The sequence below is a fragment of the Acomys minous genome (assembly GCF_964271855.1).
Source record: "Acomys minous genome assembly, chromosome: 6".
Taxonomy (NCBI): Eukaryota; Metazoa; Chordata; class Mammalia; order Rodentia; family Muridae; genus Acomys; species Acomys minous.
In genome coordinates, this window is record NC_140487.1 from 70,655,507 (window position 1) to 70,799,685 (window position 144,179).

Consider the following 144,179-nt stretch of genomic DNA (forward strand, 5'->3'; position numbering starts at 1 on the left):
GGGGCATCCGCTGCACATAACTGCCCAGAATCCCGAATTTCGTGTTTTAAAAAGCGCCGGACCAAAGCAGTAGTCAAAAATGCCATCAGTGTTCCAAATTAAGATATCCACTTTGATAAGCTGAGGTTTGGACCCATGGGAGGAAAAAAAAAATGATGGTGCTTGGGAGTTTGTGAAAGAAATACGGTCCTGGGTGGATGCCAAGAACATACAGTCTTATATTCCCTGGTCTTTCCATGCAAATCCGTTTGGGGAAAGACTGCCCCCAGAGTAGCCCGCTTTTCATAAGCTTCCCAATCAGATTTCGAGGGGGGGAGCTGTCCCCCTCCCGCATACAGCCTGCCCCTTCTCTCTCAGGCTCCTCTCATCCCGCCCATTCTCCATTTCCCTCCTTGGCAGGGTGTAATTGAGTCAAGACAGGATCAGGTTCCCCGCCCTCCCGTCCAAAAATCCCGCCAAGGAAGCCCCAGAGCACAAGAAAATCCAAAGTGGAGAGAGGGGGGAAGAAAGAAAGCACTGAGTCATCCGTCCAGAAGGGGGGAGAGCGCAGCCGCCCAGGCTCCAGGAGCAGCAGCCAGTACCTGGAGTCCGCTGCAGAAACCTCGCCCGCACTGTGCAACAAAGGCAGCCTGCTAGTCAGCGAGGACACCTGCCAGCCAAAGTAAGTGCAAGGCACCCTGTGGATTTCTCCAAAGGGTCTCTGGTGGAGTGTGCCTACCCCCAGAGCTACTTTCCCGGCAGCCTGCAGTATATGTGGGTTGGAGCTAGGGAGAAGCTGCCTGGAGTCTGCTAAGAGAACTGCTTTTCAAAACGTACTTGCTCCAGAAGGCAAAGCAGCAGAGGGGAATTTGCGGGGGGAGGGCGGAGGACGGAGTTTGCTTAGTTAGGAGGGTATGCTTGGACGGGAGGGCGGAAAGTCGCTTTTGTGTTGTGGAGAGTGCATGGGGATGGCATTCCTGCTACCTGCTGGAGCATGCAAAGCGCGGGAGAGAGGACACATTTGTGCTCTTTGTAAAGCCTGGAGCTTGGGTGGGTGTGTCTGGCCCAGTAGAGGAGAGAGAGAAAGAGAGAGAGGAGAGAAAGGAAAGAAAGGAGAGAGAGAGAGAGAGAGAGAGAGAGAGAGAGAGAGAGAGAGAGAGAGCGCACTCTACTTCTCAGGTCTCTTCAGATCTTGCCAACTGCCAACTGCTAACTACCAACTGCTCTAGGTGTGGCAGCTTGCCCCTCCTGTGCCTACCTACAGGGAAGCCTCTCTCCAGGGCAGCCACCCTCCCTATGCAGCCTGCCTGGCCAGGAATGCTTCTAGACGCATTTCAGTGCAAAGTTTCAAAAGGCATGCTTTGAATTCTACCTTTTCTTGGGGGTGCTAATTACACTAACAGATGGGCACATAAGCACTAACATTTTCAGTTTTGTCCAAATAAACCAGGGATGTTGTAAAGACTAATTTGGCAGATAACTAGACTTTCCGAGGTGATATTCCGGTTGAAATCATAATACATTTAGAGAGGAATGTATTCACTTCCTTTGTGCATAAAACATAACCTTTCTCTCCCTGTACATATGCACGTGCATGTACGCACGCACACACACACACACACACACACACACACACACTTCTGTGAAATATGATGTGGCATTTAAGTACAAAAACACACAATGTAGTTTACACATAGAGGGCTAACAAATTCCTGTCTCCTGTTACTGAGGGCTTTGGAGCTGTCTGGGCAGTGAGGTCACAGAAGCACAGTGGGTGCCTCATGAAAAGAGGGAATGCACACTTTGGGGAAGAACAAAGTAAGAAAGTTCTAATCGGTCAGCACCTTTCCTCCTGGAACTACCAGTGTTTTAAGAAAGAATGTGTGTGTGTGTGTGTGTGTGTGTGTGTGTGTGTGTGTGTGTGTGTGTGTGTATGTGTGTGTGTGTGTATAAGAGGGAAGGGCCTGGAAGGCACTTCAGGAACTACCAAAGAAAAGCTTTTGAACTAACGACGTAATGGAGCAATTTGATGATCCCAGGCAAACGTGGGGCTGATGAAACAGCAGAGCCTATTTTATCCCTTTGATCGTCTGGGAATGAATTGTTTCGTGGGAAGGTAATGAGAATGGAACAAAAGAGAAGTCGGCCAACACAGGACAGAAGGCTGGTGTTTTCCAGATTCATTATGTCCCTTTTAAAGTAAATTATGTGCCTTCAAGGCCAAGTCATTAGAAACACTTACAGTCCGCTTAAATTCACGGGAAGTTAGGGTGAGTGTTATCCTACTCCTCTTTGGGGCCTGAGTCATTTCAGAGAGCCAGTAGTGGTTGTTTCCCATCAAAATTAGAGGATGAGATCTTCAAATCATTTTATATAAAAAAAAACTCAGTGTCATTCTTTTGAACTATAGAGATTTTTTGTAATTTTTAAATTTTCTCATTAGAATGAAAGTCTTTAGAAGAAGGGAATCTTCCTCCTGCTGGTCGTAAACCCAAGTCAAGACATCTTCCTCACGTAGTGAACTGCCTGTATGTGCAGTGCCTTGCCTAGCACCCCCCATCTATAAGGAAGCTGTAGCCCCTCCAGATTCTGGATTCAAGCTGTGGCTCAGACACTTTATACCCTCAGAGGTAGAGCTGTGAGAGAGGCAGACCTACTGTTAACATAATATTTTAACCACCTGACTCTAAAGGACGTTCTATAGGGGATGATAGAGTATGTTCGACTGCATATTGCATTGTGCGTTATTATATAATATGTAATTATCTATCTTCCAGGACTCCTTTCTATAACACTGGGAACCAAAACCAAACTCAATTATTTGGTGAAAGTTTTCATGTTTCTTTTTCCTTTCTTCCTTTTCTTTCCTTTCTTCCTTCCTTTCTTTTTTCTTTTGGTTGTTTGAGACAGGGTTTCACTGTGTAGTCCTGGCTGTCCTGGAACTGACAATGTATACCAGCCTGGTCTTGAACTTACAAAGATCTGCCTGCCTCTGCTTCCTCAGTGCCGGGATTAAAGGTGTGCATCACCACCTCCAGGCAGCTTTCATGTTTCTTATTTGGTCTTTACAAATAGCAGTATGTAGCAAGATCTGATTTTTTAAAAATGGGGATTGTTTTCTTGCAATTTAATGACCTAGTTTACATTTTTACAAAACTTAGTCACTGAAAATAACACAAGGCTCCTAATAGTTTGTTTCTATCAATAAAGTTAATCTTAGAACTCAAATATTTTAGGTGGTGATTTTTTAATTATTCCTCAGTGTGCTTCTTGGGACACTCTGAAATTTCCTGAGATGTATGAAATGCTGTGATGTTCACAGTAGGTTGAAGTCAGAAGTAAGGTTATAAATGCCTTGTGTCCTTACTATGGCAGCGTGGCGAAAAGGAACTTGTCCTTGACTCTTGTACTGATGATAAAGCTCAATTGAACTACTCAGGACATGGACAGCCAGTGTGCTCTACACCCGAGTTCCCCTGACTTAGTGTGGAGTCGGCTTTACACTGCATCATCCAACAGGACAGAGCTCTAGACTGCTTCTGACCCAATGCTCTGTGGGTAAAGCTGAGCTGGCTGAGGGATGCGTTCTTCTCTGCACACTGATCTAGTGAGCAAGTGGAAGTGCTTTTGGGTCCCCTTGCAGAGGCCATGCTTTCTCCCTGGGAGTCGGGGCGAAGGGACATGTGGATATAGGCCTCTTCTTTGGGATCTGGGCTTGCTTTTCCCATCCTGGGTCAGTAGACTTGAGAAGAATTTGGGCGTTGATTTTTCTTTAGGAAGTCTTTTCATTCTTGGTGTTTATGGCCTGTCCAAGATACCATTGACTGTGCCATTTTCCTAGGCACTACAAGCCAGAATTGTAGATAGCAGTCTGTGCACTGCTGTTACAGTCTTTCTAGACCAATAACTACAACATGCCTCTTATGACATGCAATGGAGGGTACTTACATTTTAAAGGATAACTGTGACCCCACTATCTGAGGAAGTGCAGCTATGAGGAAGTAAGCACCCTTGTGGAATTGATCACGCAGCAGCTCACACTCACCTAGCTTAAGGCTAGGCAGAGATAACACAGTCAATAGTTCATGCCTGAGACATCCTGAGCAATAAAATTTAATTTTTCCTAATGCTCTTTGTGGTTTTAGTCATTTTGCTGTAGTGGGTTTAGATAAAATTCCATCTCAAATAGAAAAAGAAAACATAGGTTTCATAAGAGTAGAATTCTTAGACACTTAAACTCCACAAAAATTGACTACGTTGCATTAATCTTGACCAACGGGAAGCCCTGTAACTGGCGTCTTTGAGAAGTTCTCTTAGTAATTATTGAATCATGAATATGCAAGTCTCTAGCATTTTGTTCATACACTTGTCTGGTAAGCTGTGCTAACTTGTGAGATTCCTCATTAAAAATCCATCTAAAGCAAATCCCAAGCAGCCAGAGTCCAGTATACCTGTCTCTGAGGAGGTGATTGCATCTGGTGGCACTTTGCCTTTCTTGCTTCGCTTACCACACCACAGCGCTGTCCGCTAACTCCTCTTCCCTTGTGATCCCTGTGACATGTCGGTCGCCAGGATGTGAATGTTCTCCTCAACCTTGATGGACACTCATCTTCTCTCCTTCGCTTTCATTTCACCCCTCAGCTTCCAAATATGGACATTTACTTAAAAATGTTTCTCTCTCTCTCTCTCCACTCCTCTCCTCGCATCTTCATTCCTGCTTCTTAGGGCATCAGTGCTGCCACAGCCCTTTGTGACAAGTCTCCTTTTTTCTCTAACCTGAGCCCTAGACTGCCATTTTTGTGGTTGTGGTGGTGGTTTGGGCTTTGTCTTGTTCTAAGACACAGGGTTACCTGTGTAGCCCAGGCTGGCCCGATGGTCACACAGTGTTCCTGCATCAGTGTACTGGTACCTCAGCCTCCTGCATACTGGGATTAGAGGTGTACACAGCCCTAGGTTCCCACTTAAACCCTTTCTTCTTTTCTTCCATCCTTCATTTGTTTCTTCCTTCCTTCCCTTCCTCTTTCCTCCTTCCCTCCCTCCTTCTCTCCCTCCCTCTTCTGCCTCCCTCTCGTCCTTCTTTCATTCCTTTCTTCCCTCCACTCCTGAATAAGACCTGAAGGGAATCATTGTGGCCCAATGCTATTTTAAAGAGGAACTTGATATAGATTTGATGTAGCTGTATTTCTAACGGATTTTTACAGTTCCTAAGTACCTCCCTATCAGCATATGGTATGTTGTGGTTATAAAGCTAACAAGGATGCACCCTCAGGAAGTTTAGGATGTATTTGATGTGCACATAAGGCAGTTAGCCACAGCAGGAGATGTGGCACTTGTGGCCTTTATCCCAAGTGGTTCCAGTGAGAAAACGCAGCCCATGGTAGGCTTTATCACATTAAGTACATATTTCAACAGCATCTGTGATTTAGTATGGAGGACAAAATAAACTCATTTCTTCATGTTTTCATTTCACATTTGCTTCATAATGGGGCAGGAATAAAAATGGACCTGATAGATTAAGAATTCAGCCTGGGTTTATTTATAATAAATATAATTGTAAAGTATGATACCTCCTCACCTTGGGTGTCCTTCTCAGGAAGACTTATCGAGATAGGAGATGATTGTACTCTAGTGAAATAAATACGTGGAGGAAAAGAAAGCAACCCCACTCTAGTTGTCACAGATTAAAGCCACAAAAACTAGCCCAAGCCAAAGTTCTCAACAAAGTTCTCTTCTGTTCTTCGTCCTTTTCTTTCTGTCTCCATCACCCTTGTCAAAGAGCAGCTTCTCTCCCATCAGAGTATTTAGCTAATGATTCCCAATCATATTAGCTCCACTCAGCCACATCTGATCCCTTAAAGAAAAGACCCATCTTCCTCGACTTCAGAACCCTACAAAACCCATCAGAGATGCTTGACAGAAGCCTGACAAGTGAATAAAAGGCAGTCAAACCTGAATACTAGCCACTTTCTTTGCTAATCATGATCCAGTTCCACAATGTTCTTTACCCATGCCCCTTGCCTCACAACAAACATCATGTCTTATTATTGACATCCTTAGGCTTCCAGAGGAAATGTCTCCAAGTCTCACGTTGCTGCTTTCATTATAGACCTGCAGGGTCTAGTCTTCACAACACCCCTCCCACCTTTACCCTGTACACTGCCATGTTTTATGACAGCTGATTACTTCGGCAATGGAGGGAGAGTGGGATGCAGGCTATCAGGAAGAGACCTGATAGGCTGTGTCTGGTCCTATGGTGGGGTAAAAGTCCTCTTCTGTCAGAGGTCTAGGGGACAGGAATAGGGCAGAAGGAGGAGGGAGGGTGGGGATGGGAAGATACAAGTGAGGGGATAACAATTGGAATGCAATCTGAATAAATTGCAATAAATTAAAATAAAAAGAGAATCCCTGATCTTCTATCTATAACAAACTCAACATATTATTTTCACCACATTTATAGTCTAGCTATGAAGACTTTGCTTCTCAGAATTTCAAGAAATTTGTTTTCCCTTTATATACCTGTAAAAATTTATTCCTGTAGGCTGAATAGGGAATGCTTAGAGAAGGAAATGTGGCTCCTTTCAAGAATGTATCTGCAACAGAACAAATATCTTCAGCTCCCGAGTTTGAATGTTTTCTTCTCCTGTACCAAATATAACCATCTCTCATTGTGTTTAATTAATTGAATTTTTCTCCCATTAGCCTGTCAAATCAAACCTAAAATCCAATATATGCATAATAAGAGGTCAAGTAACCCAGAACAGTCTTGGTCTTCAATGTTCACTGGATGAAATCAATGCCTGGGGCACGTCTTCAGAGTTTCTGTCTTAATAGGAGGACTCATAAAACCAGGGTATATGATGGGAAGTCTAGAAATGGGCAGCATCACATGCAAGTGCCCCTTCTACCAACTCCTTGCAACTTCTCATCTTTCATGCTCTGTTCTTTGACACTCCCTACATGACACTTCCTGCATCTTTGAAAAAATCCCTCCTTGTGTTTTCCTACATTGTTCTATCTTTTCTCACTAAATGAAGTTCAAAAACTGAGTATGCTTAAGGCCTGGGATATTTGGCGTTTCCCCTCAAGTTTCTTTTAAAGATTTATTTATTCATATATTTTATGTATATGAGTGCTCTGTCTTCATAAGTACCAGAAGAAGAAATCGGATCCCCATTATAGATGGTTGAAAGCCACCATGCGGTGGCTGGGAATTGAACTCAGGTCCTCTGGAAGAGCAGCCAGTGCTCTTAACTGCTGAGCCATCTCTCCAGACTTCCATCAAGTTTTGGAGCTCACGTTTCATATAGAGGACTCTCAATTGAAAGTAGAGCTTCCAGTGGCTGAAATAACCTAACCCAAGTCCTATCAGAGCCCTGCTGATAGAGGTTCCAGTAAAGATAAGGAAATAAAGGGGTGCATTCAGTGACCCCAGCAGGTCACTATTGTCATGTATATTGCCCAGTATGTGATGGTGCAGCCAGGTGTTTTGAAATTTAGGGATTTTTTTAAAGCTCATGGATGGGAATGCTAATGGCATATTCGGATTCCTCAGTGGGTGCAACACTCACAAATTATAAACCACCTTGCTAAACATAAGCTCTTATTATTAAAACTCATGTAGGCAAATGTGGTCTTTTCTCATTTCTCACTTTTGCTACTGTCATTGTCATTTTCGCAGAATGCTTAGAGATTGCTAAAGATGCCGGAAGGCAAGTTTGACCCAGTGAAGTGAGGAGGAGGAAAGATGTGTGGCGGAAAATAAGACAAGGAAATCTGAATCATAGTTTAAAAAAAAAAGTGAGAAGACAATCCTAAAAAAGGCTAAACCGAAACAGGCGTGGCTTCTTTTATTAAATACCAGTGTTCTAGTTTCTTCTTAAGAGTCTTGAAGGAGGGGGGCTGGAGAGAGGGCTCATCAGTTAAGAGCACTGACTGCTTTTCCAGAGGTTCTGAGTTCAGTTCCCAGCAACCACATGGTGGTTCACAATCATCTATAATGTGATCTAATGTGCACTCTATACATAATAAATAATTACATCTTAAAAATCAATCAAACAAACAAACCAAACAAACAAAGCCAGGTGTGGAGGCACACGTGTCTTTAATCCCAGCACTTGGTAGGCAGAGGCAGGCAGATTGCTGTGAGTTTGAGGCCAGCCCGGTCTACAAAGTGAGTCCAGGACAGCCAAGGCTACACAGAGAGACTTTGTCTCTGGGAAAAAAAAGAGTCTTGAAGGATATGCTTTAGGTTGTTTAATTCATTATTATTGCCACACTTATGGGTCTTTAGAGTTTTTGTCATAGTATGTGTGCCACTCTGACTTTCAGGTTCAGGCCAGTTGCCCAAGGATTTCCCCAAAATGAAGGTTCTGGTACCCTAGGTCTCCCTATGGACGATATATCATGTCTTAGGACTCCTGGTGATTGCAATGCTTATGGCTGGGAAACTTGCTTTGAGTAGCAGCAAGACACCTAGGTTTGTGTAGCAAACTGTTCTTTTGTTATAATTCTGTATACAAGGTGTCAGTAGCTTATTGAAAATCATGAAGGTCCTTGGTGGAAACCTTCTTGCTACAATCCATATGTGCTCACACCGATCTTTTCATCTCCAAATATTGCCAGTGTTTGATTGCTTCTCAGTTACTGTTGCATGGTCTGCTATGGACTTGGCTGAAACTCCGGTATAGGCCAAGTAGCCTGGTGCCATGCACAGGAGCTTACCTGAGCACATCTTCTGTTGGAATTGCCATGTGTAGGAAAATAAAATGGTCCAGGGGTTGTCTCCTAAATTTCCCTTTTAAAAATCGCTAAACATATTGTGGATTTTTGCCCTTAGTATTAACAGTATATATAATAGCATATTTTCTTAGTGTTAGTCTGACCTGGAATTTGACACCTACCCCCACCATTCTTTTGTTCTCTTCTGTGTCATCATAGAAAGGAGAAATCATCTTTTTCTGTGACATCCTAAGAGACTTTGGGATGCCCAGAGAAAAGTCAGTACAGATTCATATCTACAGTGAATATAATTTATTAATAATTTCAGGAAACAGAAAAAAACTTTTATGATAAAACAAATTGATACTATGCAAGATTTAGGACAACGTTTTCATAATAGTCGGCTTCATATGTTGAGAATTTGGACTTTCCTGTGTCCTAGTCACAAGGGTTGGGTTGATTGCAAACACATTCTTTGTGTTTAATACACACTGTCTGTGTGTGAGCATAGTGGACTGTTGACCAGGTGTACCCAGTATGCCATGATAAGAGTCTTTGGCTTAAAAATAAAAATACCCTGAAACTCTGGAGAATCTGATTTAAACATTCATGTTCTTAAAAAAAAAAAAAAAGAAGAAGAAGAAGAGGAAAAGTAAAGAAAAAGAAAAGAAACCTACCATAAAACAAAGAACCCACACTGTTTTCTCTGGGCATGGGAGCTTTAGAAATACTTCAAATGAGGAGGTTTAATGGTTCTGTAGGAAAGAGGATAAGCAATTAAGTAATTTTAAACCAAAGTGCATGTTTAAATCTTAGAAGGATACCACAAAGTCTTTCTTCTCATGCTCTTTTTTCCCAATTTACCCTAGGTATTTAATTATTGAACAGTGTCTGAGAATATGTAAAATATCAATGTAGGTCAAACTTTAAAGTTGATTAACTTAAAAACATATAAAATTATTTTTCCTCTACGTTTCCTATTAGCAAAACAGATATACCTGGAAAAAATATGTTTTTCCTGTTCTAGAAAAACATGTTCATGGTACAGGTTAATCAATTTTTATGAGAAAAGCCTATATTCTTTTAATATACACTGTGTATCATCACTCTGATAAACTTTTTCAGTTTTTCTGGTATAACTTAAAAAGAGTTATGTGCATAATTGTGTGCCCTTCATTTCTATCAACACTGTAATTGATTCATGCAATATTTTAATAGGTATATACACATTAGCATGTACATTTATTTTCACCAAATGAGCTAATTAGAATGGAAATTCAATTTATTTAGCTTGATATGGGTAATTTGGACTCGCGAAAATGCTCAGTAAGTTACAGATTCTTATTAAAATGATGCAAATAGAAAAATGCAAGCCAGCATCCCACGTGGTAAACAAGAAGGGTCTCTGTCTCAGCAAAGGACAGCTTTTTTAGATGGGAACAGATTATCTTGGAGAATTGGCATGTACCAGTTCAAGGTCAAGCTGCACAGTGTGTTCCATTTTTACCCAAAGAATCCTTTCCATGTGGTCAAGAGAGAAATTCTCCCTAGGGAAGACACGGCTGCATGGTCCCTCGCAGGACCCATCTAATTCCTCAGCTGGTCCCTGGAGCCTGGGAAACTTCTGAGCTGCTCCAGGGTTTCAGGGTGGGCCTAGCTCACTGCAGGTGGGTAAGCTCCAAGGCCAGCCGACCTCTTTGATGCCTGTCGCTCCAGGGCTTGGCAGCCTTCAGGGGAGTTATTTATTTGCTCTGTTATTATTTGGAGTGACTAATGTACAATTGGCTTTAGTTGAAAGTGACTTGGATCAAATTGGGGTTTGACAACCACATTGTTGATCACAGAGGAAGGGTGAAAGTCAAATGCCTTTCTTGTCTATGCCAGTGTTAGGATTCCCACCAACTTTAGCCCTAAGTGTTTTTCACTCTTTTTAAGTAGAGTGTTGTTCTGATGGTGAGAAAACGATGGATCCCCTTCTGATATGTGATGTCTGGGGGTTTGAAGATGTACTTCAAGGCTGCTGTGCATGAATTTGGTTTGGGGATACAGATCAAAAACAGTTCAGCAGAATAAAGAGGTAGATGGGGAGTCCTACCAATTTCTTTTTTTCAGCAGACATTTCCCAAGCGCAGGCTGGCTCTGTGGGCTTCTAATGATCCATCCAGTGAGTTCCCTTGCAAGAGGTTAAATGGGAGCCGTTGACTTCAAAGGCTGCACAAAAGATGGAAAGAAAAAAAAAAAGAATGAAAGAAAAGTGAATTTGAGCAGAGGTCTTAGGGGAACATCCAAGAAGAGGAGAAAGCAGAGCTGTAAGCCTGCAGAAAATAACTTCAGAACTCAGAAAAATTCCATTTAAACAGTATTGAAGGTTCTTCCTCCTCAGACGAATGATCTGGAGCTTGCCATTGTATTTGTTGGGTGGTGTTGGGTGGGAACTTTCCCTGGGGATGACTTGCCTTGCTCACTTTTTCAATCTCCTGGCTCCAGATACCTCTTACCATGACAATCCCATGAAGCCATATTCACTCTAGGGAGCAGCCCCCATCTCTTCTTTGACCTTCCCAGAGGGAGTCTTTGAAGGTAAAGTAGTGTCATCTGAGCCTATAAAGATTCCTGCCTCAACTAGGACACGTACATCCTGAGTACAGGACCCAGAGCTGGGGTCCTTGAAGCTGGACATCCTTTTCATCCACCTCTGTATCTGACGCTCAGTAAAGGATAACTAAATGTGATAAGTGTAGGGGGTCTCCTTTCCGGAGCTGGAGCACATCTGGGTCCCCTTTAGTTCAGGGCTCAGCTAGTGTTTATCTACCATCTTCCTGACTTCGTTTTATGCCTTGACTGGTATGTACCAAATGTGGTGCATACTGCTGACTAGGTTCTTTCTACTCAGAGGAAGTTTATGGTTGGACTTTTTTTTTTTTTTATCAAAAATTCTAATGTAATTAATGAAAAGCAAACATGGCTCTCTTACTTTCTCATCTCAAATTGCCTCCTTACTTATTTGTTGTTCAAATCAATATCACGGTATGGCTGGTTTTATGATTATCATCCGCTGGATCGTGGGTACCAGTGACTGGAGAGAGGCTCATGAGAGAAAGTGTGGGGTTTCTTCTATAGCAAGAAATAACAATCTAATAATTAAACACCATTTTTCTCAAACAGCAATGGATTGTTAAGTCTTGAAACCTGACCTGGGATGGCTTATCTTGCCTCTTGGTAGCATTTAACCAAAATCACACTTTGGTGAAAATATTAGAATATTTGTATCTAGCCTACATCATAACATGGCAGTTGTGTTGGGGACTCTTTTAGACCTGAAACGAGCCCAGAATCTTTGGTATTGGAGACTTAGAGAAACAAACATGTCCTAGGAACATTTTAAAGATCAGTAGTAAACTTTTCTTAGGGAGTAATTTGAGAAAGGATGAGCCTGGGTTATCAGGCACACCTGACTTTTACCGAAATGAGGAAAACCCAGGAAGGAGGGCCACACACAACTGAGAGTCATCCAAAGTGCACACTAGAAAGACAGAACATTAAAAAAAAGATGAGTTAGTATTCGCCAAAACAAATTCACAGACTTCAAAATATATCCCACGACCCAGCATCCGACTGGAACTATTTCCTCTTGGATGTTTCCATATGAAGCAGCTTCAATTGTTACATCACCTTGGATTCTAGATATTTGTATTTAAGAAAGCCACTCTACGGATTACGAGCCACGGTGGCCGTGTAATTTTTAGCTACCTTTCATTATGTCCTCCACCACACGGTTAGCAGCACGTGTGGACTACTCCCAGCACATCCCTGCCTGAGGTAGAGTGAAGCTGACACACTTGGTCCATGCTTGTCGTTGGAAGGAATACCACCAGCCTTTTGTGCAGCTCCTTCCTCCCCCAGTTCACCCATCTCTAGGTATCTATCCATGCTAACGAGTTAAAATCGTGACTGGATGCTCACGCTGAAAACTGTGACGAGAGCGCTCATTTTCTTTGGCACCTTCAAATTTTTTCACTCCTGCTTTATATCCTTTGTGCTGAAAGGACAGTCCTAGCGTGCATGCTGTACTCACCCAAAGCCCAGCCGCCTGCTACTGAATAAAGACCCAGTTCGTATCCAGCCTTCACTCTGGCCCTTGCCACTGCCTCTTTCCCTGCTGTGCTCAGAGACATGTGGTTAATAAGCAAACATGTAAGATATACCACTGCCTTTGAGGCGTTGCTCCTTGGCACTCCGAGGGCAGGCGTGGACTTTCTTCCTTGCCACTAGATAATTCTAGAAACTGAAGACATTGACTTCTTTTTCTTATTATTTTCCAGATTTACTTATTTATTTATTTATTTATTTATTTATTTATTTATTTATTTATTTATTTATTGAGCCCTGTTTAGCATCAATGATAACAGGTGGTTTACTGAGCGCTTTCTCTACAGTGGGTGGTATGATATTAGATATCTGCATTAAGTTCTCTGCTAAATTCTTCCAATAACTCTGTGGGGGTAAAGACCATTCCCTTTCAAATAAAAGACCTGAATTTCAGGTTGGCCATGTCATAGAAGGTCATAGGATGTGGAACTGACATTGTGGTCCAAGTGCATCTAACACAAAGACATTCAATATCACACTCTCTTCTACTCCCGTCGCCCATTCAGTGACAAATATTTGGTTCAATATTCCCTTCTTGTTCATAGCCAGATCCGGTAACAGGCTCTCACATTGTTAATTTATTTCTAACTCATTAATATTTTCAGAACACAGCATTGGATAATGAATGTTGCTGTTAGCCGAGACCCATCTGACTGCATGTTATTGCAATAAGGATTCATTTGTGGTTGTTTTCCCAAGCATCCATTTACCTGGCATGGTGGCTTCCACGTGACTGTGTTGAGGAGAGGGCTCCTCTGGGACTCAAGGCAGGAGCATGTCTAGGAGTTGCTGTCTGATCCTCTGGCCTGCTATCACCTGACTCAATTGTTGGACTGCTGTATTCCATCCCCCGGGGGAGGCCACAATGCTGTGCTTGTTTGTGTATGAGAGTCCCTGGCTTTGATTAGCAGCAAGCTACAGTGCAGCTGAACATACAATAGGGACCAAAGGATAAGGGAAAAATCCTGCTACAGTTTCCCATTGGAAAGCATTCACTGTTAAGCTCGGACACCCAGCAGTGGGGCACAGAGGAGCAGAGTCTGGGAAAGGATAGGTGATGGATTCTCCACGCCCTACAGCCTGTTGTGCGCTACAAGGTCACTCTGTTACAGGAAGCATTGAGCCTCTATTCCCTCAAAACGTCTTTTATGGTTTGGCTTGGAGACTATTATTAATGAGGTTTGAAGAGGGGGCAAAGCGTGGAGGGCTGGCCACTGTGAGGAAACCCCAGGATGACAGGAAAGAGGGCAAAGGCATTGAAAATGATACAGCTGCCCCAAAGAGCAGGTCTACACAGTTAATGGCATCATTAGTCTGGCTGCATGGAAGAGCAGAAAATAGCCAGAGCCCCATTCGATCAATAGAACAAGGAAGTGGGAAGTAGCCGTAGATAGAAATGTACTTTTTGACGGAAACATAAAACATAAAAATTGCATATATATATGTGGCTCCATGTGATATTTTGGTATATGGCTGCATTGTGCAATTTTGAAATCAGGTTAAACATACATAGCTTTTCAAATGCCCTTTCTTTATAGTGGAAACATTCAAGTTCCTTTATCTTCCTTTTTTTTTTTTCTTTTTTTCAGCCATAGAGCACGTTGTTGTAGGCAATCCTTACACCATTGAGCAGGAGCACATCAGAATGGAAAGTGGGGACTTGTATATCACATCACGGACAAAGTCAGTGGTTTCTAGTTGCAAATGACAATTGTATTTCCTCTCCTGTCATGGAATTAAACCTTAAATCTATTGTAGCCGGCCCCCCCTTCCTTCTAGAAGGTGTATAGCCAAGTATCTGCATGAAGGGCAGAACTCTGGGCTTACCCTGAGAGGAACACTTGAGTAGAGAGGATTTTCAACATATAGACTGTTTGTCCAAGCTATAGTGTCCTTGTTACAACAAGACCTTGCCTGTCATTGTAGGTTGTGGATTCCTAGTGTAGATTCCTCATAAGAGAAAAGAACATTTGCAGTTAGAGAATAAAAGCACAGAGGCATTCCATCAAGGTTTTCAGAGGAGCAAGACCTACCATCTCTGGGAGAAAAGGGAAGTTGGAGCATGCAGAAGACCTAGAACAAAACCCAGAAATGAATTGCAAACGATAGGAAGGCGGGGGCGAGGGAGTTGGAAATGGCACCCAGTGTTAAGATTTGAAGGTGAAATGTCCTCTACAGACTTGTGTTTAGAGCGCTTGGCCTTCAGCTGGTGGTAGTGTTTTGAGAGGTTGTGGAACCTGTGGGCTTAGGGCCTAGCTGGAGGACACAGGCCATTAGCGGTGACTTTTGAGGTTACTGTCTTGTCTCTCTTGTAGTCTGGTTCTGTACTTCCTGATCTACCAAGGTGGAGTGGGCCTTGGCCACATGCTCCCCCTGCCTTGAACTGCATTTTAACTTTTCATCTTGGTGGACTAAAACGGTGAGCCAAAACACAGTTGTCCTGTTTTAAGTTGCTTCTGTCGATATTTTGTCAAGCAGTGAGGAAAGTGAGTAACAGACCAAAAAAGTGAGAGGTGTGGGTCGATGATAAATGAGCTTGCTTTGGGCAGAGTATTCAGGAATGCACATTAGAGTTGGGGGGAAATGCTGAAAATAATGGTATGGCCCTTTAAATGAAGGTGAAGCAGCCTTGGGGCTCAAGAGCAAGGCATGACTGAATGTCCTTTAAAAGGGAGTAGAAACCTGGTAAAGATGTGGATAGAGACAGCTGAGGTAGAGAAGGTCAGTTGGGTTATGACCTTATGGGAATGCTTTGTGTACCACCCTCCCTCCAAACCTTTGACCTAGAAATATTGTTCATATCAGTCCCTTGCCTAAATGCCATCTTCCATGAAAACTCTCTTTATTGCCCTGGTAAATATGATTATTTCATATTTTGTTCCAAAACTTTCTTGGGTCTTATGTTGTCTATTTAGTATAAAACCCTCTTTCCCTCCCTTTCCCTTCTCTCCCTACTTTCTCCCTCTTTCCCTATCTCCCTCCCTCCTTCCTTCCCCCTCCCTCCCTCCTTCCTTCCCTCTCCCTCCCTCCTTCCTTCCCTCTCCCTCCCCCTTCCTTCCCCCTCCCTCCCTCCCTTCTTTTGTATTGAATACACACACACACACACACACACACACACACACACACACACACACACACATATATCCAGGCTCTACGTTAAGTATCAGGAATACTGACATAAATACATTTATTTCCAGTCCCCAGATCATACAATCTAGTCACAGGGCATTACAATGGCATATCAATAGCTCATCAGTGCTGTGGTCTAGATATGCATATTGAAAGCATCGAGGAAAGATATCTAAATCAGCAACATGGATCAAAGGAGGCTTCCAGAAGAAAGTGTCTTTTGATTTGTGATTAAAGCGTATTGAGTGGGGAGCATATTTAAGGTAGAAATGATGGTGTGAATGCCTAATTCATTCTTTTCTGGAAACAGTTCATTGGTCCTCCCTGCTTTTTAAGGTTACTTTTAAGGTTACTGTTTTTCACGATCATAGTTGGACGGATGAGTAAAATGGAAAATGGAATGAACCGCCCAGACCCAGGTGTCAGTTGGGAGTTAGGAAGGATCCTTTGGCCAGGCACTGCAAAACAAAAGAAAAAGTCTGGGACAGAAAAACCCTCATGGAACATCAGTGAATTAAAAGTGAGTCAGAAATGAAGCCCTGAAATCAGTCCACTTGTGACTCAGCCATCATGAGAAAGGGGACATATGTAGGGAGAGCTCACGGAGAGGAGTGACAGTCCTGTCTAACGGGATTATGCAAGGCAGGGTTATCACTGGGCCTGAGTGGGACCTGTGCACAGGCTTTCTGAGCTTTGTTGGCATTCTTGATGCCTAGGAGTTATAGGGAGGAACCAGCTTCAGACTTGCAACTCCCCGGTTGGTGGTAATCTGCCTGCCACCTGTACTCTAATTTCTCAGGATCATAATGGCATAATGTAAGCAGGATCTCCCTGAAATGTGAGAAGACCATGCTAGTAATTGTATTTTCTGGAAGATGTAGGGATTCCTCAGGTACCACGGACGTTTAAGAAAACATGAAAGTCAGGTCTAGATGTTTCAGATGAATATGAAATCTTCCAGAAGAAACCAGATGACACTGGAGAGTCATCTGTCATCCGCGCTTCTTGTACTCACCAAGTCACTCACAGAGACACCCATCTCCCTGACACTGTTCCTTTTCCTGTGTCAGGAGAGTGTTCTGCTTTGTCATTACCTCCATAGCCAGTGGAGAAGATAGACTTGCTCCTGAAATCCAGCCCTGGAATGGCAGTGAAAGCCAGACAGTCAGAGCTTGGTACACACTGACCGCAATCTGTAGATAAGCAGGGTTTAGGGATGTAGTCGAAGGCAGATGCAGCCCCAATGATCCTGTTCTGAGAGGATCTCCAGCAACACAGCTGGTGATTTGTGGTAGCCTTTTGTCCCTCCACACGCCCTGTGGGGAACCTAAGATCTTCCCTTCCTTTCTCCCGCTTCCTTCATCCCATTCCAGGTTCTTTCCTCTCAGTGAGAGCAGGGAGATAGGGGACACAGATCGGGTTTTATTTTTTCTTCCTTAAACATTATTTGTCCAGCTTGGTTAACTGAAAAGAAAGCCCAGGAAGTAAGAATTGTCTCGGTTCCAAGCCTCAATTTAATCATGATTGAGGAGGGGCAGGAAGTGTCCTGAGGAACCAGATTAGACAAGGCTTTTTTTTTTTAAAGCCTTTTATCTTAGAATCTGTTATATTCATTGTGGTTACAGATGAAAGCCTTTAGTCAACAACTTCTGGCCCAGGAGGGTAAAATAATAGATTCATGGAAGGTTTGCCTTGTTGGTTCCTTGGAATAGCTCAGCTTCCACCAGGGTGAGATGAATCCACTGTAGTGACCCACTTGCTATTTTAAAAGGAAACATTTTGTTTAGACTTTTCTTTAATGACACTCAAAACTAATAGCAATATACTATGTTGCTATTGGAAAATTTGTTTTCCTACGTCTTATCTCATTATAACCCTTGACAGATTCTATAAAACCAATTTGATTATGATCATCTTTTCTACACATTAGAATGGCGAGGTTCTGCAAATGGAGATGTCCACACAGAGTTCCTGTGCAAAGGGATAGTGGCGGTTACCTTATCTGTCTCAAAGGCTCTTCTGGGAAGAATTATTATGTGTGCTCCATAGAGAGTGGGGGGCTCAAAATACTGCTGACATAATTCATTAATATTCTTTCTTATTTTTGAAATTTAGTGTGTGTATGCCTGTGTGCATGCGTGTATGTGTGTGTGTGTGTGTGTGTGTGATGTGTGGTGTGTATGTGTATGTGTGTGTGCACATGTGTGTGTGATGTGTGGTGTGTATGTGTATGTGTGTGTGCACATGTGTGTGTGATGTGTGGTGTGTATGTGTATGTGTGTGTGCACATGTGTGTGTATGTGTGTGTGTGTGCATGTGCAGTTATTTTTTCTTTGGTTCCAGGGACTGAACTCAGATATCAGGTTTGCATTACCTAGCAGTAAACACCTTCACCCACTGAGCTACCTTACTGACCCCAAAGCATCACTTTTTTTGTTTTTGTTTTTGTTGTTGTTTTTCAAGACAAGGTTTCTCTGTCTAGCCTTGGCTGTCCTAGACTCACTTTGCAGACCAGGCTGGCCTCTAGCTCACAGTGGTCAGCCTGCCTCTGCCTCCCAAGTGCTAGGATTAAAGGCGTGCTCCACCATGCCTAGCCCAAAGCATCACTTTTAAAAGAACAGTTTAGCTGGGCATGGTGGTGCTCACCTTTAATTCTAGCACTCAGGAGAAAGAGGCAAAGGCAGACAGATCTCTGTGAGCAGAAGGCCAGCCTGTGGTACATAGTAAGTTCCAGGACAGCTGGGGCTACATAGAAAGACCTTTAATTATACAAACAAATACAAGAACAAAACAAACACCACAACCCCCCCTCCAACAAAGAAACAAAGAAACAAAGAACAGTTTGCCTACATTATGATCTCCTGGGGTATATCACTATGAAATCAATTTTCTAATGGTGAGGGCTTAGGAACACTACAGTAAAAATTATCTTATTTTTGAAATTATAATATAATTACTCTCTTTCCTTTCATCCCTCCAAGCCTCATATACTCCTCTTTGCTGTCTTTCAAATTCATACTCTTTTTTTCCCCATTAATTGTTACATGCAAAGACTTGTTTTTAATGCTAAAAAATGATGCATCAACAGAAAGGTTTGAGAACCGTGTGTGTGTGTGTGTGTGTGTGTGTGTGTGTGTGTGTGTGTGTGTATTCAGCATATATTAAAAATAGGGCATATTACAATATTAAAGTTGTTTCAGGAGGTCTTCAGGTCTAGGTTAGATTTTAACAGGTACTAATGTTGTCTTCTAATTAAACTATTTGAAGTTTTCAAGCCTCTCCGCTCTTATGAAGTTGTGGGCCCAGGTAAGAAGACCTCTGGCTTCCTTGAAGCTTTGATTCCTAGACCGAGCTCTTGCTTCAGGCACTCTGCTTCTTTCTTCTTCCCCCCTGGAACGACTTTCTGTCTGTGTCTAAAACAGAGGGTCTCAGATGTGCTCCCTGCTGTGATGTTAGGTCATCTAGGAGCTCCTTGGAAATCCAGACTTTCAGAGAGCACCCTGATCTCTAAAGGTGGGGCCAGAAAACTGTGTTTTGGTTAAGTCTCGGTGGCTTTAATTAGTGAGAAAGTTAGAGAACTGGTGATTTAAACACTTGATCCTGCCTGTCAATGCCTGTATACTATCTACAACTTCCCTGTTTGCTTTCCTAAATCTGTGCTTGAAGTCTCTTGCTGTGTATCTTAGTGGAAGGGCATTAAGAAAGCTTATTGTTCTTTCCTAAGTCACTTCTAAGAACCTATTTTTCCTTGTTTATAAAATATATTATTCCACATATAAAGGCACGAAGGTCACTTGGAAAATTTGACAGAGAAGTGATATTTTTAGTTACTGGCCATCTTCCCTTTGCTTGGATCCGTTACACAGCTGAATTAGTTGACACTAGTTGTGTAACAACACAAGTCATACCTTCGTGTATGGGCTAAAAGTAACATGTGCATTTTCCTAAGACAAATATGCCTTACAGCTACTGGCCAGTCATATCTTTTCATTGCCCATGCACAGTGGACCACTTTAGGTCTTTTAGTCACATTAGGCACAGAACACAAAGCATGTGGTATGCTGGTCTCCTTATCTCCCAGGAAGAAACTCAATAAGACACTTTTTCGGAAGTGGGTAATCCAAAGAAACTGGCCAACAGACATGGACGTGCAAACAAGAAAGGAGAAGGAATTTAACAGGAAGTGAAACTCAATGCAGGCGTAAACAGAGTGCGATACCTTTGAGAAGGTCATACACCGACACTGCGAATGAGAGATCCTCTGTGTGCAGCGGGCATGTGCCACAAAGACAGAGGACAGACTAATCCATGCACTTGGGGAGCAGAGGCCTGACACAAGGAGATGAATCTGATCCCAAAGGAATTGAAGCTAGCAACAAAATCACTTTCATGGGATTTCAGGTTCTGTTTTGCAACATTGAGAGTGCAGAGTGAAATGTCGAAAACCAATCTAAACCTAGAAAGGTGTCGGACAGCTTTCCAAGGAAGGAAAAGGTAACTGTTGCCCACTATCAATTTTCCACGAGAGCCAAGAGAGTCATCTTCTCACATCTGTCCTGCTAAGCTTCCCCAAAGCCTTCAAATCTCACTATCTTTGCTTAAATAAATGTTGGTTTTTCTATATCTTAGCTTCTCCATCCCTTTATAAGCAGTGGAAAGAGGGGTTTTAGTAATTGGACACAATTTATAATAGGTCACAGATCAGCTGTAATTTCCCCCCATTATTTATTAGAGTTGGTTTCCATAGTGTCTGGTTGAATGATCATTTCTGCAGTTCCATAGAACCATGCAAATCAACAACTTCCTTGTCCATATGTCACTCATGAAAAGTAGTATATTAAGTTAGGTTTTGATAGTTTTAAAATAGAGTTCAGAGGCCACCAGCGGAACAAGTCCATCTATTTATCTACCCATAAACTATTTATGGAGTGCTCACCCATGCCTCAAGAACACACGGGCAGAAAAACGGAAGGTGCCTGCTTTCATTCTTTGTAGACGGAAGGCAAGCCACCCATGGTCAGTAGGAAGGATTGCCGAGAGAATAAAGGAGAGCAGAGACATAGAGGACCCGTGCGCGTGAGGGAGGAGAGAGTGGAGAGGTTTCTAAGTCCCATTTCAATGGGTTTCTATGCCTAGGCTGAAGTAAAACAAACAAAACAAAACAAACAAACAAACTGTTTGTTAATCTCATATTATTTCAACACTGAAACCTAAACTTATTTTAAAACTTTATTAAAATAACTAAAACAAATAAGCATCTGTTAACATTTAATGTATCTTTCGATTTATCATACTCACCTACGGTGTAAAACTTAAAAAAAAAAAAACAGTTTATAAATAGAACCTGAAAAGTCCAGTAACTTTTTTCATAATTTCAGCATGAGAACTGCTTTATTTTGTTGTTTTCATATATTTAAATCTGGATTCCTATGCTTTTGAACCAAAGCCGCTGAGATGTGAATATTAAACACAGTTGGGATGAGAAGAGAACTATGTTTTGATATTGGTAAAATAGACAAAGGTCACTCATACAGTAGTCAGTGTGCAAGGAAATAGCATTGGTCCCAATTAAGTTAGAAGTTTATATAGTGCAGACTGTGTTTTAGCCTCAGCCATCTGAGAAGTTCGCGTCCACCATGAGCACTAGCAACATCAGCAGAAATTTTACCACTACTGGCTATTAATTCATTTTATAATTAGCAGCCAGATATAAGTGAAGACAATGAACTACCATTTCCAATGCTTATATATGATGAAATAGGACCTCCAAGGAAGTAAAACACATGCATTTTGTAGAAAAAGAAAAAAAAATAACAACAAAAACAGTTTAAAAGCCAATAGAGGAATCCAATCCATATTTGATTGAGATGATTTTATTCTAACGAAGCCAGCATCTCTTTGACTCTCAGCTAAGCTGTGATCAGGTTGGGTAGAAAGCCTGGCCTTAGGGGAGTTTGATAAATGGAATTAACCTCCAAGTTTGGAGCTGACAACAGGAGGTGACCTCGAAGTCTTTGCTTGTTTAGCTGTGCACGGGTTATATAACTTACGACAACACTGAGAGCGGGAGAGCGTAACCGACTATAAAGCAAGTGAGCCCTAACAGATGTCCAGTCGTCGCCTTAACTGTCCGTTAGCCTGCCTGCTCTGAATGGGACACCTGTAGGCACAAAATAGATTGTGGGAATACTCATTAGAGCCCGAGCGCATGCAGTTTGCCTCAAAGCTCACTTTGAGCCTGTGAAAAATACAGGTAGAACTCACAACATACAGTGCTTCCCGAAGCCCAGCTTGCTCTGCGGGAATGACCATATCACGGTGTGTGGGAGGGAATAACAAGGCATCCTGTAGGCTGCCTCCACAGTGAGCCGGGCGCCCTGAGAAAGCAGCAAGCAGGTTGGTGAAAAGCAGCTGCTGTTAAGATTGGAACCCAGTTGACGAGCGAATGTCAGAGAACCAATAGAAAGTGTATGACGCCAAGTTGAAAATAAAAGGAAGCCTACAGAGAAGTTTATTTATTTTTTCTCTATGCAGTGTCCAGAGTTATTATTTCTCGGTAGCGTTAGCCCTCTTCTCCTATTGAAACACCTTTGAAGATGCCTCCTGCCTCTTAGAACCTCCCTTAGCAATTGATGTATATCCGACACTGACTATATATTTCTAATCTCTGTGAATATAATGCACTGTGTATTAGCTGTGCAAGGGCAGGTATGAAATTGTAGGATAAAACCCGCAGTGCTCAATTTCTTAGGAGTGTGAAAAGGTACAGTTATAACTGCAATATGGCAGATTGCTTAGTTAGAACATACACTGCCCGTTCATGATGCGGCACTGAAATGTGCTATTTCATACTATGATGTTATAGCCATTCCCTCCTCCCTGTATCTTCTATTGTTTCTAAATGGTTTGCGAGAAGCATTTTTTTTAGGGGAAGGAATTCATGGGAGTGTGTGGGCGAATTTCAATGAAAGATTGGGAGGAAAAGAAAAGGTAAGACCATTTTTTTTAATCCCCTTCCAGTAGAAATCCTAGCAATAAAATTGAAGCTACTGAGTGGTTAAATATGAAGGTATTACACTTAATATTTTCCAAGGTAGCAAGGGATATCATGCGCAAGTGCTGACTGTGGAAAGGGATCTCACAGCTAATAAAGATAGAGGCTGTTATTTTTTTTTGTTTTGTAAATGTTCTGGGACACAGGCATGAGGGATCTTAGGTAATGGAGTGTTTTTAGATGGGGTAGACCAGGGAGGTAAATGGTTCTGAAGGTGATCTGAACACTACCTAAACCACAGCATTTCATTCTTTCTATCTATCTATCTATCTATCTATCTATCTATCTATCTATTGAGAAAGCGGAACAGAAAGGGAGAACATAAAGGCCTTGAAGTCTTTGGAATCTTAACATTCTTAACAACCATGGAAGGACATCTGGGTCAGAAACTCTGAGTAATGCTTCATATATATTATGAAGATATATTCATATATTAATTGATTTAGTTAATCCTTTCAGGGACTTAGAAAAGCATGGTGGTTAATGACCAGCATGTCAAAGATGAGGACATTGACACTTAAGGGTGTTAAGGAAACTCTAGGTCTTAAAAATACACAACCTACACTCAGAGAGAAAACATTTCTGCTCCTCTAGAGCTCAAGCCGTTGTCCATTATAGCAAGTCAGAAGAAAAGAAGTTTAGCTGTTGTTGGGTTGAACTAGTGTGTGAAAAAAAAAAAACCAAAACAGTGGCTAGGGATGAAAGATCAATACAGAATTATCAAAAGGGGGAGGCATGACACCAGCTATCAAAATGCCAGAAAACAACAAGGAAATGTGGGTGCTCATGAACAAGGGGTTAATTTTCTTTGTTATCATAGTTATCATATTGATTGCTTTCATGTACTTTATCTTACTTGAAACATAACTGTTCTATTTTACAGAGAACTCCAGGTTCTGTCTGTCTGTTCTGTCTGTCTGTCTGTCTGTCTGTCTGTCTGTCTGTCTGTCTGTCTCTCTCTCTCTCTCTCTCTCTCTCTCTCTCTCTCTCTCTCTCTCTCTCCCTCTCTCTCTCTCTCGTTGCTGTTGTTGTTTTAGTGTTGTTTTTGTAAGTTAAAGTCATTTTCCAAAATCTTCAGCCTGTAACCAGCAAAGACTAGAGATGAGCTCAGGGTTGCCTGTCTCTAAAATGTGCGCCACCAACAACTTCAAAGTGAATGAGAGGCAAAACTCTGGGGAGAGACAAGTTCCCACCTCCGTAGAAGCTGATGGCCATTTGTCCAAACACTTAACTCACTACATACACATGTACATCTCTGAAAAGCCCAGGGATCAAAGTTAAAAGGAGATTTAGAGCTCTCCTTTTGTTGCCATAAAATTAAATAAGATGAGCTCAAAGTATTGACAAAAGTCCACACCTAGAGCCGCAGAGATGAGTGACTCTGTGGAAGACCACTGAGTGCTCTCTCTCTCACTTTCCTGTCTTTGGCACTCTCTGGAATCTCTAACACCATCTGGAATAAAGCAAGTGTGTGCTGCTCAACCACTTGGCCCTTTTCTCACTTCCCTGCCATGAGCCTTTGCCGCCCACTGGCTTCCTGTGAGGAAGGGTCCACCTCATCAGGGATATATTTATATGGGGCAGTTTCCTTCACCTTTAGCCGTTTGAGTTCCAGGGCATTGTTTGCCTCAGGCCAACCTTTGTGCACATGCTCTGTGGTAACCAGGGTATCACTCCATTCATTTTCTTCTTGCAAAAATTGTGATGTATGTGGTGCAAAGATTGTATTTTCTAAAAAAAAAATCATTTTTAAAACTTCACTTTTAAAGACCTTGCAAATAAAAAAATCATGTACAAAAATTAATCAGACCCAAAGTCTATATACATTTCAGTGACCTTCTGTGTAGTTAGGCTAGTCACTCTGGAACTGTAGAGTTTCACAATGGGTCTCACACTTCTAGGATGTTATTTCCTTTCCTCCATAGCATCCTTTAAAATTGCATTGTTGGGAGTATTGAGTGTCCTACATGTAATTATAGTTATTGTATTTAATTAATGTTTTCTTTCAAGAAGACTCTAAGATCCACAAAGAGAAAAGAAAAAGAACGAGCCTGTTGATGCCTGTATTGATGTGGGACTAGAATATTTTGTGGTTTCTAAGATGAAAAGCAAATGAATAAAGTTTTTCAGTCTCCAGGATTTCCCCAGTAGGTGCCTCCTTAGGTACATGGGCAGATGATCTGAGGTGTGCGGATTGTTCCCACTGGGGCCTCTGAGATTCCCATAACACACACACACACACACACACACACACACACACACACACACACACACACTGCCTAGCTAGGACAATTTTAAAGAAAAAAATTGGGCTTAGAAGTACTCAGACATTTAAAAAATTCTTATTCCAATTTTAGTCACAGAGCACATGGGGCGAGACAAAAAACAAACAAATAAAGAAAAATGCAACCAATCATATTTTGATTTCTGCACTGAAGATACCAAAGGACAGAATGATGACCTCGTGAGGCTAGAAGAGGAGAGCAAGCGGAGCCAGGGGCTACACACCCAGCTATTGCTCTCCTGCTTCCCAAGGTCCCTGGTCCTCATGTCCCTCAGCCCTAGTGGGTTCACACACACCCTTAGCACAGCTAGAGGTGACTGATGTGCTTCTGATTAAGATTGCTGTGCATGTGTGGAAGCAGGGGTGGGGGGGAGTGGAGGGAGAGAGGGACCATCAACCTGAGAGCAGCCCCACAGCCCACAGAGCGGCTGGGCTTGGAAGCAGACAAAGCGGCTAATTGTGAGCAGTTCCACCAAGGGGCCTGGGAAACTCAAGCACAGAGGGGTGGCTGTGACCCATTTGGCACTAGTAGGGCTGGCCTCGCATATTTCAGCACCCTAGATGGTGGAACACCTGGGGTTTCTCATAAGTGCAGCCCTGTTCTTGGAGATTTATGACATTTACCAGATCTGGCAGCTGGCTAATCTGTAGGAAAGGTGATTCTTTAAGGGGTTCAGTCTTCAAGGCAGGGCTCGCCAGGAGGGCTCTGGTTCCCTCCTTAGTCCCATTCAAAGCTTGGACAGTTTGGCTGCAGTGAAAGTGCTGTCGGAGGCTGGGAAGTTGGCTGTGTGGTTTAAGTGCTTGCTATGCAACCGTGAGGACCTGAGGTTGAAATACCAGCTCCTAAGTATAAAAGCCATTGCTGTGACCACAGCATTATGATGTGGAGACAGGAGCTTGCTGGCCTGCCAGTCCAGCGGAAATGGCAAGCTCCAGATCAAAAAATAAAAAGGCGGAAGAAGACACCAGGCATCTACCGATGGCCTTTACATATATCTGCGCACGCACACACACGCGTGCGCGGACACACACACACACACACACACACACACACACACACACACACACACACACACCCCTCTAAACATTGCATTTGATTTTCCGCATTCTTAGCCTGAAATTACAAGTGATGGAAGGCCCTCTATGGTGACTGTCTTGGTTTTCTTTTGTGGCTTGAGAGGAATTTAGCTTGAGGTTGTCCCTTTTCTCCTGTAAGGGTTCCATTGTTGTAACACCCACCATCCACTCCACAATGGCCATGGGTAGCTGCCCTCAAAGCATGTTAATCCTTAGGCTGAGTGTCACAGTTACTCACAAGTGTGCATCTGTTTGCCAGTGATGTCATTTCCCTGCATACTTGTTAGCATCTTCTTTTCCACCGGCAAATGGTCCTTCATTAGGCTTTCAAGTCAAGAGGACTGTAAAATCTACCGCTAACTCTCCTCCCTGGGGGGGCTCTTACTCCTGATTCATGCTACCAACTTTTCTATCTGTACCAGCCAAGAAATAAGTCTTACCATTCTAACAGAGTATGAACATGCATTATAGTTAGCGATGTGCAAAGTTTTCATTACATACATAATAAACATTGCCACCAGTACCATTGAGGAATCACAAAGCAGCATGGGGTAGGATGGGTTCGGACCTGAGATAATACCTTGAAAACGGGCAATAAATACTATATCTCCCACAGGTAGTTTGCTTTGGCTTTTAAGTCTATTCAACATCCCAAGGCAGAGGGCATTCTTACAGCTCTTTTTCCTTCACAGTGTACACCTTGAGTTATGCTATAAATATTTTATACGTGTCTACATTCTACTGAATGCAGGCAAGGCACTGGAGACTCTTGTTCACCTCTGTCAGGTGCCCCAGGGCCTATGAAACATACCATAATACACACAGAAAGCAGTAGTAATGAGCCATGGTATTACTGAATCTGCTTTAGTTAAAGGAATACTTAATGCACAGTCTGCTCCAGGACAGCTGGTCTTGGGGTTGTGTCATTTAGGGTATTATGTGCCCTTCTGAACATTTCGGTTATGATTCATGGCTTAAAGCTGAGCTTTGTAGATGTTCTCTTTGTTTTTTTCTAATGAGATTTCTCCATCCTGCTCATCACTCAGCAGCTCGGTAACAGACTGTAGAATAATGCGACACCAGATAAAAATAAAGTAACATCTAAAATAAGTGATGATTTCGCGCCCCCTGCTTTCCACATGTGATTCCTCGGCTTCTGCTCATAATCCTGAAGCCAACTGAAAGAGGCTGAGTAATGAACAGTGGTACAGGCCCAGCCCAAGGTAACCACCCTGAGGACAGGCTCCATCCCAAGAGGAGGTAGGCTCCTCCTGGGTCTCAGGTAGGCTAAAGGAAGCTCTCACTCCAACAAACAGGCCATCCATCTGTAGCACACCAGATGTTACAACTTTGTTGGAGATCAAGAAAACCTTGTCTCACCAGTGACCATGTGGATAAGGAGCTGAAATGTACTTCATCCTTTGACAATTATGAGGAGTTTGGCTAAGAGCAGAATTTTGTAAGGGAAAGAGTGAGTATATACGAGCTGTCAGGAAACCCTGCTGTTAAGGTTGCATCCACCATTCCAGAAAGGCTTGAGCTCAGTGAAGAGTGGAGGACTTCCTTTGTAGGTAAGGCTTCCTCTTTGTTGCCTGAGGAAGCCTAGATCCCCACACCCTCTACCTGAAGAATGTCAAGCAGTCCTTAGGGAAATTACAGGTCCAACTCCAGTTCTTCCGATCAGAACCCATTCAGCAAGCACCTGGGACTCCTGGAATGCCTCCTCCTGCAAATGAGGCATCTCAGTACCTTAGCCTTTCAGACCTTTGTCCAACCTGGAAATCCCTACCCCCTCCCCAAAGCCTTATATAACCCTTATCCATTCAGAAGAAAATGGATCTATCAGCCTCCCCGAAGGTGATCCTGGAAGGCTATTTTCACTTGTGCTCATGGGCCACAGAATCCCAGTTTGTTGCTTCTGCTCCCTTGTTTCTGAGGAGCAGTGGCCAATAACCCCAGGAACAAAGGAGATCCACAAGTAACTTAAAGAAACACTCCATCCAGAAAATTCCCTGATAGGCATCTCAGGGTGAATTACAAGGCTATGGACAAGCTGCCTTCTACAGACCAGTTGACCCTGCCTCAGCACCGGTCATCTGCCTTTGTCCCTTCAGTACTGGGTTTTCTTAGTCTTGTAAGGACATCTAACTGGTACTTGTCCCCACTATCACCTCCCATATAATCTGGGAAACATTGTCAATACAGTTTTTGTTTTGTTTTGTTTTTGCTTTTTTTTTCTCTTTCTCTCTCTGCTGCTCTTTACTTTTCATTTGCTGCTTTCTAGAAGAGAGTTGAAACGGCAGAGCAGCCACTGCCAGGCATTTGAGTTCTCTACTGCTGGAACGCAACACCTTCAAAAGCAAGCCAAGACACTGGCTCACTGTTTAAAGAGTACAGTCCACCATGATGGAGAAGTACCAGCTGCAGAGGGCTGAGGTGCCTGGTCACATTCCATCAGGAGTGTTCAGGAAGCAGAGAGTAATGAACATCACTGCTTAGCTCACTTTTTCCTTTTTGCTGGATTTTTTGTGGCCACGTTTACTTTTTAGGCCTCTCCATTTCAGTTAACTAGATAATTTTTCATAGTTATGCCCAGTGGCTTATGTTTTGGGTGATTTTAGATCCTGACAAGTTGGCAATCATCATTTTTATTTTTATTTTATAATTTTTTATTTTGTTTTTTTTGAGACAGGGTATCTCTGTGTAGCCCCGGATGTCCTGGAACTCTCTCTGTAAACCAGTCTGGCTTTGAATCCACAGAGACCCAACTGCCTCTGCCTCCCAAGTTCTGGTATTAAAGGCATGCACCATCACAGCCTGGCCAGTGGCAGTCATTATTAACCATCACACTCAGTTGGCTTAGGAGGCAGAAGTCTGAAGGTTATTGGAAGGATGTGTTTTGGAGACATGTGGGGATTGTGGGCTGCCAAGATGGCTTGCCTGCAAGTTGAGTGCTGTAATGGGATTCAAATGGAATAAAAAGAAGAGGTTTTTTTTTTTTCTTGAAGTACAGGATCTCAGACTATTTCTATGGCATACAACATAGTAAATATCACTGTAAAATTACTTTCCACAGCAACCTCACATAACAAGTTAAAAGGTAATCATTAGTTTTGGCCTTGATGTCAACTAATTCTCTATTCAATTCATATATTTTTAATATTTGTCTTATATTAAGTTGTTTTAAGCTAGAAAATAACAACTGCAAAGTCAAGACTGATTTTTTTTATTAAATAATATGGAAGTTTCTAGCCTTCTGCTTGATTTATTTGGTTTTCACTTAGACTGTATGTTAAAAATGAAAGCAATGATTCATAGCTTCTATTTTTTATTAAACATGTGGGTGGGAGTGGTGAGAGGAATGATAAAAAATAAACAGTAACAAATTTCCAAAAGGTCGCTATTTAAACTGAATTTGCAATAAGGAAGCTTGGCTCAGCAATTTGACTACAACCCATTGTCAGGTAAAAAAAAGGCAGAGGGATGCATAAGCCACCCAGGAAAAACATCAACACAGGCAAACGCCCTGGAGCATTTCCCCCTTCTTGTGGTGGTAAGCTTTCCATTTATTTATCCCTATCTTTGAGCTTTTTTCTTTGTCCTAGATAGAAAAGCAAGTGAGGCAATTTCAAACAAATATCTAAGGCACAAGTGCCCTAGATACTCCCAGACTGGGAGCTGGTAGAGTTAGTTGGCTATAACCTTGATTTACATATGATTTACATATAATTTACATATTTGCATTGGAGAACAACTCAAATCATTGACCACCAAAGAGACACCTTATTCTATGAAGTAAGCATTTCCCATGTTTGATGTTCAGTATGGTTTGTAGATCCCTTTGTCATTCATCCTGCTACCTGTCCATCCATCCGTGAGTGTGTGTGTGTGTGTGTGTGTGTGTGTGTGTGTGTGTGTGTGTGTGTGTGTTTGTATTGGCTATAAACAAGTATTTAGAAGTCAGTTTGGCAGTATGGCCATTTTAGTAAAAAAAATAGTAGATTCCCCGCTTGGGGGCCTATGGATCTCCTCAGTCCTAGGCTTTAGACACCTTTACTGTACCAGGTATGAATCCTTTCCATAGATTAGCCCTCCTACCTAATCAGAAAAGAGTTGGTACCTGCGTAACTCTTGTGCCACTATTGCACCAGTGGGCATATCTTCCCTGTTATTGCCTGAGAGGTTCATATTGTAGCATTAAGGATCTTGCATTGACACTTTTCTCCTGCACTGATTGTGCAGGAGATCTCTTTCCCTTTCTGCGATGATGGCATAAAGCACTATCCCCAGGCATCCCAGCTCACTAGGGTATAAGAAACTATATAGCGTCTTCATTTTGTTCTCTGCTCTGGCTCCATTTTTTTCACTCCATCCTTCTTCCCCCCTCCCCCTCTCTCAGTCAGTCCCAGATTCATGTGGCTTTCTAACAGACATGGTCCGGAAACTTCTTGGTCTAACTGTGCGAAAACGATCTTCCTTTGAGCCAGTCAGGTGTCGAGATCTCGGTGTCAGGATGAGGCACTGCATTTAAAGAACTTCACTGGATGAAGTATTCCTGTGTTTCAAGTCTTATGGTCTTTAGAGCATTGTTTTTGCTTCAGGACACTTACTGAGAGTCATTGTACTGGAGAAAGAGAACAGATGAACCGGAGCCATCCTATGCTTGGCCATCTTGGGCTTGCCACAGAAGGCCTCAGTGGGGTAGACTCTAATTCTGACCAATGCCATGTACCTCATGCTCTGCCTATAAGCTATTATTAGCTTTTACCTCGTTGATCCTCAAATCTCAGCACCTAGAAGCAGCCTGGCATAAGCGGTTGTGAAAAAGGAATGAAGCAGATGATCAGTCCTTCTAGAAGTTTTGGTGGGTCTAGGTCAAGCGACTTGACAAAGTTCTCGTTGCTGGTGGGATGTGTGCATGGATGTATGCACGTTTTTCTTTGTGCATTTGTGATTCTGTGGCACAGTGATGTGAAATAGCAAGATTGGGTCTGAGCTGATTTTTTTTTCCTCACCTGTCAATAGTTTCTTTGACTTTTCTTCCTTTGAGCAGCTAGGGGAAAGGATAATATAACCTTGAGAAGAGAGTGCTTATTGCCAAATGAGAATGGAATTCATGACTTTTAAATAGCAATAAATTTTGAAGCTTCCAAAACTATGAGAACTCGGGGCATAAAATTCATGGCAATAAACAACGAATTGGCTCAGTGAGAGGTACCTCTTCCTCCCGGTGGAGGAGATAAAATTTTTACAGGCTGTTAAAAAAAAAAAAGAAAAAGGTCAGAGGGAGAAAAATTACAAAGACACAGTTGGGTCCCAGAGGAAAGACCCTGCAACCTCCTTGGGATAAAAGGGAACAACAGGCTGTATAATCCTAGGAACTTTCGATTTTGTGGTCAGGTGAAGCTGTTCCCTGGGCCAAGGACACAGCAACAGCCGTCCACTCCAGTACACAGTGATGTGCACAGAGCAGCCCGGGCAGGAGGAGCTACGCAGAGGATTGGGAGACAGGCTTCCTGAGCGTGTTCTGTCCCTGACTCATCAGTGGCTTTGGGCTCTTCTTACTGGGGAAATGTTGCTGTCCACGGGGCAGAATAGCGTATACTGTGAGAACTAACTGCAGAGCGACCAGCCATGTCACACACAGAAAACACCTAGCTGGGCTACTTCTGTTTAAGGGTATTTAGTCTGGGTTCTAAATCAGGCACGAATGAATTTTCATTTGTTGCTGCTAGTCAGAAACGGGAAGGAAAGAAAAACCTTTTGAGAGAAAATTTTGTCAGTGTAACCAAGTCAGCTTTCCATCTAGTTCATGGGAAGGCCTTCTCCGTGTTTGTTAAGTGATTTACTTGAACACAAAGGTGCTCAACGAGCCAGGTACTTCCGTTTAACAAACCAGCTAGTGATACATTTACTGTTACATTATGAACAAAGGCCTTTCCTGTTCCCCCAAAGAGCTTTAATTTGAAGAATCAAAGGACTCGGAAGCTGTACCCCAGGGGGTTCAGTAGGAGGCAAAGGCAAGAAGGAGGGGAAGATCAGGAATGAGTTTTTACAGGGCCTGAGACTCTCCACAAGGACGGTATTTAAAACACGAGGCTCCACCAACATTTAAATCTGACATTCAAAACTGCTGGCTCCTGCACCCTTGGTTCTAGGACGGAATTTAGGGTTGTCATTGGGGGTTGGGGGGCGGGCTGACTGCTTCTTGCAGCATGTTTGGGAAACAAAAATCAGTTAAGTGGGTTTTCATTCCTAGTGTTTGTCAAAACTCTATTTTCATATGAGAAATTTAAGGCCTCAGAAAGCAAGATACATATGAAAGACTTCTTGCTTGTGACTGGCAAGGTGAACTCATGGTGGGTCTTCCCACTTCTCAGTTTTGTGACTTTTCCCCATCACGTTCTGCCCTAGCTACTCAAAGACTTCTTATTATTGAGACAATTCCGTTCACCAATATGGCTTTCTGAAACCATAAGCCAGGCTTCATTTTGAGGACGTATTAAGATATCTGAATAGTCTAGGAGTTGTGGAGCCAAGGAAAGCTAAGTACACACCAAGAAAGAGGTAAATAAATTGTGCATGCATTTCCAAATCTTCTGGAGGACAGAAAGTCAGCAACTTTTGTTATCCTTGGTCCAGATTCTCCTGCTTCTATTTAAAAAAAAAATGGTCAGCTAAGCTGCATTGGCTTTGGCATTGTTTTCAAAGGGGCCCTTTCATTTCCTAGAAGACCTCATTTATTCCTAGCTTTCCCTGCTCCCAGGGGACAGGAAACTCAGCCAGGGCATCTGATTTATGTAATTAGCCTTTCCTGAGTACGGATGGCCTCTCACTCCCACATGAGGCGAGGTGAATTTGAGGCAAAACACTCTTCCTTTATCCCGCGTCCTACCCTCCCACCCATCTCCAGCTCTACCGTGGAGAGCAATGTTTCTGACATCCAGCCTGATCTCACCCTGTCAGCTTTCGGGGAAGAGGACTCGGGGCCCATATATTTCATAACGCTGAACAATGAGGGTGCCTTTGGTAGTGCTCTCACCCAAATCCCCATTTAAAGACTGCAGGGGAAGGACAAAGCCTAGTGTTTTGGGAAGAGCAGACTTAGGCTACATCAGCTATGGAAATCAGCACCAGCTCACACGTCCAGGTCCTAATGAGAGGCTGGCAGAGCCCCAAGCAGAGCTGAGTCTACTTGGCTGTGCACTTGAATCCCCATTTTGATGTCTTTCACTGGGATCTGTAGAGCAGGAGGAAGGCGCAGAAGAAGCAGTGCCGGCAGGGGGTAATCCCAAATCTTGGCTATGTGTTCATCTTCCTCTCCTTACCGTGGGACAGCGGACAGAGCCTATGATGGCTCCTTCTCTGGTGGGTTCTCTCACACTTACCTCTCTGTCCCATTTTGTAACGTTTGGGATGTTCAATTTGCCCACCCCTGACAGAGATATGTACACTGGGATTCGGTGAGGTCTCTACGAGAGTCTGGCTTTTGTGAACTTGCAGAGCTGACTTGTCAGCCTCTATATATTTTTTTTCCTCCAATCACAACCCATCACCTCCTTCATGTATATTCTTATGCTTGAAACTTGACAGTTCTAGAAAATGTAGTCAGAAAAGTGTCAAGAGAGATGAAGGGGAAGAAGGGAATGCGCAAACAGACATTTAGGACCAGTGCCAAATTTCCTGAGAAATAATTTTAGAATTCCATTTGGCTATGGCTGGAATACATCAGTGAAGAAGCAGGAGGCCACGTTTTTTTTTGCAAGCATAATCCCCATCCACCCATCATGATGTCTCTTTGGTGTGAGAGAAAAAGACAGGAATGTGGTGAGAATACCTTCTTTCTGTAACATATTTAACCTGTGGTGGTTACATTGACTTACATAGAAGAAAAATTCCTTAGTGTTTTTAACATTTTAGAGCTGGCATCTATATGATAAACAAAACATATAAAACAAACAAACAAACAAACAAACAAACAAAAGCTTGGGGCTTTTAGGTACTTAATGACTACACTAGAGGATATTTTATATCATGTGGGGGAAGAGGAGTTATCGTCGTAACTGTACAATTATTGGGCTCTCCCTAGATTTGAGTTTGATCGGCTTTAATGCTGAGGCCTTCATTCCGTAACCGACACTCCAAAGCTGAAATGAAATGCTTTGTGTGCCTGTCAGGCCCCGTGCTGTCAGCCTGTCGTCTATCTGGACAGCCAAAATTTGGTGGTTTGTCTTCTATCATGGTTTGGTTGAAGGTATACGGAAATGTGCGGCCATGCTGGGTGGCAGTCAGATTGCTCTGGCTACTGTAACTCGCGTTTGGATATGTAGAAGTGTTTCTTCTTAGTAATATTGCACTTTCCAGCCCCAACTCTCTCAGCAGGCACCTCCACCAGTATCTGCCAGTTACCCTCAGGGCCACGCTGAGATCTCCTGGCTTTTCCTTCAGTCTCCTTAAAATGTATTGCAATTTTTTTTTTAAAAAAGTAAGGGTACAACGAGTCATGAGCCCTTGTGTTTGAAACTGGTGTATCTGTAAAAAAAAAAAAATACTTTGCTTGGGGGAAATACGTCATGTGGCTTTTTTATCTTGAGTTTTTGCTGTTGAGAATTTGTAACTTGCGCTCCTCACTGGCTTCTGTCTCCCTTTCTCTGACTTCTCGTTTCACCCTCCCTGAGCTTGCTTTTCAGCCAATAGACCATTCTTCTTCATCTCCTGCTTATTGATGAATGCAATTCATTCATCTTTCTCCCTCTCTTTGGGGGTGGGTTGGGGTGGGGTGGTCTGTGAATAGCTATAGACTCTGCCTGCTCCCATTTTTCCACTTCACTATTCACTTCCATGGAGACCGAACTGTAGGGTGGGAGGTACTGGGGTCAAAGGTCAAGAGTGATCACCTTTTGAATTCAAGCCTCTGATGTCCACTAGGGATAACATATTGTAACCCAAAGAAACTGGGCAAATACTTGTCCCTCCGAAGGCAAAATACAAAGGGAGGGAGGGGGAAGAGAGGAAAAGATCAGAGAAAAGGGGAGGGACGCAAACGCCAGGGTCAGGTCCCATTCTCTGCAGTGGTTTTCAGATGGTCTCTGGTGACTTCATATGCGAGGCACTGTGCTGGAAACATTGCTTCTTCTCCAAGGCGGGCTTTGGCATATATTATGCAGCCAGTATACAGAAGTGAAGCGTTCCCACCTTAGAGACAACTCTATTTAAAGTAATGCACATGGTCAACTGCTGTTCATTATTAAAGCTTTTCTTTTGCAAAGTGAGATTCTGCTGTGTGAGATTCTTCAGAGTAAATTGTCTTGTGTTCTCTGGGTATAAGATATTTTTGTGTCTCCTACTTAAAATGCAAGAAATTCTATCAAAATAACAAGATAATAAAACATACCTGCTTTTGACTTGTGTGTGCTGTTTCAATATAATTTTGGCAAGGAATGAATTAATATCGAGACCAAAATACAGTTTTCCTACAGAATTTTTAAATGCTTGGTCTCCATTTTCTTTCTCTTTTTATCATTACTGCAATGGTCTGTTCTGTCTCCAAAGTGCTTGTACAAAGATTGAGTGATGAACAAAACACATTTAAAACCCTTTTCTAGGTATCCTAATTCTTTCTATCCCCTAGGGAATTATTTGATTCCTTACAAATAATACAACTACAACTACAATGGTAACCCCCCAAAAAATCCCTGTATGGTCCAGAATCATACAGGAAGATGTTTTCATCAGACTTCTTCATTTGTTTGGGAAAAGATTTTTATCCTAACAATAAGGTAATAGTCTGATTTCTTCCTTAAAATTCAAGGTCCAACCTGAGTCTTTAATGAAACAGAAAGGGTGATGCACCAACAGCTGTTTTAAAGTCGAGTGGCTCATTAGAATTATCCAGGACACAGAACCTTTCCTGAGTGGACCTCGCAATAGCCAACCTGGATATGAATTATCTTTAAAAAGCTATAGTTAAAGAAAAGGAAAAGTAAAGAGGCAATAAACCTGGCAAATAAAGTCTCCAAGTCAGAAGCATTTAGGAGAATCAGAGCCATGGATAACAAAATTCCACGGTAGCAAAACAACAGCATCCAGTGCGGGTGTTAGGAAACAAAGCCGTTTCCATGCCCCACGCAGCTGGCCCATGGAAACACTGCCTTCTTGACATCATTACAATAAATACAATGCAGCGAATAAGCACGGGCATCAAGTACCTTTTCGCTGATGCCATACGAGCAATAGCTATTGTTTCATGAAGGATCTAAAACTGCATAGTTTATTTAAAGGATAGGGAGAGCGGAGCAGCGTGGATACAGTTTTGAGCTATTCTGGGCTATTTCTGCAAGTGTAGGCTACAGTTAAATAATATCTTGCTTATCCTAAAGCCCCTCCAAACAATACAGTGAGATCATGAGAATTACAGAGGCACCCGTCAGATTAAGTACAAATTGAAGACCGATATTATATTCTACTTAACCAAGAGTCCTTATGGATCGCAACAACACTGTTGGGCAATTCTCTTAAGAAATGCCAGCGTAGGCTGCACAGGAGGGTGCTGGCCGGGGCCCAGGCAGGCAGTAGTGGGTGCTCGGTCTAGGTTAGTCGCAAGTTCAGTTCCTCGGCCTTCATTTCTGGTTGCCTTGCTTCCCTTCACCCACTCTACCTTTCTGTATTTGTCTACCAATGAATTGCACCTGCCTTTTAAAAAACCTGTTCATTTTGGCTTGAAGAGCAACAGATGTTTTCCTCCTTTTAGCAGCTAAATGCCGTGTTTCTACATAGACGACATTCAAGCAGTCTGGTAATTAAGAGTCAGAGGACGTGGTTTGTTGCCCTTGCATGGATTCTCATTATCCTTGTGAACTTCATGGTGGCATTCAGGCTCTTTGAGGGTTGGAGCTTATCTCTAGAAAACAGGAATAATAAAAATCAGCTTGCTTGTGTCACAGAGTGGTTGGGGTCAAATATGAAAATATGCATAATTTATGGCTGTCTATGTGAACTACAAAGTATACTTTCTTATACTGAGTTCTTTTATGTATCCATGACATTTTTATTTTTGCGAACATACAAGCTAGGTGTAGTGGCCCACACTTGTAATCACAGCACAAATGGATCAGTACTTTATGGCCAGACTCACCTGTGTAATGATTGAATGACCAGCTTGGCATATATGAGACCTTGGCTCAAAAAACCAAAACAGAAAAGGAAAACAACAACAACAACAACAAAAATAGAATTCATTTATTTCAAAGAGTGGTTTAAAGAATAATTAAAAAACGTAAACCATGACACAACTAACAAATTACTAGAAAACACACACATACACAGAAGCTTTACAATTCTTTTCCTGAATTACCTCCAATTTCTATGTTCAAGAGAAAAGAAGTTTGAGACTTTGCCCCCTTGTTAGACCTTAGTTCTCAGATACCAACACCTATGAATTCATTATGACATGAAATTTTAAACAAAGCCAAGCAAAGCGTACTTCTGTTGAGCTTACAGGACAAGAGAGATCTCTTAGCATCATCCATCCTGTTTGTCTAAATGGTTCTTCTTTCTCTTTAAAGGACCTCACTGGCACTTTCCTATGGAAACCTCACACTGATATTTCCATTATATGTGGTGCTTGGCATGACACAGGCTGTCTGTATGTTCTGTTGTCTTTATACAGACAGTTCTCAGCCTGCCTTGACATCCTTGAGGGAAATGTGACTCTTTGATTTGATAACTTCTTTATCCAAGTTAGCTTATCTTCTGTGCACAGTTTATCATCTTTTAAGTGTCCACTCCAGGCTTTCCATGTTGGGTCACCCCTTACAGTATGATACACTTACTGCTGCCTATCTTGGGTACGTCAGTAGGTCGGTGGTACCTACAGAAGGCCTGGGACTACCCTATTCTAGCTGCCGTTGTGTGTGTACATGGGCTTCTCTGAGGAGCGTGGGTCTCATCTCCTGCACTCTTCCCTGCCACAGTCTCTTCCTGAAAAATATACTTTGGGTTTCCCAAAAATATCCTGGCTCTTTTATATGTCTGCCAATCTTTCTGATACTGCTCAGAAGACTATAGTCTATGATGATGTTGAATGCAAGAGCCCCCTCATTTTGGTGACTAGTGTATCTTGCCCTTTGACCTTTTTCTGTCTAAAACTCAAGCCTTTTTTTTTCTAATTAGCCAAACTGTCTTTAAAGAGTCTCTTTGCATGGCATTAAAAGTGGAGGAATGAGTGAGAATTCAGCTGACGGGATAGATGAAAGAATTAAAACATCAAAGGGTGAATTACTCATAATGTGGCATGTCCAGAATGTTCAGGGATTACAGAGAGGGTTTTGTGGGCCAGGATAGGATGCAGTGAGAGAACAGCCAAATTAGATGCACAAAGAACTACTTTCACACTTTTACTGCAACTCTTGTGGCATACCATTGCATGCCTGTGCAATGCATTACCATACCAATGGGTACCGTATGCGTTGCGTACTCCATACCATTGTGTTCTTCCTCCCTGATTAGGAGATCTCTGTGATGAGCATGCTCGTGCTTTGCCACCACATCAGCCCATGCCTGCTCATCCTTTTCAGGCCCCACCAGACTTCACTATCTCTGAAAAGCCTTCCCTCCCTCACCTTGATTCCCAAGAAGGGATGAGTTCTTTCTTGTATGAGCTGGTACCTTTTGTTTTATTACCAACTTATTTTCTCAGTTTTCTGTCTTGAGGGGGCCTTCTTGAGGGCTGCCACCCATTGTCCTCTCTGTTTCTGCTGTCTAGTACTAAGGCTGAGATCTGTGAGGTAGGAAAAAAATGTTCACAAGAATAACTGCAGGAAGGAATAAGGGACACGTTGTATTCTTCTGAGAGTGCTGATGAATTCTTGATTTTAAAATTCTTCTAAAGAGGTCAACCACCTGTGATTTAGGCCTGAAGTCTAGTTCAATGATTGTAAAATTCTGGACCTAATACAGTAAAATACAAAAACCTTAAATTCTGAATTTCAGTAATGCTAATTATCTGTCTCTACACCTGCTCATTTATATACCTACCCATGATCTACTCAGAAGAGAAGGTCACACTGCTTCCATTGAATTGTCAGTCACCTCACCCTTGACTGTTTTTTTGGGGTATGCAATCTGTAAGCCTTGTGACAGAAAGCCGTGGGTGGTCCATGACAGGATCTTAAAACTTAGACTCAATGGAGGGAGTTTTGAGAATTTTGTGTATGGCTCACTAATTTGGGACTTTCGTGGTCTACTTCATAAGCAGTATGCTGCTTTACTCAAGGGCCACGGTGGCTCTACATCCTTTGTGTTGCCTCTAGGAAATGCCAGCTGACCATTTCTGAGGGCTGATTCACAAGCAGGTTGTGAATCACAGAAGTGTGTTGCTGTGATGCCCCTTCCCTTTCTGGGGTAGCCATGGAAACCAGGAGCCAGAGAAGATTCCACATTAGAGATAAAGATTGCAGATGTGATGGGGTTATGTCTATACACCAGGGCAAAGCCGTGGCTATACTGACAAATTTCTGCTTCCACATTGGAGATAATTGTCTTCAGGGTGTGTGTGTGTGTGTGTGTGTGTGTGTGTGTGTGTGTGTGTGTGTGTGTGTGTGTGTCTGTCTGTCTGTCTGTCTGTGTGCATGCACTCATACTTGCACACATTCATGCATATGGATAACACAAGTTGACTGACTGACATCCTTTGTAGTGCTCCATTTTTATTTTTGACAGAATCTCTCAAGAGATCACTAGCCAGGCCTGGCAGGGAGCTTGAGGAATTATTTCGCTTCTGCCCCCTCCCAACCCTGCTAGAGTTACAGATGTGTGCCACTCCGAAGCCTTTATGTGAGTGCTGGGGATCTGAACTCAGAGCTTCAGGCTTGCACGGCAGGCACTTGACTGGGCCCCGCCGCCTCAGTTCAGGAGTGCTCCCCTTTGTCCAGCACACCTCCCTTCAGCGCCTATGTGTAACTTACTGTGGACAATTCTGCTGCTGTTTCTTACAATCCCTCCATGACGACATGTTCTCTTACACACTCAGCTCCTCTGGCTGTGAATGCGCTTTAACACTCACCTCCTAATGGGCTTCTGATAAACAGCACGTGAAGTACAGGCGGACAAACGAACATTTGTTCTCATGACGGCACCCAAGAGAAGAAGAAAACCAAACATCACAGCAAAATTTCAGTGACTGGCAGCTAATGCTAAGAATGTAGTTAGAGGTTTTGCTACGGTTTAAAAGCGTGCAGAATGGGTACCGAATGCCTACACAGAATGGAGACGGCCTATGCACCCAGCTGATGTGCAGCATCCTGACTGACAGCACTCACAGCAAGGAGGTGCAGACTCGTTGGAAGCAAGCATGTAGGAAAGTTCCCAAGAGGGTTTCATTAACCCCAGGGCCAGGAAGTTCCCTTTTGGAACTCAGAATTAACAAGACCCTGTTTAGACTTCCTTCATTTCTTCTAAGGAGTCTGAAGCTCAAGTCTACCTCAGAACTTGAACCTAGGAGGCAGAGTGCAGGACAGACAGGGCCTGGTGCTCCTCACTAGGCTTGGAGCCATGTCATTTCCAAATCCCTGCTTATATTACTGATGCTGCCTCCCTTCTTTGCTCACAAGCTGAGTTCTAGATAACAAACAAAACCAGAGCTTGCTTGGCTTTGCTTTGTCCTCTTGCAAATTCCTGCCAGGGAACTCAGGCTCCTGCTGGGATGTGTTGGAAAGAGCTGAGTTGGAAGAGTTGAAGGAGTGAGGGGCTTCTTGCTAGGTTAGGCAGGAAGGCCAGAGATAGTCTTCCTTCCTTCACAGCTGAGCGCCAGCAATGGGGTAGGGTCACTGTGGAAACAGTCTGTGCTCAGGATGGTGTGCTGAGCCACCCAAAGGCTGTTCCTAACTCTATCTGGGGGCTCCATCTGTCTCAAAGGCCAGCTGTGGATTTTGAAACTTTAGTTATAGTAAAAAAATTGTATTACTCTTTAATTACCAATATTTTCATATCAAAACCTCTAGATGCACCAGAAAATTGGGGGGGGGGGTGGGGTGGAATTCTCACATTTAAGAAACTTTAACAGTAGGTAACCAGGGACACAGTCTTCTGGTTAGTGGCTAATCAGAGACTCAGTAAGCTTTTGAACAGTTCAGGCTAGTATATGGCTAAGTCAGGAAAAGAAAATCTAAAGCCTGTTTTGCTCAGCTGATGAATAGAGATTAGCTCAATAAAAATTTCATGAATAATTGCATTAGCCAAAATCAAAGGGTTTTGGAAATTCAAGGTTACAGACAATGGTGTTTTTCTTTTCTTTCATTGTTTTTCGAGACAGGGTTTCTCTTTGTTGTCCTGGCTGTCCTGGAACTCACTCCGGAGACCAGGCTAGCCGTGAATACAGAGATTCACCTGCCTCTGCTTCCTGAGTGCCAGGACTAAGGGCATGTGCCACCATCTGGCTCTGTTGAGTAAATTTTATCTACTCTTAAAGCTGCTTAAGGACTGTGTCTTCTTCATCTCCGCTTCTAGTCACTTGGCTTTAAGGGTTTATGTTGGAATTCACTTGCACACGTGCTTGAGACAGCTCTCTGCTCTCGACAAGTATGAACTTTCCATGTGGAGGCAAAGGCCAATAAAGGCTCAGGGTGCGCTGGTGAGAGGCACAGATGCTGTTACCCTCCCCTGGCCCCTCTAGAACATAGATCACCTTTCCATAGGGCTTAGTTCTGTTCGGTGTATTTGGATGCATCCCAAGCTTTACTCTATCACTTTCGCTGTGGCGCTCTGAGTGCCAGGAGGCTGGTATTTACTGAAAATGTGAACTGGCTCCTTTGCCATCTGGCTTCTGTATGGCTTTGGCCAATGGAGCCACCTGACAGGAGATGACAAAAGTTGGAAATAGGTAACTCTGAGCTGTCATTTGTTTCCTTCCACATTTTTAAGTTGCCAAGGTTGTTCTAGAGGATGCTGTCTCCTTATGTCTCCTCTGTGTGTCTTCTAACAGTGGAGCCTTCTACTTTTCACCTCAGACCTAAGGGCCATCAGACCTTCTGTGGTTGCTCAGCTCAGTCCACCCACGCATTTCTCTGCAGTGAACTTTCATTCTTTTCACACAATTTTGAAGAACACATCAGCCAAAAGCTCATCAACAAATCCACTGGAATTTACCATCTGCTCTCTGCCAAGATGCTTCTCCCTAAGCTGCCATTATCTGGTTCAGACAAGCGGCTTATTCACTGCTCTTAAAATCTCCTGTGCTGTGGTCACCTTTACCTGTGCAACACTCAACGACTTTGCCTCCCACAAAGCCTTCTCAAAGCCAGGCCTGACCATGCACACTGGGGGGCTGTGATACTGGATTCTTAGGGGCTGGGGACACTGGAACGCCACTGTTTGAAACACGTTTTATTTAAACAAATACTTTAACAAATTGTTTTTATTGTATAACTTTTTTTTTCTATCTGGCTGCGTCTTATGGAAACTTCTTGAAGTTGATCAACTTCTTTCCACTCTGTGGACTTTCTTGAGGTATGAACCTCTTTTTACATTGGAAAATATTCATGTTGATAGAGATGAGTGCTGCTTTGGGATGTTTTCTGTATCTTTTGCACATGTTAGACAGCAAAGAAACTATTCAGCTTCCCGCACCACAGCAGACTTTGTACAGGACAAAAAGAGCCAAAGGAGGACTTTGACGGGCCTCTGGGCTGCCTTGACTCTTCAGTGTCTGATGGGGGCCAAGAATGTTGGGCCAGTTCAGATACTCACAAGAATAATTGTGTCTCTATGTTTCCATGGTGTGTCATTATTGGCTGAGCAGTGTGGTGCCTGGCATTGCTCAGCTAGAGGCTGCACAGAGCCCCTCTGTTCAAAATCTCCAACTTCCCCTCACCCTCTGCCTCCATTTGAAACCCTGAAACAATCAGGCATAGCACACGTGCGGTGCGAGCTTAGTGTTTTAATGACTCGTCTAAGAGATCATTTCACTGGGAAAACAGGTGATATCAAAATAAGGCCCCCGGTATCAGACACCCAGGAATGATGTGAAGCACCAAAGTAAATCGCCCTCAGCATGTCAACACATCTACAACTTTGCTAACTCTTTCCTTTGTCATCTTTACAGTTGTTTTTATTAGTATTGGTGTCAAAGTTCTATTTGAGCTATTGTTGGTTTTAGAATCTCCCCCAGAATTTTGATTTTCTGATAATTTACACCATTTTTTGGTTGCTTTGCATGATCACTATTATAAATGATAAGGGCAACAAGGTTCACAGTCCATCAGCGTTGCACATATTGGTACTGACCTTGATGCTACCGTACTATCTGAAACAGAGAGCATTGATTATTTTTACACTTACATTTAAGGAGTTAGCAATTCTGCAGGAATTATTTTTTCCTCTTCATGTTTCAGTAAGTGAGGACTTTGTGACTAGAAGGATCTGGCTTTCTGGTTAGCCTCTGCCACCTCTTATAGCTTCGAGCTACCTATGCTTGTACCTCAAAATACAGCTGATCCCACTAGAGTAGAAGAGGCTTGAGAGGGGCTGGGGTACCCTACACCTCCTAAGTCCCGTCATTCATTTGCTTTAAAAGTTGTGTGTGTGTGTGTGTGTGTGTGTGTGTGTGTGTGTGTGTGTGTGTGTGTATGTGGTGGGGTGGGGTGGGGGACAAAGCCCACCAACAGTATGGTTATAATACCAGTTAAATGGGAAAAAAATTGCACACACAACATAATTCCCATGCATGACCTTGTTTTTTCTTATAACCATACCCAGAAAGAACAGGGAAAGTTAATTTTAATAATATGGATTCAATGTAAAATAATAAAGCATTTAAATAGCATTTTAGAGTTATAAATAATTATTGTAGGTGATACAAATACTTATAATCCAGTGATACCATGTAGCCATTTAATATTTTATTCAAATTCATGCGTTTAGAATTGTATGGATTGGCTCATTTTATGATCTTTTTGAAACATAAAAGAATACAAATGAGATCATATGCAACCTTATGTAGTACAGTATCTTTGGAACTGAGGTTGATTACCATGTATCTTAGTTTAGACTTGGCACATGTCCTTTTGAGCTTTACACAGGACTAGTGGCTGTGTTATTACAATGTGAGATGCTAAGTAAGGAGCCAGGCAGTGGACAAGATAGTGTCCCTAGCTCATGTCACTGTGCTTCTACTGTTGTGACTGATTGCTTTGAGAGTATATATGTGTATTATATATGTATACAACATATAATATATAATACGCATATATGAATATATGTACCTATATGCATATATATTCATAGTACTTGTGTGAGAGGCCAAGTTTTATTGAGGAAGAAAAATTTGCATACTATCTATTTGTACTTAAGCTCCATTGAAGTAAAAACTGAAAGTGCTCAACCCTTCACCACAGCAGACCCTTGAATAAATGAGTCCACTGTTGATTGAATAAATGTAGCTGGGGAATTTTCTACAGTCTCTTTTGCTCACCATCTTTGCACCTGATATAATCTTTATTTCAGTTTTCACTACTCTTTTTGTGTACTTAACAGTGCCAAGTGGCCAGTGACTACCATGGGAAGCAATCGTTATCTACATTGTTAGGCCACAAGGCTAACATCAACATCAACATAAACCTACAGATGGATAGATATTCCAGAGAGATGTCCTTTTTATTGCTTGCCAAATTCTCTCGAAGATGTTGGAAACATGAGTTTTTATTCGCCACATATTCAAATGGACACTCCTATACCTAGAAGCACCAGACAATCAATAGTGGAATTTTCAGTAATTACAACTTGGCTAGCTATCTGATGGCTCGGGGAGGGGACAGGGAAACCCGCAAATAGGCCAAACTCTCTTGATGGAGCATGAGATGTCCCAGTGGGAAACAAGTGATCCGAAGTTGGCATTTGATGAAATACTTGACTGCCAAGTGAAGTAGCCAGCTATTAACTTTATAAAGGAAAGTTATCCTCAGGAACAAGCCTGGTGGACACTGCAATTCAAAAGGCACCCTACCCAAGCCAAAGGGAGTGGAAAAAAAACCTTCACAGCCATAGACCTGGACATCGGCTTGGTTTCTCTTGGAGCAGTGGTTCTCAACCTTTATAATGCTGCAACCCTTTAGTACAGTTCTTCCTGTATTTTGCTACTCTTCAGCCCAAGCAGGACCATAATTCATAATGTCCCCATAATTTCCTGTTTGCCAGTGCATCTAATTGTGGACGTTTATGCCAGTGTGTTTTATGTGAGTCTCTTCCTTGCTCCTCATTTTCCCTTCTCAAAAGCACTTCGTATGCATATTTTTGTTGAGTGCTATTATCAGTTTGCTTCAGTTACTGATGCTTCACCTTCTTGATTTTCTTTGGCTTTTTGAAATTCCATGTACATGCTAAAATCATCTTATCCTATTCCCCCAAAAAACCCCAAATAAATTATAAATTAAGGATAATATAAAATTACTAAATAGTTCTGAAAGGACTATCATTCACAGTATTGGACATGTTAACATATGGGTATGAGTGAGAGTAGGAATAGCAGTTGTATTTTTGGGTTTTTCAAGAATATTTCATTTATTTCTTCAAGAGTATTTGAATAACACTCATTAATTTTATTGATGATTGTGTATATTTTCACAATAAGTGGTTTTAAGTATTAATTTCATTTTAAGTATTTGTTAATGGAATATTAAACTACCTTTAAGATTTATATGTTAATATCTTTTTTCAGTCTGTAATTTTTTATTAATTACTTTATCCACTTTACATCCTAATCATAGGCCCCCCTTTTCTCCTCCCAATCCCACCATCCCCCTATCTTTCCTCCTCTACCCTTCAGAAAAGCGGAGTCCCCCCACTACCCCTCCCAGTACAATAAGTTGCTGAGCACATCCTTTTCCATGGTGACCTGGCAAGGCAGCCCCACCAGGGGGGGAAGTGATCAAAAACCAGGCAACAGAGTCTGTTTCAGAGACAGCCCCTGCTCAACTCAGTATGGGACCCACATGAAAACCAAGCTGACCATCGGGGGTACATGTGTGCAGGGGGCCTAGGTCCAGTTTATGGTCCTTGGTTGGTGCTTCAGTATCCACAAGCCCCTCTATGCCCAGGTTAGTTGGCTCTGTTGGTCTTTTTGTGGAGCTCTTGTCCCCATCGGGCCCTCCTGTCCTTCCCTCCACCCTTCCACAGGGTCCCCTATACTGTGCCCAACATTTGGCTGTGAGTCTCAGCATCTGTTTCTATCCTTTGCTGGGTGGACCCTCTCAGAGGACAGCTATGCTAGGCTCCTGTCTGTAAGCGTAATAGAGTGTCATTAATAGTGTCAGGGCTTGGCTCTCTCTTATGGTGTGGCTAGGAATTGGTTGGACCTTCCCTCAATCTCTGCTCTATATTCTGGGTTGAAGTTTTTTTTGTGGATGGGTTTGTGTTACCCTCCCTCCACTAGGAGTCCTGTCTGGTTAGAGGGTGGCCTCTTCAGTGTTCATACTCCCCCACTACTAGGGGGTGTCAGCTAGAGTCACCCCATATACTCCCAGGGACCCATTCTGTGGTAGGTCTCCAGGTTGTCTCAGAGATGACCCTGCCCACTGTTTTTCTTCCCTCCTTCCTCCCCACATCTGATCCCCACCCTCATTTCCCTCAGCACTCCCTCTCCTATTCTGGTCTCTCTCTCTCTCTTCAAGCACTCCCTCTGTCTATTCTATTTCTCCTTCCCAGTGAAATTCAAGCATCCTCCTTCCTTGAGCCCTCCCTGTTACTTAACTTCCTCGGATCTCTGAACTATAGCATGGTTATCCTGTGCTATATGGCTAATATCCTTTTGTTGTATACCATCTGTGTCTTTCTTTGTTTGGGTTATATCACTCAGGATAATCAGGTCCATCCATTTGCCTGCAAATTTCATGATTTCCTTGTTTTTCATAGCTGAGTAGTATCCCATTATGTAAATATACCACAGTATCTTTATCCATTCTTCGGTTGAGGGAAATATGGGCTGTTTCCAGGTTCTGGCTATTACAAATAAAGCTTCTACGAACATAGGTGAGGGAATGTCCTTGTTGTACGGTGGAGCATCTTTTGGGTATATGCTCAGGAGTAGTATAGCTGGTTCTTGAGGTAGATTATTCTCAATTTTCTGAGAAATCTCCAGATTGATTTCCAAAGTTGTTGTACAAATTTGCACTCCCACCAGCAATGGAGGAGTGTTCCCCTCTCCCCATATCCTAGCCAGCAAGTGCTTTCACTTGAGTTTTTTATCTTAGCCATTATGACAGGTATAAGATGGAATCTCAGAGTCATTTTGGTTTACATTTCCCCAATGACTAATGACATTGTGCATTTCTTTAAGTGTTTCTCAGCCATTTGAGAGATTCCTCCACTGAAAATTCTCTGTTTAGCTTTGTACCCCATTTTAAATTCAATTATTTGGTATTCAATTTTTTAAGTTCCTTATATATTTTGGATACTAGCCTTCTGTCAGTTGTAGGGTTGGTGAAGATCTTTTTCCAATCTGTAGGATGCCATTTTGTTCTGTTGACATGTCCTTTACCTTATAGAAGCTTTTTGGTCTCATGAGGTCCCATTTATTAATTGTTGACCTTAAAACATGGGCTGTGGGTGCTCTGTTCAGGAAGTTGTCTCCTGTGCCAATGAGCTCAAGGCTGATCCCTAGTTTCTTTTCTAATAAATTCAGTGAGTCTGGTTTTATGTTGAGGTCTTTGATCCACTTGGATTTGAATTTTGTGCAGGGTGATTAACATGGATCTATTTGTGTTTTTACATGTAGACATCCAGTTAGATCAGCACCATTTGTTGGAGATGCTATCATCTGTCTATTGTATGGCTTTGGCTTCTTTGTAAAAAATCAAATATCTGTAGGTGTATGGGTTTATTTCCTGGTCTTCAGCTCAGGTCCATTGCTCCACCAGTCTGTGTCTATGCCACTACCGTGGAGTTTTTATTATTCTTGCTTTGTAGTACAGCTTGAAATCAAGGATGGAGATACCTCCAGAAGCTCTTTTATTGTACAGATTTTTTTTTAGCTACTCTTGGTTTTTTGTTTTTCTAAATGAAATTGAGGGTTTTTTCCTCTAAGGTGTTGGTATTTTGAAGGGGATTGTACTGAATCTGTAGATTAACTTTGGTAAGATGGCCATTTTAACTATGTTAATTTTTATTCTCTCCATTTCTATCAGTGCAGTAAAATAATTTTTTTAAAAAAATCTTTGCACCTGATTTACACTTGATTATATAACATAAATTAGTATAGTAGAAGAAAGTGTGGGAAGATATTTCACGGCTTGTTACATTTTGAGAAGAGGAATACAAAATGAATTATAAATGGCAGCTTTGTCAAAATGCACTAGTGTGCATGTAAGTTAAAGACTGAAATAATTGAATTATTTTGACAGAATTAGACCAAAGAACTATTTTGTTTCTCTCTCAAACTTTAAAAGGATTGCTTTACTTCACATTGTGATGATCAGTTTTTGTTGTTTTGGAAGATGATTACACTGAATCAAAATCACCCGCTCACAGGCTCTATGTGGAACAGTTTCCATCCATGCCAACAGACAGAGGTAAGAAGTTCACGCTTACTGTACCTCTTTAGGGCAGACCTGAGAAGGCCTGTTGGGAATCCTAGTTTTGGACTTTAAAATTGACGGAACGTAGAGAGCGTTACACAGAGGTGGATGCTGAAGCACATGGCCTTAGTAAGGTGGCCAGTGTGTAAGTGTGTCAAAGGATGCCCAAGCGCTTTTACTTCATGGCCTTTGGTTAGAAATTTAAAGGTGTCAGTGACTGACTGGAGACTCTGGCACTTTGATAACCCTCAAAAGAAATGAAGGACAATCTGCCTCAGCTTTCTTCTGTTAGAGTTTGGGTGTGGTGGGGAATGGTATGTCCACTTAACACAGAAAAGACAAGAGCTTCCTTGGTCTTTCTTCTGCCTACCATACCTGGTTAAGTCTCGGTGTGGCACTAGTTAGGGGCACTAGTTAGCACTTCCTACTGAAGACAAACCGGGTGGTCAGCAGCACTGAGAGAGCGGCAACTTTCCTGATGAACTGACAGTGAGGACTGCAGAATGCACAGGTGCCCAGCTGTGCTATTGAAAGTGATTTGATAATGAGATCCTTGTAGGCTTCAACTTTTCACAAACCTAACTTTACTTGGGCATTTTAAACACGTTACCTCCCTTCCAACCCCCTCCCAGCCCTTGGTAAGAGAGAAAGACGTTTAGAAGGAGGAAAACAGGGCGCTTAGACTTCTTTACTTCTTCCTGCTGTGTAGTGTCCACAGGTTCTTTTGGGGTTAATGCCCATCTCTGGTGTCAACAGCAAACGCAGCAGGTGGTCCTCTGTCAGTCTTCTCCAAACCTTTGCTTCTTCCTCTAAGCTTTCTTTTTTATACCCCGCAAAGTCCTCAGACTTCAACTAACTATAGCCGGCAAAGACCATGGCCCGCATGAGACAATTATGGTTTACAAAGAAATAAAAACTTCCATTAAAGATTCTTATAGGATGCTTAATCCTCAATCTTGACAAAGACTCTTAGGCATTTAATAGTAGCCCGGTTTCTCTGATATAAGACCTAGGGGCAGTTTCATCCTGGCTATTCTACAAAATAAAACCGAGCTTAGTGTAATTTCCTTGATAAACAGTGTCTTATATTAAAGAGTAAAATTTGGGTTAGAGAAATGGATCAGTGGTTAAGTGTACTTGCAACTCTTCCAGAGGAGCTGGGCTCAATTCTCAGAACCCACATGGTAGCTTACAACTATCTGTAACTCCATTGCTAGGAGATCCTGCACCCTTTTCTGGTTTCTGGGGGCACCAGGTGTGCATTATACAACACAGAGAGAAAGAGCATACATACCCATAAAATTTTAGAAATTAATAAAAATTTTAAGTGTTCATTAAAATGCAGAAAAATTATAAAGTATTAAAAGGAAAACGGAATGTTTTACATTCTGTGAGGAGCTTTGAGCAAAAGTTTATTATTGTTCATATGTAGATATGCATACAAGTGTACACCAATCTAACAAAAATGTGCTGTTCTATACTCATGGAATTAAAAAATCATCATTTTAGTAAACAAGAATTATACTAGTATGATGTGAATAGCAATGGATTTTATTTAATAGCCACATGGAATTCCACTGTACAGATGTTTCAACCAACTCCTTAGTGGCTGGAGGAAGTTTTTAATGATAAACACAGATAATCACTTTGGAGCTTGTTTCAAACTTTTATAACACCGGTTTAATTTTTTTTTAAAGGGAATCTTTAAAATGTTCTACATTTTATAAGAGGTAGTAATGTTTGACATAGGAGAGAAATAATTACTTCAAGTATTTTAATTGTATTTTTATTAACATATATATCACTTTGTATTACATAGTTATCACTTACTTCTTGACATAGGAAAAGAAAGACAAAGAGGAACATAATTTCACATATTGTCAAAGTATTGTCAGCCTTGAAAATAAAAATGTGACTTTGAAGAGAAATGAGAAGATCTTGAATGTCACCTACTGCTCACCCCACTGCACTGCAAGTCCTTGTGGTTGGTCTTGACTTGGCTATTTGCGCATTATCCCTACTCACTTCTTACTCTGTTGGGGGAGATAACAATATTTGGGAAGCTTAGGTGACAAACAAATGTACATTGAGCACACCGAGGCAGTATCTGTGTATCATTTTTAGCCAGAAAGTCCTTGTTTACTCAGAAGTTCATATGATCAGGTGACTAGAGCCATTTAATGGCCTGCCATCAAGGGATTCCTCATTAATATTATACAGTAGTCTGCTTGCAGAAACTTGATGAAATCCTAATCATGGATTAACACTGTTGTTTGGTGGACGCATTTTGAATTCGTTGTCCTTTTCTGCTATCCCTGTGTAATCAATTACCATAAAGTTGGTTGCTTAAAGCAATTCCCCTTTATTGGCTTACATTTCTGTAGATTAGAAGTTTGGGCAAAAGGTGGCTTGGCTCTTGGCTTAGGGGTTTAGGTTCTGTCTGGAGATTATAGAGAATGATCTTCTCCTAGCTAGATAGGTTTTCACCATGGGGTGGGGGTGTCAGAAGCCCCACAAGGAGACCATCAAGCCTGGCAGATGTGGACCTGAGGGCGCTTGCACAAACTGGTGCCCCAACCAAGGAGAACCTAGAACTCCCCTCTTTAGATGTAGCTGATGGACAGTTCATTCTTCACATGGAGAAGGGGAGGGAGAGTGCAGGAGACTGCCTCTGACATGAACTCTTGTGATAGTGATTTGATCACTGCCGCTTGAAGGAGAGGCCCTGTGGGAACACAGAGGAAGGGGATGCAGGCTACCTAAATGAGACCTGAAAGGCTGTGGCCAGATGGTTGGGAGGAGGACCCCACTGGTCAGAGGTCTAGAGGGAGGGCGGGAGGGTGGGAACAGGAAGATAAGAGCAAGGGAACTACAATTGTGATGTAATATAAATAAATTATATAAAAATGGTTTAAACTACATTTATGTGTGAATATTATCTCAATAAAAATAATTTTATGGGCTGTAAGAAGAACATGAAACATTTTCATTTGCAAATTTAATATTTTCACTATTCTCAGTTACCTCCTTTGTATGTTTAAAATGTTAAAATGAGAATCATTAAATGTTACTTTTACTTTTAAGAAAACAAAAAGAAAAGAAAAAAGAGAAACATCTGAGAAAAACAACTTGAGGCGAAAACAGTTCATTTTCATTCAGTCTTTCAGAGTTTTTATCTATAGTGAGCTAGGTCTTATGCCACAGGTCTGTGATGAGGCTGGACATCATAGCAGTGTAAGAGCATGTGACAGAAGAGGTTTCCCACCTCAGGGGCAAAGAAAAAGCAAAGGGAAGGAAGAAGATAGCAGGGCAAGACACAGCTTTCGGAGATTAACCCCACGACTTACTTTCTTAAACTAAGCCCCAATAGTCCATTCAGTTATGAATTAATTGGGTTAGTCTACTGATGAAGTTAGCATCATCAGACCCCAGTCACTTGTGACTAGTGTCAGCTGTTGGGGACCAGGCATGCATCTTGAGCTTGTGGAGACATGTCACAATAGCACCAACACTGGCATTGAGTTTCTTGGGGTTGATGGTTGAGGATCTTTCATCCTTACTGGCTCTCATCTGGAGGGGAGAGGGCAAGCAATTCCCTGACCCCTCCATATCAAAGCCTGTGGCCCAATGCCTTCACGTTTTGAAATTTGTGCTACCTTGCTGCTGTTCACAAGACCCAGATTTAATGGCCTCTTGAAGTTGTATGGGATCCACTCACATCTTCTTACCTATTTTTAAATTAACAGATTTGGGACCTTGACTGTAGCTGTGAATAACCTCAGAGCAGCTCTTGGTTAGTAGTTTCCTGAATGATGAAGGGAAAGTTAAGTATTTCTAAAGACATCTTAGAATTCCATGTACTGTGTGCCTGGAAATCAGGGCTTCATTTTCTGTGATTCATAGCCCTGCCTCTTCCTTCTGAAAAAAAGAGATATCGTGTATAAACGTCATTCAGATGTTCAAGGTTTAAGGAACTTGGAGAGAATATTTCAATTAAAAATTCTAATTCTATTATAATCGCTCTGTCCTCTCCCTTACTGTGCTTCAGAGTAGAGGCTTAGGAAACAGCTAAACCAGCTTTAGATCTTGACTTTACCACCCCTTGTAAGGATGAACTGAGCAATAAATGTAGTTTGGTTGAATATTTTCTGTGAACATGTGATGGTAGTACCTGATTCAGTGATTTCAAAACAAGACACCAGGCAGCAGATATTATATGGAGAAGTTTATTAAATGAGCATGGAGAGAGAAGGAAAGGAGAGAGTGGTACCCCAGAGAGACACAGAGACAGAGAGAGAGGGAGAGGGAGGAGGAGAGAGGTAAGAGTGGTGAGAGAGGTGAGAAAGGGGTAAGAGAAGGAGGGTGAGAGGAAGAAAGGGATGAGAGAGAGGGAGAGAGGGAGAGATGGGTGAGAGTGAGGGAGAGAGGAAGAGATAAAGATAGGGAGAGAGAGAGAGAGAGGAGAGAGAGAGAGAGAGAGAGAGAGAGAGAGAGGAGAGAGAGAGAGAGGGAGAGAGAGAGAGAGAGAGAGAGAGAGAGAGAGAGAGAGAGAAATAGAGAGGGAGAGAGGGGTGAGAGAGAGGTAGGTGAGTCTGTCCTTGGGTAGGGCCACACCCCATGACACATAGGCAATGACATCACAGGCAGACCAACTGAAGCAGAATCCTAACATTCCTCCCTTTTCCTGTAATTAAAAAAAAAACAATTCTGGCTTTATATAAAATTAAAAGGCTATATTTGATAAGGAATGTATATGCTTCTTAATTGCATGCAGCTAGAACATGGCCACCTATCTTTGAAAGCATCAACAATAATTGCACATCATGTTTAGTCATACAAAAGAACCTGGCAGTACCACCATGTTCCATGTCACCTGCACCCTATAGAAAAAAAACTTGAATTTGATGTCCATCAAGGGTTCTCAGTTTCTTCTAGGAATTACTTAGCTGGGAAGATAAAGCATTAAGCTTTGTCATTTCACAAAATTGCTGAATGCCAACACATCTAAACAGGCAGATTGCTTTCTTATTACAACAATCACTTTCTATGTTACTAAATGACAACTCAGTTATCAAAACACATTTAAAATCTTCTTCAGAATCAACCATGATGCTATGACTTTTACCACGCTCTAATATCTGTCTAGCCTTAGAAAATCCAATTTACACAATTGAGGCGAGAGTCTCCACTATGTAAATGTCCTCTAACGTATTCCTGACAGAGTTGCTAGGGAGGTCAGGCTCTTATGACAATTACATTGCAAAGAAATGGCTTTACATAATCAATAGATTTTTTCTGCCTAGCCTTCCAGAAAGGACCAACATTTGACAATGTCATCTACCCCTCTTAATAATATGAAAGATATTTATTTAAAAAAGAGAAAAGTAATTTGATAGTCCATGGCTTAAAATGTACTGCATTGTAAATACAAATATATAAAGCTTTTAATTCTATGCAATATTTTGTGTCACTTATCATTGTTGCCTTTACAAATTAGTATAAAATATTTGTGTGTTACATAAACATTTAATATGCCTGTAAAGTCTTTTAGATGACATCATTAAACAACTTCTAATTGATGGGTTAGAAGCTTATGGATCAAATTAGAGTCACTTTTCTTTCTAAACTCTTTGGGAAAAAAACACTACACATTCTGATTGTTGTTAGAGCAAATATCAAATGACCCTATGAGTAAAAAGAGTTCACATATCTGTCATCCCAATAATAATTGGTAAAGTATATGTAAGTAATCAAGCTTGGGCTATGGGTTATGCATAAGTCATTTTTTAAAGTTATCTGGAAATATCTAGTTTGAGGAAACACTGAAAGTGCAGGTAATTGTTTACATGGAATTTCAAGAGGGCAGGCAGAAAAATTTGACTAGAAACCTACAAAGTTTTTCTCACCATTCAGGAGCAGTAATTAACTTATTCAATACATTGCTTTGTAAACACATCACCAGACTGGGAATGAAATTGTGGAGTGAGAAAGCTGATATTTTCTTGTCATGAAGCATGTGTGTCAACATATAATAAATAATAATTATTAATTAGGACTCTACTGAATTTAACACCCTGTCTGTTTCACTATTAACTAGAGTATGGTTTGAGGTTTTCAGTTTATTACATCTTCAAATCCATAGTAAGCTGACTGAATATTAACAATACCTACCACATTTATTTTCAGTGTTTAGAACTGTGCAGGGTAAAATAAGACAATTTAATAAATAGAAATAACTATTGATCATTTGGTTCTACGAAATATGAAACAACAATTTTAAAAATAAACATTAAATCATATGTATGACATTTTGTTGTTGTTGTTGTTGTTTTCAAGACAGGATTTCTTTGTGTAGCCTTGACTGTCCTGAACTTTGCAGACCAGGCTGACCTCGAACTCACAGAGATCCACCTGCCTCTGCCTCTTGAGTGCTGGGATTAAAGGCATGAGCCACCACACCAGACATGTCTATGGTATTTAGGACACATCAGATCTTTCCATTTTTAACAGGTTAACAAATTATTGCTTCAAATACTTGTGTCTCAGTTTTTTCAAGAGTCTTAATAGATCTATATTTTCATTACCCAACGCACTAATTTAGTGAGCATTACAGTAGAGATTTAATGATTATAAATGGCCTTGAATAAAACAAGATTTTTCTTTTTGAAGGATAGATGTTTCACTTTTGTTTCTTCTGTGTTAATTTTGTTTACTTACCTACAAACTGAGCATGATATCATGCTACCACTCTGAGTTGTCATGATCATCATGTTAAGAATAAAAATCTCTCCTAAAGAAGATCTTCGTGGAGCATGCTGTCACATAGCCCAAGGCTGCAAGGAGCTGCCACAGCAAGCAGAGAGCTTGTGCCTTTAGGCACTAAGGTTTTCAACAAGTTTATTGTGGGTTTGGTTTTATAAATGTAGAGTATGCACACTTTCTTGTCTTGCCAATTATACAATGGCTTGCAAGTCTCTCTCTCTCTCTCTCTCTCTCTCTCTCTCTCTCTCTCTGTGTGTGTGTGTGTGTGTGTGTGTGTGTGTGTGTGTGTGTGTGTGTGTTTGATTATCTCAGCTGACTTAAGGGATGCCAGTACTCTGTAGGCTGTAAACGCTATTTTCAGGACAAACTGGGTTATCATGACCAATGTATTTATCGGCTTCAAGAATAATTTCCCTTTAATATTTTTATTCTGACAGCAACATCCTTGGGTGTAGCATCTATTTTTCATTAAATGTATTACACACTTGAAAACATGATAGCCAAACTACAGAATTTACACAAATAGTTCAAAAGATAATGAATTAAGATCTCAAGAGTATTAGTCATGCACCATCTTTGCACTGGGTTTGGCCAGTCAGTCTTTCAGTTGATTGGGTGGCTGGCAATAGGGGTGGAAAGATGATATAGACCATTGCTTATTACTTACATGCAGTTGCAAGGCTTATTAGATGTCATTTTAAAACATCATTTTATGGTTGTAAAACACTAAGATCCAAGGTAGCAACTATTACAGCTTCAAGTCAAGTTAGAATTAGTTCCTGCAGGGTGATAATCTCTAATCCATTAGCAGGTGGTTCCCTGCTGTCCCAGTCACAGCAGACACATTATAATCAGAGTTAATTCCCCATCTAACTGTCTTTCTGTGACTTGCCAGGAAGTCAGCTACATTCCTTTCTGAAGGACAGCGAATGAAAATGCCAGATTCTAGTTTGACGTAAAGAAGAACTTTCCAACAATTCATGTACCTCAGAAATGTCAGGGACTGAATTGTTCATCTGTTTTGTTTTCCACTCCCATTTCTATTTGCATGTATTAAATGTATGCTTGAGAAAACCCTTCCTTGGCCCTTACGAGTTGCTGTAAATAAGTTGGTTAGATTTATCAATTTAAGTGTGTTCAGTTACAGCATTTTATAGTTACCTTGTTAGCCTCTGATTGATTTATTTCAGGTCAGTGCTATATACCATTCAGAATATTATTATTATTGATTCTACTGCCAATGTGATTTCAGGTTTATCACAATATCAATTACCTGCACATTGAACCAGAACTCTTTTACGGCTGTCATTGCAGCTATGAATAGCATTTTTACAAAACAGATTAATTCCTATTAATCTCCTCAAGTTTAATTTTAGTTCACTAGAATGTAGTCATCTGAGCTCAATTGTTTTATATTATAATTATAAAATATGGAATTAACTGTTACCCTCAGATGCATATGTTGAGAATACTTATCAAATAATTTCCCCAAACCACACTACTCAGAAGTGGTGATTTCACTGTTATTTATACATTTTCTCACAAAACTAACTAAGGTCTGTTTGGTGTGAGTGAACTATTTTGATCTCCTTGTTATTCTTCACTAATTTTCAATAGTCATTTTAGACTTAAGACTGATTATTTCTAGAGTGAAGAGGAGGTCAATGAACGGGAACATTTAATGCTCCCAAAGAAAGAATGAAAAAGATTCAACCCTTTTCTCAAATGTAAAATCTGCCCTTCTTCATAGTCTCTGAAAGGGGCAGAAAGAAGCCGAGTCTCCTGGGCCATATGAGATCTCATATTAATGCTCAATTAGATTCCTAACTCTGTGCACAGATCCTTTGGTGATCAGAGACAGAGTATGGCTGTGCATGGGAGAAACGAGGATGGTGAAAATGACGTCCATGTGACCATAGATGCAAAACCAACAATTTAGTTTCTAGTAGCCTTGGCTATCCTGGAACTCACTCCGTAGACCAGGCTGGCCTGGAACTCGCAGAGATCCTCCTGCCTCTGCCTCCCAAGTGATGGGATTAAAGGCGTGCTCCACCACCACCCGGCCTTGTCTTTAATTTCTAGTGACTCTCATTTCTATCCAGCATATCTGTTTTAGTAGCCACTTTTCTCTGCCATTGCTGAAAGCATGAGGAGGAATGCAGAGAATGTGACAGAGACAGTGGAAGGGGATCCAGCACCCCCACCAAACCACCAGGATGGTCCACTTTTTAAACCGCCCCATTGCACACTCTGACTACAGATGTCAGTAGGTCCCTAATGAAGTACGCTTGCCAAGTTTCTAACAAGATTTCCCCCTTTCCCAAAGCAACACTGCATAATCAATGAAGCCTTTCCTTGAGCTCTGTTCTTCCTCTCCTGGTTCTTTATTTTTGTAGTCAATGAGCTCAGCCTTAAATGAAAGCCAGAGCTGTACGAGCTGAATCCGCTGGAAATAGCAGCTGAAAGGCGTGCAAATCAAGAATGGCAAGGCCCAGCTCTTCCGTTCTTGAAGCAGAGGCTAGTTCAGTCCAAGTGGCTCCCTGGGCAACTGTTCATTTATTTGTAAGGTTTTGTTCCTGGTATGGAACCAGGCATTTATAACTCAGCATTGCCAGCTTAACAACAACAACAAAATACACATCCTTAACTTATGGCACCTCAGTGTCCACCTGAACCCTTCTTAGTACTGTGGGAACTCTCTGGGAAGGGGTTTACAGCAAGTGTGTGTGTGTGTACTCACAAACAGAGACTCTTATTTTCCTGCTTTATTTCACTAAGCATAGGCCAACAACTAGAAATTATTTTAGGTGGTCTGGACAGGAATCATCCATTTTGGTACCTATGCTAGGAATCTTCACAGATGGTATATATAAAATGCATCTCTCTCTCTCTCTCTCTCTCTCTCTCTCTCTCTCTCTCTCTCTTTCTCTCTCTCTCTCTGTCTCTGTCTCTCTCTCTCTTTCTCAAACACACACACACACACACACACACACACACACACACACACACACATCTGCACACACACACACAAATGACAAACACATACTCGGAGTTATAAAATCACTTATAATTTTAAAGAGATCATTGGTTGTAGGTAGAAAATATTTAGTCAAGTTGTAAAGTTTGAAGAGCAAATATCTGTTTAATAGCCATTGCTTTACAGTGTTTCTTGGCTGCTGGGTACTGTGTGTGACAGTTTAGTTATGGTGGTAGAAGAACTTAAAACAGTCAATGTGTCTTTATGAGCTGAAATGGAATAAGAGAAAGATTGTCCATAAGTCAAGAAGTCCAAGTGCCAACTAAAGAAGCTTATGTTACAAAAACTAAAAGAAAACTTCAAGTCAGTCTTCTAGGAAGTATTGAGGAAAGATAGTGCTTTTACCATAAATGAGAGAAGAGTGTCTCATTGTTTCTGCCAATAATTCAAACAGGTTTGTGCATTGGATATATATGTCTGTATAGAGCCCTAAAGAATGCTTTATAAGTCCACCAAGATGGCTCAGTGGCTAGAGATGCTTGCAGGCAAGCCCCTTAGCCTTAGTTGGACCCCTGGATCCCATAAAATGTTGGAGAGAATCAGTTCTCAAGAGTTTGCCTCTGACCTCTACATGCTCACCTTGTCACTTATGTGCTTGCATTCACATACAATACATGAACACTTAAGGGAAGCTCTGCTCAAATGTTTTGGTCAAATAAGACAAATTACTAGAAACATTTATGTCCAGGTCTTAGTATAGGTCTCTTTATGTTTTCATAGGGAAATACCAAGTTATTAGAGTAATTAATTTACTGATTATATAGTAGATGTGTTTCTACAGGCTAAGGAAAATTTTCTTTGCTAGCTTGAATATTAACTGCAAATCAAGTTTATCGTGTATCTGTATGTTCTAGAAGACTCTAGAACATTCTAGAAGACTCTAAATATCAGTTGTATACTTCAATATCAATCAGCCTGCTCCAGATAAATCATCTACATGAGTTTCAAAGAGTAACCTTCTTACTCATAGCTGGGCATCAAAGGAGAGCAGAAGCTTACAGCTCATGTCATGACAGTCCCACAAAGCTTGTGACATTTGTCTAGGACAGACAAATGTCTTGTCTATGTGTATTCCACACTACAGTGCAGCTAGGGGTACCCAAACTACAGTGTAATCTGAGTCTCATAGACAACTGGAGTGTCCAAGCTAATGTACCGCAGGACCTTCTGTTCTAGAGGGGATGGGACCACACCCTGTGTCCTTTTGCTCAGTTCTTCCTTGCTCAGCACGTTGTAGTACTAGATCATTTTACAGCTATCTGAGAACTATGAATGACAGAGAATAAATGAGGGTCCCAAAGCCGTCCAGGGTCTTGCAAGTCATACTTACTTGCCTTTCTGAATTAATTGAATACTTTGTATCAGCCAATGAACACTTTTAGATTCCTTTGTAAGACTCTTCTCACATGGATTAATTTTAGTAGTTATTAATCTTGTAGCAATGCTTAGGTGCTTCCCCCCCTCATTGGAGCTTGATGCTGCTTTAAGAGCTCCCAGCCTTACACACATCACCGAGATAAGTACATACACACAGTATGTGCTCTTAATCTTTCCCCAAATGCAGGATAGTGTGTGGTGCCATTTCTTTGCTTAGTGGCATGCCAGTGAACTTGAAAATCTGCATGCTGTTTCGTTAATTATGTTTTTAATTGAGTCACTTCACTTGAATGAGCAAAGTCACCAGCTATTAGAAATGTTGCCTGAACACAGTAGTTCATAAAGCAGCCCTGGATTGTTCTAGAAGAACATGAAAGCACAGTCGCACCCCTGGCAGTAATCCTTCCCATTTGTAGCTGAGGCTACACAGTTTGGGATACCCTCTCTTACTGAGCTGGGCTGCATGAGTTCAGAGTCAGGTTTTCAATCAATCTAGGATACTTATTCATGACTTGTTAATAATAGAAGTTCTTGTGTCCAGGTAATGATTTGGTTTGTGCATATTTTCCTTTGCTTTTTAATGCCCCAAATTAATAAAGGACATTCAAACTTCCCACAAGGAGACATTGCCAAGAATATCAAACTATGTTTTTAAAATCACAAACACATGATTTTTAAAAGCACTTTTATATCTCACTAAAATATTTGAAGTTTAGGTGTTGTCTCAGACTCTTTTGGGGTAGTTAAATCTCTGTTGTGTGCTGCTATCTGCTGTACATGGTAACCACATTTCATGGCTGAACACTCTTTAAATGCCACTCTTACATATTGGTTATGTGGTCCTTCTACCTCAGGATTCGATCATTTCCTTCCTTCTTCATGTAGAAGGTTGTAATTTTTATGGTTTTTTTTCAAGATAAATGCCTGAGGAAGTATGTAAATGGATAAATAAAACTTGTTCCAACTCCTTCATCCTATGGAGCAACATGACTACTTGAGCCCTGTACTCAGAGAGGACTGCGCATTTGCCCGAGGGAAACACCAGACTTGTTCGGTTCTCCTTCCCAGGCACCTTTCAGGCACCTTTCAGGACTATGTTGGAGGAGTCTATTTCATACCCACTGTATGTGTTCTCATTTGCACACTTACTTCATCTAGAGGCTAGCAAGCGCAGCTCTGCCATGAAAAGAGTTCAGCCTGAGAGTTTTATGTTTTTAGGATATGTGTGCTGTGAGATTGAATTAATGCATGATTTTACCAGTCTAATTGATCTGCACATAGCTACAGTGGGGTTTCCGGTTTACTCATCTCTATGCTATATATTTTGTGCTCATACCTGGGACACTTTCTTTCAAGAGTTAGTGTTTGAATAAATACATCCAAGAGGACTGGACTTAATGATGACTTAACAATATCAGAAGCTGAATATGTGGCTTTATGAGAGGGTATGACTCCAAGGAAATGGCCAGATCTTTTTTTTACAATAGACCAATGTGAAGTTAATAAAAATATAAGAAAAAAAGTGATCAGAGAATAAGGAAAAATACAACCTAAACTATGAAAATCCCCTTTAGGAAGAAAATCTCATATGTAATACAGGAAGCAACAAAATGACCATCATTCAGCAAATTTGTAAAGCATAAAGATAAAGGAAGGGTGCTGTGGTTGTCAAATGGACCTTTGACATAGAATATAGCAGTCTTGACAAGGTCCTGCGCTTCCCAAGCACAGTGGGGGAACAGACAGGCTTTTTAGAAGTCCAGGTTATTTGGCTTTAAAAAAAAATGAGAAATGAGATGTATTTTAGCACCTCTGGGAGAAAAATGCTGCGCCTGCACATTGCCAGATGTGTTCTTACGTGTCTATATACTCCTACCTCCAGACTTCAGTGTGACGTCATGGCCAGCATGTGCTGTGATTCACCCAAGTGGAACCTAAATACCTGGAAGGGACGCTCTCAAGGCTACTGTGCTGCCTGTAGGCTGTGCTGTGCAGTACAGTCCAGAGTTGCAGTTTCCATGGGGGAAGTTTTGGGGTTACATAGCTGACTTTGAGTACAGTTTTTGCTACCACCAATAATGGCTCACCCATATTCCTGTAAGTAGCTCCAATTAGATTTATTTATTCACCAAGTTGGGCTTTGCTTGTATTCCTATTTGTATCTGTTGTTCATCCTTACCAGGGATAAGGGGACATTTCTTCCTGTCTCCCCATCTCACACATAGCAGACCCGATGTATCTTTCTCCTATGTATTCTTCTATTACAACGCAGTCCTCTTCCCGGGTTCATCTGAGCCTCTTCTAAGCAGCATGACTGATTTAACATATTTTCTAGACAGTTCTGCTTGTCTCTGTCTCTTTCAGGTGGTGTGGCTGATCTCAGAGTCCTTACTGTGTATAATGACTTGGTGAGGGTAGAGCCTAGTGTGTGTGGTCAGTTTCAGGGACTTCCTGAAACCTTTAAATTGTTTACTTTCTGACCTTGGGGATTTTCTCTGAAGAATGAACTGTTTCAACTCCCTTTACAACAGTGGTTTTTGGTCTGTGAGTCCTAACCTCTTTGGTGGTCACATAACAGATATCCTGCATATTATTTATATTATAATTCACAGCAGTATCAAAATTGCAGTTATGAGGTTGCAACAAATTAATTTTATGTTTTTTAAAGAGCTGTATTAAAGGGCCACAGGACTAAGAAGGTTGAGAACCACTGCTCTAAACTCCTAATTGCTCCTCTACTCAATTACAGTAGATAGGCTTTAAAATGTTGATAAAGATATTAAAATATTCTAAAAACTTATAATTGAATCTCTAATTGTTATTGTAAGTTAAAGCAGTAAAGGATTAATACAGACAATTCAAACCATTTAATTCACTTGATACCAAATAATTAACAAACACACCCAGATACGAGTCATTAAGGAAACATCAAAACACCAAATATTACTTATCAAATACACTCATTTCATTTCTTTCTTTCTTATTTATTTCTTTTTTTTCTTTCTTTTTTTTGTTGGTTTTTCAAGATAAAGTTTCTCTGTGTAGCTTTGGCTGTCCTGGACTCACTTTGTAGACCAGGCTGGACTCAGGTTCACAGAGATCTGCCTGCCTCTGCCTCCCAAGTGCTGGGATTAAAAGCGTGATCCACCACTCCTGCTTTGCTCATTTCTTTTGAGTTTCTGTTGTTGTTGACTTATTTTCCTTCTTTATTTTTGCATTCTTCTGTGCACTTAGATCTACATTTGACAGAGCCAACAATTTCCAAGAAATTTATACATTTTGTAAAGATTGATAGGGGGCAGAGCTGAAAGGCTACATATTTTTAGTCAAAATTGAATTCTCAGTATGTTATAAAGCCAGAACACATGACAGAAATCCATGAAGTATTTTGTCTAAATAAGCACATGATTGTCCTCATTTTTTCTGTAGAAAGATAAATATTACTTAAATCTGTAATATGATTGGTTTGTTTTCATTTTGAACTGTTAAGTCTTTTCTTTTTGACTAATTGATCCTTTGTGAACTAAGCAAGAAGCCAATGTTAAACTTAGTGATTCACAGATTTCAGTAAAGTCAGGAGGAGAAGGTCAAACAGGAGATGTAAGTGACTAATTATTCACATCTAGAAATCGTTCTGGGAATGTTTTTATATACAGTTGATAATTTTCAGGTGAGCAGCAGTATGTTGAATTGGACCTGAATGTATAATTACAAAAATCCAAGATGTAGGATACATTCACTAAGCAGTTTGTATTTTGTAGGAATGTAAAAAGCAAGAACTAGAAGCCAGTGGCTAGCACTCATGCATGTTAAAAACAAGATAAAAGGCATTTAGACTTTTAAAAAATTAGATAAATATAAAACATGTTTAAATAAAGCCCTCAAACAATACAAGGAAAGAGTTTGTCCGAGAGCTACCTGTTGAGGAATGAGCTGTATTTGGGACAAGGACTGTACAAAGTCCCTTGATGTGCCTGGAAAAGAATTCTATTTTTATAATGATTCGCTCAGATATTCTGTGTTATCACAGGGTTTTCAATGTCTTATATTTTATTTTACAATTTACAAGGTTAAAAAATAATGTCATTAGAGTTGAGGAAATAGAACACAAAATACCTAGTATTGTCTAGTGGTGTAAATGGATGCAAATGTATCTAACATCTCCAACCAGATGCTGATCACTTTTATTTACAAGACAATTCTGGAGACCACTGGTTGTCTTCAGCCCAATGTCAATGTATTATATATGCTATGATCCAAAGGGCTAAGCTATTATTTTGGCTTAAAATTCACTGTTATGTTTTAGGCTGTATTTCTCTGATGTTTTTCAAGATCAAAGTTTTAGGAGAACTTCTAAACACAGGGGCTTTCTCTGTCTTAGCTACTTCAAATAAAAAGACGGAAGAGAAATGTTCTGCCAAGTGAAAGGGCATAGAATATAATTGCCAATGGAAGAAATTTTCCTTGCTTCACACAAGTTGAATTGCACTGACATGGTTGCTAATGTTCAATACCGAGCTGTGGACTCAAAGGGTACAGCCTGAGCTAAGTTCCCTGAACTTGTCTGATGCTTCCAAAGAGTAAAGCAGAATGGATTTGTGCCCTGAGACTACTGAGGGAACGGGTACCTGATTTTAATTTAATAATTTCTCTTGTGACATTTTGCTTGCTATGTTTTGATACAGTGAAAAAATGCAAAATGTGATGTTTATATTTTTCCGATAAAAGAGCATTTCATATTAAACTTTTCAAGACTGTGAAAAAGATCACGGCTTCAAAAGTTTTGATTTATGTTGGCTGACTCCATTGGTTTGGGGACCAAAGTGATACATAATATGTTAGGAGCATGTCTGATTGTCTCACAGAGGTAGGGAAGGAGAGAAAAGTCACAAAAGGGGTGTAAGATATACTCCTCAATGACATGTTTCCAGTGATGGATGCCTCAACAAAGCTCTACTTTCTAGAGCTTTACTATCTCTTAAGACTCTATTCAAAATGTTAATTTACATTGATAAAGGCAGCCTTTCTAACAGTGCACTCACTCCTAGTTGCTAGAGGTGGGGAGCAAACCTCTAATTCAGAAAGGACACTTGATATGCAAACCATAGAGGGGGGTGGTAAGCCGCGCTAACAATGTATTTCCTAGTTTTCCAGATTACTTCTCTGTCTGTATCCTGCAGCTTTTGTGGGAAGTGTTCACAGTAGTTGCTTTGTTACCAGCTTCTACAACTCATTCCTACTCTTTTGATATCAAGACCAGTTCAATTGGTTTTAATATTCTGTTTTGTTAAAAAAAAAATCCGAAAAAAAGTGGTAGAATTAAAGTTTGAATAAAAAGTTCTGCCTCTGGATGCCATACTACTTTAAAAAAAAGTCATCCAGGGACAGTTTCTAGTGTCCCTGTCCGTAGCTACATGAGACATTGCTGCCTTCAGAATCTCAGATTCCCCTATGATGCTTTAGGAAGGAGGACCTCCTGTGCACTCTAATCAGCTGGGTCTCAGCAGAAGGGCGTGAAGTGTAAAAAATGAATGCCTTCTCCCAGTTAGTTTATTTGTCATTGAGTTTCAGGCTTCATTGAGGTAACTCAACAGTAGATTCCTACACCCAGCATCCATTTATGGTAGTCTTCAGTGTGTTAAACAGTGAATTATGTGTGTCAGGTCAAGTATAATAAAGATGGCAGAAGGTGGTACGAAATGAAGAGATTTCTCAAAAGAAGTCAGCCAAGTTAGTAAGTTTTATTCTTCCATTGTTTCTCTTTCTCAGCGTGAAAAATAATTAGCAGCTTCCCTAATTGCTTTGTGTGTCTGAGGGGGACTTGTTCCTACTTCTACATTCATATGGTACCCAGCATGTTGGAGAACAAGCAGAGTTCAGCTACATGCAGGGAAAGCTTTTGCTTTCCTTTGATGCTGAAAATAAACCAACAGGCAACTATTTAGATAGCAAATAGATGCTGCTATCGTCTGGACATATACTAACTACTCATATATTTATTATATCTGGGAGGTGCCAAAAAGTTAATTGAGCATTGTTTAGAACACTCACACGGCATTAAATACTGCTTGGCACACTTGGCTAATTTGAACCATTCCATTTCTTTTCTCTTTTAAACCTATATTCCTTTTCCTTCCCATGGAAGTGAAGATATTAAAAATCGGATAGACATCAGAACTGGATGAGGAAGAGAGAGAATGGGTGGGAGAGGGCATGGGAAGGGGACTAAGGGTGCGCATTAGATGTAGGGACATGCGGGACACGAGGTGAGAGGGCAGGGAGAGAGAAGCGAGAGAGATGGGGGAGGCATCTCTGGAGCAAACTGCAGACCTGTGATAGGGTACGCTCCTGGGAGCATATGGGGGTGACTCTAGCTGAGACCCCTAGCAGCAGTGGCAGATATGAAGACTGAAGCAACCACCTCCTATAGCAAGCATGACTTCCAGTGGAAGGAGTGGGACCCCCCAACCCATCCACAAAACCTTCAACCCCAAATTTACCCTTCTCATAAGTTGTGCAGAAATAAAGATGGAACAGAGTTTGAGGGAGTGGCCAACCAATGACTGGCCTAACTCAAGACCCACGCCATTGGAGAGACCCAGCCCCGACACTATTAATGGTATGCTGCCATGCTTGCAGGATGACTAGGAAGGAGCATTGCTCAGTCAGAAAGTTTTCTTGAGAGCTGTACTTCCTCAGTGGGGAATTCTCACAATAATCTATGTCATAACAATATATTTAAAGTTTACCACCTGGTATTGTCCTTGGCTGGTGCCTTACAGGTGGTAAACTTTAAACCCCTACCCAGATCTAGCCAATGGACAGAAAATTCTCCACAGTTGAGTGGAGAGTGGGGTATGACTTTCACATGTACTCTGGTGCCTCATATTTGACCACATCCTCTGAATGGAGAGACCTGGTGGCACTCAGAGGAAGGATAGCAGGCTTCCAAGAAGAGACTTGATACCCTATGAGCATATACAGGGGGAGGAAATCCCCCTCAGGAACAGTCATAGGGGAGGGAGTAAGGGAAAAATGGGGGGGGGAGGGGAGAATGGGAGGATACAAGGGTTGGGATAACCATTGAGATGTAACAAGAATAAATTAATAATAAAAAAAAACCCAATATATTTAAGGTAATTTACAGATGTTTTTTACACATGAAAGCAAAATCTAAGTTGAAGTCAAAATTGAAAAGTCATGAATGAAAGAGTTAATTTGCCTTTTATGACTTCTCCAAAGTTTCACCACAGTTTCTAAGCACTGAAAGGTGTTTAGCAGCCTTTGGGGAGAGCGTAGGTTCTTGTTGGTGTTCTGCCTAATCATTTTAAATGGTGTTTGAATGTTGTGGGGAAAAGTGTATCATATAAGAGGACTCATTTCTGATAAATCTGACAAGCTTGCAAATCAATGAGTCTAGGCTGGCTTCTTGTGTCTAATCATGAGATGAGAACTCAACTCAGATTTGCTAGGGGCATTTCAGTGAGGCTGTCATAAGAACCCAGCATAGGGGCTGGAGAAATGGCTCAGTGGTTAAGAGAGCCACCTGCTTTTCCAGAGGTCCTGAGTTCAAATCCCAGCAACCACAAAAGGTAGCTCATAACCATTTGTGATGCGATCTGATACCCTCTTCTGGCATTGAGCTGTACATGCAGGTGTACATACAATAAATAGATAGATTTTTATATAATCCATCACGGGGAAGAGCAAAGCTACCAATATCCCATTCTAGATGAGGATGTAGATGGGGATGAAAATGGTGCTAAGCAGTGGTAAAAAATGTTAATTTTAGTTTTAGTTTGTATGTGAAATTTGCATATTCATACTATTGAATCCAGTCACTGATAGCAAAACAAAATAGAACCATATTAAGTGAGAATTCTAACATCATGGTTAGTAACCATGGTATCACTTCTTAGGTATTTATGAATGACAAAAGCAAGATGAAAAACAGAGTAATCACCCACACACATATGTGCATACACTCACTCACTCACTCACTCACTCACTTGTAGTCATCTTATTGTTCACTAAGGAGATTGTAAAACCATTAAAACTAATCTATTGCCAGTTTTGGAAAAATACCTCACATACTAATAATAACCAAAGATTATTTCTACACTGTGAGCTATACAACACCATTAACACAGCAGATGGAGGGAAATGACTATCAGGCAAGTTTCTATCATCAGTGGCTTCCTCAGGGGTATTTAGGCAAGGTGATCATCTTGGCAGAGGGTTATCACAAGTGTCTTAAAGCCTAACAGGGATTTTTCTAGTATTATCTGGGGATTTTGATTTATGTGAGCTAAGGTGCATTTCATTTTTTGAGCATTGTTCCCCAGTTCTGAGGACTTAGTGGATCTTGAGTAAAGTCAGTTTATAAGCCTGGTAGTATCATAGTGTGCCAGCTCTCTTTCTGAGTTCCTACTCTAATGAATAATGGGATGATGATACTATGGTAGAGGTGATATTGGAGAGATAAGAATCAAAAACCACTCCTAATTGCAGTGAAGATAAAACGGTCAGTCCATGATAGTGTAGGCGATCATTTGCCATGACCTATATGATGAGCCCTGTGACTGCAATGCCATGAATATTTCTAGAAATTGCCAGACATCCTGAAGATTGTGGTAGCTGTTATAACCAAGTGATACTACCAGCAAAATTAACCGTAGGGACCTGTTGAAAATCATGCCTTGAAATTCCTCTGCTTTCAAAACTCCAAAGTCATATGTAACAAATAACTGTGAAATCTAATATGATTTCAGTGACCCTGTGATTTATTGCTATTTGCAGCTGTTATGGAAAAATAATAAAATTCTGCTTTCATTAATCAATATAATTTTCTTAAAACTTAGTGTTCCAGAAGTGTCACGTAGGTTGGTTCATCAAAAGGAGTTGACTTTTCATCCTGACTTAGTTTGAAATCACCTTCTCTTTCTCTTCACTCCCAGAAATGTCGCCCCAACAGTACCAGCAGCAACGTCGAAAATTTGCAGCGGCCTTCTTGGCACTAATTTTCATCTTGGCAGCTGTGGACACTGCTGAGGCCGGGAAGAAAGAGAAGCTAGGTAAGCAGCAGGGTCCCAGAGAAAAGCTTCATCAGAAAGTAGCCGCCCAGACAAGAAGAAGGCTTCCTTGGATGGTACCAATGCTGCTGAGAGATGCTTCATCAAGTGGTACCCATGAAGCCCAGCTACCTGCTTCTAATTCTGCCTCTGTTTCCTATTTCCTTCTGATTATTTAGAGAAAACCTAAGTGAGACTTGTCATATATTCCCCTATCATTGTCATGAGTGAGCTGTCTAAGTCTGTGATCTATACCACATTTCTCTTATATCATTTTATCTACAGGACAAAAACCATACCATCAATTTGCAATGAGATTGCTAGTCTGACGACTATTACTTATAATAGGCCTTGCCTCTTCTTTTCCGTAAATTACTTAAAATTTTTTATGCAAAAGGGTCTTACTCTCATCTAGAGTCCCAATAGTGTATAACTTTCACACAAACTCTGGTGCTTCATATTTGACCATGTTCCCTGGAGGAGGAGACCTGGTGGCACTCAGAGGAAGGACAGCAGGTTACCAAGAAGAGACTTGATACCCAATGAGCATATACCCTATGAGCAAATCCCCCTCAGGAACAGTCATAGGAGAGGGGAATAAGGGAAAAATGGGAGGGAGGGAAGAATGGGAGGATACAAGGGATGGGATAACCATGGAGATGTAACAAGAATAAATTAATAAAAAAATTTAAAAAAGGGTCTTACTCAGCTGTCTGTGGCTGCATTCAAACATCTGAGGAGTGAGCTTAAGAGAGAGAAGACGTCATTTCCCTTAGGGTTTCAGAGCTGTCAGTCCATCACAGTAGGCATGCATGGCAGAACAGTTCATGTCATGGTGGAAGAAAGCAGGTGGACAGGCAGTGCCTTCACTCAGAAATATTTGTTTCTAAAAAGAAATGTCAGTGAATCACTTAGAACTGTCTATATCACACACAGGATTTAGTAGTATTAGTTCTGTCCCTCACCTCCAAGTTTTCTTTCTCTCTCTTAATCACACTTTGATTTGATCACTGAGAAGACGTCCGTCACATTTCAGCTGCTTTATGAGGCAATGCAGATAGGAGTAAAAAATCATACACTCCACAATCGAGGAATAGACTTAGCCATATCTAGGAGCTGGGACATTTCTGGATTGTGATTGCTTTTTGTTCGCCTCCTTACAGAAAAAAAGGTGAAAAAATCGGACTGTGGAGAGTGGCAGTGGAGCGTGTGTGTGCCCACCAGCGGGGACTGTGGCCTGGGCACCCGGGAGGGCACTCGCACTGGCGCCGAGTGCAAGCAAACCATGAAGACTCAGAGATGCAAGATCCCTTGCAACTGGAAGAAGCAGTTTGGAGGTCAGTCTTACCCTGTGGTCCTATTGCTTTAATATACTACTAAAAATTAATCTGAAAATTTTCTATAAAAAATTTGAAGGCCAACTAATGTTCATATTAAGTTAAATAAATGTATTTTCTTAGACTAGACAGTTTACCTTTCCTGTTCACCACTAGTGGATATTTGTTGCATTTGTTTTTGTCTTGTACAGTGTAGAATAATTAGCAATATTCCTGGCATCTACCATTTCTACCAAAATACAACCCACTCTACCAGCCATCAAAACAAGACAAGAAAAACTAGCCAAATGCCATTTGGTAGCTAAACCTGTTTGCCATTAAGAGTCATTGCTTATATGGGCATAAAATACACACTGGCGCCCACCCAGTGGTTCTCCTGCTCTGCCTTTGCCTCACTTCACTCTTTACTTTCCATTCCTGTGCTTCTCCTCCTTCTTCATGCCCCTCGCTATTGCTCTTCATTTTGTCCCTTCCCATCCTCCTCATATGTTTATAGATTCACTTACTGACTCTCACAGCCTTTGTCACAGCCAGTGTTCATAAATGTTTGTTTGACCAATTTTAGTCACTTTCATGCAGTTCTGATCTATCTCCTTGGGACAATATCTCTCAGCACTCCAACTTAAATTCAATAATCTACATTTTCCTCTTTAGCCCACTATTCAACATTTCCACCTTTAACCATACGCATTCATCTACAGCACTGATTCTCAACCTGTGGGTTGTGACTCATTTCAGGGTCAAATGACCCTTTCGTGGGAGTCACCTAAGACCATCAGAAAACACAGACATTTACACTGTGATTCATAACAGCAGCAAAGGTACAGATATGCAACAAAACTAATTTTATGGCTGGGATCATCACAGCACTGTATTAAAAGGTTCTATATAGCATTTGGAAGATTGAGAACTAGAACCCATGTCTGTATTGTGTAGTGTTCATATACATTTGCATATTTTTGAGTGCATATATGTTTAGCTACATGTGTGGGGGTATATGTGTGTCTATCAGAGGTTGGTATTGGCTGTCTTCCTCTGTTGTTCTCCTTTTCATTTTCTGAGGCTCAGTTTCTTGTTGAATCTGGAACTCAACTACTGCCCAACCTTAAAAAAAATCTTTTAAAAATATTTATTTATTTATTTATTATTGCATACACAGTGCTCTGCCTGCATGTACACCTGCAGGCCAGAAGAGCGCATCAGATCACATTATAGATGGTTGTGAGCCACCATGTGGTTGCTGGGGATTGAACTCAGGACCTCTGGAGGTCAGTGCCCTTAACCTTTGAGTTACCTCTCCAGCCCCCACCTTTTTTTTTTTTTTGAGACAAGCTTTCTCTGTGTAGCCTTGGCTGTTAGACTCACTTCATAGACCAAGCTGGCCTCGAACTCATGGAGATCTGCCTCCCTGAGTTGTGGGAGTACAGGCATGAGCCAGTGTGCCTGGCTCTGCCCTGCTTTTTATGTAGGTTTTGAAGACCAAGACTTTGATCCACCATGTGCATGAATCAAGCTCCTTACACACTGAGTCATCTTCACAGTTGAAAAATCCCAAGTGACTTTTCCTTGTACAGCACACACTTTATGTTTTTCTTGGCCATTGTGGGACATAATGACCAAAGTGTCTCACCTGTGTCATACAGAAACACACCATGACCTATGTTTTCTGAGGAGAATATATAGTGACAAGTAGACTTTTAGAATAATGTTCAATTTCTCTATCCCATTAAGGAGAAAGAGAATGAGGCCCTGGTGACTCATCAGATTTGCTGGAATAATCGAATTATAATACTGAATGCAGTGAAGATACAGAGATAGTAGGTCGTGTACTTGCTGTCAGTGGAAATAGATCATGGCAAGCCATACTAAGAAACAATATTACCTTTGAGAGGGGTTGCTTGAAGCCAAACATCAGTTGAGTTTAGCACGTAACTCATCAGTTTCTTGGGCTTTTTCCCCCACAGAGAGAATAAAACATGCTTTCACAAAACTCTGTATATAGTATTTGCATTTGTGTATATATTCTAGCCAAAAGCTTGAAGCAATCTAGGTGTCTTTCATCTGTATTATAGAATCTTGCTCAGTTTTGTAAAAGCATACACTATTGATTTATACAGCTTGAGATATCTTCAGGAATGTATGGTAAGTCAAGAAATAGCTAGTCTCAGACATGGAAAGGTGGCTCAGTGGTAAGGAGCACCTACCCATTGTTCTTGTAGTGGACCTGGGTTCGGTTCCCACTATTCACAACCATCAGTTGTTCCAGTTCAAGAGGACCACACATCATCTTCTAAACTCTATGGGTACCAGAGTAGCCAATCAAAACGTTTACATAGTTTTCAATTTTCATTTATTCAATGAAATGGGCTGGAGAAGAGATTTGTGGCTGTAAGGAATTTTGGAGGTACGCAGGCTATGACTGTATACGATGCATTGGGATTGTAGGTACATTGATGTTTTGATTATATGCGCAGAGGGAACTATAACTGTTCATGCATATAAAACTTGATAAAATCTGACTACACTCTTGGAATGTCCATTTCAAATAATAGACCTACAGTTATTCAAGATACCAAAATTAGGGGAAATTGGCTGAAGAGTGTATGGGATGTCTATATATTATTTCCTATTACTTCATGGGAATGTACAATGGCTTCAATACAAAAAGTTAACATCAAAATTGTGCCCTTATTATCACCACAATAAGCCTTCTTAAGGACCTTTATCTCATCTTATTATGTCTTCTAGCTGAGTGCAAATACCAGTTCCAGGCTTGGGGAGAATGTGACCTGAATACTGCCCTGAAGACGAGGACTGGAAATCTGAAGAGAGCTCTTCACAATGCTGACTGTCAGAAAACTGTTACCATCTCCAAGCCTTGTGGCAAACTCACCAAGACCAAGCCTCAAGGTAAGAGCATTAACACCATCATTCTGACAGTCTTAATAGACAGGCAGGCTCAGGCCAAACCCAAATATTTCAGAAGAGGATCTTCTGACAGTGATGTGAAAAGTGCCCACTTGCTGAGCACCACTGCATATTTTCAGGAGGCAGTCTCCGAGTTCAAGTGGAAGTTCCCTGCAGACATGACCAGGATGCAACTAAATGCCTCAGCAAAACGTGTCAGTGAAGATGAGTGTTGCATGAACACCTGTCTCAGATTTCACATTGGGACAGGATTAATAAATTCACATAATTCATAATGCAGAAAACTTTAAGTCAAACTTCTCTCAGCTTATCTACGATATGATTTTCACGGACTCAGAAATGATACAGTGTGTATGCCCTCCCTCCACTACATACGATGGCAGACTTTATATATTTTGAACTTATCTCAGAGCCTTTAGACTTGAGGCATTTCAACTTTCCATAGAATTTCAAAAATTATGTACAGTACTTGTTCCCAGAATTCCAGTCTCTGCATTCATGCTGAAGGTGGTAAAGTGGGACCAACACAGCTGTGGTTTCATGCAGGGGGAGAGCCAACTGGAGGAAGGCAAGGAGATGGGAAGCCCTCTCATTCCATGGATATGACGGATTGAACTGTCTCTCCCAGCTCTGTATTCTCAAGTCCCCGCTACTATCTCAGAATATGACTCTATTTAGTGGGGGAAGTATAGACTTTTAAAAGATAGTTAAGTCAAAGAAGGTCATAGGAGTGGGACCCAAATCCAATATGGTTGATTTTCTTATAAGAGGAGATTGGGAAACAGACGCACACAGAGGGAGGGTCATCTGAGGACACAGGGGGAGAAGTGCCAGCCACAGAGTGAAGTCTCACAAGAAATCAGGTCAGTCCAGCACTTTGATCTCAGACTTACAGTCTGGAGAGCTGTGAGAGAATGCGCGCCTATTATCTTAGCGGCCTGTGCTCTGGTTCTTTGTGTGGCTCCACCCCCCAGACAATTCATACCATAAGCTTCAATGAAATCCAAATTAAAATACCTCCTTGACCTCTCCTTGTTCTTGACTCTCAAAATAAACTTGAAAATTCAATCCTGCCAGGTCCATTGTAAGGAGAAATTCAGACAAAATGCTGGTGGTTAGCCAAAATAAGGAAAAGAAATCCCTCAGAAGCTAAGGATGTCTGGTGGTTTTTGCACTGATGACTGGAGAGGGTTCTTTCCATATGTCAAGTTTGTCATCTTCTGATGGAATTGGCAAAAGGACGGGCTACTTCTGACTTCTGGGTAGCTTGGTACTGTGGGATTCAGAGGTTGGATCTGAGAGTTTGGCTGCCTTCCAGGAGAGCCTGTCCCAACATTCCAAATGTTACTGGCTGTAACCAGTTAAAAAGCAGGAGCCCTTTTCAGAAATGGGAGAGTTACGAGATTCCGTCTTCGGACAGACTAATTTCAATTCAGTAACTGAACCAAACCAAGCAGCATCAATATAAAATTGAAGGGGGTGGGGTGGGGGGCTTAAGGAGTTCTTTATGCTCCAGTGCAGTGGTTCTGTGCCTGGACTGTATGCTAGAATTTTCCATGGGGATATAGGCAATTCCCACTTCCTGGATTTTATCTGACCCACCAGATCACCATTGGTTCTAAAGGTCTTTAGAAATATGGTTACACTGCCCAAATTGAAAAGTACTCCTGTTTCATACTCCTGTCAGTATGAAATCCACTGACAGAGAAGATGTGCATATATGTATCACTCCAGTAGCAGAGGAAGGGAGGACATGCATCTTGATAAAAGGGGAGTAAAAGTGAGAAGGAGCCCAGGGTCATGGTGAGGCTGAGGAATATAAAAACTGTCACACACACACAAAAAAACCTTACAACTGAAAAATATCCTTAGGGACTTCAATAAACACTATAGAAGGAGCCTCTCTTTTCATTGGACTGTTAAGTATTTTAGCTGTTTTCCTTTAATAATCTGCTGATAATTGATTAGTAGATGTGTTTCTCACATTCAGTGTGATGGTAAAAACCCTTCAAGTGCATAGACATTCTATAATATTTATTCATATGAAATAAGGAAGGTATGTAACTAACTTAAAATGGATAACCTGAGTGAGTCTCATGTTTCAGAATTCCGTTTAGGCATTTTATGGGTCCTAGGTCATTTAAATATGATCTTCCTTTTGCCCTAATAGGCCTTTGTTAAAAGTAACCAATCTTCTTCACCTAAAGCAGTGACAGATCTTCTAAATGTCATTTTGACACGACATATTCTGCACACAGAAGAAATGTTATACAAGACGAGGTCGGGGAGAGGTGCCAGACTGGAGACTGTTAAAAGTGAGACACACAAACACATTCTTTGACTTGTTTTTCTTTATTTAAATAATAAAATGCAACCAGTGGCTCCTGGGATCTGCAAATATGTCCATGCTGTTTCCCAAATAGTGGTGTATAGATACTGCAGCTTCCTTTCCCATATTGTTAGCCTAGAGATGGTGCATTTTCTTCAGATTACTGGACAAGCATATGGTCCTATGTCAACATCCATGGTCGTGATGAGATTGCTTTCCTCCTATGCATTGCTATAGGTATTGTCTGAGTACTACCTCATAAGGTCCCATGCAGCATTGTCAAGGAGGAGACAGACACACACAGGTGAATGCACTTTCAGAGTAGGTATCTCTCAGGAAGGAGAGAGTCAAGATTTGGCAAGCTCTATATTCATGCTCTTTTTTTTCTACCCTGCTCATGTGTTATTGAAATCACAGTAATATGAGCTCAGCTCTTAATTTTCCTTCAGTCTAAGAGAGAGTGAGTGTTGTAAAGCCGATGCCAATGGGCTGAATGGGAGAAGACAGCTTCTCCCTCCAGACACAGACATTATTTTTAAAAGTTCTGGAAGATATCAGGTATAGGATGAATGTCAAGAGAATGAGGACCTGGCCTGCTTTGATTTTCAGTGTATCACTTGTGCCGGAGCAAGAAAATGTACATAGTAGATGATTAATAAATGCTCACATGGTAACTAAATGCCAAAGCGGAAGTGGCTTTGTTCATGAATCCCACCAGAGTCTTAATTGAAATGTCAATAATTCTTTACCAAATCATATTCTAAACAGCATAAATATAAACAACTATCTTCCTTCACTCAACAAATCAGACCTTTATTTTATTTTAATTCAGTCTGGCAGGAGGCTAGACAGCAGTAAGAACTCACTGGTTGTAACTGGCGACAGTGATATGACCCCCTTATCACTTAACTTCAATCTCAAAGCAACTCTACACAACAGCTTTTATTTATCTCGAGTGCTAGAAGATGCACAGGGCCCAGAGAGGTTCAGTGATGCTCCAGAGGCTCTGTAGCTTGTCAGCCACAGGCCCAGCAGTCAGCTAATCTTCAGACAGACACGGGAGATGCACCAGGCCACTTCCCATCTCATGAAACTTTTATCATGTGAGGTATTTGTTTTTCTGTCTAGACTCATTAAATGGCAGAGCTTCTGGGAAGTTGTCTGCTGTTATCTGATCTAGCCTTCATGTAACAAATGAATGCAGAAAAAAATTGATGGCTTGGCCGGGCAGAAAAAATTGATGGCTTGGCTACGGCCATCCTTTCTGATGTTTAACATCAGGGCTAGAGCTCCAAGTTTTGTTTTTGTTTGTCTTCTGGACACATTTTCCTTTCTTTCTTCATACTTGAGAGCTACCAGAAAGAGACTTTTAAATAACTTTCAGACCTTCCAAAACAAATAGCATAAGAAGTTATGGTCTTGAGGAAAACTGGCCACCATTAAAACACAGTTAATTAATTCAAATATTCAAGTCTCTGAACTTATGTCCTTCAGTTCAATCTTTCCTGTCCTTAGGTTTGTCATCCGTCACACAGCCAAGCTCAGTTGTCTTGTTTTCATTTGTTTATTTAGAGATCTCCTTTTTTACTTTCTTACAGTTTAGTTTAGGAAACTATTCCTGGGTTAATATGAAGCCTGTATGTATAATTAACTTTCAACATGGAACATGGTTTTTGGTAGGTCTTTGGATGCTCACTGTTAAGTTGAGGGAATCAGAGGCAATCAGAGCTTAGTCAGTTATTACCAGTCTAATCATAATGGCTGAGGAGATGGAGGCTACAGCTTTTATTTATTTAGGAACAAAACCACTTTAATTAATCAAATTTAATGTAATCTGGAAAACCCTGCATCTGCCAGTGATTTTAGGTGCATCAAGATCCACACTAGTTGGCTAAGCAGAAGGGAGTTTATTCAAGGGTATTATATAGTTCAAAGAGTCTCCAGGAGACCAGTAGATCTGGCTAGGGTAATACAAGGCCAGTAACAATGCAGCCAAAGACAACAGATCAGGGGAAATATCTAACTGCCCTACATGGGATTGTTCTAGCAAAAACCCTTCTGCTAAAATTACCCCCTGCTCAGCACATACTACACAATGCCTACAAAAGCCTGAAAGTTCCTACATAGCACTATCCCCAAACCAGACCCTCCTACCCCACCCCCTGTGGGGTGGGATTGTGGGAATATCCACTATCTCCAAATTTCCTCCCTGTTGTGAGTCACTCATGTAAAGTGCCATATCTCATTGAAACATAACTGCTTGGTACATATGGCAGATATTAGCCCTGACTCAGAATCTTGATGCAAGGGAATGTGGGAAAGAAATATAGCTGGCTTTTCTGAGTCTCTCTCTCTAACTACAGGAAGACCTGCTGTAAGAGTCTTGGATTAGTATTTAGTGAGCTGGTCTGTCAGAGTGGGCATGAGTGCTGCAGTGTGTTGGAGTCTAGGAAACTTCCTCTCTTACAGCAGGGGAGGCACTGCTGCAACTTTATGGAGACGCCATTGCCTAGAGAGGTTTTATGCAAGACAATGCATGTATTTACAATGCAGTGAGGTCTGTCTTGAAACCATTGGTTTTTTTTTCTCTCATGGAGCTAATTGAGCTGTAGTAACAGTGAAGAAAATTAGATCTCAAAGTTCCCCTGTGCAGATGGCTCTGTAGAAAGAACCAGAACCAAGAACTCGGGAGATGTTCTGAGTCTCGTTTCTCATGGATCCACTTAAATGACCCAATCGCTGTTTAGTTAGAAAATGACAAGAACAAGCCAGGGTCCCAGGAGGAACCCCTCTGTCGGGGAGCATGGTTCTACTGCCATCCTCATTTTTGTGAACGGTGCAGCCATAAAACAGGCATCACCCTCTATCTAGCTTGGGCATGCTGGGTCTGGATCTGGGGCTCGTAAGGGAGCTCCAGTAAGCTCTGGATTTTCTGTGGGTTGTAAATTACATTCTGAAGTATTCTATTATCTTATAATATGCCTTATGTGGAAGTTTCTTGTTGTTGCTTTTAAAACTATATGCATTAGTGGCATCCTGACATTCATTTAGGACTTGCTTAGTTGGTAGGGTGGGCATTGACTTTTGAGTTTGCCTGCCGTCTTGGGCTTCTCCAAAGTCTTCCTGGGATGTTCCAGGGTAGAAGCTTAAAGTTAGACATCTACCCTGCAGGTGATTGAGGAAATGAATGAAAGTTGGCCTGCCAACTCTGTTACAATCCACAATCTGCTGCCAGGTTCCTGTTGAATTTCTCCACTCATGATAATGACTATTCTTTTTTTCCCCCCTTCTCCAGCTTCCAGCTATTTCTAAAAAAGTCTTCCATCTCATTGCTCTGTCTGGGACAGCTGCCTAGCTTTCTCTTAAGTTTGATGATTCATCTCTACAGATCAAAAGAATGGCCACTGTCTAAGAGCCAGGCTCTGTTGTGCGCAGCGTGCAGTTTTTGGCAGCTGACTATTGAATGGGGAAATGGGTCACTAAAGTGATATTCCCAGCATTCTCCATTCTCTTGTCACTAAATAGATTGCTTTTGTATGTTCTTTTGAAGATAAAAAAGAAGTTCCTCAACATCTTTTCCCATATTTTTAGTGGTGGGGGTGCTCTGTCTTCCAGCAGGAAAAGGCATAGCTTCTCTGTGCGTACAGACTTGCCTAGGCCCTGGGACTTTTAACAGTGTGGAGAGGGTATGTGAGGTAGTGTGGAGAGGGTACATGAGGCAGAATCTCTGTACAGAAAGGCTCAGGGCCTGCTTCCCCCTCCATGACTCTGAGTGGCGAGCAAGGTGATCAGAACCACGGTCCTTCCATTTCGAAAGGAGGACCTCAGAGCCTCTTAGCTAGAGAGAAGCCCTCTTTCTCAGCTTGGGCTCAGATTTTCATTTTGTTGCTATTCCGCTTGTGGAAATCTTTGACAGCACTTGTACTTTTATTTTTCCCACTTAGAATATTGTACCCAAACAAGGTGTGGTTCTGCTCCTTTCATGTTGGTGGGATGTTTTGTTTTCCAAAATGCTGACAGTAACTACCACCTAGCCTTGCTGTTGAGATGGAATGAAGATACGTTGTACATATGTATGAAATTCTAAAAAAGTAGATGAAAAATATTATTTAAAAAGAAACATGAGGACCGTAGCTGATGTATTTGATAAACGTTCAATACGTTTTAAAATATTTTCCTGTTTTTCAGTTGATACAGACATTTTCAGTGTTTTCTGTTGTTTTGTTTTGTTTTGTTTTGTTTTGTTAGTTTTTTTTTCTTGAAGCAAAACTTCCTTGCATATGTCAGGCTGGCCCAGAAATCACTGTGCTGCTCAGGGTTGGCCCTGCAGTCCCATCCTCTTGCCTTACCCTCCTTGGTGGTAGTATTGCATGGTAGTGCACTAACATAGCCAACTTTAAGGGGAGGTATTTCCCTCAGATCCTCTGACACAAGAAGTCCTGTGGTGATTGCTGTGATAACTGTGGCTGTTGCGTTACTCATGCAGTTCACAGCTTAGTGACTGCGAACATGTGATATCACTGAGGAGGCACAAAACTCAAGTATATCCTGCAACTTCCGGTTGTGCAGATGAGGAATCATTGGAGAGGTTAGGTGCTTAGGGCAGGGTCCCACACTAACAAGAAGGGTCGAAGACTTACACACGGAAATCTGAGTCTGGATCTCCTGTACTGTGCATGACCTTTCCTGTGTATGTTCAATATTGATGCCATGGTTCCTATGCAGAAAGGTAGTGAAATCCAGGCTCATCCTGAATCTTTAGCAGCCTTCACAGGAACCACCCTGCCTGCACTTTTACCTGGTCTTTGCTCCACACGTTGTCCACATGCTTTACAACAGTCAAGTCAAGCTTCCAAACTTCAGGAGACAGATGAATGGGCCATGGCTACAGTGAGTAGATGAAGGAATGGAGGATGTATCCAGCTATACTGTCTTGGCCTGGCTCTCCTAGGCAGGCTGTACTCGCACTGACCTCCAGGTATCTACTGAGCTATCACTGCTAAAAGCTCACCAGGAAGAAGAGTCTCTTGAGTGTTTAGATCTTGTTCTTAGTAGTGGGGCTGGAGAGATGGCTCAAAGATTAAGAGCACTGGCTGCTCTTCCAAGGGTCCTGAGTTCAGTTCTCAGCAACCACATGGTGGCTCACAACCATCTATAATGAGATCTGGTGCCCTCTTCTGGAAGGCAGGCACACATGCAGGCAGAACATTGTATGCATAATAAATAATCTTTTTTAAAAAACCCAACTTTTGAGCCTACTTGCCAAGGCAGACAAAAGAGCAAGGAACTATAAATATTCTGGGGTTTGCTTCACTCTATGTCTGCTTTCATCTCCATGGATAAATTCCACACTTGGGAGGCTCATTAACTGTGCACACAGAGGACAGTTATATAATAATTAGTATTAAGAAAGGCAGAATAATAGAACAATTTTCACACTAATTACTTGTTGGGCTGAGGACCCATGATTTTCCCTCCCCTGATGGGTTTGTATGCCTTCCTTCTGATTTCTGAATCAAGAATTATGTCTTGGGTTCTTTGTAGCTTATTATCATTTCTTGGGCATCATAAAAATCATTTAACTTACTTGGTATTTGTTATATCACAAGCCTTATATGTGTTGATTCCCTGGTATGGCTCCTCTCCCTTAATCCCCACAGTCTAGGAGTTACAAGTGTATAATTATATAAGTTTGCTCTGCCATTGAATGCCCAAGCTTGAAACAGAAGTTGAGATTTCCATACCAAGGACTCCCAGAAGATTTTTTTAAAAAATATTAGAATTCTAAAAATAAAATTGATAATCTGTTTTGTTGTTGTTTATTTGTTGATGGGCACAAAGATATATTTGGGGCCACTTATGATAGAGTCCTATTAGACAATTTATGGGTTAAGTTTCTCTTTGCACAGCAATTGCTTTGAAACCAAATGACAACTTTTAGTGCTGTATTTATCTGACTGGGGCCCTACAAGAGGGGTGCCATTTGTTAAAGAGAGGAACACTAACTCGGGCCATCCTGCCATACCAGTGGCCTCCCAGACAGAACCAGGTCATTTCTACTTTGCCTTGAGCTTCATGCAGGCTCGGCCGCCCAACCTGGCACAGCTGTCCTGGTAACAAGTGCTGTCAGGAGGGAGTCATGTGTCCTCCCTGTAGTCCTGCTCAGCCCTGCACGGACACAAAGCTGGCGGGAGCCCATGGGGAAATCAAAGCAGACTGGCTGGTGCGCAGGACATAGAGGTGGAGAAAGGAAAGAGAATAAACAAAGGAGTTCTCTAGAAGAGTAAGCAATATTCATGGAAAAGCTCATCAGAAATCCGAAGGCTGGGAGCAGGTAAATGCGTTCCCTGGGTCCTGTTGCTTAGACACTCAGGATAAGTCTGGAGATATTTTCCACAAATTAAAGAGTTCATAGTTTTCACTCTTATGAGACGTTCCAAACCTATTTTTATCCTAGAAAAAAAAAATAGACGCTCCTAATTTTCAGGCTTTTATCCAGACACAGATGAATAATAAATTCAGCTGCTATGAAGGCTGCTGTCAAGAGAATGCGTGAGATTCAGGGAGAGTGAAGAAGACCTAGTCTTTGCTCTGCTGCAGACAGGTACTGGAGTCTCATCTGTGTGCAGCCAGAAGTGCCAGCACGCAGATGGCTGGGTAGCACTACTGTTGGGTGTTGGTGACATCATTATTGAACACAAAATCCCACACTAATTTTCTCATGTTAATATTTACTGTTAACTACGAAACAATAGGTTTGACTGTGACATGTTTATACCCACATGGCGTTATGCTTTGCTCATTTTACCTTTCATTACTCCCCCTAGGCACCTTTCCTGCCTCTTTCCGGTTGTCTCCCACCCTCAAATAGCGTTCCTTTTGCTTCCATGCCATATACCATATGCCTACATGTATAGATCTAGATTCTACATATGACGGAAAACATCCAGTGGTTCTCATTCTCCCTTTCTGTAAGCTTCTTTTCATTTTAATGTGCATGTATGCACGTGCATAGGCGTATGTGCGTCTGCGTAGATGGGGTTGAAGTCAGGCATCTTCTTCATTGCCTTCTCTACCTTGCCTGCTGAGGCAGGCTCTCTCGCTAACTTGAGATCACCATTTTGGCTAGGCTGGCTGGGCTGGTCAATGAGCCTCGATGTTTTGCCCGTCTCCCCGTCATTGCCTGTGCTGGGGTTGCAGGCACACACTGCAGAGTCCATCCTTGCAAATCTCATCCAGGCTCTAGTCCGTGCCCGCTTGCAACAAGCTCTTTGCCTACTGTCCCGTCTTCTGAGCCCCAAGCTTCTGTTGTTCACAATACCAATAAGACACGTTCTTTCCCGTGGAACAAACAAGGAAAGAAAGAAACACGTATCTTGACGTTCGATAGCAGGTCTTAAGGGTGTCCCTACATTAGCTGGTCTGCCGCTAATTCAGTGCTGTCTTGATTTGCAAGAGTTACTGTAACAAGGCACCCCAGACTCAGTACCTTACACAACATCCATGCATTTCTTCATGATTCTGGAGGCTGGGTGTATAAGAGCAACGTCGTTGTAGGCTGGTGTCTGACAGCTCTCCATTTGGCTTGTAGACGGCTACTTTCTTTCTTTCAGTGTCCTCACTGTGTTTGAATGGTGTCTTCTGAGGATACCAGTCACCAGATTCAGGCTACATTTTAGCTGGGTTAATACTTCAAAGCCTCCGTCTCCAGATACATTGACCTCTACGAGACACGGATCAGGATTTTTAGCGTGGACTTAGGGAACACATTTAGCCCATAATGCTTCACTTCATCCATGTCTCTCTATATTTCTAATTTTTCTGTTTGTTCCTCTCTCATATAGTATATACTGACCACAGTTTACCCTTTCTCCTTCCCTCCCAGTCCTCCTCCCTCACCTTCCCTCTATCCCTCATCCACTCTTCCTCTATTTCTATTCAGAAAAGGGCAGGTCTTCCATGGATATCAATCAAACATAGCATATCAAGTTTCAGTAAAACTAGGCACCTCCCCTCATATTAAGTCTGAACAAGGCAACCCAGTAGGGGGAAAAGAGTCCCCAAAGTGGGCAAAAACATCAGCCCATGCTCCCAGGGTTAGGAGTCCCACATGAAGACCAAGCTGTACAACTGTACCATGTATGCAGAAGGCCCTAGGTCAGGCTTATGGTCTGCGGTTCAGTTGTGAGCACCTATGAGCCTGGTTTGTTGATTCTGTGGGTTTTCTTGTGGCATCCTTGACCTCTCTGGGTCCTACTATCTTTCTTCCTCCTCTTTCACAGGATTCCATGTCTATATTTTTGAAACCCCAAGAAAAAAATCCATATGAAAACAAACAGGGAACAATTTGTAGCATTATACTTTAAGATGCAAAGTCTTCACATCCCAAAGATGAAAGTCTGCTTATTTTGTGGAACACACACACACACACACGCACACACACATTTACTGGTGCTGGTCATATGCTTTTTAAAAAAAGTATTATCATGTATGGCATTGGTATTGGAAAACAATGATTAGCTAAGTGGAAATATGGCATTTCTAACAGATACCATCCATATGACTGCCTATCATATATAATATGGCAAACGTTCTACCTAAGTAAATAGGATATTAAGTATTTAAATGTCTGCTCTACTGCCTCAGAGTGGAAGAAGTCAGTGGGAAAGCCAATGCTGAGTGCAAAACCATGATGATGGACCACAGACTCAGGAAGGAACATTTGCAGAAAAGGAGAAAGCCAAATATTGACTTCTCATTTCTGTGTATGAATAGATGTGGTTAAGGTTCGAGGATTATGCAAGTATATTAGTGAAATAATAATTAAACTTGTCCGTTTTCTGCCTGGTATATGCAAGTGTCAAGCCAGTAAGTGTGCCCGACACATCAATGGCTGGCTGGCTTGCCCTTCATGTTGCCTGTACATAGAAAGTGAATTCTAAAATTATGAAGAAAGCAATGGAGACAGCATATGCCCTCCTCCCATCGCCTTCTCTTGGACAAGAAAAAGGATGTGGAAAGCTGGGAGGAAAAAGAGAATGGGATGCTTGTAGAAAGAAATCTTTGGATTATTCCAAGTAAACTTGGCTTACATTATTTTATCAATTCACATTATTTATTGCTATGCCTTTATTTGTTTGCAATAGAGTACTGACAGGTGCATGAGTTCTTTTGGATACCTAACCTCTTTAGGGACTTTTATTAACTTGCCACTATTTGCTTGCAAGAAATAATTTTCCCATTTTGTACCAGTCTGTATAATATTTAATGGTCTATATTTTTAATCATATTAACATAGCATACATTATTAATTATATTACTTTATAATAATTTCATATAGGATATATTTTAATATTTAGCAATATTTGTATTATATATGATTTAAGTGGAACTGTGCGAAAATTGGATGAAAGTCACCATTTTGGAGAGCCTAGGCAACTGCAACCTGGATCGAGATAGAGGAAAGAGTCATGCATTCCTGATTCCACAAATCTCATTATCAGTTTTGAGGTGCCACATGACAAACCATAGATTTCTTGTGAATGACTTATCTGGTTCTTAAGTGCCTGCCAGTTGCTTTAAATGGGCCCACTGAGCATAGAAACGGCCGTGATGACAGACAGGCTTTGGGATGCACCTGCACTGTGATTTTCCTGTAGAGTGACAGGCTCCTCCTGTTCCTCTGTTGGGTTCTTGTAATTTACTGAGCCATCTTCACAAAGCAATCCCAGTAGTCTCCTTAGCTCTTGATGGCCAGTGTACACAATTGAGCCTTTTATTTTATCTCTTAGAAGGAGAGAATGGCTTCTCGCTATTCTTGTCATCCATTTCTCCCACTGCTTCACAGAACTACACTACTTAGCTCAAGCCAACAGGAGACAGAGGCTGGCATTTTTCATAGTTTGCCTGACAGTTTTCTGTCCACGCAGAGGCCACATGAGATCGAAGAACCACACAGTATGGCCCATATTAATCCATCCTCATTCTTCCCATGGTCAGTCTTAGTCAGTGTTCTAGTGCTTTAAAGAGACATCATGATCACTGCAATACTTATAAGAGAAAGAATTTGATTGGGGTGGTTTACAGTTTCAGAGATTTACTTCATTGTCATGGAGAGACACATGGCAGGGTGCAGGCCGACTCGCAGGCCAGAGGAGCTGAGAATTCTAAGTCCAGAGACTTAGACCAGTAGAGAGAGACACTAGACCTGGCTTGAGCATTTGAAACACCAAAGCCCAGCCCCAGTGACATGCTTTCTCCAACAGCACCACACATACTCCAACAAGGCCACATCTCCTAATCCCTGTTAAGTATTGCCACTCTGTAATGACCAAGCGTTCAAATATCTGAGCCTATGGAGACCATTCCTATGCCAACCACTATATAATATTTCCTCGTTCCTGTCATTTTTTTTTAGTAAGAAACTGAGATAAACTTGGCCCAGAATACCCAACTCTTCCAGTTAGTGGGAAAGCGTTCGTTCTTAAATTCACTAACTGGGTGTGAGTATCTCAGGACTGCCTTTTCCCCCTATGTTACTTGATCATGTTTCTAAGGTTATAAAAGTGGCAAAGAAAGTAGATTCAGCTGATGTTTTAATTTTATATGTATGAGTGTTTCGTCTACATGGATGTCTGTGAACCGTGTATGTACCTGGTGTCCACGGAAGTCAGAAGAGAGCATCAGAGCCCCTGGAACTGAAGTCATGGATGGTTGTGAGCTACTATTTGGCTGCTGGGGACCAAAGCCATGTCCATTGCAGAAGTGGCAAATACTTTAACTGTGGAATCATCTTTCTAGTATTCAATGATTTTCAATGCATTCCTAATAAAAATAACAGGAAAAAAATAAATAGAACTTAGCAGTAAGCATGTTGTGTCAATATTGTGAGATGATGGACAATTCCTGTTAACATGTGAATGTTTCTATATCATCTTCATGTGCTCATTACATTTAAAAAGCAGAAAAGTTATAAATATTTCTAAGAATGAGGAAATAACATCCATAGGAGAAATTATTTTTTCATATTACCTAGTATACACAAACATTTTTGTTCTTAGTAGTTCGTTTTCCTTGTGGATACTCTCATTTTTATAGCACAGGAATCTTCAATGTGTTTGCAATAAATTTGCAAGAAAAATCAACCCCAGAGCCATGAAAGCAATGACATGATCCTTAACATAAATGTTGCCTTTAAAATACTTTCAAAAATTCAAACACACACATAGAGCAGTCCAAAGACACTTTAAAAATGTTGTAATACCAGTACTTTAAAGACACAGTTGTGGTCCTTCCAAAATTACATATGGGGATCTCAAGCTGCATTTAACACACACACACACACACACACACACACACACACACACACACACACACACATTATATTACATATAATATATTATATACATTATATATGTATATATACATATATACATATATATATTAGAGATGGTGTGCTATTTATTTTTCACTGGAAAAAACTGAATGTTTGGGAGGCAGTTGTGGTGACGTTAGAGGCTGTCACCACACACAGTACCCCCACTACACTTCAGGGAGCATGGGGGTTTTATTTTAGCCGTTGGCAGGAAACAAATGCAGAGTGACTGATTTCCACAACACAAGGGTGATGTATGCCAGGCAGTGACCTGAACCAATGCCGCAAAATGACGCTTGCCTTTTAGGATGCTCTTGACAAAAGCCTCAATGTTTCTGCATGAAAACAAAAAGTGCCCAGGATATGTTGTTATATGTTTCATATTAATTCCTCTATTTCCTTTGTTTTTTTTTCTCTTGCTAAACTTTGCTGTAATTCTATTGGTTCAGTGGCCATAATAATGATGGGGCTTATGATTCATAGCAATAGGAGGTGTTTAAAATCCTACTATTTTGCCAGAAGATCATAGGTCTTTATAAACACTCCCCAACACATTGTAAATACAGTGGCATCTCCAATCTAACCATGAGAACATTAGCTTTTTTACAGAGCTACTATCACCTCTTATCTGTATTCCAACTAATAACTCTATGCTTTCTGAACTTAATCATTGTCCAAGAGAATGGATGGAGGTTTGCAAACTCAGGAAGCTAAAGCATCAGGATGTACCTGTGACGTACGCATGTTTTTGTATTGTCTGCATGAGATCATATGACATTTAAAATGTCTGGAGCAGAGATGTCCCTTAGGCATCACAAAAGTGGTAGCGCAAGTCATCCAGCAGGTAGCCTTTTCTCCCATGTGTTTCACAGATGCTCAATTCCTTGCAAGTGTGTCTGCCTCACCGTCTCAGCCCAGCTGGGGAAAGGTGATGTGGAGCCTGGGGTATGAATTAACATTCGTCATGCTGTGCCTCTTGGGTTTGTAAACTAAGGTGCTCTATGTCAGTGTCTGATTCTTTTAGCCCTTAATGCTTTGCTGAGTAACCGCTGAGTGACCACTATGAAGCACTTAACTTTACAGATCGATGTTCTGCCCTAGGCTAAGGCGTGACCCTCATGCTCATGCCCAACCATTGCCTTGTGGCCACCTTGCAAGACTACTGAAATTAACTGGGCTTTACCCACAGAATTAATTCATGCCTCTCTCTAAGAAAATAATGTTAATTTTCCAAATGAGACCCATTATGTTCTCATATCAGGAAAAGAGATACAATAGGAATAGAATAGGAAAAAAAAAGTGAAGTCATTGGGTACAAACCCTCATGGGTTAGTGGATGTGGTATAAAACAGGTTGATACCTCCCATCTGTTTTACCCAACTCTGTATGACCATTTAGACAAAGCTTCATCTGACTACACCGTATGTGGCCCATAGTTTTCCTATAGAGAGCTGCAGTATTAGCAGCGATCAAGATGCAGACTAGAAGCACTTTGGAACTGTTTGCTCAGAAGGAAAGAAAAAAAAAAGTAAATGTTAACAAACGTTTCCAGTTGAAGGGACTGTGGGAAGCCATGAGACTAAGCAAGGCTACTCAAGCCTTCCACCAAGTAGAGGCCTGGTTCACTCCCAGGAGAGGCCAGCCTGCTGCCTATGTTTTCTAACAGGACTGTCACACAATAGTTGGCATTCCAAATGGAGGCGGCCAGCAAGATTACAAGCATGCATAGCTATACACGTAGGCAGGCTGTGTTCTTCTTGCTGATTCCTATGGACACTGACGACTTAACAAGAGCAAACACCTTGGCCAGTGACGAGGGAAAAGATGGCTCTCCTTTCATGTTGATTAACACCTTGACGCCATTTTCTTTCTCTCTCTTTCTTTTAAATTGCAGCAGAATCAAAGAAGAAGAAAAAGGAAGGCAAGAAACAGGAGAAGATGCTGGATTAAAAGATGCCACCTTCTGTGGACCAGGAAAAGGACATCAGCAAACAGGACCAGTTAACTATTACATTTATACCTACTGTAGGCTTTTTATTCAACAGTTATCTGTAGCTTAAGTACATGATAGGCAAACACAAAAGAATCTTTTTGCAGTAGCGTTTTTTAAAAAATATATACCATAGTACCAGTAGGGGCTTATAATAAAGGACTGTAATACTATTTAGGAAGTTGAGCTGTAGTACCTGATTGGTGATAGGATTGAGGTAAGATTTTTTTTTTGAAGTTATATGATGTTGATGTTTCACATTTAATTTTTTTTTTACATTTCCCCCCTTGAGCAGCAATTTAAAAGTTACAACCATGTAAACTGCGTCTCTTGTTAGATAGATTTCACCTAGACTTTTCCCCCCAATTGAGGAAAATATGTACTAAACAAAGCAGCAATAAAATATAATTGTTCTAGTAAAGAGAAACACATTGTTTTCTGCCAGTGGGTGTTTTCTTTAGAAATTAGGCAATTGAGAGAAGAACAGAGGCAGAACAATGACGTAAGACAGTGTTGATTTTTTTTTAAGAAAAGTATTAAAACATGAAATTCTTTCTCTTTCACTTCTTGACGAAATTATTTTTCCATCTGAGGAAAAGAATCTAGGAAAATAAATCAAAGCAATGCTGAATAAAAGGTGCTCTGTGTGCAATAATTTCATATCATAAATTTTCTTTGTCAGTGTGCTGTGAAAGGCGTCATCATATAAGCTAGTTAAGTTCCTCATGGACACAGGTGTTGCTCAAATGTATTTCTTTCTTTTTTTCTTTTCTTTTGTGTTTTGGTAAATTCTACAGGCTGAGCACCTCTAAACATCAAATCTGACATGTTTCAAAGCCCCAGCAGTTTTGTGCACAGACATGACTTCACACATGAAAAATTCCACCCTGGGCTCTAGGGAAGACTCAGAGTCAAATGCAGGCACAAGGCACAGAGCACAGAGAAACATAGTACCTAACTTTACCTGGGATTGTGTGTGTCAGGTATATAAAAAACAAATCAAATCAATGTTTAGCATCAGGTCCCATCCCTGAGACATCTCATTGTGGGGTGCCAAATTACAAAGTTAAGAAAGAAAATCAAATCTTGGTGCACCTCATTCCAAGACTCTGGACTTACAACAGTGTTGAACGTTTGATTATGGAATTCAACATTTTTCAATAAAGTTCCAAATTAACGTACTGTCTGATACAAAAAGACTCATCTATTTGATGAGTTTGGGCTAGCATGATGCAAAACACACATCAAGACCACAGGGAAAAAATTACACACTGATGGTTTACACTTAGTTTCCAGAAAGCAAGAATTTCCACTCTGTTACGTACCACAAACGTGAAAGAATTTGAGAACTTCCTTCTCTGCTGACCTTAACGTGCAGTCAGGATTAAACGGCCCCATGTTTCTGTGTTTCAGAGAAACAAAGTCTCCAGAAAGTTGTTCAGAGTGACTATAAAGTCTTGACAGAGTCACCACTGACCCTAAGATAATAAGATTAAGTGAGAAAACACCTATCTACTAAGACGATTGCAATCCCAGCTTCAGTGGTGGTAGCTCTGCCCACGGTGGAGGTGGCCACAAACAGTTAATTATGTGTGACTGTGATGATACAGCCACAGATATCCACAGTTAAACTGTGCTGGCTATCTTGTCCAAGATGCCACCTGAGCTAGGAGTACCGACAGGCCTGTTTCAGCCCCCAAAACAAAGCCAGCTGTTGGTGTGGGATTTAAAAAGGATAAACTTGTAGGCATCTTTGATATTGGTGCTTAATAAAATCAGAGTACTCTGTAAAGTGCTACTGACAGGAACATGAATAGTAAATGTAGTCCTTTTATGTGTTGGCCTTAATAGGAAAAGGTACTCACGGGGATGGATGGAGAAGAGGATGGAAAGGCAGTGTCTCAAGTGGGGTTTTGACAGCAAAAGGGCAGGATGATGAAAGAGTCTGCGGCCAATTCCGTTAGGCTCCGGACTAATGCTGTCGCTCATCGTCATGTATGCGAAAGCAACAGGGCACGAATCAATAATGAATTACGGTGAACTGGAACAGAATATCCCAAGGGAAAAACAGCCCTGTAAACAGCCCCAGAGCACTCCTTTAGTTGCAAGACAAGGCAGGAATTCAAGCATGCAGGGTTCTCTGCCACCTAAGCCAGGACTTTCAGGATATTATATAACAGATCCAGGATTTACCATGGGGAAAATGACATTGTGATACTAATTACCTCAACAAAGGATGTAACATTTAACTTTCCTCAAATCTTGAAAAATTTGAATACACACAGAAGCACTGAACTGGTATAAGAAGCTGGCTGTTTCCCAAATTAGTGGTGCTTACACATAGGAAAAGATCAGACTGTCACTCACTGTATACAGTGCCAAGAACATGCCCTGTCCCCAAGTGTCTTTATCCATCTTTATCAATGATATTTAAAAGTTCATTGTTAACTGAAAGATAGGAAGAGAAATGCAAGGAAGCTGTCTTCATTTCCTCAACTCTTAAAGGAGTAATTTGCATTCTATAATTGGGAAGACACAAAGCAGCTTTGCCAGAGCCCTGGTTAAAATACAACTTCCCATAGAACAGAAAGGTTTTCCTGCTCAGTGTGTTGTACAGATCCTCTGACTTTGCAGGTGATCTTGAGCACTTGATACTGTTACCTACAGGTTGAAGTCAGTTATTGCAAAAACACTGCCACTCTATACAGACCCAGAATGATTCCACATCTTGTTACCTCTGTTGGAGAGTAACATAACAGTACATTTATCTCTGAGTTTTCCCCCCAAAAAGATTAGCAAATATGTAGGTGGAGAGGCATAGGTCTCAGCTGTACCTTTGGAATTAAGCTCTTGTCACCTATCTGGTTTTTTTTGTGTATCTCTGTCTCTGTCTCTATCTCTGTCTCTGTCTGTCTGTCTCTATCTCTGTCTCTGTCTGTCTGTCTCTGTCTCTGTCTGTCTGTCTGTCTGTCTCTCTCTTTCTTTGTGTTGTGTGTGTTTGTGCTTTTTTTTTTGTCACTGCCCTCCCTCCCTTCCTTTATCTTTATGCATACAAGAAGCAAATATTGTTTTTGGTTATGGCATGACCCTTCATGAAATGTCCTCCCAATACACTGCTCTTTTAGGTATGCTGGCTCTTGTGTGGCAAGCCTGTAGCCAAAGTAGAGAGAACACTCTCAGACTCAAATACTTTACTTTGCATCTTCTACTGGGGCTTAACTAGAATTCCACACAATAGTCTTTCTGACACATCTCCAAGAATCACTGGATCTGCCTAGTCATGACAAGTGTCAAGTCTGCTTATATCAAATGAGGTTCTGCCTTTTAATGAAGAAACTATTTGAAACTTCATTGAAGACACAGCTAAAGAGGGAAGATGGAAATCTCCAACTGCCACACATGTTGAAAATAAAACACAAATGAGCTTGTATTATATCAAGCCATCTTTCAAATGTCAGGGATATAGTATAGTTAATTTATTATTTACTTTAGAGGGAACTTAGTTACAAATCCCAGGTCTTGAGACTCAGGAAAATTAACTGTGAAGAATGAACAGAAAATTGAACATTAGAACTTATGAACAATTGTCCATATATTGTCACTTTCACTCACAAAAACTGCATCACCAGAAGGCAAGTAGATATAATTCTTATTTTTAGTGGCTCAGAATTATTAGGACTGTGTTTTTAAATTGCCAACATCACACACTGAGTAAGTACATAGTACTGGACATCATTGTAGAGGAGAGGAAGAACCTTGTGTGTCTCTCAAGTAAAGGGAACAGACAGATGTGCTCTATTTTATATATATATATATATATATATATATATATATATATATATATATATATATATATATATATTTCTTTGTCTGTATGTCTATATCTATCACTATCATATCTATCTATCTACCTATCTATCATCTATCTATCTACCTATCTATCATCTATCAATCATCTATCTATATCTATCAATCATCTATATATGTATCTATCTATCATGGTGCTCATTAGGATCAAGTCAGTTCTATCTAACGATAACGAATTATTATTCTTTGAAAACCCTCTTTGAAAAGAATGATGACAGTTTGTGTATGAGCAGAACACATCAGCGAACCACTGGGATTTCATATAGTAAACAGTAAAGATCTACAAAAGAATTATCTGATTTGTCCCACAGAGGAAACCTCTAGCACTCTTAACTTTTGGCACATGTGACAGCAGTTCCATCAACTGCTGTGATGCTGCCATCATTTATCACATGCTTCTTTAGACTTGTACATTTATTTTCATGATGTACTGTATACCAGAAGTATGTGTTCTTTCCAAACTATGAGGTCACATTAGCTGGATTTTATAAATGATATAGAAAACTATAGTATGTCGTGGTTGATGACATTGGTGACCTCATGAGTTACTCTGTGACACAGTCACAGGGTTGACATTCCTATGCCGTGTGTAATGAAGTGCTATATTTAACAAGTAAACAGAAACATTGCTTGTGTGGTCTTTTTCTAGGGTTGGCAGGGCAGATAGCTCAGCGAATAGCTTGCCTACCCTTGGACTGATAAATGAATGCTCTTTTCCAGCGAGGTGAAGGGACTCACTTTAATCAAAGCCTCAGCAGCATTCTAGGCTTCAACTGTTTTAGTTGAAGAGGAGAAAGCCTACAGTTGAGTTTCTTACTAGTCTACATTAGACGTTTACCAATCTTATAGCCAGTATCAAGTGAGAGATAATAAATAGCTATTTTGAGGTATTAAAGGAAATAAGACTTGCTTCATGCCATCACTCTAATAATCTATCTTCTGATAGCTGAAAAATTTGAGTCTTTTTCCTCTACATTAAGATGTCTAACAAGCTAAAGCATTTGTTTGAGTAGCATTTGACTTGAGTTTGCAGTCATTAAAGAAAGAAACATAACCTAAGATAAAAAGTTGAATTCACACATTCTGATAAGTATATTCCAATGAAGAAATCTAAATGAGATCCAAAATGAGATAGTTTTCTTTTTTTTTTTAAGAATTATTTATTTATTTAGCCTTTAAGTTTGTTTTTAATTTATTCACTTTACATCCCAGTTGTAGCTCACTCCCTTGTCTCTTTCTGGTCACACTCTCCCTCCTTCATCTCCCTCCCCCTTCCCTTAGTCCTCAGAAAGGGAGACGCCCTCCTCCCTTATCATCTGACCCCAGCCTATCAAGTCTCCTCTGGACTGTCTGGATCCTTTTCCTCTGTGGCCTGGCAAGGCTGCCCTGCCAGGGAGAAGTGGTCAACGAGTGGGCACCAGAGTCCATGTCAGAGGTAGCTTTTACTTCTCCTATTAGGGGACGCACATGGAGACGGTGCTGCCTATTTACTACATCATAGCAGGGCTCTAGGTCCTCACGATGCATGGTTTTTGGTTGGTGCATCAGTCCCTGCAGCCGTCCCCACTCCTCCACCACCCCGCTGCCCAGATATGTTGGCTGCATTGGCCTCTTTGTGGAGCTGAGATTGTTTTCTTTTAAGAAGTATACCTCCAAAGTCTTTTGAACAAAAAATAATCTTAATGGTACAAATTAACTCCTGAAAAATCTCCTTGAGTGTATTTCTGCTTCTAAGCATGCCTCATACATGCATTCTCATAGGAAGCTATTCTAACTCCATTTCATTAAATAATGCATGCATTCATTTATTCTGCATATTTTTTAAATGTTAAACACTGTTACAGAGGTGGGGAATTCACCAAAGAACAAAATGTCAAGCATCTTGGTATTCAGGAAATTGGTACTCCTATGGGGAAAATACACTGAATGATGCTGCAGTTTATTGCCTTGCAACATAACAGTTCATGTGGTAAAGTGTGGCCATTGTATACCTCATTGTTTGCAGTGATTGTCCCAGTGTTTCCTGAGACTTTTGTCTCATTGGATGCTAGCGTGAGGAGCTGAGTGTCCACCATGGCTCACTCATGTAACTTCTTACAGAAACAGGTAAAGATTTTTTTAGGTGAGGTGCTGGTTGCATAGGTGATCTCAGTACTTAAGAGTTTTCATGTACCACTATCCTTCCAAAGCTATAGCCATCAAAATGACCGGTCTTTTTACAAGGCCACACACGGAACTCCAAAGTTCAACACTGAAATTCACCAAGTCTTGTAAGGACTCAATCCAGGATCTGGCCACCTTTTAACCCAAAATCTAGTGGACTCAGAAGAGAATCCCAGATTCTAAGGACAGAATAAGGAAGTTAATTTAGAGTCATAACCTACTGGGGCCATATTTGGGGATGAAGTGTGTGTGTGTGTGTGTGTGTGTGTGTGTGTGTGTGTGTGTGTGTGTGTGTGTGTCCAATAGAGAAAAACAAGGCTGTCAAAAGCAGGCACATCTGGAGCCAAATATAATGACCAAAAAAAAAAAGCCTCCTAGAAATGAGAGTTGCTAGTGAATTGAACTCCTTAGAGAGATCAACAAATCTCACCATGACCTCGGAAAAGAGATGAACAAACGCAGTGTAAGGGAAGTCAGATGGAAGTTTCTAGGACATTCCAGAAGCAGTAAGAAATCAGTGTATAAAGTGATGCAAACAGAAGAAGAAAACCCACAAGATGAGCAAAATTAACGATAGTGAGCTGTGCACCGATGAGGATCAAGAGCTGTTTCTAGTGAGCGAGAGCATAGTCTCATAGGAAACAGAAGATGAACACAGGCAAGAGACTTCATGGTTAGACTTTGTTCAACGGTTTCCAATGTTCAGTTATAAAACTTCTAAGTATCTTATACCATACGATTTCCCTCAAAAATCATATAAGATAGGTGGAAAATACCCTCAGTTGACCTACTCTAGTTTAATAAACTGTATGATACAATTCTCAATTTGATTCGTTATTCAGTGTTGTATGACCAGCTGTCAAATGAGATTCTCAGGGTCTGGTCATAGCAAAGCTCTGGAGGTACAAACATTAGCATCAAACACGTCATTCTCCCATATTATTAAAATTTTTTTCTTACTATCCCAGGCAACCCAGTCAATAATTTCATCTCCCAATTCTCTAATATATATTACTAGTATAATTAAAATGCTGATTTTTTAAGACCTTAGTGCAATAATAAATCCCCCATCCTTCTGTGGTTCCCTGGGGGTATGTAAGTATCAGTTTCTGCAAAAGTTAGTATTCATTAGCCACAGGCAATAGAACTATTATTTTAAAGCTGTGTGTGTGTGTGTGTGTGTGTGTGTGTGTGTGTGTGTGTGTGTGTGTAGAATTTTCTCATCAGTACATTCAACAGCTCAGGGGATAGAGTTACACAGGTCCATAGAAAAATAAGAAAGTTGAAAGACACAGGACTCTGGGCATTTTAACAGTTCTTCACATGATTTAGTGCCAATCAATTTAAGTCTCAGTGTGAGATGTTCCTTCTGGGAAAGGGACCCTAGCAGGGTCAGATGGTTCCATTGTTGTCAAAGCTCAGGGCCTTCTATTTGGCAGCCTACCAGAATCACATGGAAATAAAGTGGAAAAATTCTTCAAAGAAGAGCTCACTTCTCAGAAGCACAAGAGAAAGGTCAGGATGTATTTGAATGATATACATTTTAATTAGTTGAAATACTAAAGTTAAAAAAATCTAGGAATATTTGCCTGAAATCCAACTATATACAAATAGAATGCAAAGAAAGGAGTTTGGTGAGCAATGAACAGTTATTTGTTGTTTCAATAGAATCCAAATTAAATGGCGGTATTTGCACACAGAGAATTTTAGTCTGTCACTTATAAGTGTTTTAACACCATCAGCTTAACCAGTGAAATAGTTAAGGCTGAGAATTAATTTGGCAATTCACTGAAATTTTCCAACTGAGAGAAAAATGAAGGTCACTTGGATCTGCCTCATATTTGCATCTGGCTGCCCAGTTATTTTATCTCTTGATTTCCTCCCTCTTTTATTATTGCTGCAATATTGTTTCTTGTGATTCCCAAGAGACCTTACTTCACCACATCCTAGCACTTCACCCATCAGGGGCCTAGTGTCATGTAGGGTGACTACTTCCCAAACTGCGAAATAGATGTTCCAAGCTAACCCGTTATCAACTTCTAGGCTCCCCGCCTTCATATCCCCCACATTCCTCTTAGCATATCAAGTCCCATCATAGACTTCATAGACCATTCTCCATGCAGTTATTTTTTTATGACTGGGTAGAATAATAAGATTGGAATCAAATTTATTTTATTTCTCTTGTGTACACATCAAACCCCAGACCAGGAACCAGACACAGGCTTTGATCCAGAGATAAAGTCTTTTTGTTGTTGGTGGTGGTTTTTTTTGAGGTGCTCAGTGGACCCCCAGACTAGCTAGTTGTCCTAGCTGGACACTCAACAGTAGACATGTCATCCAGTAACTATGACAGTGAATAGTTACAACTAGGAGGGCAGAAACAGAATAACCTGGTGTTTTCTCCCTAAAATAGCTATAATCTACTACTCAGATTTTAATTTTGGGCTTCTAAAAATATTTATAATAAAATTACTGAAAAAAATGTTGAGGTCACTAAATTGAAATCTTTATCACAATAAGGCAATGAAATATGACAGTGGTCCCTTTATCCCTTCCCCAAGTGGACATCTGGACATTTTATGGTTACTATGCGCTACAGAAAGGAGAATGTATATTGTTTGGAGAAAATATTGAACTAAACGTCTGACAGACTGTTAAGACCTGGGTATCTGAAACACCATCATGGTCGTCTGCTTAAGTGGACGTCTACAGGAACAAGTAGGATGTAAGTCCTAGATAACAGCGAGGACACAGATGGCCTATTCCATCTGCGGACCATCTCCAAAGAGTCTCCATTCCAAAATGTTTCATTGCAATGGATATGCTTAGCAATTTGAATATCTGCCAGGCTGGGCCGTTGGTGGAAAGTAAAAGTTATCATAAGGAACTTCTGAAGCTGTCATCCAGTGAAATCAATATATAATCAAAAAGCAAATCACTCCTTGGAGCTGAGTTGATGATGGAGATCATCAGCACAATCGTAAACCCAATGCACACCGCGAGAGGCTCCAGACGAAGAAGCTGCACCAGTCCTGGTTCCGTTAATGCCTGGTTAGTGATACCTCTGGTACACTGCAGGCAGATGCTGATTTAGCAAATGTATGCTTTTATTCAATTAGAAAAAAGTATTACAGTTTATATCTGTTTGTATTTTGCCACATTATGCACAATGTATATATATATGTATGTATCATATATACACATACATAAACAACATATATATCACATATATATTTATATATGCCATATGTATATATTTACATATAATAAATATTATATATACATTAGAGAATTGCATATAACACATATTATATTGCATATATTTTAATATATAGTTAATAAATCATATTAAAATAGAAAAAATATAGATATGTTAATAAGCACATTTTAAGGAGAGATTGCTTTCTAAAGGTGATCATAAAGTAAGTGCCCAAGGGAACACGTGTAAGGTCATTAAAAGAAAAATGAAAAAAAAAGAAAAAAAAAAGAAAAGAAAGAAAAAAAAAGAAAAAAAAAAAAAAGAAAAATGTTCTTAGAGTAAAAACAACCGAGTGGAATAAGACTCCTTTCACAAAGTTCAAACATGGATGAGCCAGGATAGACTTGGCATTGGGACATACAAATATGGTGTGATGGTTAGTGTTCATCCATTACTACAATTAAAGACATCAAGGCATATGTCTTCATGTTTGTAAAAAAAAAAAAAAAAGTTTAACTGAAGAGGAAAAATCCCTTGTCCTGAATATGGGCACCCCAATGGACTGAGGTACCAGACTGGAAAGCAAAATAAAACACCTGAGAACTGAAAGCCATCTGCTTCTGATCTACAGACGCGATGTGACTTCTGTGGTAATGATACTCTACCCATTATTAAACCGTGGGCCAAAACAAACCCTTTCTTCCTACAGCCGCATTTAGGGTATTTGATCACAGCAACAAGAGAGTAACTAAGCCAGACGGTTAACATCGGAGCTCAGAGCTAAGGGATGAGGAAGGATGGGTGGCACAGGGAAGAGGGACCATGGCCACTCACATGGCGGTCCAAGTGCGAGTAAACTCAGAGAAGAGTGTTCCTACCTCTGACTCAACATTACTGACCTCAAGGCTGCAGTGTCACATGTAGGTCTTCACATAGGAAGGAAAACAGTGGTAGGTCATCGTGAGCTTAAATTGAGACAAAAGCGTAGTTACTTTCTTCTCCACAAATTAATTCATGGGTACTGCAATTTTATGCGTCAACACTACAACATACAGCATGCTTAATGTGAGTCGACTCTAACTATTATGCTGATAGTTCATTCTTGGTGCCAACTGGGGGGTGGTGGTCTTTGAGACAAAGAACACTAGCCAGTGTCATGCTGCCCAGTGAGATAATTGCTAGTCTGCAGCCTGACTGTCCCAAGTGACACTTCTTTATTCTGTAACTGTTTTAAAAGTTCCTAACGTTGACATTATTGGTCATTAAAACTCTCAGCATATAAAGTGTTCTGAATTGAATTATATAAAGTATCATCCACTTTATAGTAACACTGCTCATTTTCATAGTAATATATAGTTCTTTACTCTGATACCCATTGGGATGAATAGAATTAAACCCGAGTTAGGAAGTACAGCAAAATTAAATCACCAGGAAACCTCATTCCCAGCCAGTGGACTGCAAAAGAAACTTTAATAACTTCTCAGAAGTAGCCAATTCTCAAGTTTTATGAGACTAGTGAGAAAGGAATGACGTCAAAGTGATAAGTCAGGAGGGGAGAGTCTCTATACATCAAGAAAATCCTACCCTGGAATGCCAGGTCTTCCAGTATTGCTATAAACCACAGCATCTGCAGAGAACATGTCACTTTGAAATATCTGACTAGGCTCTTGCTTACTACAAAGTGACACTTGGGAAGATAAATTTAAGAGGACAGAGATGGAGGACATGTAGGTAGAAAATTTTATTTTTTTCTCTCATATTATCCTATAGTAGAGACACTTATATGATCCTCTGATACGTATTAGCTGCATCTGGTATTACAAAGGAATAAAATATTTGAGCAATGTAGAACATACACAAGACTTCTAGAAATATTTTGACTAGCTGGATAGAATTCACATAAGGTGCATTTATCCTCTGGATTTTCTAGACAAACTCCTGACATTTTTTTTTACCTATGCAAGAAATAAAATTGAGCTGTGCTGTTTAATATTTATGTACTTACTTTCTGTTTGAATAGCATTCTGACATACTGTCAAGTGATGTGCCCTCCTCTACACACACACACACTTTTAGCTGCCTCAAAGAACAAATGGTGACCTATGTTGCTGGCTGGGCTAAGGATGCTGCAATAAATTACCATAGTATTGGTGGCTTAGACAGCCGACACTCACTCCTGACAGTTCTGAAAGTTGAGCAGTCTAAGATCAAGGATCCAGGTAGTTGTGCTATGCTCTTAATCTTCTCCTGCAACCGGTTTTTAAAATTTCCGTTGCTGACTGTTTTGAACTCCATGACCCTGTAATTATGAGACGTACCCCTCACCTGACACAGCTGGGCACTGGGCCAATGCATTCCTAGTTCAGTGAACTCAACACTCTATTTGGTAATTGGGTCATGGAAGTCCCCACGTGTTCACCAAACCCAGACCTTCCTATCTATGCAAATTAAGTAGGACTTTATTATGCTGTCTACTTATTAGAGTTCTAAAGCAAATACTCAATATTCTGAGTTTCTGCTCATGAGACTGTACTCACCACACCACTCATCTTACTTTGACTCTCATGGTGATGTTAACGCTTTTTCTGTCATGGATAATTTAATGCTGCTGCATGGCCCTCAGCACCATTGTTCTTACTGAAATCAAGCTATCCACTGTCATGGAAGAAACTCCAGATGTTTCACCTGCCTATAGAGAAAATGGTTATGAGGCCAGGGATTCTCTGCTGTCTACATTTCAATCATCCTTAAAGGTCTATGCACTGACCTAGTCCAAACCCATAGACCAACCATGAAGCCCAGTTCTTAGAGTCAAGGTTTAAAGGTCAATTTAATCTAATATTTATCATTTACTTACTTTATCTGGTTTACATACTGTGTGCCAGACACTCTTCTAGGTCTTGGGGAAAGCAGTAAACAAAACAGACAAAGTATTTTGGAAGAACTCTGCCAAGAGTCGCATAAAACTCCTACTGTCAGTTAAGCCACGAGCAGTTTCCAAACCCGGATTCTTTTGAGTAATGATAATTCACACTTATCCAGAAGTTCAACCATTTTCATAGGCATTAGTGTTAAATAATCTTTGGAGTGTTACCAGCAATTGATTATGAACCCAGTCACAGTGGTGCCAGTTACACGAAACAGGCCAGGGGGTCTGATCGCGAATCAAAGGTGAACAGAAGTTTGGCAAGAAGGAACAACGAGATGGCTCAGCAGTTCAGAGAGTGCTTCCTGCTCTTCCTCTAGGTGCCTCACAACCTTTTGTATGTCCAGCTCCAAGGGATCCAAAGCCATCTTGTGGCCCTGCAAGCACTCATGCATATAAGGCATTCATACATAGAAATAAATCTTTTTTTTTTTTAGAAGAGGTTAAACATGCCACAGCCTTTTATATGGGAATCAATTTCTTATTAGCAATCACTACAAAAAGTATAACAGTGAAGAGACTTGATACCCTATGAGCATATACAGGGGGAGGAGGTCCCCCTCAGTCACAGTCATAGGGGAGGGGAATAAGGGGGAAATGGGAGGGAGGGAGGAATGGGAGGATACAAGGGATGGGATAACCACTGAGATGTAATATGAATAAATTAATAAAATATATTTTTAAAAAAGTAAAACAGTCATGCGTTTAAGTAACGGAGGGAAGCACTTCCTGGCTCTCCAGTCTAAAGTGCCTCATATATGTGTATTGCTGTCATTGCTGACATAACACATGCCTCCAGAGGAGTCCAATAGTGAGTAGAAACTCTACCTTGTTTAGACAATTGTCTATCCCGGCCTTAGACCCTCACATTCAGTTGGCTGGCCTTTCTATGCTGATTGTGACACTGAATGCACTGCAGTCGGCTACATCGGGACAGCTCTAGGACTGAGTGTGGCCGTCCTCAGTCCACTCTTGGTAAGCCCCCCTTCTACTATTAATCCTTCTTACATCAGCAGGATATTCACTTGTCAAGCATAATGGAATTGGACCGGAAAAGGAAATGAAAGAGAAAAAAATAAGTACAAAATAACAATCTATAGTACATTTAAAATCGGCACACCTGTAAGAGGGGACCATATATTATTAAGCACCTGTGAGTCTGATGGTTCGCTCAGCTTTTCTTTAGGACCCTTTAAGGTCCATCCATGTCATGGTCACATCAGAGTCTGAACTTCTTTCCTAGCATTCAGATTCCAAAAAGGCTTCATAAGCAGCCTGCTAAGTAGAGTTCCTGTGGAAATGTTGTGCAGAAACGCTGGAACTCTCTGTTTAATGAGCACCATCCAGCTCAACAAAAGCTCAGAACTACAGAACTCTTATGTGAACCAAAATAGCACATTACATATCATTTCAAATGTTATGATAAGTACTATTAAGAAGTAACAAGTGAAGACAAATTTAATAATGCATTTCAACTTAGCATCCTAGAAACATTTTTTGCACATACCAAAGCACAAATTCCCATTTGTATTATCTTTTTGTGTTGTATTTTTGAAACTTCACGCGTGTTTTACATTTGGAACTGGCCTTGAATACTCAGAATACACATATTGTCTTCTTTATTGAAAAAAACAATGCTCTTAAGGTAAATGATTGAGAGTAGAGGACAATAAACAGAATAGAATATTATTACTTAAGTCCTTGAATTTTTATCCACTATCCTCAAGCTTTTGATCGGGCTAAAATACATTAATAGAAAAGCAAAACTCAGAAGCAAACCGTACTTGTGTAAATTAAAAAATAAATGAGTCTTGGGATATTCCGCTGCTCACTGCAAGGAATCGGCAGCTCACGATGCCTGTGTCCCAGCCATAGGTGCTGGAGGGGACCCAAACCCAGAAGCTCAACTGTTTCCGTTTCCGGGGGAGGGGGGCTTTAACAGGCTGACAGCTGCTTTGAGACCCAAGCTTGAAATTGAGGCTAATAAAGTTCTAGCACAGGACTTGAAGGCTGGTTTGCGGAGACAAGGCCACCATCCTGTGGAATCTCAAGGAATTGCACTGAGAGCACTCCCCTTGTGTGGCTAAGATTCAGAGGACAGTCATCAGTGCATCCTCCCTGGGAGAAGGCTTTCCACACAGCTGACAGATCACCCTGCCTATGAAATGTGCAACGAACCTGGGGAAAATCCAAGGGAGTCAGGAAAGGGCCATCCCCAGTAAAATGCAGAGTGAAGTTACTAAAATGCATGTGATTGCAATCAATGACATCATAAAATGTAAGGTGAAGGCTTGTCCCAATCTGAGTTTGCTAAAACTAAGGTCAAAGTTTCAAATATGAGATTCAAATCCACAATTTTAGCAGAAAATATTTTAAAAATATACACATAAGAGGAGATACAGATTTTAAATAAGTTAAAATGTGTAAGATAATTAGTTACTGCTTTTAAATAACCAGGCTAGTAAAGCCAATTTTTAGGAAGGTTGGAAGTGACAAATTGCCTTCCAAATGCCGAATTGTTTCAATATTAAGAATCTCAACCTGTTTCTATGGAAATTCCACACTATCTGCTTTCTGGTTCCCAAACAACCTAATGACAGAGTTTCACATTATCCGATGTGCACAATGTTCATACTTGGAATTGTGAAGCTTAGAAAGTGGTCAGAGCATGTCTGCCAAGAAAAATGTACACTAGCCACTAGTCAAAAGCACATCATCATGGCTTTTTATTGTAGAAAATGGAGATTTTTCTAAGTACATTGACATGGGTTCCTGTCACATGGATGTGACACCCAAGGATTCATTATAAGCCATATATTTTTTTGAGCCTGTAGAAAAGCTTGGGTAGTGATGGGGGTGTCACGAATAAGGACCTATTGATTAATGATACATTAAAGTATGCTGTCTTTTAAAGATAAGGATGGCATATTGGATGTAATGGCTCCTATATGCCATTTAGACAAAGGCTCCTCTTACTTTATGGTTAATGATACATTTAAAAAAATGTGTATGGTTTGTTCTGTAGGTTCTCAAGCAATCATTCTATAGAGACCTGCATCTTCCTGGATGTTGGGGGCATTTCTAAAGCAATCTTGTTGTTCTATTTTTCTTGTCCTTGTCATACTTTTTCAATGACCTGACTAAATGCTTTAAAAACATGGTTACTGATTTTATACACAATTCAAATTTGGGGAGTAGCTTATGTAACAAATATCAGAACAAAGCTTTAAAATGACCATGATGAACCTAATTCAAAAACAATGGCACTTAATAAACACAAACTATCTTGTGATTTAGGCAAAATAATGGCATTTATGAGTGGGTTGGGAAGACTGTTCATTGAGACAGTTTGCTTACGTATACTATACTTAAGTCCTAGTTTTTGGGCCATCATTGAAATTTCCTGGCATACTGTCTCTAAGACAAAGACATGTGGGCATCAAAAGACAACAGAAGAGAAGGTCACTCGTGAGCAAGGGTCCGCCAGCCTGATGAGATAGTTTTCAACTCATCTTTCCTTTTCCTGCTGTTTTGAAATGGCACTCCTAGAACACCAAAGGTATTTGCCTGCCTGCAGTATCTTTTACCTACCAAATTTTATTCTGGCTTTTTATACATTTTTCTTTCTTACCAACATGCCCTGAACTACTTCTTTTCCACTTTTCCCATTTAGTATTTCTAGGGAAGAGGAGGGGAGCCCTAGTATGCTTTTTTTTTTTAACTTCTTTTCTATAGCCATTTTTTCTTAGTATATCAAAGATTTCCCTGAAGTGGTGAATAGGCACTGTAAACCTATGACTGGGGTTGCAAATTATTCTATAAAACAACAGTTTCTTCTAGTTCTGTGATAATAAATGTTGACTGGACCTGAGAGACTTGACTGACTCTCTCTCTCTCTCTCTCTCTCTCTCTCTCTCTCTCTCTCTCTCTCTCTCTCTCTCCCTCTCTCTCTCTCTCTCTCTCTCTCTCTCTCTCTCTCTCTCGTTGCAATATTCCAAGAGATAGAGAAAACAGTTATTTTTGGTGTAAATGTCAGTGAAGAAAGAATGTCTTAGTTGCTTATTTTTCTCTGCGAAGAATATTTCTGGAGTTCAAGTGCATAGTTCAGTGTGAAAGAAGACACACACACAGACACACAGACACACACAGACACACAGACACACAGACACACACACACACGCGCGCGCACACACACACACACACACACACACACACACACACACACACACACACACACACACACCCTCTATGCCAGCCAAGTGGAATTGCTGTACAATTGGCGTGCTGCTGTTTAAAACACAGCTCTTACCTAAATCACATCATGCCCCAAATCACAATTTTGTATTTCTCTGACCTATGTTGACTGCTGAGTCCATTATACATTCTGTGCTCGAACTGCCTAGGTAATGAAGATGGATAATCAATCACTGGCTGGAAGGAGATGAGGAGATACTGCTGGAAGAGCTGGCTAATGCCCAAGGCAAGGAGGCTGGGGCTGGCCAGGGAGATACTATCTCCTGGGCATAAGGCTGCAGGACACATTTTTCTCCTCACCCAGATAATACAATGATTTCTAATTTGGATCCTCAGGTAATATTATAAGAGTTAGGTGATACAAGAAGAACATTATGACGGGCGGACCTGGGTCCTGGGGTCCTTCCTGCTCAAACTATGACACTAGCCAAGGAAAAGATAGGCAGTAAACTTCGAACCCCTACCCAGACCTAGCCCATGGACAGGTCATTCTCCATCGTTGAGCGGTGAGCGAGGTCTGGCCTTCATACAAACTCTGGGGCCCCATTTCTGACCATGTCCCCTTGATGGGGAGGCCTGGTGGCACTCAGAGGAATGATAACAGGTCACCAAGAAGAGACTCGATACCCTATGAGCATATACAGGGGGAAGAGGTCCCCCTCAGTCACAGTCATAGGGGAGGGGAGTAGGGGGGAAGCAGGAGGGAGGGAGCAATGGGAGGATACAAGGAATGGGCTAACCATTGATATGTAATATGAATAAATTAATAAAAAGAAGAGTTAGGTGACCAATAACCTGAAACCAAATCCTGAGGGTCTACTGAAAGAATGTAGCAACAAAATGACTCCTGATAATATTCTGTTATACTTATAGATCAGTGCTTTGCTTCACCACTGTCAGAGAACTTTCCTTCTGAAACAGAAAGGAGCTAACATAGAGACACAGAGAGAGACAGCCAGACATTATGTAAACAGTGAGAAACCTTGGAACCCTCAGCCTTAAGTGTGAAGTCTCCTTCAAAACCTTGTCCTCAGAGTTAAGGGAACTCTGTGGGAAAGGAGGCAGAAAGAGTGTGAGAGCCAGAGGGAATGGAAGACACCAAGGAAACAAGGCCTTCCTCACAGAACATGCATGGCTGACCCCCATATGAACTCACAGAGACTGAGGATGCACAGGGCTGCACCGCATGGGATCTTAGAGATGAAAGGAAGCATGCACAAGTGACCCCATCCCTGACCCAGAAGTTATTTCCAATTGGTAAATACTTGCAAGTGAAAATTTAGTTTTTGCAAGGGAATCTCACTGCGGAACGCAAACTACTCTTAAAGGTAGGCTGCATCCCAGCCTTAGACGGCCAACAGAAAATGAACTCAGCGCCCTCCCTGGAGGTTCCTAGTCTCAGTATCATGTCAGGGATTTTTATTTTCTTGATTTTATCTTACTTTTCATTTTATTATATATTTTTCTCTCTTTTTACTCTACAATTCCTTTGAATGTATATTACGTCTTGTAGCTTAGTGCTTTTGTGGTATTTCTGTTTTTTTTTTAAATCTTTTTAAAAATATATTTTCAAAATTTATTCATATTACCTCTCAATTGTTATACCATCCCTTGTATCCTCCCATTCCTTCCTCCCTCCCTCCCTCCCTCCCTCCCATTTTCCCCTTACTCCCCTCCCCTATGACTGTGACTGAGGGGGACCTCCTCCCTCTGTATATGCTCAGAGAGTATCAAGTTTCTTCTTGATAGTCTGCTATCCTTTTTCTGACATGGTCAAATATGGGGCACCAGAGTTCGTGTGAAAGTCAGACCCCACTCTCCACTCAACTGTGGAGAATGTCCTGTCCATTGGTTAGATCTGGGTAGGGGTTCAAAGTTTACTGCATGTATTGTCCTTGGCTAGTGTCATAGTTTGTGGTATTTCTGAGAGCATGAATGAGTGGGTTCCTGTGTCTGTATCTGTTTTGGGGGACCTTTTCCTTCTGTTTGTTTTGTCCTATTCTGAGTTGTTACTTTTTGTTTTGTCTTATTTTAGTATTATCTATCAGAAGCTGGTTTGTTTTTATTTTTAATTAATTCTTTTACATCCCGATTGTAGCCCCTTTTCCTCAACTCTTCCCAGTCCCACCCTCCCTCCCTCATACCCTCTTCCACTCTCCCCTAATCTTCAGAAAGGAGGAGCCCTCCTTCCCTATCAGCTGACCCTAGCATATCAAGTCTCATCTGGACTGCATGCATCTTCTTCCTCTGGCATGGCTGTCTCACCAGGCAGAAGTGATCAAAGAGTGAGCATCAAAGTCCATGTCAGAGGTGGCTCCTACTCCCCATATTATGGGACCCACAAAGAGACTGTTTTGCCTGTTGACTACATCTGAGCAGGGGTTCTAGGTCCTCATTGTACATGGTCCTCAGTTGCTGCATCAGTTTCTGCAGCACACCCCCACTCCAGATTTGTTGGCTCCACTGTTCTCCTTGTGGAGCTCCTGTTCCCTAGCTTGTTTGTTTTCTAATGAGAGATGAGTGGATCCTGATGGCAGATCAGTGGGGAAGAACTGGGAGTAAGGGGAAGGGAAACCATAATAAATATATAATATGTAAAAATATCTATTTTCAATAAAAGGAAAACATAATTTTTACTAATAGTTACTTTATTTCCAGAGAAGTGTGATTCCCTTGGAGAAAACTAAATTTTCACTAGCAAGAAGTTGGTCAGGCATGGTCGCATGTGTCCACTTCTCCTGAAATCCTTTTGATTATTTTTCTAAGGCTTAGTGTAATCTAGGTTTATTTTCCAAGTTATTAATGCTTGCTCATGAATATCTTTACTTTGTTTATCAAAAGCTTTGTTTGTAGAGAAATATTTACAATCAATCTTTGTCAAACTACCAAATGTGTTGGTGATCTTCTTTTTGAGACATGGGATTCCTATGTAGCTCTAGTTAGCCTGAGTCTCTGTAAGCCTCTCATCATAGCTTCACCAAGGTCTGGGAGAACAGGTCTTTCATAACGCCCAGCTCAAAAGGCTTGTTTACTTCTTGGTATTTTTAATATAATTACATTATTTCTTCATTCCCTTTCCTTCTTTCAAACCCTCCCATATACTTCTCCATGCTCATATGTATATATGTGTACATCTACATCTATAAGTCTATTATCTAACGATCTATCTATCTATCTATCTATCTATCTATCTATCTATCTATCTATCCATCCATCTACCCTCTATCTACCTATGTATCTATATATCTACCATCTATCTATCAATCATCTATCTATCTATCTATCTATCTATCTATTCATCTATCTATCATCTATATGTCTATGCATGAATCAGTCTATATGATGTTAACCGTATACAAGTTTTCAGGGCTGACCATTAGGTACTGGATAACCAACTGGTATTCTCTTCCATGAGGAAGACCATTTCTCCTCCTTTCAGCATTCCTTAGTTGCACTTAGTTCTTTGTGTGGGGCTGAGACTTCATACTCTTTTTATGTAAATGAGGCTTTGCTTATTTCCACCACATCCAGGGAGAAGTGTTAGTAAGAAGAGATAATTCCAAGTAATGGCTAAACAAAACAAATAAACACCAAAATCCAGGACCAATTATCTGGGATTATATAGATGCATTTGCCAGTGCCCATGTTGATGTGACTAAAAATAGCATTAGCTTGGTGCTGTGATTTTTTCTCTTTGAAACTCAGGTTAAAATACAGCTACTATTCTGTTGACATTGGAAGACAAAAATCATCAAATGGGCTAATGAACTGGGCAGATAATTCTCAAAAGAAGCAACAAAAATGACCAGTAAATATTTTTAAGAAGTGTCCAACGTCCTTATCACCTAGGAAATGTATACTAAAACTACTTTATAATACTATCAAACCTGTCAGAAGGATGGGCCGCCATCATCAAGAACAACATTGAAAGCACGTCCTGGAGAGGATACGGGGAAGGAGGCTTTGCACACAGCTGGCTGGGGTGGAAAGTAACAGTCACTTTGAAAAACAGTCTGGAACTTTCTCAGAAATACAGAACCAGACTACCAGATGATCCACATACACCACTGCTGGGCAGATACCCAAGGCATTGTGTACCTTACTATAAAGACGCTTGCACATCTATGTTCATTGCTGCTCTGTTCACAGTAACTAGGAAATAGAATCAGTATAAATGCTCATCAACAGATGAATGGATGATACAAATGTTCTACTATTACAGTGGAATTTTTGTCCTTAATAAGATTCTTTCCCAGTTGGATGTCCTCCCCTCCGTCCCAGTTTCCTGGTTAGTGAGGATCTAGCCAATGGACAGGACATTCTCCACAGTTGAGTGGAGAGTGGGGTCTGACTTTCACACGTACTCTGGTGCCTCATATTTGACCACGTCCCCTGGATGAGGAGGCCTGGTGGCACTCAGAGGAAGGATAGCAGGCTACCAAGAAGAGACTTGATACCCTATGAGCATATACAGGGGGAGGAAATCCCCCTCAGTCACAGTCATAGGGGAGGGGAGTAAGGGGAAAATGGGAGGGAGGGAGGAGTGGGAGGATACAAGAAAGGGGATAACCATTGAGATGTAATATGAATAAATTAATAAAATTAAAAAAGAAAACAAAGTAAAAAAAGATTATTAGTTTATATGACTTTAATATATTTTTAATTTTTTTTGAGACAGGGTTTCTCTGTGTAGCCTTGGCTGTCCTGGACTAACTTTGTAGACCAGGCTGACCTTGAACTCACAGCGATCTGCCTGCCTCTGCCTCCCGAGTGCTGGGATTAAAGGTGTGCGCCACCATCACCCAGCTTTATTTTTAATATTTAAAAATATTATATTTATTTATTTATAATATAATATTTATAATATTTATTTATAATATAAATAATATTTATATTATTAAACATATATAAAATAAACTACATACAGCAAGAAGAACCACGGAACAATCAGGAATTACATTAACATTACATTCATAATGTTTATTACAGTGAAATTTAATTCTGCTGAAAATAAAAGTAGGAAATATTGATGAAAGCAGAGACATTATATTGAGCAAGGCAGCCCAGGCCTAGTAGTAAATCAAATGCCACATATTTTTTTTCTTCTATGTGGCATCTAAGTTCTAATACACAGACATATGCATATATGTAAATGTGAAGTAGGAGACCAAGAGAGGATGAAAATACGTGTTGAGGAAGGGCAGGGAGAGACCAAAAGACACAAGGAACACGAACAAGGGACTGGCTGTGGTGGGGTGGGGGTTACAGGAGACTTAGGGTGCTAGAGGTGAGGGAGGTGACTAGTGGGAGGAGTTTACTAAAACATGGTTTGTTAAAAATGCCACAATGACGTCTGATACCTTGTGTGCTAACGTTTAAACAAACTGTGAACTTAAGGGAGGTGATTAGGCCATGTCTTTCTTCTGCGAGTTGGCCCTGTTATAAAGAGACTGTTGTGTTTAAGGAGGCAGCTCAGCTGGTTCATTCCAATTTTGACCTTCTGGGTGCATCAAGCCGTCCCTGATAGTGTGTTGGCCAAACGACAGCCCCACGCCTTTATGTTCCTCCATCCCTACAGCTTCAAGTCAGTAAACTTCTCTTCATTACACACCACTCAGTCCTGAGCAGTTCTGATTTAGCAACAGAGAACTAAAGTAGCCAGAGTAACCAAACTGCAGGGCTCACCTCCCGCTGAATTGTAAATATTACTTTATTTTTTTATACTTAGCTGTCTATTGTCATATAACTAGTCTTTCTATTCTACCAACTTCCCCTTATCAAATTCCCACAGAGTTTGTTTTCTTGATTTTCTTTCTTTTTGTTTTGTTTTGTTTTTTTTTTTGTTTTTTTTTCAAGACAGGGTTTCTCTGTGTTCGCCTTGGCTCTCTAGGAACTCACTTTGTAGACCAGGCCAGTGTTGAACTCACAGCGATCCATCTGTCTCTGCCTCCATGTCTGGGATGAAGGATGTGCACCACCACTGTCCAGTGTTTTCTTAATTTTCTAACATCTTTGCTTCAAGAAACTAGAGTGGGTATAGCCAGATTTTATTCTTTTGGACACAGGCACATTTTCTATTTTTTACCTTTTACTTTTGGTGGTGGTTAATAGGCTTCCTTTGAGTCTACATAAGTGTTTCTCTTTTATGCTTATAACTATAAGATAAAAATCTATGGATTTAAGTGTTGTTTTATTTTTAGATAACTATCATTAACACATGCTAGTCGACCTCTATTTTCATTCAAGTTTTCCTACTCAATTCTTAGGTAAGAAATGTCCTAGCTCAGTATTACTTTTTGGATTATGCTATCCTTTGCTTAATAAGGTGGGTCTCGTCCTCTTACCCCATCTCTTGATTATTTCTTCTTATTTCCTATTGCAGTCCTTATTTTTCTTTGTCTTATGGAGACTTTCTCAGTCTTGTTTGGAATGCCATGGATTCTGTTTTTCTTATCACATCCAAAGAACGTTGGTACTTTTCTCTTGGTTGTTTGACCGTATCTATGAAGAGGTTCCTTATCTCTCTCACCTCTTGCATCTTGTTATGTCTCTAAGCTAGTCTGCGCCTTCTGTGGGGTTTTCTTGATTATCTTACAGCAGATATTTTCTTTTGAATTTCAGATCATTAAAACCAGCTTTTTATTTTTGGGGAGTGGGGATTGCACAAATAGTTTGGAGGTTGTTCTGTTTCACGGTCAAAATTCTCTTTAAAAAAAAAAAAGCAATGTTTTTATAGAATGTGGTAGCAGCTGTTTTTCAAATCTGCCATTCCCTTGTACAGAAATGGAATTATTTTCTAAACACAAGTTGTTTTCCCTCATTTCTGCCACATCTGATAAAAACAGAAACCCCCACTTCTGTTCATAGCTGGGAACGAAGAGCTGAAGCCTGTCCTGAGCACCTCTCAGAGTCTCACAGAGTCTCACAGTAACTGCATTGACTGTATTCCAGGCACTTTGCCAAGTGCTTCCTGTATTCGCATCTCGGTAATCTGCAAAACCCTTTGAGTCATACGCTCTTATTATCTCCTTTATCAGAATATCTAAGAGCAAGGAGGTTGGAAAACTTTCTGAGACCAATAGTGGAAGAAGAGCCAGACCTAACTTGGGAGGCTTAAGTCTCGGAATCTACCTCCTGCTTTACTTAGTCTCATGTTGCTTTTCTTTCTAGGATCCCAATCATCATTAAAACAAAACAAAACAAAGTAAAACAAAACAAAGAAACAGAGAAAGTATGAGTCTGAACTAGGTCCTCTGCATATGTTGTGGATGTGTAGCTTGGTGTTTATGTGGGTCTCCTTACAGTGGGAATGGGGGTGTCTCTGACTCTTTTGCCTGTTCTTTGGGCTCTTTTCTTCCTACTGGGTTGTCTCTTCCAGCTTTATATGAGGGTCTGGGTCTAATCTTATTGCAAGTTGGAATGTCATGTTCTGTTGATGTCCCTGGGAGGCCTGCTTTTTTTTTTTTTAAGGTAAACAGTGGAGGAGTGGATTTGAGTGTGGGGAAACTGGAAGGAGTGTGTGTGTGGTGGGGAACCGTGGTTGGGATGTGTAACCGCACGGTCTGGTGCTTTGTCTTAATTGTTAATTATTTTGATCCCTGAAGTCGGCTTGCAGACTATCATGTACCCCAAGGAATGCTGGATAACCTTGCCTTCAAAATGATACCTGATTGGCTAAATAGAACGCCTACGCACCTCGGCGAGGCAAAAATGAGAGGCGGAGCTAAGGCTTGTGGACTTGGAGGGCAAAAGGATCATGGGAAAGAAGGGAAGAAGGAAGCAGGACCCCCGGGGGTTAACGTGGAGAGAACCACGTGGCCGGGAGGAATACTCTGAGCATCCTGGCGAGAAGCAGGCCAGATGGAAAAGCCTATGCAAGTATTTATGGGGGTATTGGATGGGAAGTAGGCCAGGCAAGAATGATTAAAGCAAATGACATGGATATGGAACTGGGAGGTGACAAGGTAGCTTAGCGGGTAATATATGCCCAGCCCCAGGTGAAGTAAGGCTTTAAAAAAAAAATACAACAGGTGTCTATGTCTTCTTTTGATATGGTAGCGGCTAACAGGCTTTTAATAAAAAAAACATCAACAGTCGTTTTATTTTCTACTACAGGGATGTATTTTATGAAAGAAAAATAAAACAAGAACCAATGCCACCCAGTAATTAATAGGTAGGTCGACCTTTGCATACAACCCCAACCATCATGTCCCAATGGGTCATCTCTAAACACTCTACGTTCCGGCTCACTGCGCTAACAGATCAAGTTATTTGGTCTGAATCGTTGCAATGCCAGGGCTGTCTATGATATCATTTATTCTAAATGGCGCCGTTCACCTTACCCATGCATCCTGAATGACTGTTTTCCAGTAACTGTATTTCACTAGATGATGAAGAGATTTTGGTGCGATGAGGTAGGGATGACCATTTAAGTGCCTGAAGCACCAAGCCCTTGTGAGACCAGGGCGTTTGTGGCCGGCTTTCTGGGGATCACTGGCTCAGTGCAATAAACACAGCGGCAGAGTTCTAAGGATTCTTCAGAGCTCCTCAGATAAATCTCTTATTCTTCTCAGTAGTTTTGTGGCAGTTAGTCACAGAACATGTTTTTCACATATATAGGAGTTATGAGTACCATCTGTGCTTTGCATGCCTATGTTGTTCCTTGTGATCTTTTGGGCATAGTAGAAATAGAAGCGATCCATGCTTGGAGGGAAGTGTTAAGTCTATGGATCCAGATTCCTGCAGTCAAAAAGATGACCTTAAGACTTTTGTTTATTATCTCAAGCACTGAATTCTGAGCATCTGTTTAGTACAAATGTGAATATTTAGTTAGAAAATAACCCTACCAAGAAGAGACTTGATAATCTATGATCATACAGAGGGGGAGGAGGTCCCCCTCATTCACAGACATAGGGGAGGGGAATAGGGTGAAAGTGGGAGGGAGGGAGGAACGGGAGGATACAAGTGATGGGACAACAATTTAGATGTAATATGAATAAATTAATTTTAAAAAGCTGAAAGATGCTGATTGGTGTGTGTATGTGTGTGTGTGTGTGTGTGTGTGTGTGTGTGTGTGTTAATTGATTGTTGTCTTTCATTATAAAGGCTGGTTGTTATTTTTCCACTGTTCAGCTTGGGTATCTATGGTTAAGAAAGCCATGTTCTTCTGCATTTATCCTGGAACCAGAAACAAATGCATATCCACTATGTATGTATCAGCTAGGTAGTCAGGAGGGCTAAAACTATGACGCAAGAGCCTGGAGGCATAGCTTAGTGGTTAAGGGCACTTACTGCTCCTTCAAAGGACTCAGGTTGGGTTCTCAGCAGAAGCATGGTAGTTCACAACTATTCAATATGGTGGCTCACACCTATCCTTGACTCTGGTTCCAGGGAATCTGATGTCCTCTTCTTACCTCTGTGGACACCAGGCATTTATGTGATGTGCATACATACATCCAGGCAAACAATAAAACACATTAAATAAAATGAACAGCCTGAGAACATTAATTATGATGCAAGTTTGCTTTTCTTCTTCACCAGGTAAACAACCATATGCAGTAAAACTACTTTAAGAAAGAATCATAGAATCATAAAATTTTAGAGCAGGAATGAATATAACAGAGCAAATAGGATTGGCTCACTAATGTTTCTTCTTTCATTAAGATGAGAGAAAAATAGAACACTAAAAACTGGCATTGCAAAATATCATTTAGCATTACAACTAAGTGGTGATAAAAAGACTATTCCATTGTTTATATTTAATTTAATTCGAATGTAATTTTATATGCATTTATGCACGAACATAATTTTAATTTTTCTTAAACTGTGACTTTCCTGATTTAAATTTTAAAAGAGACCAATGACTATCAAGTTACTTGAACATGTTATTGCTTCATACTATAATCAATACAATTGAATATTGAGTTTGCAAGCAGGAACTTACACCTTCCTGATGCTGCAGAGGACCTGGTGACTTTGCAGCTGTCCTTGAGCACTGATGCCTCTTCCAAATAAAGCTTGACAGCAGCAAATAAAAATTAAAAATTATTGTCAAAAGAGAAGTGAAGCCAGGACCCTGCCTTTGGCTTCATTTCTGCATCTATTATAACATTTGTATTCTATAAAATAAACAATTTAAACCTAGTAGATGGAGCCAGAGAAAATTAGAGAAAGGAGAAGCTATGCATGACATAAAATCAGTTGAAGGAATTCCTTCTTGTTGACATTTTAAAAATGCTGACAGCACAGGACAGAGAAGCAGGCAGTTCAGACACGGCTGAGGGGCTGCTTATTTCTGTGTCTTCCCACCAAGGCTACCAACATGCTCTCTTATTCTGTGGCTAAACTGTAGCGCTTACATGTAGCTTAACCTAATGTTAATCTAGTAGCACTGGCTGCTTAGCGATTGGCTTAAGGCTGAGCTAGGAAATAACACAATAAGAGCTCTCAGATAATCATCACACTGTGAAATGATTGGTTCACTTTCATTCTTGTTCATTCCTGTCACTACGTTTCTCCATCTGCTCACTCACTCATCTGTCCATCTAATATCTAAATATTAGTAACAACATTATATTTTTATTGTGTTCTATAAGCCTTCGGATCTTTTCATAGAATATGATCTTTGACATTGAAATTAAATACCTTTTACCCATAAAGTGTGTCAGCTTTTCAGAACATGATATCTGATTTCCTTGAAACCTTCATGCTCATGACCAGATTTTATTTCTGAATGCAAACAGCTTTATTGTTTTTATAATTCATGCTTATGATGAAAGCTTAAGCTATAGACATATAAATAATAAACTAAGATTTGTCCAACTTCTGTCAAGCAAAGTTATTAAATTATTATATTAGTAATTATAGGCATGGATTTGAGTATATGTTTGCATATGTATTTTAATAAATATAGTTACATAATATAACCTGCTTTACACTTCTTATTTAGTCATAAGATGTCATATATGATACTTAACATTTAGTAAGATAGGCTTCAGCCATTGTTTTAGTGGCGGCAAAAATCTATTAGTTAAAACTATATTGCTTAGACTGATATTATAATTTTATTTTCAGGATGAGATAATTCAATAGTGAAAGGAGGGGGGAACTACCTGTAGTTATGATAGGACAAAGCCACAAACTAGAATTGTCCTTGGAAAACTGTAGTAAATATATGGACTATATTGAGTCTGTCCCATAGTGGTGGATCTTCGAATTGTTTCTTTGTAAGCACTGAAATGAATTATCTGAGAATTATCCATATATTTGCATACATATCTGCTCACCAACTTTGGATATATTCCCAGATATAACAGCTGAGTTAAATGACATAACAGTATTTTCATACATGTTTCTAAATATATAATATATTATCTCTCTATACATAGTATATACTCTCTATGAGTTTGTGTGTATTTCCACTTTTATTGGAAGTCCACATAACTATACTTTTCTCACACAATTTCTAAAATAAGGTTGACCAAACACTGTAACATTTGCCAAAATGATAAATGAAAAGTAAAATTTGTGTCCTGGTATTTTGTTTTTAATTTTGGACTCTGTTAGAGAAAGTTTATTGATTGATTGATTCACTCTGTTAAGTGCCAGTTTGTATGCTTATGGCAACATACCTGCATTGTGCATCATTTATAGCGATATATAAAGTTGGCTTTTAACCCCCAGATAACTGGCCATTTGTCCCCATCCACTAAAGAAAGCAGCAGTGGTTTTTCTCATCCTGAAATGTTCCACTTTTGCTGTGTACTTGATAATTCCTGTGTCTGTTAAGAAAACTCAGTTCCCATCAGTTTATCAATTTTGATTTGTCACTCATCCTTCTCTCACTCCGCCCTTCTTGCTGCCTTCATCCTCCTTCCGCACTTGCTTCTCACCTGTATCAGACTCGAGCCTCTCTACAACCTTCCTGTTTCTCAGTTTCATATTTGATGCTCTCCCCTAATATGCCTTAGCACCTCTTGGCTGCCTCCAGCACACACGTGCTTGCAAATCTTCAATTTGAGCTTAGGTTTTAACAGGCTTTCAGGAGTCAAATCACGAATGTTGGGATCCTCTCTTTGCACTTTCAGAGACATACGAATGTTTCCACTGGTAGTTTTCAGACAACATCCACATCCACTGCCCTGCAGTGTCCAGACGCCATGCCTGGTACAACTGAGATGCCCAGTCCCTGCTGATAGTTGTCCAATAAATACCTTTAAGAGAACAAGTATACTTCTTTTATTAGATGTTGTAAAGTGCTCAGAGAGAGGAAAACACAGTGTTCGCTTTAATAATTCAGAGAAGCTTCGGCCAAAGCCTGAGCCAAATGGTAAATTACAGAACCCAGAGCAGTGAGAAAAGCTCCCCGTTTGGTTAATGTCCGCCACAGTTGGAAGAGCGAAGTGAATGAATCCATAGCCATAATACATGTTCAGATTTTACAAAATCTACTAAGAAGAGAGAAATGAGAACATGTTTGCTTCCCCTCCCAACCCCATTTTATTTGTAACCCTTTTCATTTTATGATGGACTCCTGGAAACAAAAATTTAGATCTTGGAGTAGAGAATTGGTAATTTGTGGAACACTTCTCCCACTACGGGACACAGGCAAAGTGGACTCTAGAAGCAATGGATTGGTCTCCGTCGAGGAAAGCAAACTCTTAGGAGGCCTTTGCGAATGCTGGAAGCAGGAAACCGAAGAGGCATTTGCACTGCAGTCATTAATTAGAATAGCTAAGCACTGGGAGAGAAGAATTCTGTCATACAGAGAGACCCCAAAGGATCATGTCAAAGTCAGAGAGGTCACAGGCTAAAAGCTCCTCCAGCAGCAAATACTGAGGCTGGTACTGAGTGAATGCCTCACATTGTCATAGGCTCAAAGGACACTGAACGACCAGGGCAGTGTCTGCCCTCACTGCTTAGTATGGGAGGAAAGATACATGGTAACAAATGCCAGGTGTTTCAGTCAGCATAAAGGAGGGCTGAGCTGTTTATGTCTTTCCTTGGTCTTTCTATATGATACAAAGGAAGTGTCCTTCAATGGCTTTTATTCTGATTTTTGCTGATTTCCTACCTATCTTATGTACTGGAAACCTGATCATATAGGTTTGGTAGCTGCAGAGATGAAGGAGGGTCCCTAAAGAAACAGCCTCTGGCTTAAACAACAACAACAACACTGTCTTTGTTGGCTGTTCTAACATAGATCTGAAGTGGGATTATGTCACCCAGGAACACTCCACACTGAGAGTGGGTACTCCAGGAAACTGAACATGCACTTGAGAGATTGCAAATGACATAGTCCTTTGCAAAGTGGGGTGGCCGTGTTGGGCCAGACATATTTTTCTTCCCAAAATGATTTAACACTTCACGGATCCTGACACATCGATTGCTCCCGCTAAGTAGCCCCTTGGTGGAGGAAATGAGGGCGGAGTGGCTGTGCTGTTGGTGGTGAGGACTTTATTCCACACATAATGGGGCTCTACAAGAGACTTATTGGAAGTAAGATCGACGGTTGCTTTCTGTCCTTCGCATTTATACACGCTATTTATAATTCTTACCATGGCCAGGCAGGGATCAATACCATCCCCAAATAGACATGCAGAGACCAGGCATCTACTTCAATAGACACATTTTAAGGTCTGATCCATCAGGGCGTACGTACCGTGCTGAGTTTTATGTGCTCCCTTCTCTGCCCTATTCAAGGAGCCATTAATTTATCAGCAGCCACATGAATCACGTCAATGATGTCATGCTTTTTCCCGCATGTGTACGCTTTTACCCTTGCTTGGCTGGTAAATCTCACCCACACCCACCATTTCCCTCCCTCCTCCTTCCCTCACCCCCCCCCCTCTCTCTCTCTCTCTCTCTCTCTCTCTCTCTCACACACACACACACACACACACACACACACACACAGAGATCCTGACTTTCGACTTTTGTTGGGCTCATTTCTTGTTTTGTAGGGCAATCATACAAGACAACAGTAAAGGGAATCTGTAGGAAATATTTTTCTTCTTCTTCTCTTTGCTGGCTGCCTCCCAATGAATTCAGCTATGCAGCTCTGGATTCTGTCTGACACATCTTAACGACTGACATTTAGCAGACGCTTCTGCAAGAAATGGGGGAGGGCGAAGGTGAAGCAGGGGTGTGATATAAGTAATTAGACTAACGATGTCTCAATTATCAAGATGTTCCCAGAGTGTCCCCTTCTGTTAGCAAAGCTGGCTGTCTTTGGGAAGGGAAGGTGGAGTTACAAGGCACAGTGGTTTGGGCCAGGATATAATGAAATCAGGTTCAACTGGACTAACTTGTATGTTGTCCATTCTAAAAGCAGGCAGTCAGTTTCAATCCATTGTACATAACAATGCAAACTTAGCAATAGACCCATCTTATGCTAACCTAGCCACAGACCCATCTTATGCTAACCTAGCAATAGACTCATTTATACTAACCCAGCAATAGACCGGTCTTTATACTAACCTAGCAAGAGACTCATCTTATACTAACTTTGCAATAGGCACATCTTAAACTAACCTAGCAATGGACCCATCTTAAACTAACCTAGCAACAGACTCATTTATACTAACCTAGCAATAGACCAGTCTTTATACTAATCTAGCAAGAGACCCACCCATCTTATACTGACTTTGCAATAGGCACATCTTAAACTAACCTAGCAACAGATCATCTTATACCAACCTAGCAACAGACCCATCTTATACTAACCTAGAAATGGACCATCTTATACTAACCTAGCAATAGACCATCTTATTCTAACCTAGCAATAGACCCATCTTTACACTCCTAGCCTATTGCTGGGACTGACTTGATCATGTGATAGTCTCTATTAATGCTAAGGGACACGTCTCACTAATTAGTAGTAACACTTTTATTAGCAGAGCACAGAGAAGTTCAGGTTTTATTATTCAGCTCAAAATTTGAATTTATTCAGCTTTTTAAAAGTTATCTTACCCTAGGAAACAGATTACATTGGTCTAACTTGAAACTGAGATATGTCTTTAATCCATCTGGCCTTTTGAATATATAAAGTTTAGATGTAGATGTAGCCAGTTTCTCACCACCAGTGCCTACTTGTGTTTAGACTTGAGGGAGAGAAAGTTAGTGTCCATCCAGCTTTCTCAGCAAGCATGTGAGCCGGTGTGCAGACAAAAGCTCTCCTGTGTTTGATAATGCATACTGTTCCAGGCTTGTGCAAATGGGCAGTCTTTCTGTACCCCTTTCTCAGTGTTTAGGAAGGCTTTCTGAGTACTCATGCAGGAGTCTTAAATGGGCCACAGAGTCTGCTAGAGACTATTTCAATAACGTTTCCAAGGATTTCTTGCTGTTGGAAGGATTATGACTGTTTTATATCATTTGTATGTATGCATGTATATACTTTATGTGTATGCATATATATACACACACATAAGAATAACTTGATAGAAAATTAAGATTATGCCAATAATTTCTGTTCACATATATGCAAACTGTGGGGATGGCATGTGGTTTAGTGGTAGTGGGCTTGTTTGGCATTCTATATCCAACACAACAACAGTAGCAACAGCAACAACGAAATACAAATCATCTCTGATGTCTGTGATTGAGTACCACTCTGTGTGTGAGTACTAGTTTTTAAAATCATTTAATTAGTTTTGCATTTATTTGTAAGTGTGTCTCAGCATTCTCCATAGGACTAGAAATATGTGATGCTTCGAATTCCTCTTTGAAGCTGTTCTAACAATCACTATGAATTAAGCAAATTGTTGATATTCTTTTAATCTGTCTCAGAGGGCTTTACATGCTTTTCATTTCCCACACTTTTGAAGATGGCCTTTCTTTTACTGCCATCTACACTGAGCACTGTTGTCTCTTTCCCTTTTCCAGTTAGGAAGATCTAATTGACTAAACAAACCACAGTGAGAAGGTTGAGAATTTTGAGTTTAGGTTTTGAGAAGTAAATGAGTATCAGTGATATAATGAAATATTCTTTTTTAAAGCCCCTTATAAATATTAGTGTCTTTCAGTGAAATTGAACAGAATGGTATTAAGACAAAAGTCATTCACTTCCAATGATCTATTTTTCTATTGGGGATATTACTGCCGTAAGTGTTGATTATTTTCTAAGGTGGTGCTTTAAAGCTTTGTGGTTTTTAGTTTGACAAAGCAGAGTGTGTAACTATCAGCCTCTTCAGCTTTATTTTCAGTGTTCAAAGCTTCTGTTGCTGTCTCATTGCCTGGTGAAACAACTGTGATGTTTTCCAGCCAATGATACCTCCTTTTATGTTTGCCAATTTGCACATGTATTCTGGTTCTTGTGTCCTGGTTTCGGAGGGAGATAACACAGAACATGTCCGGAGGAGACAATTACAGTTGCTTCTGTGGATGGACTCTTGGGTTTGCACTGTAAGTTGCAGAGACTGGCTGTCCTGACTTTGCCCTCAGACCCCGTGGCCTAGTCATTGGTTCACGCTTAGAATCTCTGTGTGCAATGTATACAATCCCAGCAGTGTGGCCTCATCTGGGGCTCTGCACTTCAGCACTACATAAGGAACGAAGACACATGTTTCTTCCTGCTGTGGAAATGAGACTAGAGTTTGCCCAGAGTCAGTATAGTTCTTCATAAAGAGCACTTTATAGATTTAGTTAATAATATTCCCTGGGGAAATATTTAACAAGGACACAATGACAACTCCATAGAGCACTACCTTGGGAGGTGGCTGCATGGCTCCCTCCTGAGGGCAGTCTCTAGGAGCTGAATGCATCCATTGCAAGATAGAATCCGGGTACTTCTATGTTGTGACAAGCTGAATTCTTCCAGTATCCAACAAGAACGTGGAAGTTCACCTCAAACCCTAAGCTTTTAGCTTTGAGAGACCATAACATGGAATGAATGACAGGCTGCCTGCCTTCTGACCTATGAAAACCCTGAGCGGAGGGAGAAGAGAAAAAACAAAGTCTCCCTTTTCTGTGCATTTGTAGCAATGGAAACCCCATGTTAGAAGTTGGCATTGTAGATTCTGAAGGGTATGTTTAACCATCCAAGTTTCCTTCAGAAAACCATGCAAAAGAGGCCGTCAGAGATAGTCCATGCTAAATCATCATGGTAGGGCTCTGGAGAAGCTGACAAGAAGGTCCTGGAGAAAGGGATGGAGAAACCCTCTCATCATCTAGGGTTTCCCATGCAGAACTGAAAACAAGGCCATCTCCCACCCTGATCTGTTGTGGTCGGCTTCATTATAAATTCAGTAGTCCCAAATGAGGAGACAATTAACTTTTAGGAATGACATTGAGTTCATATGAAAGTCATACCCCACTCTCCACTCAGCTGTGGAGAATGTCCTGTCCATCGGCTAGGTCTGGGTCGGGGTTCGAAGTTTACTGCCTATATTGTCCTTGGATGGTGCCATAGTTTGAGCAGGACTCCAGGACCCAGATCTGCCTTTCATAACGTTCTTCTTGCTCCCCCTTAGTCATGGACATAGGGGACAGGAGTAGAGGGGAAGCGGAAGGGAGGGAGGAGTGGGAGGATACAAGGGATGGGATAACAATTGAGATGTAATATGAATAAATTAATAAAATATTTAAACAAACAAACAAACAAAAAAGAATGACATTTGAAAAATAGTAAGTACCTGTTAGAACAAATGTTCAACAGAAACTAGTCACCCTGCCAATTGCCTATTCTCCATCTGGTCTCTGCTCTTACTGGAGCTCGGCCACAGAGAGCACGCCAGCTGTAGGGGAATGAGGCCTGAGCAGCAATGATCTGAGAAGCACCGTTCACTGCTTCCACGCCTGCAAAGGATATGGCACTCAACAGAGGTGGACTGCTACGTTCAGAGAGAGCTCTGCTTGCTCACAGATAGGTGTTCTGCACCTTGGCATTAGCTGACTATGTTTTAGCTTGCTGTGGAAAAATCCTTCAAACAATCTAAAATGCCACGTGCCCGCCCATCCCCGCTGTTTAATAAGCAGGAAGTCTTGGCAAGTTGCTTAAGCGTGCTGGGCTTCTTTTCTCATGTTTGCAAAGTGGCAATAATATTAGTAATATGTCTCATATGGCTGCAAAGATTAATGAGGCGACGGATGCCTGTGTCTTGCAAGCTGTTAAGCGCTCCACCCGAGTGTACGAGCCAGTAATATTCCTATTCTTAAACCCTCCTTCAGTAACTCATTCCAGGATGCTCTACCCCAAAGACGGGAAATGAGAAAAAGCTGCCCATGTGTGCTCAACAATTTGATTTCGCTGACAGTTTCCGGGAATGACTGGGAACCAGTGTGTGTGAAAACGGCAGATACTGAAAAGATGTCTTTGTTATGTTAACAATGGGCTCCTCCTCTGCACATCTTGTCTGTGGGTAAAGTGCTCCTAATTAATAACATAAGTTAGAATAATGGTCGGTGAAGTCTGCCCTCTAATCCCAGGCTCCATTCTGCAGCTCTCCTCAGGAGGGTGGGAGGCAGGCAGGCCTTACATTCAAATATCTTCCACAGCACTCCATCTGGGACCATCTGGGACTGCCTTAGCACTGGAGCACCAGAGCTTCTGGAAAAAGAGCCTGAAAATGAAGATGGCAGCAGGGAAATCTGCAGCAGGGTCTCAGTTCTGCCTGTCAGTCCATCCATACTGGGCCATAGATGTTTATTTTAGACCCAAATGGGAAAATGACTTTAGACTTTACAGCAGCTTCCTTGACTTTCTAGAGGGTAAAATACCTCCCCCCTACATGGGCCTCATACCCTCTTCCTTTAAAACACTCACTTTAAAACAGAGTTACTCTATGACAGCCTCATATTCCACATGGAGGATTAAGAGGTAGGAACACTGGAGCATCATCTTCAGCCTTCTGGCCCAATATATCTGACAGACATATTTGTGAGGCAGGAAGTAGAGAGTTTTGAGTAACTATTCAGATAGCAAACTGTCTCTGTAATCTTCTCACTTGGGATGCTACTAACCTGCACTCCTAGCATACTCAGGTAATCAAGTTTATTCCTTCTCAAGTCTCTGATAGGGTTGAAGACCAGGTAGCTTAGTTTTACAATGAAGCTTAGTTGTTTAGGGGTTAAGATGTTTTTAGGTCTAGATAGATGTTTTAGGTTGATAATGACAAGATGTGATGGAGATTGATTTACATTCAGAATTTTAAACTCACCAAGATAGGAAAGATGTTTCCTTCAAGCTGTCAAATACAAATAGCCAAAACACTAAGAATGTAATGTTTATATAACTCCTGATGGTGTCATGGTTCTTCTAGCTATATATACTTTATTGTATATACATGTAATAATATAAATGTATATGTAAAACCTAAAAAATGTTTAATTAAAAAAAAGAGGTAGGAACGATTTTATGGCTTCCTAAATAGGTTTTTCTTTTCCTTTCTTTCACGTCCCCACTGTGCGATAGAGAAAATCTGATTCTTCCAAGTATATATTCTTTATTATACCATTACATATACTTATTATTTTTAGACTAAAAAAGGATTGTTGAGCTAAATAGTACTTCCCACACAAGACTCACTACCTGAATTAGAGTCATGAGAACCCAGGCAAAAGTGGAAGGAGAGAACGGACTCCCATCAGCAGTGGCACAAGTGCTTTCTATCTATCATTCATACATATATACCCTCAGTTAAAACAAATCCACATAAAATACAACTATATGTAAGTCCACCATGATGGAGGCAGGGCCTCTGATAAACATTCCATTAGTCACACTGGAAATTGACCGTAGCTTCCGTGTCCTGATGCATCTGTGCTCTCTTTGATACGGAATCCAGTTCTGCCTTACAGGGTATTAGGAACACCAAGGACAATTAAGGGTGTGGAGGAGAACAGGAAACATACTGTACTACCTGGTTTTATATCAACTTGGCATGGGATCGTTTGAAAAGAGGGAACATCACCTAAGAAAATATTCTCTAAAGATTCCACAGTAAGGCGTTTCCTTAGTGATTGATGCGAGAAGGCCCAGCCTATCGTGGGCAGAGTCAGTCCTAGGCTCTATGAGAAAACAGGCTGAGCAAGCCAAGCCATGAAGAACACACCAGTAAGCAGCAGCCCCTCCGTGGTCTCTGCCTCAGCTCCTGCCTCCAGGTTCCTGCCCTGCTTGAGTTCCTGTCCTGACTTCCTTCATTGACAAACAGTGCTGTGGAAGCATAAGCTGAATCAATCGTTTCCTCCCCAAGTTGCTTTGGCCACAGTGTTGTTTGATCTTAGCAACAGTCACCTAAGGGGGAACCCAGCTCCTTTAATGAAGAGGCACATTTCTCAGTGGCTGCCATGACCATGGGAACTACAATCAAGTCAAAACAGGTCAACTGTGTCTGTGTCTGTGCAAATACCAAGGGCATGCTCATAGTCAGGATAGTTGAAACTCAGTTAGGAATGATGGCATCACCTAAGAACTCACCCTCAAAGGAGTGTCCCTCTAAGGTACGACCTAATAGCTCATGGATTCTAGAATAGGACGAGGTAGAGACATACTTCACAGAATGGCAAAAATAACAAAACTTATAGTGCTATCAGAGAGGTAGGAGAAATAATTTTAAGATTTTTTTTTCAATTATGCTGTATAGTGTGGTTTGTGCAATGAACTCATAAAATTATATTCCCCCAGCTTCTGTAGATTCCCACAAAGCCTAATTCATATTACCTTACTTTGCTCAAGGTTTCATTTTATTCAAGTGATAAGTCTATTTAAAACAAAGTGGCTGTGAGCAGCTCTTGGTCTTGATAGTGTCTAAGCAAGAGCCCTCAGGCCTGTTCCTTAAAATGTATGCATCTGGATACTGGAAAAGTTGTAAATGCCTCTGCTTCCTTTATAGTGACATTAGCAATCAAAGCATACTGCTATCAAACCCCTTCTCCAGGTCTTCCAAATAACACATCTCACCAGTGTGCTGCTGCTGTTGCTGCTGCTGCTGCTGCTGCTGCTGCTGCTGCTGCTGCTGTGTGTGTGTGTGTGTGTGTGTGTGTGTGTGTGTGTGAGAGAGAGAGAGAGAGAGAGAGAGAGAGAGAGAGAGAGAGAGAGAGAGAGAGAGAGAAGATCTTGGCAGAGCATGAGGCCAGAGATGGGCAACACTACAAGTACCTTCTTAAATATGCCCAGAGCTGAGTCAGAAAAACAGGCAAGTAAGAACAAACAGCAGGGCTTACAAAGGGCTACCAGGGAATAATTCAAGGACAGGAAAGAAGCTACCGTGTAGGGTGGAAACCAAGACTAAAATGGAAAAAAAAAGAAGTTCTGGCTTGAATGTTGATGGCTGGCTAACTCAGACATCCAAACTTGTAATTCAAATATCCTGAGACGCTGCTGTTCCTTCCAGGACTTTGATTCACATAAAGGCTTCTGGGTTCAGAAAAACAGGTATTACACGGGTTCAGTACAGGCACAGTACATTGGGAACAATTACCTACAGTGTTTTAGTATAAGCTACTTTGTCAAAATTCACCCCTATAAATGGATCCTTCTCCATTTTTGTGCATGATCATGAAGGTTCAGTAATTGATGTGTTAATCCTAAAATGTTCATCTTGTTGAGCCTGTTCTCAACCCCTGGTTCTTGGTTTATGTTTCTAATCCTCTTCAATTGTCACTTTAGTGTTCTTCTGGCTTTTGTATCACATGCTATAATCTTGTTTACATATTTTGTGGTGATATTTTTGGCTCTTTTACTCTGTGTTGCATTAAAAGGCATAGCTAATCTACTCTCTATGTTAACATCTCTCCACGTGTCATCCAGAATTGGATGAAAATTGCAGGAAGATTTCTACTACCTGGCAACAGACTCATGTCATAGTGATGAACAACATTCTTGCTGGTCATTGTAATGATGCAGATAAAACAAAGGGAGTGAAACTATCCAGGAGACTATCAATGTAAGCAACCCAGGATATTATGAAGTGGAAGAAATTAGGAGGAAAGGCATAGAATAAGTGTAGAAACATGTTGTCAGGATAGTGTTGATGTATAAAAATCTATAAAAATGAAAAAAGTCTGAAATAACCAAAGATGATAAATTTTAAACAGAAATCTCACAGAAGAAAGTAAGATAAAAGTTTTTGCACATGGTATGTGAATACATGTATTCCTGATGGAAATAATTACTTGTTGTGATCTATGTTCTTTAAATTGTTCATGTATATGTGTTAGTGTTTTAATTTAATTGTTTAATTTTATTTTATTATTTGTTCGTGCATGTGTGTGTTTGTGTGTATGTGTGTGTAAGAGATCTTTGTCAATGCAATGTATTAAATTTGGACAAAATAATGTAATTTAATGTAAGAGAGCATTCTCAATAAAAGATTTGTCGCGAGTTTTCCATGTGTTCATTGAGTCATAATTTATAAAAAATAAAATGTTAAGGATACATTTGGATAAATTTAGCAATAGAATGTAGTTCTGTTATGATATATAAGCTATAATTTAAAACACCACCACAGCATAGTTTTAGACTTTCAAGATTAAAGTTTTTAAAGCAGTATTTTATGTTTTGAAAATTCCATACATTTATGTAATGTATATGAATTATATCTACCTACTACTACTTCCCTTCAACTCTTTCAACTCTCCCTAATTTTCCCCCCTTTTCTCACTCACAACTTTCTGACTCTGTCTCTGTCTCTGTCTCTCTGTCTCTCTGTCTCTCTCTGTCTGTCTGTCTGTCTGTCTGTCTGTCTCTCTCTCTCTCTCTCTCTCATCCTCCTACCTACCTACCCACCTACCTATATTAATAACTTCCTAAACCTGATTAGTGTTGTCCATATATGGATATGTGGATATCAAATGGGGTACGAGCAACCTACTACTCATGTCTCTCATGGAAAGTAACACTTCCTCCCTCAACAGCCATCAACTGCCAATATTTTGTCCATCAAGTTGGGCCACTAGGGCTCTTTCCCCATCTATGACTGGATTTTTACTAGTTTGATTTTGTTCAGATAATCACTACAGCCACTCCGTGTCCAGAAGTTGGTATTTCACAGCTCTCCTCCGTATCTAATTCGTATCCTTGCTACCACATCATCTATAAATGTCTGTGAGCCTTGAATGAAGAGAGGTTGATATAGTTGACCTAAGTACAGATTATGGACATCCATTGCTGAGTTAGGTAAGTTAATTTCCAATCCTAGTTTGCAGAAGGATTTATGGAAAAAATGAAAACTGAGTCTGGTAAAACATATCTCTACATCTATAGGATATAAATATAATTTATATGTTTAACATATAACACAGTATATATAAACATAATTTATTTTTAATGTATATTTATATGTGATATAAAATACAGGTTTCTATATTGTTAAATTCAATTTGATGGACTTTAGTTTCTTCCTTTTATGCTCATGAAGGAGCCACACTGTCATTTTACTGCAATATTTTTATTTAGTATTGTTATCAGGTAATACTATTTATATATTTGTTTTGTGTATATTTGTATGTGTGGTGTGCATGCATGTGCATATATGATTGTGTGGATATTTATGTGTAGAGGAATTTTAATTCAGAACATGGCTGCTCTGGCAAGAGATCATACCCAAAGACCTTCTAGGTCTGTGTGATCTGGCTGGAATACAGACAAGCCTTTGATCCCAGGAGACAGAGACAAGCAGACCTCCCAGTTCAGTGCCAGCCTAGTACAGAGCACATTCCAAAGACAGAAAAGTTTAGGTCCAGATGTGGTGGTACACACCTTTAAGCCCAGCATAAAAGAGACATAGGCAAGCAGATCTCTGAGTGCTAGTCAGTGCTGTTCAATCAGTTTGGTTGAGTCAGTGAGTTGAGAGGCAGTGAAGTGGAGTTGAATTTGTGGCAGTTCAGTTCATGGATTCAGAGGCAGTTTAACCAGGAGAGTTTTACAGAGACAAGTTGAAAAGAGGACAAGCTCGATACAGGTAAAGACAGAATGAGCCAGAGAATGAAAAGGAGCCAGAAGTTACATTGCTACAGTTAGAGGCCAAGCAGAGCAATTCAGTCAGAATCTGAGAGAAACCAGTTTGAATCAGTCAGCTTGAAGAGGAGTTTGAGCTAGAAAAGCTGAGTTAAACCAGCCAGGCAGAGTTCAGAAAAAGGCTAGAAAGGGCAAACTTATACAGCAATAAGTCTTAGAGGGTGGGAACATTCTAGGCCTAGATTAGATTGTGCAGAAGCTAGAAGCCTCCAGGACTAGGCTTAGGTCAACAGAAAGAGGCAATAAGCCTCTGAGATAACGATTACATCAAGCACATAAAAGATACTTTTACATTTATGCACATGCGCACATGTGTATATGTGTATGTCAAGTCTTTTCCTCAATTGCTCTTCTTCTTACATATCGAGGCAAGGTCTCTAATTTGAACTCAGAGCTTGCTCATTGGTTCAGGCAATAAAGTTGCCAGCTTGCTCTCGAGATCACCTGTCTATACCTTCCAAGCAGTGAGATAAAGTTTGCAGCCTGCCCAGGAATTGTGAGGATGCGCACTTTTTGTGGATCCAGACTTTGGTCCTCACATTTGTGTGGCAAGGGCTTTACATACCAGGCCATCTTCCTCATTCCTAATGTTATTACAGCCCATGGATCCAAATCAGGTACTCAGGGTTGGCAGCGAGCACCCTTACCTTCTGAGCCACCTCCCCATCCCTGGTGTTAGTACCTCAGAGTGACTTTGGGTATAGCTGTTGAGCGATGCTGTGTCTACATAATCATGGTGTAGTAGTCTTCTGTGTGAATAGGATTGTATTCTGGATGAAGCTTCAGGAGATTGTTAGGATTGTCTCTTCTCTCTAGATGGAGAAAGAGGAAAGGGAGGTAAGTCATGACAAGAGACTTGAGAATGCCACGTGCCTTCTAACACTTTGATCTCCAAGTTTTAATCCTTCAGAACTATGGGAAATAAATAGCCAGGACAGGTTGTGAGTGTAGCTTCCTTCTATTTTGATTTCTCAAAACACTTGTCCAGCCTGGGTGTTGGACCTTTCCAAAGAATCTGATTGACTTCTCCATTAAACCTTGCAAGATATGGGTTAAAAGAAGGGTTTTGTTGTCTTGTGTTTTTTGTTTGTTTGTTTGTTTTTTAGCACAAATTAAATTTCTGCATTAGATTTTGAAATATTTCTTCACAAATGAATGTTTAATTCTGATCTTTCAAGGATTTTAACCTCTTAAAAATGCTTGAAAACACTATTTTTATTTATTATTTGTGAATTTCACACACACATTCAGTATACTCTGATTACATACAATTTCCCTCAACTCATCCCAGATACGTTTTTCCCTTAAGAGACAAGCCTGGTACTTATTGAATTTATTATTCTGAAAACTATTTTTAGATTTATTGATTTTTCTTATTTATGTGCTTTCTATTTTATTGATCACTACTCCTGTTTTTTTTCCTGTCTGCCACTTACATGGCTTTAATTTGCTCTCTTTTTAAGAGACTGAATATATGACTGAGGTCACTGACTTAATATTTTCTTATAATATAGTCCAGATGGGAAACCACACACTTCCTCCTCTGCCAGTAGGCACTGCTTAGTGGCATCTCAGAAATGTTGTTGTGTCCTGTTTAAATAAAGTTTAATTTCATTCAAAATGCTTTCTAGTTTCTCATTTGATTTCTTCCTTTAACAGAAAATTATCTAGCTTTCAAAATTTTAGGATTTCTCAGACATCATTTCCCTGTCTTCAGAGAACAATATTGCATACTCAAATCTGTAAGAATGTGCATCATCGTAAAGCCTGTGTGGTTCTGTAAGGAGGCACATGCGTTGCTGCTGTAGGTACATGCTTACAGTTTTTTTTGCCTCAAGGGTTCACCTGTCGAAAGCTTGGTCATTGGTGTAATGATACGAAAATGTGGAATTCTTAAGAGGTGCAGGCTGATGGGAAATTACTGTAGACACTGCACTCAGTGTTCACGTGCTTCTCCATGGACTCTGGAGGGTTCTACTTAGGTGGTTGCTAAAAGAGAATGATCTTGATTTGTGAGTTTCTCTCTGGATTCCTGGCTCACTGTGATCTCTTTTTCTTATGCACCTTCTTACCATGATGCCATCTGCCATGAGAATTCTTCAGGCCTGAGACAATGCTAATGTCATGCACTTGATACTCTGGACTGTAAAATAAAATTTCTCTTACTTATAAGTTACTCAGCCAATACCTTCTTGACCTAAGCTTAATAGAAAATTGACTAGTAAAATATTTTTAATATATTTTATTAATTTATTCATATTACATCTCAATTGTTATACCATCCCTTGTATCCTCCTATTCCTTCCTCCCTCCTGTGTTCCACCTACTCCCTTCCCCTGTGACTGTGACTGAGTGGGACTTCCTCCCGCTGTATATGCTCATAGGGTATCAAGTCTCTTCTTGGTAGCCTGCTGTCCTTCCTCTGAGTGCCACCAGGCCTCCCCACCCAGGGGACATGGTCAAATATGGGGCACCAGAGTACATGTGAAAGTCAAACCCCACTCTCCACTCAACTGTGGAGAATGTCCTGTCCATTGGCTAGATCTGGGTAGGGGTTTAAAGTTTACAGCCTGTATTGTCCTTGGCTGGTGCCATAATTTGAGCGGGACTCCTGGGCCCAAATCTGCCTATCATAATTTTCTTCTTGTAGGTTTCTAGGATCCTCTGGATCCTTCTATTTCCCCATTCTCCAATGCTTCTCTCACCTAGAGTCCCAATAGTATGTCCTCCTTTCTGACCCACTTTCCTGGTAAGTGAAGACTTTCATGGGACATATCCCTTGGGCTAGTGTCCAGATACAATTGAGTATATATCATTTGACTCTTTCTGCTTCTGGGTTAACTCACTCATTATGATCATTTCTAGTTCAATCCATATTTTATAGCTATCAGTTTGATTAAGTTGGTTGTAGTATTTTTCAAGACATTTATGCCTTTAATGATTTTCTGTCTGCATTTGTATTTTTTCTTAAACCTGAATCAATTTTTACATTATATATTTGACATGGGAAGCCATGTAACTTGAAGTGATTATAAAATCAGATTAAAAATATTACTATTTGTTGAGGCCAGCCTGGTCTACAAAGTTGAGTCCAGGACAGCCAGCATTACGCTGAGAAATCCTGTCTCAAAAAAAAAAAAAAAAAAAAAAAAAAAAAAGAAAGAAAGAAAACAAAAAAATATTACTATTTGTTTTACTTATATTTATTTTATTATGTATTTCTGACCTTGATTAAATTATATTAATATTTTTATTATTGTAATTTGTTTCCTGAATTGGCTTTATAGCTATAATTTTCTTTGCTGTTAAAATATTCATAGTTTATATCTGTTATTTCCCCAAATACATTTTCAAACTATATTGATGTCATGTTAGGATTTTGCCATAATATTCTTTCCACCTACTCTTCTTTGTACTCCTATTGAGACATATTTTATTCTGTTATATAGTATCAATCCATTTCTACCTAGTCACTATTTTTCTTTTAAGACTCTTCTATCTCTTAAAGATAATGCTTTGAAACATAATTTAACCAGATAACTGTCATTTCTTTAATCTTCATTATATTGTGCAGGTTTATATAGACTTACTTTTATACTTAGGTTTTTGCCTGAAATTTTTCTCTAAAACTCTTATCAAAAGTAAAAAGTTGCTAGGTATATGTTATTTTGGATATTTGGGGTATAGAGATATCTTTATTTCATCTCAAACTTAGAAAGATAGTTTAGGTGGATATAGAATTTTAGTTGATACCACCCCCAATCCCTGCCAGGTGTGGGGTATTTTTATTTCCATAAAGATTTAATTTTTTTTGGATGTAATTAGAATAGTCTTTGAGATTTTTATTAGGTGAGATCAACACAGTGAACATTCAGCTTATTCTTTTCCCAATGACTTAGCAGGGAACTCTACATTATAACTCTTGAGTCAATAGCATTTAGCCAAGCCATTCTAGACTCAATTTGTAGGCCAGGCTGGCCTCAAAATCCCAGTGGTCCACCTGCCTCTGCTTCCCTGAGTGCTGGGATTTAAGGTATGTGCCACCTCACCTGGCTTGCAGCCTTTAAAAAAAAAACTGGATTCTTCTTGCTGAAATTGCCAAACCAGCTAATAGTATTCTATTTATTTATTTATGACTGAATAAAAGCCTGGGAATTTTGAAGACAGTAGTTGTGAATGAATCTTGATGCCAGATCTCTTCTGTGTCACAAAAGAATGTTCCATTTGCGTGTGTGCTTTGTTTTTGTTTTGTTTTGTGTGTGTGTGTGTGTGTGTGTGTGTGTGTGTGTGTGTGTGTGTGCTTGCTTGCTTAGTTTCTGTGAACAATGAAAACTGTTCTATGAGATGATGAAATGTTTAAAAAACAGGTAAGTTGACTGTTGTGGACTCCTCTTACTGAAAGTCACTCTGGTTCAAATCAGCAAAACATTCTGCACTATCTAAAATACAGCTTTAGATTGTGAAAAAGGATAGAAGAAATTGCATGTATTGGAAGTGGGAATAGCACAAAGACATTAATAAAATATCATATATGGTACAATGATATTACAACTCAAACTCAAATGGTGATTTTTGTAATGTGTTCATGTTTTTAATTTATCATTTGGTGCCATAGTTCTCTACAGAAAGAATCACAAACATGACATAATTTATATATTGAAAGTAATGTTGTCTTACCTTATGCAAAAAGACATTGAGATATTGCAGGGGGGAAATAACACAAAGTTGGAAATCTAAATACTTGAGTTCTGATATGTTGACTTTGGATATCACTTCACTGAGAAGGAAAGTTAGTCTTCAATTCTAAATAAAAGTTACAGCAAGTGAAAATGTATAATACTGATAATGGTCAGACAACTTGTGTTTTTTCAGTTTTCTGTGACTCCAAGACAATATACATGCTAATAGTACTATGGTTGGTAATGATTTGTTTTCCATTAATAGCCACTGCAGCTTACATCTGCAAGAAAACCTGTCATGAGCTGATGAAATGTACTGATTATTTATGCATGGTAATGGGCCAAAACAGCGTAATTTGAACCTCAATGGTCAAATCAGCAGAGTTGAAATGGAGCCATCACATGATCAGGACGAGATGTCCCTTGACATATTGAGTTTAACTGAATATAAATTTGTGCAAGAAATAAGAACATTCAGATGCTGTGGCCATCATGTACTACTGCACTTCCCAGGGCTCAAATTAATTGTCGTCATCCTCTCTTGACACAAAAGCTTGTTGACTGACGTCTAAAGACCATGGATCAAATGTATCAGGAAGGACAATGCATGTAACTCTAGTCCTTGTAAAGTAAATATTCATGTTTAAATTTCCAGTTAAATCATGATGATTTCCAATAACACTTAATATTTTAACTTAGCTCATTCTATTGAGCATGGAGCTACAGATTATTTCAGCTAGAGTTTTATATATAATTATAGGATTACAGGATATAAATAGGTAGAGAAGCCAATTATCTTTAACCTTTTTGTGGTTTTTTTTGTTATTGTTGTTTGTTTTGATATAAGGTTTCTCTATGTAGCCCCAGCTGTCCTGCAACTTGCCTCAAACTCACAGAGACCCACCTGCTTCTGCCTCCTGAATGCTGGGATTCAAGGCATGTGCCACCACTGCCAAGCCGTCTTTGATTTTTTTTCAGCACCTGATTTGGCCATTATGTATGTTATATATGTTACTAACATTCTTGAGAAAGTAATCTTTCAGGCTTGTTTGCAGTGTAATCAATAATAAACCAATACTTGAGGTCCTATTATTTTCCTGGCCATCAGTCGATATTTAACATTAGCTTGATTTTGCCAGTTTTCCCTGTTGAGTGTAACAAGAGAGTGAGCCTCTCTATGTCCACGAATGATTTCCTTGGTATTAATTTTCAACACTTCATGTTCTTTCATTCCCTATCTTTTGTCCAATAACTCAGATGTAAGTCAACCACAGCCAGTTACTGGGCCACCTTATATAGTAGCCCTTACAGGGTGACCCTCATTGATCTCACTAGCCTCATCGCCCTTTGGAATTTCTGACCTGAGACTTTGGTGGAACATAGTGCAGCAACACCAGCAAGAAACCTATTTATATATCTGTTTATCTTTCTAATGCAGAATGGCATAATGTGGAATGAGACTAAATGGATCCAGTGATTCATTTTCTACTACCATTTATGTAAATCAAATACTATTTAGAGATTACTTTTATCACAAAGACCACAGGCTTTTAAGAAAAAATTACCATAAACTTAGAAATAAGTTAAAGGGATGACAGTATGACCTTGATTGTCATGTTATGCTAATCAGCCTGATTAAGAATCCACTCACTCTAGGGACTTGAGATTTTGCTTGATTTACCACAGATCAACAGCAGCCATTTCATAGCTCTTTAAAAATTAGATGTTAATTTTCAGGAAACTAATTAAATGAAAATAATTTTTTCCCACAAAGAAGCAAAGCACAAAGATAAAGATAGTCCTTTTGTAAATTGGCCAGTTTAGAATTTAGCTTAGAAATATCATGCTAACATTATTTGCTTTTTCTTTCACTAAGTATATAAATTATAAATGTACTTGTTCACCTACCTGTGTTATGTATGCAGATATATGCGTATACGCTTTTCCTATTTACCATATTCCTTTTAGCCAGCCTTGTCATCCTAGTTACTGCTTATTTAAATAAGAATTATTTAAGGAAGTCCCTAAATGCTTATTCCAACATATAAAACTACATCAAATGTATTCAAAAGTGTGGCCAATAATTATTGTATTGTGCATATTTTGAATATTCACAACTAAAAGATATATACATATTATATATATACATATATATGTGTATATATATATATATATATATATATATATATATATATATATATATTGGTACTAGCAAGTACTAGAAAGATGTATGTGTTCTTATAAACAAACTCCTACTCATTCTCTCATGTAGAAAGAACGCTAATGAAACTCACTGTGATACAATTCACACACACACACACACACACACACACACACACACACACACACACCATGAAAGTGGAAAGGTGCATTTGAGAAGAAAAAGATTCACAGAGAGGGAAGTAAAAGATTCTAGTATGAATAAATGTGATGAAAATACATCATGTACCTATATGAAAGTATCATAGTGTGGCCCATTATTATGTACAATTAATATATACTACTAAAACATTAACATACAATCCAAAGGTAAAATGTCATGTTACCATGATCAAAGATGGTAGTAGCTTTGGAACACTCTTTTCCAATTCACAAGAGAGTTTGATTGTTGAGGGAAGAGCTGTACTGAAGACAATCGGATTGAAAGCATTAAAGAACATTTGAGAAACAATTTAGTCCCGGACTTCTTGTTTGACTTAACATCCATTTATGAAATATGTTTTAAAGATTGTGTGATACAAAACAAGGCGGTGATGAATCATGCAGTCACTTAGCACGGTAGTAATATGATGAGCTTTTAAAGTTGTGTATTTAGTTATTATTTCCAGTAATGGTGAGGTAACCTGAGTCATCATGACACTCACTTAGCAGAGGAATATGTATTCTGGACTAAATAAGCCTGTCCAACTATTTAAAGGCAAATAGAGCAACAAGAGTTGAGTCAGTCATGAATAGGTGCCACACATCAAGGGCACTTTCCACAGGCATGAAATGCTCCCTGCAGCTTAGCACAGGGCAACTAGGAGCCACACACTCACTGGCTTGACTAACAGGAAGCATAGGAAGTGGCTTCAGGTACAACTGGAGAATGAGGAGCCACATTAAGATGTAGGTGATTAGCCCACCAAAGTGCTCTGTGTGAGAATGAGGAGAAAAAGTAACCTGCTGAGGAAAAACAACAGGTAGAAGACTTGACAGGTGAGATGAGATTTAGTGACTGTCTGAAACAGCAAGGAGATTGATTCTAGTCAATTCATTAGCCTGATAGAACCAAATCAACACTCTCAAAGCACAAATAAGAAACTCAGCCAACCAACATTCAGCAAGAGTTAAGTATCTTTACAATGTGTTCACTACTCAATAAAGTTACTAAATCAAACATAATCTATATCACATAGAAAATGTTGTTAGTAGGCAAAAACAAAAACACACATTAAATGAAGTGATCTCAGACACACACACACACACACACACACACACACACACGCCAACAATAAAATTAATACCTCACAAAACAACAACAACAAAAAACCCTTTAGACCAATGGTCCTCAATTTGTGAGTAGCAATCTCTTTGGAGTCACATATCAGATATTCTGTGTATCAAATATTTACATTACAATTCATGACAGAAGCAAAATTTCAGTTACAAAGTAACAATAAAAATAGTTTTATAGTTGGGGTTCACCACAACATGAAGAACTGTATTAAAGGGTCACAGCATTAAGAAGTTTGAGAACCAGTGCTGTATACCTTAAAATTATAATATTGACATCTGAAATTCAGCTAATAAGGTTTAAGAACAGGGTAGGAATTACTGGGTTTGATTTTACATTTGGTAAAAGATTATTTGCAACATGTTAAGAGTGAAGGAAAAAATAGAGAAAATAGGTTGGAAAACACATATCAAAATTAGATTCTGAATGTCCAAGAGAAGCATATATCAGAATTTAATCGTGGACCAAGTACACATGAAGGCACTCACATTTGAAACACAGGCCAGTGGACTCATCTTTACTCTCTGATAGGAGCTGAATTCATAACATCAAGTATAGTCACCTGGAGAATATTTGCATTAAAAACAAGATAGATGAAGAATAGCAAAAACATGTCTACTTTTCTCCTAAGGCTCAGGGAACACACACACACACACACACACACACACACACACACACACACACACACATACACACACACACACACACAGAGAGAGAGAGAGAGAGAGAGAGAGAGAGAGAGAGAGAGAGACAGACAGACAGAGAGAGACAGAGACAGAGACAGAGACAGACAGAGAGGCAGACAGAGACAGAGAGAAAGAGAGACAGAGACAGAGAAGAGAGAGAGAGAGAGAGAGAGAGAGAGAGAGAGAGAGAGAGAGAGAGAGAGAGAGACAGAGAGAGAGAGACAGAGAGAGAGAGAGACAGAGAGAGAGAGAGAGAGAGAGACAGAGAGAGACAGAGAGAGACAGAGAGAGACAGAGAGGCAGACAGAGACAGAGAGAAAGAGAGACAGAGAGAGACAGAGAAAGAGAAAGAGAGAGAGAGGGAGAGAGAGAGAGAGAGAGAGAGAGACAGAGAGACAGAGAGAGAGAGAGAGACAGAGAGAGAGAGAGAGACAGAGACAGAGACAGAGGCAAAGAGGCAGAGAGGCAGAAGTAAGGAGAACACAGACTTCTTTGTGAGATAGTGTCTCCTGGTAATGTCAGAAGCTACACTTGTGAAACACCAGCAACATGAGCAACATGACTGCCTAAACACTAACCGAACAAGGAAGAAGCCAATGGAAAACTAAAGCTCACACATGGCTTCAAATTACAGAAAGAACTACAGGCAACTGAGGAGTGTTAGGGGTGAGAAATAGAACACACTGATTAATTTTCCAATACCAAATGTTCAGTCCTGAAAACATTCTTATAAGGGACATGCAGATTGAGTCATGTGTATTTAGGAATATATATGCATATTATACATATACATATGTTTTTCGTAACAGCAAAAAAAAAAAAAAAAAAAAAAGGCCATGAATTCTAAAGAGAGAGAAGAGGGCCATACAAAAGGGGTTGGAATGGTATATGAGAAGGGAAAAAATGATGTAATTATAATAGCTTTAAATGAAACAAAACATTTAAAGAAGCGAATTGTAAACCTAACAGCTTCTGGTCCTACTGACAAGAATCTTCTCTTCAGTTTTACGCACACCATTATCCAAGTTTATATTTCGTTGCTGTAACATATGTCCATCCAGTGTCACGCTTGGTTTTATGTTTAAATATGCCCAGCATTCATCTCTGACCTCACCCAAATCTTTGCATTAGTCTTGTAGTATTTAGGATTTTATTTTTAAATAATTATAGCTATGTTCCCTAACTGTGGATGTTGTGTTACCCAAGTACTTGAATTTTCAGAAATGTCTCCCCACTGCTATCATCCAGTCATGATTGCTTGGTTGGGGATGGAACCCTTGTGGTCTCTGAGTGAACCCCCGGAGGATGCTTTTCCATCTGTCTCCTTTCTTCTCAGTGAGCTCCCATTTTCCCAGGAGACCTGCTAGTTGCTTCGTTTTAGGAACAAGTGCTGTTTCTGAGGGTCTTCCAAGGGTCTCTGGATCTTTCCCGGTGCCTCATGGGTCCTATTATCTGGAGGGCAGGGTTTCTTTTATTTTAAGGACCTCTTCACTTATTATTTTGTTGTCCCCTTTCACCAGCTCTGTACCTCTCAGGAAAACCACAGTATCTGTTGCCCCTGCTTTCTGTAACCCCACTCCTTCTCTGTAATGTCTTTTGTTCCCATTTCATTTTCCTATTATTTTTCCCATGTTTTTTACAGTTATAATTTCAATAACACTTCTTTCCCTTTTTCTGACTGGCAGGCAGGTTTGCCCATGGTACACTAGAAATCCAAACTACAGCATCTTCACCTGCTTCCTTCTGAGCTGTGAAGTGAACTGGTTAATGTGTGAATAGCATTGCTCAGGTTGTTCTTATGTGAGCTGATGATTTCTTTTGTTCTTATCATTTTTTTTTGCTCTGATTTCACTGCATCATATTCCTTTTAATTTACAAAGGCTGCTGATTTGTGCTGTTAAGATGCCTTGAAATATATTTCATTCATGAAGCATATTACTTTTTTTTTTTTTTGCCTTTTAAGGAGAGTTTGATCAACCCAGGATGATAATGATCTCCTCTTCTTCCTTGTCTTCTTTCTTCTCCTGTTCCTCCTCCTCCTCCTCCTCCTCCTCCTCCTCCTCTTCCTCTTCCTTCTCCTCCTCCTCTCCTCCTTCTGCTTGAGCACATTTGAAATGAGGACTCTTCTTTATGAGAGATAGCTATAAAAATTCAGAAGTGACCAGCTGGAAACATGGGCTTCGTTTATCTCCCCTTACTGTCACTGAACAGAGATTCATTTACAGTGTTTGAGATACACTTCCTGCACTAGGCTGGCAAGGACCTGCCTGGGCTGCAGGAAAGCTAGCCATTCACAGACATTTCATGTAAAGAGTCATCACTAACATTATAGATTGACCCAGATCAGCAAATTCAGATAGCCTTCCTCTTGGTATTATTTTTTTTGTTTTTGTTTTTTGTTTTTTGTTTTTTTGCCACAGTGTCAGCCTCATCTTTCTTTTCTCTTCTCTCCTTCCTTGATTCCTTTCTTCCCTCTCTTTTTCTTTCGCTTCCTTTTCTTTTCTTTCTTACCTCCTCTCTTTCTTGTCAAATCTGTTTTTCAGTAGGTTTCCTGTTGTCCCTGAGCGCCTATCACCAATATCCTGGGCCATACACAGCTCAACAACTAGCCTACTCTTTGAATCAAGGCACAAATGGCTTCATCATGCACAGTCATATTACCAATGGTATCTAGCTCTACTGCTGTTGCTATCACTATTGCTCTATCATCTATCTATGTATCTGTCTGTCTATCCCACCTATCATCTGTCCATCTATCAGCTATCAGCTATTGAGTACACTAGTGTTATTCTTGTGGTGCAAAAGTTCTTAACGTCCCTGCACAGTCAGGACTTTCTTTCCTCTCCTTCTTTCTCACCTGATGGTCAAATTTATATTTCAGTTTAGAATTTGGTGAGAAACCAAGGACCACTGTCTAGACCTCAGCCTTTGACGCAGATGTAGCAGTTGGGCGGCTCAGGCTGTTTGTGGGTCCCTCAGTAACGGGAGTGGGGGATGTCTTTGACATGGACTCAGTCACCTGTTTTTGGCTTTTTTGTTGCTGTTGCTGTCATTGTTGTTGCTTTGTTTATTTTGATTTTTCCCAGACAGGGTTCCTCTGTGTAACAGCCCTGACTGTCTTGCTCTGTAGACCAGACTGGCCTGGAACTCACAAAGTTCCACATGCCTCTGCCTCCCAAGTTCTGTGATCAAAGGCATATCTCATCATGCCTGGCAAGTTGCCTCCTTTTTGATCACTCTCTCCTGATGCAGCTGCCTCACCATGCCACAGAGAAAGAAGATGTGCTCATTCCTGATGTCACTTGATATGCTGGGGTGAGAGGTGGAGGGTCTTCCATTTTCTGAGGAATGGGGAGAGAGGATGGGGGAAGAGGTAGGGAGGGTGGGGTTGGCAGAAGAGGAGGGAGGTGCTACGACCAGGATATAAAGTGAATAAATAAAGAAATAAACTTAAAAAAATAGTGAGACTGTGTTTTTTGTAAGGCCACAGTTAATTAAAAGTCCATTGATCATTTTTTCTAAGAAAAAGCTCCACCTACACGCATATTTTATATATAAGCTTTTATATACATGAGCAGACAAATGCAGTAGAATGAATCATTATTTCAAAGTTTGTGTTCATTCAGAGCCGTGCTCAGAGAGTCATTCTGAGCTACTATGTGCAAGTCAATATACACACAAATATCATAAATTTAATACACCCAAGAACAGAAATATTAGGCAATATCCCAACTTCAAATAATTGAAATGTGAATGTTCATGAGTGTGGAACGGTAGGTAGGCTAGGAGGAATTGATAGACAGAATGAGGAAAAATCTGCAGACAAGAACACTAAGGTAAGAAGGAATGAAATTAAAGAAGCGAAATTAAGGGTGTGTACAGAAAAGAATGGGTTATTAAAATATTTAAAGTTATATTGGAAATAACAAGCATTCCGGCACGAATAATCTGACACTTTTAGTCATGCTACTTTTCTCTGGTTTTCTATTGGTTTTGGTCTTTTTGTCTCATAAGATGTGTGACCCTTAACCTAGGAAGCTGTGAAATAGCAGTCATCACTTCAAGAATGACATTGGCAGGAGGCTGTGCTGCTCAGCGCTGAGATATCCTGCAGACACTGACCAAAGAATACAGACCTTAGAAGAGCTGAGGAGCGAGTCTTCAGCACGAGACAGTCCATGGCTAGGACCCAAGGCTCCAGGGACGCATCATCAGAAGAACATCTCTTGTTATATCTATTTATAGTGATTTCTCTCTGGCTATTGTTAACGTATTGTGCCTTTTTGCTTGCTTGTTTGTTTCTTCTTCAGATAGGGTTTCTCCATGTAATCTTGGTGTCCTGGACTTGCTTTGTAGACCAGGCTGGCCTTGAACTCACAGGGATCCAGCTGCCTCTGCCTCCCTGAGTGCTGGGATTACAGGCGTGCGCCACTGAACCCAGTTTATATTGTTCCTTTCTTTCTTTCTTTTTTCTTTTCTTTTCTTTTCTTTCTTTCTCCTTTCAAAAGAAAACACCTGCAGTCTTTTGTTTGTTATGTAGGCATGTCCCAGCATGCACCACAAGGCTCACCAACACAATCTCATGCAAAAGAATGAGCCCACTTCCCACAGTTCTTCACCAGGTGCTTACACAATGATATTTCCTTGCTTTGGAATATGTGAAGTGAAATTAAGCTAAACTGTGCCTGATGCATTCAGCCATCAGATTTCACAAGGTGCTGGTCTCCTGCATGGTTCTTTCTGAATCCATGAGAGGGATCGAATATGGGACTCCAGCATCGTGCTGTGAGCCACCATGAGACTCAGGAATCATACTGAAAATGTAGCCACAAGTTATTTAAATGAAACTAACATGTACATTTCAGATAAATGAGCAGTGTTCAGCAGAAAGACACCCAACATTTTAAAGTACATTTTTAGGAATAATTTTTTGACTATAAAATACTGATAGTAAGAAGAAAAAAAAAGTCTACTGCTAGAAACTATGAATAGAGAAATTCTAAGAAAAAAATTTCTATTTAAAAAGCATCCTACATCACTCAACATTTTTAAAAAGTTGGTACATAATCTTCATGTGTAATTAGAAAAATCTTGTAATTTATTTTGTCTTTACTGTAGTTAGGACTGATTTTGCATTATGAAATAGAAATTATTTTATTATAAGTTAATTTCCTTTGGGTAGGTTCCCACTGGCCAGAGATAATACTAGCTCTTCAAAAGAAATTATATCAATTTGTCCTCATGTTTAAATACATGAGTTCACAATACAATTAAAATTTTGATTCAATAGCCTTGGATGCATACAGAAAAATGACTCATTACCTTGGATACTGTAAATAAAGCAAAACATTAACATATTTATCTTTCCTTTCCCTCAAATGAATTATATGTCACTATGCAGCCAGATTATGATAAATATCTCTTTATAAAATCATTTTAATTAATAGATTACAAACTAATTATTAAGATATAGTATCAGTTGATTTCAAACTAGTGGATTACTGAATGCAAGCATTGACACTAAGCAGCTGTTAACACATGAAAGCAGAGAGATCAGACTCATGAGCTTCCTGACACAAATCACAAAGAGCAGACATGTAGAGCTTGGGCTCTGACTCTATCCATCAATTTGTCAGAAATTCAAATTACACAGAAGCATCCATTGTGTAGTGTGATAACTTCCAAGATGTCTATTGAATTTTAAGTTTTGATTTATTTTTCTCTATTCTTAAATGAAGATTTACTTTTAAGAATTTATTCATTTTTATGTCATGTGTCTGAGCATTTTGTCTGCATGTA

At 40.5% G+C, this 144,179-nt stretch overlaps 1 protein-coding gene across 1 annotated transcript; it reads left to right on the plus strand.

Moving 5' to 3' along the window:
- Window positions 1–359: 359 nt before the first annotated feature.
- PTN (pleiotrophin) lies at window positions 360–89,793 on the plus strand. The gene is made up of 5 exons (XM_084786177.1): window positions 360–661; window positions 69,086–69,202; window positions 70,363–70,536; window positions 73,285–73,446; window positions 89,062–89,793. The coding sequence occupies exons 2-5, from the start codon at window positions 69,088–69,090 to the stop codon at window positions 89,115–89,117; spliced, it is 507 nt and encodes a 168-aa protein (XP_084642303.1). The 5' UTR covers window positions 360–661; window positions 69,086–69,087; the 3' UTR covers window positions 89,118–89,793.
- Window positions 89,794–144,179: the final 54,386 nt, after the last annotated feature.

Excerpts from the sequence above, each read along its gene's own strand:
- PTN (XM_084786177.1), top strand. The coding sequence starts at position 69,088 with ATGTCGCCCCAACAGTACCAGCAGCAACGTCGAAAATTTGCAGCGGCC. Across the intron at positions 69,203-70,362 it reads CGGGAAGAAAGAGAAGCTAG|AAAAAAAGGTGAAAAAATCG; the intron begins GTAAGCAGCAGG and ends GCCTCCTTACAG. Across the intron at positions 73,447-89,061 it reads CACCAAGACCAAGCCTCAAG|CAGAATCAAAGAAGAAGAAA; the intron begins GTAAGAGCATTA and ends TTTAAATTGCAG.